This window comes from Canis lupus, chromosome 2, assembly GCF_003254725.2.
Source record: "Canis lupus dingo isolate Sandy chromosome 2, ASM325472v2, whole genome shotgun sequence".
Lineage (NCBI taxonomy): Eukaryota > Metazoa > Chordata > Mammalia > Carnivora > Canidae > Canis > Canis lupus.
In genome coordinates this window covers 63,560,652-63,667,014 of record NC_064244.1, presented here as the reverse complement: position 1 = coordinate 63,667,014, position 106,363 = coordinate 63,560,652, and the positions used below count along the sequence as shown (strand labels likewise).

Below are 106,363 nucleotides of genomic sequence, written 5' to 3'. Positions count from 1 at the left end.
AAGTCTTTTTGGAGATTGTTTCTAGATGGTGGGATTTTGATAATGTCTACTTTTTTTCAGCTTTCCAATTGTCTTGTTTGATTTTTTTTTTTTTTTTTTTTTAAGTAGGCTCCATGCCCAGCATAGAACCCAACACACGGTTGAACTCAGGACCCTGAGATCAAGATCTGAGCTGAGATCAAGTGCTGGATGCTTAATCCGCTTAGCCACCAGGCGAACCTCTTGTTTGAATCTTAAAACAAGTTTGAAGTTTGTCAGAATAAACCTTTTCCTTTTTTTAAAAAAATTTTTAGGTATCTCTACACCCAACCAGGGGCTCAAACTCATAACCTCCAGATCAAGAGTCCGAGGCTCCACCAACCGAACCAGCCACGCGCCCCCAAAAGAAACCTGTTTCTATACAATGCTTTATTTTTGTATAATTTGTCCGTGTAAATAGCCTGAAGAATACCACTACTCGTTTTCCTGGCTTGGTAATTCTCAGTATGGATCAAATTGCATTCTGCGAGCACTTTTAATACTGACTTGTAGAAAATCACCAAAGAGGATGAACCAAAATTCTTTAGGGTTTTTTAGGGTGTGTTTTCCTATTTACGTCCATGTTCTTCTCTGAGCAAGAAAAACTGTAGAGCAATGCTTTGTAATTTGACCAATATTTTTTTCATCTTTGCCAAAAAACCCCCAAACTTTCCGGAATATCGAGCTCCTCAAACGGCCCCAACAGGGCATCAGGGACTCCTTCTGGACTTTGGACCAACCTCCGAGGGCACGCGGGAAACGAGCTCACTCTTTATTTTTTCTCTTTAGGATTTAAAATACTTAAAACTCCCCTTTCCTTGTCGTTGTTAATCAGGGACAAGGGAAGACAGGCCAGTAACCACTCTGGGAAATCTCGACTGATGCCAACGATACGGTCCTCGTTCCGAGGCTTAAAAGGTTTGGGGTTTTCTTGAATCCGGAGTGGAGGAGACCTGCCCGCGGCTGCCGGCGCACCTGGAGGCGAGACGGTTCCCTGCACGCCCCGCAGCCTGTGGGCCGCCGCGCCTGCACCTGCGCGCGCCTCGGGCGGGCTCCGGGCGGGGGCGGGGGCGGGGGGTTCCGAGCCGCGGGCTCACACGCTCCACAGGACGCGCGTCCGGCCGCGCGGGCGGCGCAGGGGCCCCGGGTCGGGGCCGGGGCCGGGGCCGGGGCCGGGGTCGGGGCCGGGGTCGGGGTCGGGGGGCGCCCGCGCAGCCCGCGTCCACGCAGCGTCGGGGCCGCGGGTCGCAGCTGGCCCGAGGCGGCTCGGCGCGGAGATCTCGGGAGGGGTCGCGAGAACCGAGGGGTCCCCGCGGCCGCCGGCCGGAGGGGGAGGAGGAGGAGGGCAGGGCGTGCGGCGGCGGCGCCTCCCACAATCCATTCGGTGCGGAGCCGGCGTCCGTCCGTCCGTCCGTCCTTCCGGCCCGGTTTCGGCGACCGGGAAGCCCAGCCCGGGGCCGGCGCGCGCGTCGGGGGCGCCTGGACGCCCAGGTACATGCAGCCTCTTCTTCGGGCGGCGCGGGACGGTTGGGCCGGGCGGTTGCGGCCCCCGCAGCTCCACACCGCGGCCTCTGTGACGCACGGCGCGGCTGCCGGGGCCGACCGGGCGGCGCGAAGGGGGCGGGGCGAGCGCGGGGCGGGGCGAGCGCGGCGGGGGCGGGGCGAGCGCGGGGCGGGGCGGGGCGAGCGGCGGAGGCCCCGCCCCGGGGCCGGAGGAGCGAGGACGCTACGGAGCAGGCGCGTCCCGCCGCCGCCGCCGCCGCCGCCGCTGCTGCCCCCGCCGCCGCCGCCGCCGCCGCCGCCGCCGCCGCCGCCGCCGCCCCCGCCGCCGCCCCCGCCGCCGCCCGCGCTGCCGCCGCCGCCGCCGCCGCCGCCGCCGCCGCTCGCCCTCTACTCCGGAGCCGCCGCCGCCGCCGCCGCCGCCATTTGCACGGGGACCCCAGTGACAGGGGCTCGGCGGAGGGGCGGAGGGAGGGGGGGAGGGCCCGCGGAGCCCCCGAGGGCGGGAGCGACGCCGCCGGCGCCGGCCGGGCTCCCTGCGCGACCGCGCCGCCCGCGGCGGGCCCCAGCAGCAGTAGCAGCGGCGGCGGCGGCGGCGGCGGCAGCAGCAGCAGCAGCAGCAGCCTCCGAGGCCGGGCGTGCGCCTGAGGCGCGGCGGCGGCGGCGGCCCTGCGGGCGGCCGGGAGGGGCGGGGGCAGCGGCCGCCGCCGTTTGATGGATCCGAGGATCGCCTGGTTCCAGCCAGAGCAGCTCGGACCGTCCAACAGTCTGTGGATGCAGATCTGGGAGACGACCCAGGGGCTGAGGAACCTCTACTTCAACCACCACTGTCACAGCAGCGGCGGCGCGAGCGGCGGCGGCGGCGGCAGCAGCACGGCCACCGGCGGGAGCGGCAGCAGCACCGGCAGCCCCAGCGGCGCGGCCCCGGCCCCGGCCCCGGCCCCGGCCCCGGCCGGCATGTACCGCTCCGGGGAGCGCCTGCTGGGCGGCCACGCGCCGTCGGCGGAGCAGCGGGACTTCCTGCCCCTGGAGACGACCAACAACAACAACAACCACCACCAGCCCGCGGCCTGGGCCCGCCGGGCTGCCGCGGGCCCCTCGGCGTCCCCGTCCCCGTCCGCGTCCCCGTCCCCGTCCCCACACTCCGCCGCCGCCGTCCCCGTCCCCGTCCCCGTCCCCGCCGTGGAGCCCGCGGACCCGGCCTCGGGCAGCAGCAATAAGCGGAAGCGCGACAATAAGGCCAGCACCTACGGACTCAACTACAGCCTGCTGCAGCCCGGCGGAGGGCGGGCCGCGGGGGGCGGCCGGGCCGACGGCAGCGGGGGCGTGTACAGCGGGACCCCGTGGAAGCGGAGGAACTACAACCAGGGAGTCGTGGGGTGAGTGCTGGCTGGCCCTGCGGCCTGGCGGCTCGGCGGCCCCGCGGCCCCGCGGCCCCGCGGCCCGGCCCTTGCACACGCGCAGCCGGGCACACGCCCACAGACGGTGGCTTGGGGGGAGCCTGGGCGAGGCCACCCCCCGCCGGCCTGCCTTCGTTGCCCCCCCGGGGCTGATGCCCGTTCCTCCATTCCTCCATCTCTCCACCATCCACACCTTCCCCCGCTCCTCCTTAGCGATCCACACCTGGCCCCCTCCCCCTCAGCCTTCCAGGCCTTTTCTGGACATTCCCTCAACCATCCACATCCTCCCCTCACCTCCCTTAGTCATCCACACTCTGGCCCCTTAACAGTCCACACCTTTCCCGGCCCCCACCCCCACCCCCACCCCCACCCCCACCACATCCATCTACTCTTTCCTCCCATCCCCCCTCCCCCAATCAAACACGCCTTCCCCAGGCTTCCCCCTCCAGCCCTCCGCATCAGCACACCCCAAGATGAAGTCTGTTAGCACAGGCAAATCATTGATTCCCTGAGAACATTCCTGTGTTAGTGCCTTTTGATGGTACAGGACCTGGAGGTGCGTTCCTTGCCAAGAATAGAAACATCCAGAAAGCTCCTCCTCCTCCCCCTCCCCCTCCCCCAATCCCAAACAGGAATCCTGTCAACCCTGTAAGGTTTTGCCTGCTGTTAACCCTTTGGCCCGTCTTTTAATTTTTTATTTAAAAAAAAATTTTTTTTTCCCTGTATTAGCGATGCCTTTTTTCTGTGGGTGAAAAATGGGGTGACAGCTGAGTTTAGGCTGGTGGAGATAGTGAGCTCTTCTGAGGCTGATAGAACTTTCTAGGAGTTCACGGTCCTCGGATCCAGCTTCTCACTGTAAAGTTGTCATTCTGGCAGATACAGCCAGTGCTTTTCGTTCTAGGGGGTAACTTCACGCTAATGAGTGAATGTTGCACCATTAATGAGTTTCTGGTTAAAGTTCAGCTGTTACAAAATGGAATCTTAGTTGACCCCTAGTGAACTATGTACATAAGCAGGGAATGTTTCCAGCTAGATTTCCCTTCTAGAAGAGCCCCCCTGTGCTGGAATAGGTTACTGAGTCTTTTTTTTTTTTTTTTTTGTAAAATAAAAAATCGGGCCGTATGTGTGTGTGTGTATGTATGTATGTATGTATGTATGTGTATGTCTGCGTGTGTTTAGCTTGAGTATGAAGAATGAGCTTTCAAATTGTTTTTCATTTTCCAGATCCTGTTTTACATTGGGGGCTACAGTAGGCAAATGTAATACCGTTAGTAAGCCTTTGTGAAACATTTTCTTAGATTCACCCATTCAGATCTGCCCTGCTTTGGCAAGCACAGATAGTTCTGTGTACCTTTTTGGAGGTCTGGGTAAAATGAGTTGGTGGGTTCCATCTGCTTCTAGTGGGCTGGTGTCTGCTATATGCTACTATTACAACTCCCACCTTTTATGGAAAATGCAGTCAGGCGTTTCAGGACTGGCACTGGGTTACATGTCAAACCTGTCCTCGCTTTCCAGAGGGGAACCTTTTAGGGTTGAGTCCTCTGTTGCTAAGCTTCAAGGGCGCTCTCCATGGTCATCACGTTTTAATAAAAGACCCATGGGTTCCATCCTGTTAGCATTTCCAAGATGAAGCATAAAGCGGTGGTTTAGCGACAAGCAAATTGATATTTAAAGGTTCTGGTAGTTTCATTTCACAGAAATAAGCTCCAGTTAAGTAATCACTGTCAACTAAAACCTTGAAGTTCTCTAGTTTCGTTTTACTGAAGCTTCTGCATGTGTGTCTGGCAAAGAGAGGTGATAAATCCAAAATAGTGGCTGCTTTTCTTTTTGACAGATAAGAAATTATTTTCTCCTCTACTTGCTCTTTCATGATAGGGATACTGTAAAAGGTTCATATTTGAACTTCGATAGAGTCAGGATGTTCTTATTCCCGATTCAAATATATTGCCCTCAGAAGGGATTAGGGAGAGGAATTTCCATTTCCCAGCAGGATTACTGTTTAAAAACTGATTGTAAACCTGTTTTTAAAACTGTTTATCACTTCATAAGACTTTTCATTCTTTTGCCTTTTCCTTTAGAGGCTGTCAGTAGCAAAAATTTCCTGTGTTATTAAGCAGTTCCTAACTTTTCGTAAGAGTGTCTGGGTGTTTAAAAATTCGTGTTTTGATTTATGGTTCCTTATGTCCTGACTTTTACAGAAGTTTTGCTATTTTTAGTACAGGTTTTTAAAAATCTGAATTCATGGTGCACCTCAAAGTTACACTATTTAGTAAAACTGTTACTAGCATTCTGAGTTCCAGGAACCGATGTTTAGCTAATAGGTCAACAAATTGTAGTGGTTCCTGGCCTCTGAACTGACAGTCCAGATAGGGGAGAGGAGTGGAAGGCACATGAACAGTGGACTGGAACTGGAGACTGCTGTATATATACTCTCTCTTGTATCTTTGGTTTCTGTGTTCTCTGCCTCCACCAAACTGGTTGACATACTTCCTGAACAGTCCAAGATACAGTTCAAAATCCTGACTTCTCTTTTGTCCGGGTCCTTCACTTTTGTCGTTCCTCCTTTGAACTTTTGAATTACTTGCTTCTCGCTCTTGCTATATAGCCTGCTTATGTTTATTTTTCCTTTTATGTATATGTTTCCTTTAGTCCACTAGGTCACTAGTTAAGATGGAAACTTTTTTTTTTTAATAAAGATTTTATTTATTTAGAGCGTCCATGAGCAGAGAGTTAGGGAGGCAGAGGGAGAAAGAGAGAGAGAGAGAGAGAGAGAGAGCTTCATGCAGGGCTCAATCCTAGGACCTTGAGATCATGACCTGAATTGCGATCAAGAGTCAGTTGCTTAACCAGCTGAGCTACCCGGGGGCCCCTAGGGTGGAAATTTTTCTTTTTTTTTTTTTTTTTTTTTTTTTTTTTTGAAATTTTCTTTTCTTTTCTTTTTTTCTTTTCTTTTCTTTTCTTTTCTTTTCTTTTCTTTTCTTTTCTTTCTTTTCTTTCACTTGAGAGAGAGAGAGAGAGAGTGTGTGTGTGCGCGTGCACGTAAGAGGTGTGAGGGGCAGAGCAGAGGGATTCTTAAGCAGACTCCACTGAGCATGGAGCCAGATCCAGGGCTCAATATTGCGACCCTGAGATCATGACCTGAGTTGAAATCAGGAATCAAATGTTTAACCAATTGAGCCACCCGGGCACCTGGAAATTTCTTAAATGTAGAGTAAGATATTTGGATTTCATCCTGAAAGCTTCATATTCTCTTTCAAAATTGAATACAACTGACAGGGCCTGGTTGGTTGAGTTGGTGGAGCATGTGACTCTTGATCTCAGGGTTGTGAGTTTGAGTCTCATGTTGGGCATAGAGATTACTTAAAAAAAAAAAATTTTTTTTAAATTAAAAATCCAGGATGCCTGGGTGGCTCAGTGATTGAGTGTCTGCTTTTGGCCCAGGTCGTGATCCTGGAGACCCAGGATCGAGTCCCACGTCAGACTCCCTGCATGGAGCCTGCTTCTCCCTCTGCATGTGTCTCTGCCTCTCTCTCTGTGTCTCTCATGAGTAAATAAATAAAATCTTTAAAAAAAATAAAAAAATCTGCTTACCACCTAGCCTTTGTGTACCCACAGACTCAGGGAATTTGCTCGTGTTCCTTCTTTTTTTTCTTTTTAAAGTTGCTTTCACTATTCTATTTCTTGCAATTCATTTCCCTCCAAGGCTGGCTGTGGTGTAGGAAGCAGTCCACCTGCTCCTTCTGGTTGTCCATGAAAATGAGCTATAAACCCTTTTCAAAGATTTAATTGTTGATTACCATGGAGAAAGAAGTGATGTCCAAAAAGTAGTGAACACGGTTACCTTATGGAGACTCAGAGTCCTTGGTCTTGAGCCCCCCTATGTCTAGAAACTTCTTGTGGAAGGTGCTTGGAGCTTGTCCAAGCTCATCAGGATAGGTTTGTGTTGGCTGCATTGCCAGATCTATAGATACTTTTTTTTCAAGCCTTGGATGACTTGTTCAAAGTAGTGTTTTGGAGCATGAATCTGAGTGTGGGAATCAGGAAGACCCTGCTGGGAAACTCAGGTTTAAGGAATAATTTCTTAACCTGGGCTGATGGGGATGGGAACAGTAAAGAATGAATGAGTGTGTGTGATGCTACAGGGTAAGGTTGGAGAGGATCCTGACTCCCTTCCTGGGTTAAATAATCATGCTATAGCTTTGAACCAGAGTGTGGAAATGTTGCTGTTATTATTGCAAATAAGGGGTGGGATTGTGGATTTGGAGTAAAAAAATATGGTGATGTTAAGGTGGAGCTGTCTGGCAGTGACTTGAAATTTGGGGGCCACGGCATAGTCATCTTTGCTGCAGTGGGGCAATGTCCTTCCTGATGTGCTCTGTGCTCTAGATCATGGTAAGTCCAAGATGCTGACGCTGTTCTTCAGCACCGGCATTATGATTTCTTTCTGCTAATTTCTACACGATGTGATCAATAGGCTTGCTGTTGGTGCTGGGCTCCAAAGTAAGTGATCCAGCAGATTAACATGGCGTTGAGTATGAAAGAATTTAGAGGCCGTATTCCAAGTGCTTGCTCTAAATATTAGTTTCTGTGCATTTACTAATGTAGCCCCAGCAATTCTTTGGTGAACTAGAACCCTTGGGTCCTTGAATTCTACTGCATTTGAGTACTGAAAGGTGATTTTGAGAAGATGTTAGGTTTCTTCCAGGGTACATTCTACACTAACAGTGTAATTCATTTTGAAGAATTTCCCCAAATCTCATATACTATGTTCACCTAAGATACTTTCTTCTTCTTCTTTTTTTTTTTTTTTTTAAGATTTTATTTTTTTATCCATGAGAGACACACAGAGAGAGACACAGGCAGAGACACAGGCAGAGGGAGAAGCAGGCTCCATGCAAGGAGCCTGATGTGGGACTCGATCCTGGGTCTCCAGCATCACACCCTGGGCTGCAGGTGGTGTAAACTGCTGCGCCACCGGGGCTGCCCCACCTAAGATATTTTCATATCATAACTCGTCTTTTGTCTAAAATCTGTGACCAGTGAAGACTGTCACTGAGGATCATTGGTATGTCAGGGTGTGTAGTCTTTTTTAAACCCCATTAAGTTTTTAGCTGTTGAAAGGCAAAAGGAACCAGCAAGTGGATAGAGCTTTTTGGAGTCTACCCTGGGTTCACACAGAAGGTTCAGTATATTGCAGTAAAGGAGGGATAGGAAAGGGATACTAGAAAAACCCAAGATGGGGAGGGTGTGTGTGTGTTAAAACAGTGCTGGTCCTGGTGTGATAGATGGCCTTATAGCACAGCTTCTTCCATGAAACCCCTACCAAAACATCCTAGTGTTAGGAACCCAGAAAAGTCCATGGGGAGAAAATTCAGGGGCTCCCTTGCTGATATGGGCACTGGTCAGATGGTTGTAGTTAGATATTCTTATACCTGCTGAAGCTGTGAAAAATTTCAGCTGCTTTTTCTATGGAAGATAGAAAAGCAAGCTGTTGTATAATTTCACTCAGCTTTCTATTCTCCCTTCTGTTGAATCCGTTAGAGTAATATTTAGTGGAGGAAACTATTTCAGGATCACACCCACGGCACTAGAGACTGTATGTATTAATCACTTACACACACATAACATAGGTGTGGAGTAATCCCGAAGAGGGGCTCTAGGCCCAAGAGGATGCTTATTTGAAGAGTTAGGGTCCACTTCCCAGCAGCTAGTCTGAGACTCCTGTCTTTGCTCTTTCCTACAGAGCTGACTGGACAGCTCAGAGCCTGCTTGAGGAATTCAGAAGACTGCCAGTAGAATGTTCTTTCCATCCTTCAGAATATTTGCTAGGGACTCAGCTGCTGCAGACACCATAAAGGCTTCAAATCCATTTTACCATTTTTAACATGACATGGAATTTTTTTCCTAAGGGAATATTGAAATGGAGGATGGCTTTGAACTAGACTGTACATTAATTTGCATCCAAACAGGCAATATATTTATTTTCATCTTATAAGTTATTTGATGATATAAGAGACTTTTGTATACTAAGGGCTTTGGACCGTATGGAGATTGAAGTTGGGAGATTTGGGGGAGAAACAATGTGAAGATGTTTATGTTGTGCACTGGCTCCTGTTCACTTGAATAGCTTCAAGTCTGAAAAAAATCTTGCCATGTCTGTAAGAGATTTCATGGAGTATCTAGTGACTAAACTCAGGAATTCTACCTCTGATCATGCTTCCTGCTCCAGTAGTTTGAATAGTCTGCAGAAACCTGTGTTTTCAAATTAGTTGATTTATTATTAAAAGTGCTCAATAAAATCATAAAGTGCTCGTGGTAGCCTTTGTATCATGTTCCAAATGCTATGTTAAATTTTTTCTATTTATTATATTAACCTGTTCATGCATTGCCCCATCTCATTTGTTTTTCTTTCGAAATACAGATTCACAGAGTTGCAAAAAAAAAAACAGTACAGAGAGATCCCATGTTTCCTTCACCTAGTTTCATGCAATGGTAACATCTTATATAACTATAGTTTAATATCAAAACCAGGAAATTGACATTGTTACACTTCATAGCCTGATTTAGATTTCACCAGTCTGACATGCACTCATTTGTTTTTTTTTTTTTCATTTGTGCATGTAGTATGTAGTCCAGTGCACTTTTATCATGTGTAGATTGTGTGACGTCACTACAATCAGAGATCGCTTATGCTACCCCTTTGTTTTCACACACACCATCATCTCTAACCCCGAGCAAACACTAAGTTGTTTTCCATTTCTATAATTTTGTTATTTTGAGAATGATAAATGGAATCACACAGTATGTTACTTTGGCTTTTTTCCTCTTACCATAATTCCTTTGAGATTTGTCCAGATTGTTTCGTGTATTAATAGTTCATTCCTTTTTAATGTTGAGTAGTATTCCAATGTGTGGATGTACCACAGTTTGTTTAATGATTCATGCATTGAAGGACATACCAGAAGAGTTTCCAGTTTTTGGCTATTACAAATAAAGTTGCTATAAACTTAGGCATACAAATTTTTATGTGAACATAAAGTTTCATCTTTAGGGGGTAAATGCCTTAAAAGTGCTAGGTCGAGACACCTGGGTGTCTCAGGTCATGATCTCGGGACAGCTGAGAACCTGCTTCACCCTCTCCCTCTGCCATTTTCCCTGCTTGTGCTCTTTCTGTCAAATAAAATCTTAAAAAAAAAAAAAAAATAGGGATGCCTGGGTGGCTCAGTGGTTGCGCATCTGCCTTCGGCTCAGGGCACGATCCCGGGGTTCAGGGATTGAGTCTCACATGGGGCTCCTTGCATGCTCCTACTTCTCCCTCTATGTCTGCCCCTCTGTGTCTCTCATGAATAAATAAAATCTTTAAAAATAAATAAATAAAGGTGCTGGATCATATGGTAAATACATATTTATTTTTATTTATTTATTTTAGAGAGACACAGAGAGTGTATGTTGGGGGGGCGGGGGGACAGAGAGAGAGAGAATCCCAAACAGGCTGCCTGCCAAGCATAGTGTCTGATGTAGGGCTTGATCCCACAACCCCAAGATCATGACCTGAGCTGAAACCAAGAACCAGAGGCTCAACTGACTGAGCCACTAAGACACCCCGACTATGTATTTAGTTTTGAAAGGAACTGCTAAACTCTTATTTATTTTTAAAATATTTTATTTATTTATTTATGAGAGACATAGAGACAGAGGCAGAAGGAAAAGCATGCTCCCTGTACAGAGCCTGATGTGGGACTCGATCCCAGATCCTGGGATCACACCTTGAGTTGAAGGCAGACGCTCAACCGCTGAGCCACCCAGGCGGCCCTGCTAAACTCTCTTTTAGAGTGATTGTATCATATTCTATTCATATCGTGATGTGTGTAAGCCTGTTTCTCTGCATGCTCGCCAGCATTTAGCATTATCACTTTTTTTTTTTAAATATTTTATTTATTTATTCATGAGAAGACACAGAGAGAGAGAAAGGCAGAGACACAGGCAGAGGGAGAAGCAGGCTCCATGCAGGGAGCCCGATGTGGGACTCGATCCTGGGTCTCCAGGATCACACCCTAGGCGGAAGGCAGGCGCTAAACCGCTGAGCCACCTAGGGATCCCAGCATTATCACTTTTTAAAATTTTAGTTTTAATAAAGGTACTGATGGTTCATTGTGCTCTTTCTTTCTTTCTTTCTTTCTTTCTTTCTTTCTTTTTTTTTTAAAGATTTTACTTATTCATGAGAGAGAGAGACAGAGAGACAGAGAGAGGTAGAGACACAGGCAGAGAGAGAAGCAGGCTCCATGCAGGGAGCCTGATGTAGGACTTGATCCTGGATCACGCCCTGGGCCGAAGGTAGGTGCTAAACTGCTGAGCCACCCAGGGATCCCCTCATTGTGCTTTTATCAAATTAACCTCCTAAATAGCCTCACCTAATTTTAACTTTAATTTTAGTTTTGAAATATTTTATTTATTTAGAAAGAGAATGTGCGTGGGAATGGGGAAGGGGCAGAGGAAGAGGGAGAAAGAATCTAAAGCAGACTTGATGCAGAACTCGCAGAGCCAGATGTGGGGTTCAGTCTCACAACCCTGAGATTACAACCTGAGCCAAAACCCAAGAGTCTGAGGCTAAAGCAAATTGAGCCACCCAGGTGCGCTCCGACTCTTTTTTTTTTTTTTTTTTTCCGAAACTTCTTGACAGTATTGAGAATGTCTTTAATTAAAAATTTCTAAGTAAAACACATTTTAACTCTTTATCTTTGAAGTACTTTGCAGTGTTTCCTTTACATATTGCTTTTTCTTATAAACTAGTATGAAGTAGAGCTTTATTTTCACTTTTTTAAAAACATGTAAAAAGACAACTGCAGAAAAGATTTCAGAATTTAGTGTCCTTTCCTTTCGTATGAGTATTATTTTCTCTCTGCTTGGCTCTCTTCTGGGAAGTAAACACTCCTTGGTGGTTTTTATTGGTGATGGTGAAGTGTTTTTTAGAGTGTTTTTTTTTTTTTTTTTTTTTTTAAGATTTTATTAGAGAGACAGTGCATGTAGATTTGTGCATGGGGGAGGAGAAAGACAGGAGAGGGAGAGAGAATCTCAAGCAGACTCCCTGTCAAACATGGAGCCTGGTGCAGGGCTGGATCTCACGACCCTGAGATAATGACCTGAGCCGAAACCAAGAGTCAAGATGCCTAACTGTGCCACCCAGGTGCCTCCTTTTTTATAGTATTTTTATATCTGAACAATGCCTTCAGACTGTGCTTCACCTTCACACTTGTCCTGGAGTAAACCGTGTTTCAGCAGAACTAGTTTCTGGACTGAGAACTGGGACCTCATGTGTTTCCCTTACTGTTTTGATTTAGTCAAAATAATGTAACTTTCGGTACCATCAAGTGTTTATAAATTTCTGCCACAGCAGGAGGAAGAATCCACTAGCATCATGGTTGAGGAGGTTCAAAAGTTAACTTCTGATAATTTGGATTTAATGAAGTATTAGGTGTCTGATGAGGTTTGGAATTTGGATGTCTTTTTCCTCAAAGTTAGTTATTCTACCTTTCTTTCCTTCTTGGTATGAGGTGTTAATACCACTGTCCTTTTTTTTTTTTTTTTTTTTAAAGATTTTACTTATTCATGAGAGACACACACAGAGAGGCAGAGACACAGGCAGAGGAAGAAGTAGGCTCATGCAGGGAGTCCGATATGGGACTTGATCCCAGACTCCAGGATCACACCCTGAGCCAAAGGCAGACGCTTAACCACTGAGCCACCCAGGCGTCCCTACCACACTGTCCTTCAGAATACTTGTTTTCAAAAACAATATACAGTTTAAATACTACTAATTAATACTGATTTTCAAAAAACTAGAACATACAGCTAAATCAAAGAAATTAAAAAAAAAATAGCCCCATTAAACTACTTCCAGGGTATAACTACTGACATCTTACTTTGTTTTTAGTTTTTTGTTATTTATAAAAAACATGTTTTTAGATGAACCTTTGGATTCTTTCTTACTTTTACTGAGATGTAATTCATATGCCATCACATTCTCCCTTTTATAGTATACAGTTTAGGGGTTTTAGAATGTTACAGGAGTGTGTAACTATCACCACTATCTAATTCTGGAACATTTTCATCACCCTAGAAAGAAACCGTGTACACATTATCACTCCCTGCTCTTTCACTCTCAGCACCTGGCAAACTCATACAGCCCTTCTCTGTCTATGGATTTACAATTCTAAACATTTCATAAGAATGTATGAAATCAGGGCAGCCCCGGTGGCTCAGCGGTTTAGTGCTGCCTTCGGCCCGGCGTGTGATCCTGGAGACCCAGGATCGAGTCCCACATCAGGTTCCCTGTGTGGAGCCTGCTTCTCCCTTTGCCTGTGTCTCTGCCTCTCTCTCTCTCTGCCTCTCTCTCTCTCTCTGCCTCTCATGAATAAATAAATCTTAAAAAATATGTATGAAATCATAATATGTGGCTTTTTGTTTACCATTTATCAGTTGATGGACAGTTGGGTTGTTTCTGCTTTTTGGCTGTTATAGATAATGCTGCTCTGAACTTCATGTGCAAGTTTGTATGTGGACATATGTTTCTATTTCTCTTGGATAAACACCTCTAAGTGGAATATACATTGTGGGAGTGGAATTGCTAAATCACATAAAGCAGCTGTAACATTTTCCATACCCACCAGTAATGTATGAGGTTTCCAGTTTCTCCATATTGTCAACTTTTTTCATTATCTTTTTTGATTATAGCCATCCTATTGGGTGCAAAGTAGTATCTCATCATAGTTTTTTTTTTTTTTGTTTTTTTTTTAAATTTTATTTATTTATGATAGTCACATAGAGAGAGAGAGAGAGAGGCAGAGACACAGGCAGAGGGAGAAGCAGGCTCCATGCACCGGGAGCCCGATGTGGGATTCGATCCCGGGTCTCCAGGATCGCGCCCTGGGCCAAAGGCAGGCGCCAAACCGCTGCGCCACCCAGGGATCCCTCATCATAGTTTTGATTTACATTTTCCCAAAACTAATGGTGAACATTTTTGCATGTGCATATAGGCCATTATTTTTCATTGGGTTGACTTTTTTTTTTTTTTTAAAGATTTTTGATTGATTTGACACAGAGAAGGGAGTACACAAGTAGGCAGAGTGGCAGGGAGAGGGAGAAGCAGGCTCCCCACTGAGCAGAGCGCCCAATGTGGGGCTCGGGCCCCAGGACCCTGGGATCATGACCTGAGCTGAAGGTAAGATGCTCAACCAACTGAGCTACCCAGGTGCCCCTTGGGTTGACTTTTTGTTGAGTTGTAAGAGTTCTTTGTATATTCTAGTACTAGACTCTTATTAGATAAATGATTTATAAATACTTCTTCTTTTCTATGGATTGTCTTTTTACTTTCTTGATAGTGTTCATTGAAGTACAAAGGTTTTTTTTTCCCCTATTTCATAAATTCTGATTTGTATATTATTTTCTGTTGCTTGTGCTTTAAGTGTTATGTCCAAGAAACCACTGCCTAATTCAATATCATGAAAATTAACCCATGTTCTTTCTAAGAGTCTTACAGTTTTAGCTTTTACATTTAGTTATTTTATTATTATCTTTTTAAGTAATCTCTGCCTAACATGGGCTCAAATTCATGACCCTGAGACAGAGAGTCATGTGCTCTACTGACTGAGCCAGCCTGGTGCTCCTTCATTTAGGTCTTAGATCCAATTTTTTTTTTTTTTTTTAAGCACAGAGCTTGAACTCAAGTCCCTGAGATAAGACCTGAGCCAGGATCAAGAGTTGGATGCTTAACAGACTGAGCCACCCAGGTGCCCCAGGTCCTGGATCCATTTTGAGTTCATTTTTGTATATGATACGAGGTAGAGATCAACTTCATTCCTTTGCCTGTGGATATCCAGCTGTCTTAGCACCATTTTTTTAAAAAACTTTTTTTTTATTAAAGATTTTATTTATTCATTCATGAGAGACACAGAGAGATAGAGAGAGAGGCAGAGACACAGGCAGAGGGAGAAGCAGGCATCATACAGAGAGCCTGACGTGGGACTCGATCCAGGGTCTCCAGGATCAAGCCCTGGGTTGCAGGCGGCGCCAAACCGCTGCGCCACTGGGGCTGCCCTTATTTTTTTAAAACTTTTTTTTTTTTTATTAAATATTTTATTTATTCATTCCCATTTTTTAAAGACTGTTCTCTCTCCAAGAATTTTATTGGTGGGATCCCTGGGTGGCACTTCGGTTTGGCGCCTGCCTTTGGCCCAGGGCGCGATCCTGGAGATCGAATCCCACGTCAGGCTCCCTATATGGAGCCTGCTTCTCCCTCTGCCTATGTCTCTGCCTCTCTCTCTCTCTCTGTGTGACTATCATGAAAAAATAAATAAAAATTAAAAAAAAATAAAAAAAAAAGAATTGTATTGGCACATAAAGTTTTAGACAGGAGGTTTTTGTATCTTGTAAGGCTTTTACCACTCTTACCTGTGGAAAGATTCGGCCGGATTACCCTTATGTCAGCAGTGTGCAAGAATCCCAGTTTCCCCTAAACCCTCACCAATGCTAAATATTATATCCAAAACCAATACAAAAGAAAACAGTTTTCCAATTTCATAGGTGAAAAATAGTATTTTCCTATTTTAATTTGCACATATTTTCATACTAATTGGCTATTTTCTTTTTTTTTTTATTTTTTTTTAATTGGCTATTTTCTTTTTTGAATTGCTTATTTCCCTTACCTAGCTTTTTTCTCTTTTTCTTTGCCTGCCTGTTTTTCTTTCTTTCTCTGGTTTATTGAAGCATTTTATTTATGTGTGTATTACATCCCTAGAAAAAGAATCCCGGGATTTTCCCTCCTGTATGTTTTCGTTTTGCTTCTTTATGGTCCATGATGCTAGCTGAGGTTGTCAATACAATGAAACCAAACCAAACTGGTGGGATGGGAGCAGATGCTTCTGCCATTTTTCTAGATCTTTGAGTTGTATGTCAAATTTTGGGACTGATCACTCTACACTTGATTAACCTGCCTGTGAGATTCATAACAATTTTCCCAGCTCTGTGATCATCAGTGATTTCAAATTTGTCAATGTAACCATGCTTCATCCCAGTGAGAAACCAGCCACTGACTTTGGATCATGGCCTAACCTGCTGTTCGCCTCTTTTCAGCATTGTTAATGCTTCTGAAAGCATCTGCCAGGACATTCAAAGCATACCATTATGGCAGCGTGGAAAGATGGTGGAAAGAACATTGCTAACTTTCTTCTGATGTTTGTAGGAGCTCTTTGTCTATTACAAATATTTACAACTTTTAATTCTAATTTTATGATTTTTAAATGGTTTTATTAGGGCATAATTTAACATTATAGTATTCATTTTAATTGTACAGTTTGGTGACTTTGGGCAAATATATATAGTTGTGTAACTGTAACAGTTGAGATACAGAAAGAGATACAGAACATTTCTGTCACTCAGAAAGTAACCTTGTGCTCTTGCAGTCAGTCCGCTTACCTTGTCTCTGGCCTTAGGCTACCACTTGCCTTTTCTAGGGTTTCATATAAATGAAATATATACTTTGTAGTCTTTTGTACCTGACTTCTTTTACCATTATGTTTTGGGACATCCATACTGTTGGGTACATTGTTGTTACTTTTTTTTTTTTTTTAAGATTTTTATTTATTCATGAATAAATACAGAGAGAGAGAGAGAGAGAGAGAGAGAGAGAGAGAGGCAGCGACACAGGCAGAGGGAGAAGCAGGCTTCATGCAGGGAGCCTGACATGGGACTCGATTCCGGGTCTCCAGGATCATGCCCTGGGCTGAAGGCGGCGCTAAACCGCTGAGCCCTTGGTGTTACTTTTTAATGTCAGTAGTATTCCATTGTATGGATCTGTCACAATGTGTTCATTCTTTGTGGTCTATAGAATTTGTAAATGTGTCCTCTGCTTTTGGTATTGTATTACTTGCTGGTTTTGCCGCTCATTCCTGTATAGGCCAGAACTGATGCACACATTTTTTGGTTGGATGATCAACTGCTTTATGCAAACTGTTGTGCAAGACTTTTGTGGGACATAATGACAGTAGAACATGTTCCTTGCCTCCTGGAAAGTGATGCTCTGGTTGGATAGACAGTGCATAAGGTGGACAAGCCTTGAGTGGAGATTTTTGCTATGGTTTTGAAAGATTGGTTAGGTTGTGGAGGGTTGGAAAAGAAAAACTGCTTGTATTGGTTTCAAATGATAAGCTCTAAAGGGACAAGTTGGATATGTAGTATTTAGCATAATTGAGGTGGGTAGTGAACAGGATCTAGTTTACCGTGATGGTTGACCTCAACTAAAGGAGTCTGAAATTATTCAAGTTAATTTTATAAAACCTATTTATTGAGGAAAACTACAAACAATGTGGTAGTGCAGAGTATAAAATAATGAACCTCCATGTACTCATCACGCATTTGACAGTGATAAACCTTGGCCAAACTTATTTCACCAGCCCACCTTATATTCATTCCCACCCCCATTACTTTGAAATAAATTATGGATGTCACATCATTTTTTGTGTCTCTAGATAAGGCCTTTAAAAAAAGTCATAATTGCAATGCCGTAAGTACACCTAAACAAATTAACATTAATTCCTGAATTGCATCAAAAATCTGGTGTTCGTATTTCCCCAGTTGTGCCATAATTATCTTTTTAATGGTTTGTTAAAATCAGAATCCATATGAGGTTTTGCCTTGCTATTGGTTGAAATGCCTTTTAAATCTTTTAATCTACAGCTTTGTCAGCCATCTGTTTTCCCCTCATTAATGTATTCATTGAAGAAATCGAGTTGTTTTTCCTGTTGACTTTTCTGCTGAGTTTTGCTGGTTACATTCCCTTGGTGTCAATTTAATATGTTCCTTTGTCCCCCTGTATTTTCTATAAAGTTGTAATTAGATCTAGAGGTTTGTTTATGTTTTGTTTTGTTTTCAAGAATACTTCATAGAGGGGCACCTGGATGGTTCAGGTGGTTAAGCATCTACCTTAGCCCAGGTCATGACCCCACGGCCCTGGGATTGAGCCTGGCATCCGGCTCCCTGCTCGGGGAGTCTCTTCCCTCCTCCCTCTCCCTCTGTGCTGTCTCTCTCTCTCTGTTTCTCAAATAAATATAATTCTTTTTTTTTAAATATTTTATTTATTTATTCATGAGAGGCACACAGAGAGAAAGGCAGAGACACAGGCAGTAGGAGAAGCAGGCTCCTTGAGGGGAGCCCAGTGTGGGACTCGATCTCCGGGATCATGCCCTGAGCCGAAGACAGACGCTTAACTGCTGAGCCACCCAGGTGTCCCAAATAAAATAAAATCTTAAAACGTAGAATACTTCATAGATGATGATCTGTAATTTTCCGAATAGACACACAATGTCTAAGTATCTTTCTTTTGTGATATTAGTAGCCATTAAGGATCATTGCCTGTATTTATTAGTTCATTATTAAGGTTGTAAACTTGTGATATTGTTATTCTCTTGAACCTCTATCAGTTGTCAGCTGCAATACTCCTGAAAGGAAAAACATTTTCTCCTCAGCTCTTCGGTTATCCTAAGGGCATAGTTTTTTTTTTTTTTCTTAAGATTATTTATTTATTCATGAGAGACACACAGAGAGAGGCAGAGGCATAGGCGGAGGGAGAAGCAGGCTCCTCTAGGGGAGCCTGATGTGGGACTCAATCCCAGGACCCCAGGGTCACGCTTTGAGCCGAAGGCAGATGCTCAACCACTGAGCCACCCAGACGTCCCTTAAGGGCACAGTTCTCATGGGAACATGGGCTAAGAGGAGAAGGCGGATATAAATTCTAACTGACTTTGTGAATGAGCAGAAAGAAGCAAGGTGGGTTGCATGCAAAAAGCTGAAGTGGTCTTTGGGCTGACTAGTGCAGGATGTCTGGAAAAGGCAGTTAATTCTCCAAGCATAGTGAGCTATGCTTGGCCTTCAGTGGGTGGCTGGGAACTGCCAAGGAAGCCGTTCATCCACAGCCATACCTGACCTTTGCTTTCTGCTTGTGTTAGCTGAACAAAACCATGGTGGATCTAGTGACCTGTGAGTCTCTGCTTAGGAGACCCGAGTTCTCACAGCCTTAATGCAACAACCAGGAGTAACACACTTATTTGTCCTTGGAATTAACTTTGATTATATTTCTTCCTCTTGTTCTAATATTCTTAAACCTTTGTGAGAAGCATTCCTGCCCTCAGGCTAATGTAAACTCTACATCATAATAGTAAAAGGATTCCTACCAGTAGTAAATCTAGTGATTTTTTTTTCTTTACCCCCAATCAAATGTTTATTTTAAAAGCCACTATTTACTGTAAGAACCATATAGCAAGCATGGTGGCAGCTGTGTAAAGAAAGGGCTGTTGGGCATTGGTAAAAGAGTGCTCCGACCTCTAGGCCATAGTTTGGCTTCAGCTTCCTTAGGAGTTTGTGGGAGCCTCTTCTGGGATAGTCAGTAGGTAAGGTCATCTGGGAAGCCGGGCAACACAGAGAGAGTCAAGGACTTTGCTCTTCTGAGGTATCTGTTCTGTTTTTCCTCCACCACAAGGGGTGTGTGTGTGTGTGTGTGTGTGTTAGAATTTTTTTGAGCGGTTTTGTATTTACAGAATAATTGAGCAAAAGTACAGAATCCTTGTATACTCCCTCACTCCCCTACTCCTATCCCATTTCTCCTATAATTAACATCTTACATTTGTTATGATTGATAAGCCATGTATCAATGCATTACAATTAAAGTCCAGGATTACATTAGGATTCAGTCTTTGAATATCTCATAGGTTTTGGCAAATGATGCTTATTCATCATTGTAGCATTAGTACAGAATAATTTCAGTGCCCTAAAAATATGTGCTTTCCCTATCCATCCTTCCCTCTCCCTGAGCCCCTGGCAATCTCTGATCTTTTTACTGTCTTCCTAGTTTTACATTTTCCAGAATGTCATGCAGTATGTACTACTTTCCCTGATCCTAATTTAGGCTTCCTCTGTATCTTTTCCCAGCTCTATAGCTCTTTTGTTTTTACTTTGGTATTTCTATTGCTGAATAATACTTCATTGTATGGATGTAACACTATTTACCCAATTACCTATTGAAAGACAGCTTGGTTGTTCCAAGTTTTGGCATTTATGAATAAAACATCTGCATGCAGGTTTTTGTGTAGACGTAAGTTTTCAGCTCGTTTGGGTAAACACCAAGAAAGAAGATTGCTGGGTCATATGGAAAGAGTATGTTTCGTTTTTTAAGAAACTGCCAAACTGTATTGCAAAGCGACTGTACTATTTTACATTCGCGCCAGCACTGAATGAGTTCCTGCCGTCCCACATACTTGCCAGCATTTGGTATTGTCAGTGTTCTGGTTTTGGCTGGTCTGATAGGTGTGTAGTAGTATCTTGTTTTAATTAGAGGTTCCCTAATGACAGATGATGTCGAGTATGTTTTCATATGCATATTTGCCTCTTTATATTCTTTGGTCAGGTGTTTTGCTTGGTTTTTAATTGGGTTATTTTCTTACTGTTGAGTTTTAAGAGTTCTTTTTACATTTGGATAGCAGTTCTTTAATTAGATATGTGTTTTGTAAAAATTTTCTTCCAGGCTGTGGCTTGGCTTTTCATTCTCTTGACAGTGTCCTTTGCAAAGTAGAAGTTTTTACTTTTCGTTAAATCCGCTTTAGCAGTTCTTTCTTTGATGGGTTGTGCTTTTGGTATTGTGTCTGAGGAGTTCTTGCCAAACAAGGACACCTAGACTTTCTCTTAAGTCATCTTCTAGAAATTTTATAGTTTTGTGTTTTGCATTTAGGTCTGTGATCCATTTTGAGTTCATTAAAAATGAACTGGTGGAATATGAAAGGTGGAATATCAGTGTCTAGATTCATTTTTTTTTGCATGTGAATATCCAGTTCTTCTGGCACCATGCTAAAAAGACTGTCTTTTCTCCGTTGAATTGCCTTTGCTCCTTTGTTAAAGATCAGTAGACTGTAGGAGCCAGGGCGGCTCACTTGTTGGGCAGCTGCCTATGGCTCAGGTCATCATCCCGGCGTCAGGCTCCCTGCTCAGCACGGAACCTACTTCTCTCTCTGCCCTTCCCCCTACTCATGTGTACGCATGTGCGTGCTTGCGCTGAGTGCATGCCCCCCCCTCCCCCCAAATAAAGATCAGTAGATTATATTTTGTGTAGGTCTCATTCTGGGCTCTCTCTTCTGTTCTATGATCTATTAGTCTATTCTTTTTTTTTTTTTTAATATTTATTTATTTATTTATGATAGAGAGAGAGAGAGAGGCAGAGACACGGGCAGAGGGAGAAGCAGGCTCCATGCCAGGAGCCTGATGCGGGACTCCATCCCGGGACTCCAGGATCGCGCCCTGGGCCAAAGGCAGGCGCCAAACCCCTGAGCCACCCAGGGATCCCCTATTAGTCTATTCTTTTGCCAGTACCACACTGTCTTGATTACTTTAGTGGGGTTTTTTGTTTGCTTGTATGTTTTTGATTACTTTAGTTGTATAATAAGTCTTGAAGTCAGGTAGTGTCAGTCCTTCAACTTTGTTCTTCTCCTTCTGTGTTGTGTTGGTTATTCTGGGTCTTTTTTACAGCTTCCCATATAAATTTTAGGATCAAACTGATCCTACACAACATCTTGGTGGAATTTTGATTGGGACTTCACTGAATCTGTAGATATAGTTGGCAAAAAATGACAGTGACATCGTGACAACATTGAATCTTCCAATCCATGAACCTGGGACCACCTTCCGTTTCTTTAGATCTTCTTTGATTTCTTTCATTAGAGTTTTGTGATTTTCTTCATAAAGGCCTTATACATACATTGTTAGACTTACACCTAAGTATTTCTCCCTTTTTTGATGCTAATATAAATGGTATTGCATTTTAAATTTCAAATTCCTGTTGTTTATTGTTGGCATGTAACAGAGCAGTTGACTTTTGTTTATTAACTTTGTATCCTGCAACTTTGTGTTTATTAATTCCAGGAATTTTTTTTTTGTTGTTTGGGATTTTCTATGTAGATAATCATGTCATCAATCAAAGGCATTTTTATTTATATATTATTATTATTATTATTATTTTTAAGGAAGTTTTATTTTATCCTTGCCAGTCTGTACACTTTTTTCTTTGTATTACTGCATCTGCTAAGACGGCTTTTTTTTTTTTTTTAAGATTTTATTTATTTATTTATTTATTTATTTATGAATGAGAGAGCGCAAGAGAGCAGGAGCAGAGGGGAGGAGCAGAGGAAAAGGGAGAAGCCAGCTCCCTGCTGAACAGGGAGCCTCATGTGGCAAGATCATGACCTGAGCCAAAGGCAGACACTTAACCAACTGAGCCACCGAGGCGCCCCTCTGCCAAGGCTTGTAATATGTTGAATAAGCGGGTGAGAGTGGACATCTTGCCTATTCCTAATCTTAGTGGGAAAGCATGTAATTTCTCCTTGTTAAGTATGATGTTAGCTGGAGGATTTTTGTATATGTTCTTTTGTTTGTTTGTATTTTGGGTTTTTTTTGTATATGTTCTTTATCAAGTTGAGAAACTTCCCCTCTGTTTCCAGTTTCCCGAGAATTTTTGATTAGGTGTTGGATTTTTTCAAATGTTTTCTCTGTATCTGTTGATATGATCATAGATTTTTTTTCTTTAGCCTGTTTATGTGATGGATTATATATATATTTATTTTTGAATCTTGAACCAGTCTTATGTACCTGAAATAATTCCTATTTGGTCATGATGTATCTTTTTTATTTTTTATTTTTTTGGTACCTTGTTGGATTTAGTTCTCCAGTATTTTGTTGAGGATTTTTACATCTGTGTTCATGAGAGATACGTCTAGTTTTTCTTTCTTCTAATGTCTTTGTCTGGTTTGGGGATTAGGGTAATGCTGGCCTCATAGAATGAGTTGACAATATTTCTTCTATTTTCTGGAAGAGATTGTAGAGAACTGAGATAACTTTATCCTCAAACTTTTGGTAGATTTCACCAGTGAACCCATCTGTTTTCAGTTTTAAAAGGTTATTAGGGGGATCCCTGGGTGGCTTAACGGTTTAGAGCCTGCCTTTGGCCCAAGGCATGATCCTGGAGTCCCAGGATCGAGTCCCACGTTGGGCTCTCCGCATGAAGCCTGCTTCTCCCTCTGCCTGTGTCTCTGCCTCTCTCTCTCTGTGTGTCTCTTGTGAATAAATAAATAAAAATCTTAAAAAATATATGAAAGGGATCCCTGGGTGGCGTAGCGGTTTAGCGCCTGCCTTTGGCCCAGGGCGCGATCCTGGAGACCCGGGATCGAATCCCACGTCGGGCTCCCAGTGCATGGAGCCTGCTTCTCCCTCTGCCTCTCTCTCTTTCTCTCTCTCTCTCTCTCTCTGTGACTATCATAAATAAATAAAAATTAAAAAATATATATATATGAAAGGTTATTAGTTATTGATTTAGTTTCCTTAGTAGATACAGGCCTATTCAGGTTCTTTTCACCTTATGTAAATTCCTTTTTTTCTATTAAATTTTTTTTTAAAGATTTTATTTATTTATTCATGAGAGACACTGAGAGAGAGAGGCAGAGACACAGGCAGAGAGAGAAGCAGGCTCCATACAGGGAGCCCAATGTGGGACTTAATCCCAGGACTCCAGGATCATGCCCTGGGCCAAAGGCAGGCACTAAACCGCTGAGCCACCCAGGGATTATCCCCTCTATTAAATTTTTTAAAGGTTTATTTTAGAGAGAGAGAGAGAGAGAGTTTGCTTGCAGGGGTGGGTGCAGAAAGAGGCAGAGACAAGCAGACTCCTCACTGAGCAGGGAGCTTCACACAGCACTTGATCCCCAGATCCTGAGATCATGACTTGAGCTAAAACCAAGAGTCAGACACTTAACCAACTGACCTACCCAGGCACCTCTCATCTTGTGCAAATTCTGATAGATTGTCTCTTTCAAGGAATTGGTATGTTTCCTCTAAATTATCAAAAAGAGTAGTTCATAATAATCCTTTATTATCCTCTTAGTGTCCTTAGGTATAGTAGTGATGGTCCTTCTTTCATTAAAAAAAAAAAACTTTTTATTTTCAAACATTTTATTTATTTAATTGAGAGAGAGACAGAAAGACAGAGATAGTTACAGTGAGAGGGAGAAGCAGATTCCCTGATGAGCAGGAAGCCTGATACAGGGCTCGATCCCAGATCCCTAGGATCATGACCTGAGCTGAAGGCAGATGCTTAACTGACTGAGCTACCCAAATGCCCCTCATTTTTTTTTTAAAGATTTATTTATTTTTTATTTTTTATTTTTTATTTTTTTTAAGATTTATTTATTTATTTGAGAGACATTGAGCACACAAGCAGGTTGGGGGTAGGCAGAGGGAGAGAATCTCAAGCAGACTCCCCACTGAGCATGGAGCCTGATATAGAACTTAATCTCATGACCCTGAGTTCATGACCTGAGCTGAAATCAAGAGTCAGACACTGGGGCTTCTGGGTGGCTCAGTTGGATAAGTGTCTGCCTTTGCCTCAGGTCATGATCCCAGGGTCCTGGAATGGAGCCCCATGTCGGGCTCCCTGTTCAGCAGAGTCTGCCTCTCCCTCTCTCTCTGTGTGTTCACTCACTCTCTCTCAAATAAGTAAGTAAATAAATACTTTCTTAAAAAAAAAAAAAAGTCAGATGCTCAACCTACTGAGCTACCAGGCACCCCCTCTTTTATTTCTGATACAGTAATTTGTGTCTTCTCTTTTTCTTCTTCAGTTAATCTGGCTAGAAATTTATCAGTTTTACTGATCTTTCCAAGGAATCACCTTTGGTTTCATTGATTTTTTTCTCTATTGATCTTATTTTTACTGATTTCTGCTCTAACTTTATCCTCCTGTTCTTACTTTGAATTTAATTTGTTCATTTTTTTCTAGTTCTATAAGGTATATAGAGACTTAGATAATTGATTTTTATATGTCTTTTCCAGTATTTGCTTTCACTGCTATAAATTTTTTAAAATTTAATTTTACTTATTTATTCATGAGAGACAGAGAGAGGTAGAGACACAGGCAGAGAGAGAAGCAGGCTCCCCACAAGGAGCCTGATGTGGGACTTGATCCCTGGACCTGGATCAGGTCCTGAGACGAAGGCAGACACTCAATCACTGAGCTACCCAGGTGTCCCTGTAAAGGTTTTAATAAGTCGTGCTTTCTGTAAATTTCACAACTTTTGTTAATTTGTATTTTCATTTAGTTAGAGATAACTCTTGAAACTTCTTTGACCTATGTTTTATTTAATCTCCAAGTATTGTGTTAATCTTCATATATTGTATTTTGGGATTTTTCATCTATCTTTATGTTACTGATGTCTAGTTTAATTTGAGAGCATACTTTGTATGATTTCTAGTCTTCTAGATTTCTTAAGATATGTTTTATGTTCCAGAATGTGGTCTGCTTGCATATTTATTTGTTCATAAGAAATGCTGGTGATACTAGGTTTAGTCTTCTTTATTGTATGTGACTTCAAAATACCACCTGGTTAGAAAAATCAGAATGAAACAACTCAAGTGTTTGTTGATAGAAGAATGGATAAATACAATGTGGCATATATATACAATGTAATATTATTTAGCCTTAAAAAGGAAGGAAATTCTGACATGTACTACAACGCAGATGAGCCTTGATGACATGCCAAGTGAGAAAAACCCAGTCACAAAGGACAGATTTTGGATGATTCACCTTCTGTGAGGTGCCTAGAGAGTAGTCATTCAGAGAGACAGAAAGTTGAATTGTGATTGCCACAAGAGAGTGGGGAATTTTAGTGTTAATGGTACAGACTTTCATTTGGGGAAGATTACAGATCTGATGTAAACTTAGAGTTGTGCAGTATGAATATAAGTTCTGGAAATCTGTACAGCATAGTGCCTATAAGTTATAATACTGTATACATATTATACTGTATATAACATATAAGTATACTTACATATACTTAAAACTGGCTAGGAGAGTAGATCTTACATTAAGTATTCTTATCACACACTTAGAAAGTTAAGTAGCAAGTAAATAAAGGGGGCAGAAAGAAATTGGGGAAAGTGGTGGATGGATGTTCCTCGCCTTGATCATGGTTACAGTTTCACAAGTATGTACTTTCCCGAGACTCATCCAGTTGTATAGTAAATATTTTATGTCAATTAAATATAATTAATAAGGTGGTTTTTAAAAAAGTTCTATAGATGGATAATGGTGATGGTTATACAACATTGTGAATGTACTTAATGCCATAGAACTATACACTTAAAAATGGTACAAATAGTAAATTTTATGTTACTGTATATTTTACTACAATTTAAAAAAATAGAAACTATTTATTTTAAAAGATTTTATTTATTTGTCAGAGAGTGAGCAAGAGCACAAGCAGCAGGAGCAGCAGGCAGAGGGAGAGGGAAAGGCAGGCTCCTCACTGAGCAAGGAACCCAATGTGGAACTCGATCTCAGGACCCAGGGATAATGAAAGACCCGAGCTGAAGGTAGACGCTTAACCAACTGAGCTGCTCAGGGATTCCAAATGGAAAAAAATTTTTTAAATTAGAATGTTCCCAAGGAAAAGGTGAATGTTATTTGAAGTTTTTCTTTTATGCCAAATGTTTTTATTTATCTTGGGACTTATTTGGCTAGTTTAATTTTCATTTATTATTTATTTATTTAAAATATTTTTATTTATTTATTCGAGAGAGAGAGAGAGAGAGAGAGAGGCAAAGACATAGGCAGAGGGAGAAGCAGGCTCCATGCAGGGAGCCCGACGTGGGACTTGATCCCGAGACTCCAGGATCACACCCTGGGCCGAAGGCAAGCGCTAAACCGCTGAGCTACCCTGGGATCCCCCTTAATTTTCATTTATGATTGATCTGATAGAATGTAATTGTGTTCAGTTAGGAGAGTTAGGATTTCTTTCTTTTCTTTTTTTTTTTTAAATAAATTTATTTTTTATTGGTGTTCAATTTACCAACATACAGAATAACACCCAGTCAGGATTTCTTATGGTGTGATGAAGAATAAGATTTTTACGTAGACAAGCACAGAAAAATGTGTATCTGATGAGTCTGATACTTGTAGAAGATATTCATGCATTTATTTAAGGATCACTCTGCTTATGGACTTGACTGATTTGTAGCCATGTGGTTACAATCATTGTGGGATTTGAGATCAAAGGATCTTCAGAGGTCATTGATTCCAGTCCTTTTTAGAAAATTTGATCATTTGAACCTCAGGTTAAATGACTTCACAAAGTTTCCCAGCTAATGGAATGTCTTTACCTTTACCTGAAATCAGAACTGCTTAGCCCTACATTGTAATGGGTCTCAGTGTATTGAGAGTCTGTACCCTATCAGTCCAGACTGTGTGATTTCAGATAAAACCAATGTTGGTATCTTACCTCCTGCTCTCGCATGCCTCTGTTTCCTACAGCCCATGCAGACAGAGCTGTTCTGCTTAATGAGCTCTGTAAGAGGAACTCCTAAACCAGTTACTTTAAAGCAGCATTCTCAATCTGAGGAAATTAAAAAAAAAAAATTTGATGACTAGAACCTGTTCTTCAGAGATTCTGATTTAATAGGTCTGAAGGGGGGAGGGGTGGCTTTCCTATCCTACTTTAAGAAATAATAATCTGGACATGGGTGGCTCAGTCAGTTAAGCATCTACCTTCGGCTCAGGTCTTGATCTCAGGGTCCTGGGATCAAGCCCCTGCATCGGAGTCCTTGCTGCTCAGCAGGGAGCCTGTCCAAATAAGTAAAAAAGTCTTTTTAAAAAAATAATAATCCTATGCAGCACAGGTTGAGAAGTACTGCTTAAAGCATCTTTAAAGCATGGGTTCTCAAACCTGGCTAATGCCCCAAGTCTCTTGGGGGCTCAGAACCCTAAGGCCCCAGTGCTGTGGAGGGACTCCTGGTCCTGGAGGGAGACAGGGTCCTGGAAGTGGTCTGCAGCTGCACTAAAGGTGAAATTAGTGGGGGGTGCCCCCTGATTTTTCTGTGGTGATTAAAACCAGACCAAGTGAAACAATTTCAAAATAGTTACATGGGCAAAAGACATCATTTTAGTGAAGTGAAGGTTGTTGGCTCAGGCCTTGTAATGCTGTTATTTTTTGGATTAAAAGTAAAAATGCTTGGGCACCTGGGTGGCTCGGTGGTTGAGCATCTATCTACCTTTGGCTATAGTCATGATCCCGGTATCCCAGGATCGAGTCCCACACTGGGCGCTCTGCAGGGAGCCTGCTTCTCCCTCTGCCTGTGTCTCTGCCTCTCTCTGTGTGTCTCATGAATAAATAAATAAAATCTTAATAAAAGTAAAAATGCTTATTAAAGAATTTGAGATGATGTGTAAGGTCTTTTAAGAAGTTGCTGGGACTCCTGGGTAGCTCAGTGGTTGAGCAGATATCTATCTGCCTTTGGCTCAGGGTGTGATCCTGGAGTCCCAGGATCTAGTTCCACATTGGGCTTCCTGCATGGAACCTGTTTCTCCTCCCTCTGCCCTTGTCTTTTTTTTTTTTAAAGATTTTATTTATTCATGAGAGACAGAGAGTCAGAGAAATAGGCAGAGAAGCAGGGAGAAGCAGGCTCCATGCAGGGAGCCCGATGTGGGACTCGATCCTGGGTCTCCAGGACCATGCCCTGGGCCCAAGGCAGGTGCTAGACCGCTGAGCCACTCAGGGATCCCCTCTCTGCCCTTGTCTGCCTGTCTCTCTGTCTCTCATGAATAAATAAATAAAATCTTAAAAAAAATATTTGGTTTTGTACTAAAAGCACTTTTCCCCCATATTTTTTGTGGAAGAGGAAGGGGTCTGCATTTGCTTTTAAGCGTGGAAGAGTATATTGTTGGAGAGGTACAGAGGGGGAATGTTTGCGTATTTAAATGTGAAGACGGTGTGCCTTTCCTTCGATTCAAACCACCTATGTTCATATAGATGTGTGCATTCCCTTAACGGAATGCGAGATGCATTTTACAACTTAGATTTTTCTTAAATTGTAATTATATAAGTAAGACATGCATTTATTCTCCTTATAAAAACTGAAAACATTACAGAAATGTCAGAGTCTCCTGTGACCGCCCTTCTTAATGCCAGCTCTTCCTCGGAGGTAGTGATTGTTTCCAGGGTCCTGTGGATCCTCCGCGAACTTTTCCTAATTGGGTAGACTGACCAAAGAAAATACCTATTGTGGGATCCCTGGGTGGCGCAGTGGTTTAGCGCCTGCCTTTGGCCCAGGGCGCGATCCTGGAGACCTGGGATCGAATCCCACGTCAGGCTCCCGGTGCATGGAGCTTGCTTCTCCCTCTGCCTGTGTCTCTGCCTCTCTCTCTCTCTCTCTCTCTCTCTCTCTCTCTGTGACTATCATAAATAAATGAAACAATAAAAAATAAAAAAAAAAGAAAAGAAAATACCTATTGTTTTGTAACTTTTGCTTTTTTCTTAGAAATGTGTTCACATCTGTGTAAGTGCTATGTAGAATTCAGCTGTAAAGCTGTACCATAATTTACTTTTGGTACCATAATTTTTGAAGCCATTTTCCTATTGATGAACACAGAGGGTGTTCTAGGGCGGTAGTAAGCATTCTGGTGCAAGGCTTCGTGTACACATGTGCTCTGTGATTGCTGGTGTGGGAGTGGGGGTGGTGGGGTGTACAGTTGAGCACTAAATTGTCCTCCAGCCAGGCAGAGCTGCAGGAGCTGATAGAATTGACTCAGGAGAATTTACTGGGTGTCACTGAACTTGCAGGTATTTGAGTGAAGACATGAAATAGAGCAAATGTCCACTATTTGTTTGTAATTGTCATAAATATGAGGAGTCTCTTGGGTTTGCTATCAGACCTCCCACCTCCTGATAATGTCTGCTAATAACTGTGTGCCCAGTGCCAGCGTGCTGGGTGCTGACTTCGAAACATTCTGTAAAAAATGCTGAATTAGGTTAGTGATGTGAAGATGATTAACAGATAATGGTAGCCAGAATAATTGTGTCAAAACAGCAAGAAATACCAAGAGAATTTGATGTGTTCTGCATTTTCTTTGGTGCTTGCCTGTTTTAACAGTGTTAGAAACTTTAGATTATGTCTATAATGATTTTTCTTGTATATTTGATCTGTTTGGCTATAAAATAACAAACATGGCCATCTCAAAGGAGTTTTTCATTATAAAGTATCAACTGTTTATTAGTCTCCATAAGCTCTTATTTGTGTCATTGTAAAGATTCATTTTAAAAAATAATTCTCATTGGGGCGCCTGGGTGGCTTAGTCAGTTAAGCTTCCGACTCTTTATTTTGGCTCAAGTCATGATTTCAGGGTGGTGGGATCAAACCTTGGGTTGGTCTCCGTGCTGGGAATGGAGCCTGCTTAGAATTCTCTCCCTCTTCCTCTACCCCTCCACCCCTTAAAACATTTTTTTTTCCATCAACATGAATGATCTTAGTGCTTCCCCTAGTTTACATTTTTCATGGTCTTTTCCATATATATCCATAGTCTACAAATGTAGCCTTTTTTTGGAGGGGGATAAATATATTTTTCTATGCAACTATACCAGGGTTTACTTAAGCTCTCCCATGTTGTTAGACATTAAAATCACTTTTTATTTTCTATTGTGAAGAAAGCACTGGAAGCATACTTCTGGAAAGTATTGTTTGCGTTTCAGGCACTGTCTCCATCTGTGTTCCTCAAAATCAGACACTGGGTTTGTTTCTTCTTCGTCTTTGTCATCTTCCTCCTCTTTGCGCATTGTGGGGTTTGAACTCATGACCCTGGTATCAAGAGTCGCATGCCTACTGACAGAGCCAGCCAGGCGCCTCACACCGGGTTTCTTCGTATATGTTGCCAGGAAGATTATGAGGCTAACAGTAAAGGAGGGCAACTTCACCACTTTTCTGAAGGCTGCCCAGACTCTTCTTTTTCCCCCCAAAGTGGATTAGGCTTTATCATTTTATTTATTTTTATCTTGGTATGGTGGTTATGAGATTTTTGCCCCATGGGCTTGTGATACGAGTGTTGGTGTTTTGTTATCTGTGTGTGTTGTTTTGCTGTTCTACTCTGAAGTCACACTAGTGTGTTAATGTTTTCATTTTTCTCACGCTTATCACCCTCTTATCTGAAAGTGAGGTGATGGTGGACTTGGCACCATTGACTTAGAACAGTGGCTGTTTGTCCTTGGCAGAAGATCATATGACCAGGAGCGAGGTAAGGTGATGGATTCAGCAGTTCCAGAAATGGGTGGTTGTATCGTGCAGTGGAGAAGAATGCCAAAGAATTATCTGGGTCTATGTACTTTTCCATGGAATGTGACAAGGCTCCCTAAGTAATGTAAACTTAAGGATGTGTGATATGTGCTCATTGGTAAGGAAGTTCGCGGTAAAAAGTTTTTTTTTTTTTTTTTTTTTTTTGTCCTATTTTGTTGTTTGTTTTGTTTTGTTTTGTTTTGTTGTTTTACCTTTGTGGATGCTTGAAGATTGTCTTATGAAACCAGCAGTGCCCAGGATGGAGCTGAGATGGGCAGAGGCAGATAAGTGGACTCTCCAGTGATGTGGAGAAGCTACTGGGACTCTAGCATTAGATTGTTTTTTTTTTTTTAATTTTATTTATTTATGATAGGCACACAGTGAGAGAGAGAGAGAGAGAGGCAGAGACATAGGCAGAGGGAGAAGCAGGCTCCATGCACCGGGAGCCTGACGTGGGATTCGAACCCAGGTCTCCAGGATCGCGCCCTGGGCCAAAGGCAGGCGCTAAACCGCTGTGCCACCCAGGGATCCCCATTAGATTGTTTTTACATTAAAACCTCTGAATGGGGGCACCTGTGTGGCTTAGTGGTTGAATGTCTGCCTTAGGCTCAGGTTGTGATCCCGGCATCCTGGGATCGATCCCTCATTGGGCTCCCCACAGCCTTCTCCTCCCTCTGCCTAGGTCTCTGCCTCTCTCTCTCTCTCTCTCTCTCTCTCTCTCTCTGTGTGTCTCTTGAATAAATAAATAAAATCTTTAAAAACAAAAACAAAAAACCTCTGACTGGCCTTAGATGTCGACCCTGGGATTCCTAGACACTTTGAGTCCTAATATAATGTGGTCTGCAAGGGTTTTCAGTATTTCAAAAAGGATGTAACAATTTGTTCTCTTGGTCCACATGCTAACTAAAATGTCAGGTTGTTTTGGTTTGGTTTGAATAAGTCATTCATTACCTGGATCTATATAAATCTTCTTTTTATTGACTTACAGACTCTTCTGTTCCTCTTATGTTGCCTTGTGGTAGCATACAGATTAAGGTAGAATCTTTTTAGGGCTGTGATGGCAGCTCATCCTGCCCTTTTTTTTTTTTTTTTTTAGATAACAGCCTTATTGAGCTAAAAATCACAATCATATAGTTCACCCATTTAAGATGTACAGTTCAACTAGCTTTTAGTGCATTCACAGAGAGAGTTGTGCAGCCATCACCAGAATAAGTTTTAGAACATTTTTATCACCCCAAAAAGAAAGCTCATACCATTAGCAGTTATTTTGATCTTTCCCCAGAACTCGCTAGGCAATCTGCAGTCTACATTCTGTCTCTATGGATTTGCCTTTTCTGGACACATCCTATAAATGGAATCCTACGGTGTATGTGGTGTCTGCCTTCTTTCACTTAGCATAATGTTTTTCAAGGTTTATCCATGTTGTAGCGTGTGTTTTTCAAGGTTTATCCATGTTGTAGCATGTATTAGAGCTTTGTTCCTGTATGTGGCTGAATAACATTCCATTGTATGGATGTACCACATTGTGTTTATCCATTCATCAGCCGGTGGACATGGGTTTCCACTTTTTTGTTACTGTGAATAATGCTGCTATGAACAGTTTTTGTGTGGGCTGCATTTTCAGTTCTCTTGGGTAGACATCTAGGAGTTTTCCCCTTTTGGTTCTTAGTATCATTTTGACCTGGTATGCTTTCACATCTCCCATACTTACATAGTATGAGAAATAGGGTTATTAGTGAACTAGAAATAGTGTTTCAGCTAAAAAGAAGAAACGACCTACTCTCAAGTGTGTGTGTAGGGGGATGACTTGGTTATTTCCACCCTGATCTTATTTGTACAGTCTTGATATAAACTGGCAAAGTTACAGTTGCTTTCAGGTTTTTATTAATGACTATTTTCAGTTACCTGCAGTAAGTGATGATGAAAGCTTTTTTTTTTTTTTTTTTTTTTTTTTTTTAAGTAGGCTCCATACCCAACACCGGGCTTGAACTCAGGACTCTGAGATCAAGACCTGAGCTGAGATGAAGAGTCAGATGCTTAACCAGCTCAGCCACCCAGGCGCCCTAAAACAGTCTTAACTGTATTGTTAGTCTGATACGAATTTCCTTGTTCATTGGTAAAGTGCTACAGTTTTGACATGAATTCTAATGGGAACTAGTCTTTATTTGACTTGCAACTTGGGGGTGCCTGGGTGGCTCAGTTGGTTAAGCATCTACCTTCAGCTCAGGCGATGATCCTGGGGTCCTGGGATCAAGTCACTGTTCAGCAGGGAATCTGCTTCTCCCTCTCTTCCCCCTGCTTGTGCATGCACTCCCTCCCTCTCTCTCGCTGTCAAATAAATAAATAAATAAATAAAATCTTAAAAAAATAACTTGCAACTTGAAGGCAAGCAAAAATTGTAGAACCCATTGTATTCTTAGTGAGAGGTCAGGCTGGCTAGTTGAGTGCTGACAGTCGGCAGCATCTTACATGTGTGGGGAGAGAGGAGGGAAGTAGAGATGCTCGTATGGTATGTTGGGGAGCAAGGCCTGTCAGTGGGCTAATCAGTGTGCAGGATGGCTAAAGAAAGTTTTAACTCTTCATTAGGTAAACTTTTGATTCTTAGTCATTTCAGGTTTTTACCAGTGACTACTTTAAAGGTCTGGAGAGGATACCAAGTGCCATAATGAACTCCAGAGTACTTGGATTAACAAATTTGACTTATTTTCTTTTTTCTCCCTCCCTCCTTCTCTCTTTCCTTTTTTTTTTTTTTTTTTTAAGATTTTATTTATTTATTCATGAGAGAGGCAGAGACATAGGCAGAGGGAGAAGTAGGTTCCTCGCAGGGAACCCAATGCGGAACTTGATACCTGGATTCTGGGATCACGCCCTAAGCCGAAAGCAGATGCTCAACTGCTGAGCCACCCAGGCATCCCTTTTAATTTAAGGAATACAGCTTTTCGGATACACTTGAACACCCTTTGGTACATCTGTCACTTACCTCCCTCCTTTCCCAGGGGTAACCACTCTTGCAGGGCAGATAAATATACGTCCTCTCCATCCACACTTTTATGCTTCTTTGTTTATGTCCATAGCAATATATATCATTTATGTCCGTATTTTTAAACATTATGTAAATAGTTTAGTTTTTAATTCTAACTCTGTAGCAATGTCTCTGAAATTACGAACTTCATAAAATATTTTTGGCAGATATGATATCCAGCATTACTAAGTTTTTCTTACTGTGATAAAATATGCATAACATAAAATTTACATTTTAACCATTTTCAGGCATACAATTCAGTAGCATTAAGTACATTCACATTGTTGTGCAGCCATCACCATTATCTGTTTCCAGAACTTTCTTAGCATCCAAGTGGAAACTCTGTACCCATGAAACAATTATTCCCCATTTCTGCCTCCCCCACCCCTGGTAACTAACATTTATTCTATGTTTGTTTGTTTTTTAAGATTTATGTATTTATTTATTCATTCATTCATGAAAGAATGAGAGGCATAGACACAGGCAGAGTATGAAGCAGGCTCCCTGCAGGGAGCCTGATGTAGGACTCTATCCCAGGACCCTGGGATCACAACCTGAGCCAAAGGCAGATGCTCAACCACTGAGCCACCCAGGCACCCCCCCCCCCTTTTTAAAGTAAGTTTGTTTATTTATTTATTTGTTTGTTTGTTTGTTTGATAGAGTGTGAGCACAAGCAGGTGGGGGAGGGCAGAGGGAGAAGAAGCAGACTCCCTGCTGAGGCTGAGTAGAGAGTCAGTTGTGGGGCTCCATCCTAGTATCCAGGGATCATGACTTGAGCTGAAGGCAGAAGCTTAACCAATTGAGCCACCCAGGTGCACCATCTATGCTACTTTTTCTATGAATTTGCCTATCCTTGGTACCTCATATAAGGAGAATCATACGATATTTGTCCTTTTGTAGGTGGCTTATTCCAGTAGCATAGTGTTTTTAAGGTTTATCTGTGCTGTAGTATGTATTAGAATTTCCTTTTTACAGCCGACTAATCTTCTGTGGTATAGTTACACCACATTTCGTTTATCCATTCATCTGTTGATGGGCATTTGTGTTGTTTTCACCTTTGGGCTATTGTGAACAATGCTTTGAACATTGGTGTATGAGTATCTTGAGTTTCTGCTTTCAGTTCTTTTGGATTTATACCTTGGAGTGGAATTGCTGGATCATATGATAATTCTGTGTTTAACTTTTTGGGGAACTGCCAGACAATTTTCCACCACAGCTAAATCCTTTTTTATTCTCACCAGCGGTGCAGGAAGTTCTGATTTTTCACATCCTCACCAACACTTGTTACTCTGTTTCTTTTTTCTTTTTCTTTTTGATATCAGCCATCCTAATGGGTTGAAATAGTATCTTGTGGTTTCTAATTTGCTTTTCTTCAATAACTAATGGTGCTGAGTATCTTTCCATATGCTTACTGGTCATCCATGTATCTTCTTTGAAGAAATAAATGTCCACTCCAATTTTTCCCCAGCGCTGTTTGTTGGAAAGACTGTCCTTCCCCCATAGGTGGCCCTTGGTACAGGATCTTCAGTTGTTTTTATTGCAGTGTAAGAATGCACACAAAGATACATTTCTTATGCTTAAAGGAAGATAAAAACAAGACAGATTAACAAATTACCGATAAAATGACAAACCCAGTAAAATTAAAATTTATTTTATGGGACAAATGATGTTTTACTCAACTTATACGCTAGTGTGAATATAGTAATACTGTCTGTTGTGGTGTTGGGAGCTCTTTGGGAATGCCTGTATTACCTGACCTAGTGGCTGCTCTGTTCTCTCACCTCGTTTATCCATTCTGAAAACAGTACAACTACACAGGGGTGACATTTGACCATTACATGGCATATGTATTTTACACACTTATATTTCTTAAGTGTTCTTGACTGTTAGTACAGACTGATTAGAATCCTATTATTTGGCCTTAGCCTGATGGTAAACACAACAGCACACACGTGGGCTGGGAAATCCCTGGGCAGCACTGTTTCCAGGGAAGCATCTGGATGATCCAGAACAGGCTTATGTTCATGTTTTTAGAGTAATATTGAAATGAAAACACAATTTAAAAATTGTCGTAGAGAATGTATGGACTGGAAGAAGCATCCACAGACCCGATTTAAAACACATTTCCCAGTGTTTGACAAACATTGCTTTATTTCCTCTGCTGCTTGTAAATTTAATTTTTCCCCCTCAAGTTCAAACAATTAAGGTAGGGATGCTGACATTCAAGTTTGGCAGGAGGAGCTTGTTTTGCCTCTTTGTTTTCCTTTTCCTGTAGGAACCTTTTAGAGGGCATCTCACTGCCATCTGCTTTCTGAAATGCCTCTGCTGTCCTACATGGTAGTGGTTAGGTTCCTTCCTTTTGGCTGGGGGTCTGCCTCTTTTTCTTAATCGCATTAACTTTATTTATTTTTTTTAAGATTTTATTTATCTATTTGAGACCACAAGCAGGCGGAGCAGCAGAGGGAGAGGGAGAGGGAAAAGCAGGCTCTCCAATGAGCAGGGAGCCCCATACAGAGTTCGATCCCAGGACCCCAGAATCACAACCTGAGCCTAAGAAAAACACTTAACCAACTGAGCCACCCAGCCACCCCAGCCTTAATTATTCTCATTGTAACCAGTTTCTCTTCTTGCATATTTTTAGTGTGTTTATCTTACTGCTTTTTCCCTTAAATGCAACCAAAATCAAAGCTTAAATTCTTTATCTTAGATCATGATATATGTGTTTACAAATAATTTTACTGCCAAGAATATGTTAAGTTGGCTTTTACTACATTAGTTTTGTTTGATGTGGTTAACACGACCCTTGAATACCGAGTCTTCTGACTGTGAAATTCTCCACTGAGTTGTCCCTATTTAAAGTGTGACACTGCCAGTTTGATTTTAAAATACTGGAAGTGAGTTATGGTGAGACAAAGCTGCAAAGAAACAACCTTCATGTTCCTTTGATTATAAGTGCCTTTGGCATTTCTTTCTACTTGGAGATCACATTTTCCTAATGCCTTTTTTGAGGAAAAGACCCTCTCCCTTCTTCAGACAGATCTGGGGGCAACTGGCTAAGATTTGAACTGAGGCCCTGGGCTGCCTCCTGTCAGGAGATCATCTTCATGCTCTCTCTCCAATGTTCCCGGGTGTAGTATGTTTCTTATTAGTGTGAACTCCTATATATAGCACTTAAAAATCAAACTGTTCTCTTCTATGCATGACATGAAGTAGTACCTTGATCTATTCCAAGACATGATGAAATATTTCTATTAAAAATGTAATCGTTTTCTAAATTCATGTCAAGAAATAACCAGGGAATTATATTTATTGGGGAAAAGCCCCCCCCCCCTTTTTTTTTGGTTTAGTCTTTTTTTTTTTTTTTTTTGGCCAGATTAATAGCATTTATATGAAATAACATTGCTGTGCTTGGTAGTAGGGTAAGGCCTAGTTCTCAGTGACATGTCTCTGCTGATTAACTACATGATGTCTAGGTGAGCTGTTGACTATTTTTTTTTCTGAACAGTGCAGTTTTTAATGTTTTTTTTAAAAAATAGTGGTAAAATACACAAAAATAAAATTCACTATCATTAACCTTTTTAAGGGTATAGTTCAGTGGTATATAATTCACAATGTTCAATGATTGCCAGATGTCAGAACATACATACATACATTTATTTATTTATTTATTTATTTATTTATTTATTTATGTCAGAACATTTTATCCCCCAAACAAACCCCATACTCATGAAGTCGTCACTCCCTTTGCCCTCCTCGCCCCCAGCCTCTGGCAACCAATAACCTGATTTCTGTCTCTATGAGTTTACCTGTTCTGGACATTTCATATAAATGGAATCATACAACACGTGGTCTTTTGTGACTGGCTTCTTTCACTGAGCACAGTGTTTTCAGAGTTCATCCATGTTGTAACATAAATCAGTACTTCATTACTTTTTATATCTGTTGTATTGAATATATCTTACTAATGACAAGCTTTCAGTTAGGTAAATTATATATATAAAGATTTTATGTATTTATTTGAGAGAGAGAATACAAGCAGGAAGAGTGGCAGGCAGAGGGAGAGGAAGACACAGGCTCCCTGCTGAGCAGGGAGTCTGATGCAGGACTTGATCCCAGAACCCTCGGATCATGATCTGAGCCAAAGGCATATGCTTAACCACTGAGCTACTCAGGAGCCCCCAGTTAGCTAAATTTTTAAAAATTATGTTAAAATACACATCATTAAATTTACCATTTTAACCATTTTTAAGCATGTATAGTTCAGGTGGCATTCAGTGTACTCACTGTTGTGCAGTCTTCACCACTACTGTCTGTCTCTAGAATTTTATCATCTTTTCTAACTGAAACTTTGTACCTATTAAATACTAACTTCCTATTCTGTTCTCCCTGCCCCCAGTCCCTGGTAAGCACCATTTTACTGTCTCTATGATAGAGGCTACTCTAGATCCTTAAGAAAAGTAGAATCCTATAGTATTTGCCCTTTTGTGCCTGTCTTATTTCACTTAGCATTAAGTCCTCAAGGATCATCCATGTTACAGCATGTGTTAGATTTTTCTTCCTTTTTAGCTGTTGAGGAATATTCCATCGCATGTATACACTATGTGTTGTTTTTCCATTCATCCATTAATGGACACTTGGGTTGCTTCTACCTTTTGGAATATGGCTAATAACGCTGTTAGGGACATGAATGTACAGGTATCTGTTTGAGTCCCTGCTTCCAGTTCTTTTGTCTGTATACCCAGAGGTGAAATTGCTGGCCATATGGTAAATCTATATCTACCTTCTTTTTAAAAAAAAGATTTTATTTATTTAGTCATGAGAGATACAGAGAGAGGGGCAGAGAAATAGGCAGAGGGAGAAGCAGGCTCCCTATGGGGAGCCCACTGTGGGACTTGATCCCAGGACCCCTGGTATCATGACCTGAGCTGAAGGCAGACACTCAACCACTGAGCTACCAGGTGCCCCATCTATATCTAACTTTTTGAGAAACTGCCATACTGTTTTTTTTTTTTTTTAAGATTTTATTTATTTATTCACAAAAGACACACACAGAGAAAGGCAGGCAGAGACACAGGCAGAGGGAGAAGCAGACTCCATGCAGGGAGCCTGATGTGGGACTTGATCCTGGGTCTCCAGGATCATGCCCCGGCTGAAGGCAGGCACTAAACCGCTGAGCCACCTGGGCTACCCGGGCTACCCGCCATTCTGTTTTCTATAGCAGCTGCACCATTTTACATTCCCACCAGCAATACCCAAGCAATATGAGTTCTAGTTTTTCCACATCCTTGCCAACACTTATTTTCTGGGTTTTTTTTTTTTTTTTTTTGGATAAGTGCCATCCTAATGACAACTTAAAAAATGTATTTTAAATTATAATATGTCTAAATTTCAGTGTACACATAGGCACATAGTTATCATTAAGTCTTTTTTGTGTTGTAACAAGTACGACCTTAATTGACCCTTTGATATGAATTGGGATGGGAGCATGGAAGATGTTGAGGAGACAGTTGTTACTATAGTACTTCTAAAAATTATAGGTCTAACTGTACAGATTTATTTACCCCCAAGTCATGGACAAGGTAATGCACAGCAACACACATTATATTAGTTGGTAGACTTGATCAAGTTACTCTTGGAGATTATATGGAGCTTACATATAGAGCAGGGGTCAGCAAAGTTTTCCTGTAAAGAGAGTAACTATTTTAAGCTTTGTTGGTTCTTAGGTCTTTGTCTCAACCACAGAGCTCTGCTGTTGTAATGACTGAAGGCAGCCATTGCAATATGTAAATGAATGACCATGGCTAGTTCTAATAAAATTTTGTGTATGTATATTGTAATTTGAATTACATGTAACTTAAAGCTGTTCCAAAATGTTGTTCATCTTTTGACTTGAAACCATTTAAAGAATATAAAAATATTCTTACCTTGTGGGCTGTACAAAAGTAGGAAGTGAGTAGGCTGTGTTTGGCCTGTTTGTATGGTTTGTGGATCTGTGGTATGGAGGAGTTAGTGGATAATAGCGGTGGTGTGGAACCTGTGTGATACTTGGGTTGTTTGTTGTGAAATACTTTGGAGTCAGCTCTTGGTCCAGGCAAAGGGCCAAGGGCTGAGGGAGTCAGGCTTCTGGAAAAGAGGAGTAGTAAGCTCAGAGTAGCAGATCCTGGAATTCCAGATGGGATATGTGTCTTATGTAACAAAGATTAAGTGGTTTGACTAACTTCTGGCACAGTTCTTGGCACATCATCACCTTCCATAAGCGTCTGTGGGAATGGAAGCTGAGGAGGGTGAAGGGAGATCTGAAGATGGGGGTAGGGTGGCTGGTGGCTGCCATATCAAGTGGCTATGGTGTTTGGGTAGATCTGTCTTAGGGAAGTGACTAGTCACATCCTCTCATCACCTTTGTGTGTGTGTGTGTGTGTGTGTGTGTGTTCATGAAGACCTGAGGTGTGGGACGCCTGGGTGGCTCAGTGGTTGAGCATCTGCCTTTGGCTCAGGTCGATCGAGTCCCACACTGGGTTCCCCTCGGAGAGCCTGCTTCTCCCTCTGCCTGTTTGTCTGCCTCTCTCTCTGTCTCATGAATAAATAGATAAAAATCTTAAAAACAAAACAAAACAAAAAAAAACGGGTGGCTCAGTGGTTTAGCGCCGCCCGCAGCCTGGGGCGTGATCCTGGAGACCCTGAATCGATCATGGCTCTCTGCATGGAGCCTGCTTCTCCCTCTGCCTGTGTCTCTGCCTCTCTCTCTCTCTGTGTCTCTATGAATAAACAAATAAAATCTTAAAAAAAAAAAAAAAAAGACCCGAGGCAGCTCGAATCTGGGGTCAGTAGAATCCTAAAGTGTACCAGATGCTGGGGAGCAGGCTGGGGGCCTCACAGAGCTGCCAGGTGGGCATTACTGTCCGTGTTTTACAGATATAGGCACTAAGGCTGGGGGAAGTTGGTAACTCTTGAAAGGTCACTCAGCTGGAAAACTCATAGCTGGTATTTGAAAGTAATTTTACCTCTGTGATCCCAATGGTTGGCATGGTCCAGTGAGGAGATCTGTTTTTCAGATATGGTTCTACTGTTGACTTTCTGTGTGAGCTTAGGGAAATTATTCTCCATTAAGAAAAAAAAAATTTCTTGTAGTTCGAGAGTAACTTCTACCAAGCCTGTCTCACAGAATTATTGTAGATGATTGAATTAGGGAATAGATAAGAGATCTTTGAAAAATATGAAGTACCATACAGAAGTAAGATGCTTTTTTGAGGCCAGCCCCCTCCAGATGGCCCTCTTGTCCTGACAGTGTAGCTCTCAGACCTGGGAACTTGATTCTTTGGAGAAGCCCTTAAGCTCTTGGTGAGTTCACTTTTTTTTTTTTCGTGCCCGTAGTAAGTGGAATAGGAGCTAAAAGAGAAGATAAGAATGGGCTGATAGCAGAGCAGCAGAGCCCACGTTCAGACTCCATGCTGCTCCAGAGGTTGCTGGACAGCTATGGGTGTGCATGTGATGGCCCAGAGCTTTTCTTTTAAAAAAGAAAGCTCTAATTTATGTCTGGTATGGTACCATAGCATATTTTTATCATTATTAAACTTTTAACATGTAGAGAGGAGAGTCTGCTAATACTTACATATTTCATCTTCTATTAGTGACAACTAAATAAAGCATTATTTTATTATTATACTCAGGCCCTCTTCAAAATGATCAAAGTGCTCACAGTGTCTTTCAAAATATGTGTATATGTGAAAAGTGTATGTAATATAGATATTCTAGTTTCATAGGCTAATAGATTGCTTATTTGGTCTGTAGGTCTTAAAAATGCTAAACTATTTTTCAGGGATTAGAGATAAATTTAGTGAGAGTCTTTAGAAGGTTGGTGAGTAAGCATTATTATTATAAAGTCTGTGTGGCCCAGTATAGACATATTAGAAATACTCCTAAAATAGTAATCGTCTCAGGCCTCACTTTGGAGTGGAGAAGTAGTGTGGAAGAATTTCACAGTACATTGCAGAGAGATGTGACTGCTAATGACTTATGCAGGTTTTTAAGAAGTTAGGTGGTAAATGAGACTCATGTATTTAAAATCAATTTGGTCTGAGAGATTTAACATCATGAAACAGTATACGGTCCAGATCATTTTTATAATCAATGTTTTATTTTTTGTTTATTTTTATTTTTTTTTTAAAGATTTTATTTATTTATTCATGAGAGATACAGAGAGAGAGAGAGGCACAGACACAGGCAGAGGGAGAAGCAGGCTCTATGCAGGGAGCCTGACATGGGACTCGATCCCAGGTCTCCAGGATCACACCCTGGGCAGAAGGCGGCGCTAAACCGCTGAGCCACCCAGGCTGCCCATAATCAGTGTTTTAAATTTTGTGCACATCCAGAAAAATCTATCTTCCTGTGATATGCTAATTGGCTACTCAATGAAAGTATCAGATGTATTGTTTCTATTTTGTTTTGTTTGCTATTCTGTTAAGAATACCTAGTTGGGAAAGGGGGGGAATGGTGGTAAACCAACTTTTTATTTATTTTTATTTTTTTAAAATTAGATTTGTGGGTGTCAATTTGATTTTAAACATTTTTGTTTGTTACTATATTTTACTGGCTTGTTCACGAAATTTGTTTAGAGGGAGGCCACATACTTAGAGTTGTGGTTTTTACTTTAGTCATCATCTTTATCATCATGAAAAAAAGAAGCTATCGTGTTGCTTTATTCTGGCAAAATGTATAACACATGGTCGTTGAAAATAACTTTATCGAGAGAAGCCTTAAAATGAAATCTGTTAGTGATTTGTATTATTTGGCCTTACCTTGGTACTTCTAGACAATGAAGTAGGGCTAGAAAATTATCTGATTGGCTATGAAATAAACATACAAAAGTCAATAGCTTTTCTGTGTAACAAAATACAATTTAAAAAAGGAGAAAGAGGGCAGCCCCGGTGGGGCTGCAGCAGTTTAGCGCTGCCGCCTGCAGCCCGGGGTGTGATCCTGGGGACCCGGGATCAAGTCCCGCATCAGGCTTCCTGCATGGAGCCTGCTTCTCCCTCTGCCTGTGTCTCTGCCTCTCTCTTCTCTCTCTCTCTCTCTCTCTGAATAAATAAATAAATCTTTAAAAAAAAAAAAAAAAAAAAAGGAGAGGGGATCCCTGGGTGGCTCAGTGGTTTAGTGCCTTTGGCCCAGGGCGCGATCCTGGAGTCCCGGGATGGAGTCCCACGTCAGACTCCCAGCATGGAGCCTGCTTCTCCTTCCTCCTGTTTCTCTGCCCCCCCCCCTCTCTCTATGTCTATCATGAATAAATAATAAATAAATAAATAATAAATAAATCTTTAAAAAAAAAAGATTTTACTAACACATCAAAACTCCCAAAATAATTGAAAACAAAGCCAGAAATGTGAAGAAAACAAAATATGTTATAGTGTGTGGCATAAAAGACTTGAAGAGGTTAAATCAACCCATTAACTTTTTAATTAATGCGGTTCAAATAAAAATTCCAGTGAATTTTTTCAGAGAGGGTAAGTGTCTTGTTACAGTGATTTTAAAGAGCATCTAGAAGAATAAATAGGCAGAATAAATGGCCAAGAACATTTTGAAAACTAAAGATGAGTTTGGGGGAGTTTGGTTTTGTACTATCTACTATTTATAGATTTATACAAGAGTTTTAAAGAGTAATCTGAGTCCTAGAATAGATAGAAATAGCAGTAGATCTGAAAAGAAAGCCGAACACCTGACTCAGCTGTGCATAAGAGTTAAATATATAGGCAAAGGCGTTGTATATAAATCAGGATTTCTTCAAGTGCAAGTAAAAGGAAATCAGGGCAGCCCCGGTGGCTCAGTGGTTTAGTGCCACCTTCATCTCAGGATGTGATCCTGGGAGCTCCAGGATTGAGTCCCTCATCCCTGCATGGAGCCTGCTTCTCCCTCTACCTGTGTCTCTGTCTCTGTCTCTCTCTCTGTGTTTCATCTTAAAAAAAAAAAAAAAGAAAGAAAAAAGAAAAAGAAAAAAAAAAACCACAATCATCTTGGTTCAAGCAGAAAACAAAGGCAGTTATTTTGTCAAGTACCTGGAATAGTACCCTTGGTGATATTTGCTTCAATGACTCTAGGGGAAGCTCAAATGCCCCATCTCTCCTGACTTTGCTTCTTTCTCAAGATTGGCTCTTGTCTCTCCTATTGCTCATGGGCTTCCTTTCCGTAGCTAGAGGAAAAGGAGGTGTGGTTGTTGATACTTCCAGCCTTCTAGTTTTATAGCTTAGGGTCAAAGAAGAAAATGCCCTTCCCTGGTGTGTTAGTATGTAAAGTCTTAAGGAAGGACACCATGTGGGGTGCTGGGGTCATGTGTCCATCCCTCGGCCATGACCATAAGATGCTGCGCTAACAGGGTCCCCCCATGGCTGCTCCTGTCAGGACTCCAGCTGGCTGTGCTATGCAGCCTCACTGGAATCACATGGAATAGTCCGAGAGGAGTTGTTCCCAAGAATGAGGGGTGGGAGGATGCAGGGAAGTGATAGAATTACTAGGGTATTCAATAAAGGGTACTGGACACTTGGTTAACTATTTGAAAAAAAAGTTACATCCCTGACTTTTACCATATTCAGTTAAATTCCAAATGAATAAATGCTTGATAAATAGAAAAAGAAATTAACTAGAAGAAATATCAACAGATTTTTTTTTTTAACTTTTATTATTTTTTTTTAATTTTTATTTATTTATGATAGTCACACAGAGAGAGAGAGAGAGGCAGAGACACAGGCAGAGGGAGAAGCAGGCTCCATGCACCGGGAGCCCGACGTGGGATTCGATCCCGGGTCTCCAGGATCACGCCCTGGGCCAAAGGCAGGCGCCAAACCGCTGCGCCACCCAGGGATCCCCAACAGATTTTTTTATAGACTTTATATTTTGAGCAGTTTTAGGTTTACAGCAAAATGGAGCAGGAAGTACAGCAATTTCTTCCCATATCCCCCCAGCATGTAATACATTTGTTAAAATCAGTGAATCTGGTACATCATTATCACCCACCCAAAGTGCATGGTTTACATTAGCATTCACTGTTGGTATTGTACATCTTCTGGGTTGGATAAATGTAGAATGATATGTATCCACCATTTTAATACCATACGGAATAGTTTCACTGCCCTAAAAATCTTTTGCTCTGCCTCTTCATCCCTTCCTCATCCCCAGCCTTCGGCAACCACTAATCCTTTTACTGTCTCCATAGTTTTGCCTTTTCCAAAATGTCATGAAGTTGGAATCATACAGCAGGTAGCCTTTTCAGAATGTCTTTTTTCACGTAGTAATATGCACTGAAGGTCTTTACACAGCTTTGATAGCTCATTTCTTTTTTGCACTGGATTAATATTAACGGGATATAGCACCATTTGTTTATCTGGTTATCTAACTGAAAGACATCTTGGTTGCTTCTAAGTTTTGACAGTTGTCATATTGTCAAATAAAGCTTCTGTAAGCATCTGTGTGTAGGTTTTTGTGTGAATGGAAGTTTTCAGCTCCTTTGGGTAAATACCAAGGAGCATGGTTGCTGGATCTTAACGGTTAGAGTGTTTAGTTTTGTAAGAAACTGCCGAACTGCTTTCCAGAGTAGCCACACCATTTTGCATTCCACCAGCAGTGAACGAGAGTTCCTGTTGCTCCACATGCCCACCAGCATTTGGTGGTATCAGAGTTCTGGATTTTGGCCATTCTGTTGGGTGTCTAGTGGTATCTTGTTTGAATTTGCATTTCCCTGATGATGTACTTCGAGTATCTTTTCATATGCTCCTTTGGCATCTGGTATCGTTTTTTGTTTTTATTGGATTGTTTGTTTTCTTATACTTGAGTTTTAAGAGTTTTGTATTGTGTATTTTAGATACCTTACCTTTATCACGTTGTATGTTTTGCAAATATTTTCTCCCAGTCTGTAGCTTGTCCTCTCATTCTCCTGACAGCTGTTTTTCTAACCTCAAGGTAAAAAAGTCTTTTGGGACCTATGAAAAGGGAGGACTTAAAAGCAGAGACTGCAGGCAGATGGCCTATTGGCTGGAGCAGACCTGCACAAGCGCTCTATTTCACCTACACGGTTTTGTCTTGTTTAATTTATCTTTTGAAAATTGTGCTAGAATTTTAAAATAGAAAGTTTACCTATAAGTCTAGGTTTTTTATTTATCTTGCAAAAATGGGAAATGTTGGCAACATTGGACTTGGATTCCTACATGGCAGCAACTAGCTGGTGTTAAGGGGCAGCCACTTATTTAGATGGGGTCTGGGGCTATCAGGTACTGCCTCCTCTGCTGCTCCCTTATGCATCCCAGCAGCGAAGCTGCATGTTGAGTTGCTCTGTCTTGTTAGAGTTACATTCTTTTACCTTAGCTGTCTGTTCCTTTTAGGCAATGATTCCTAAATATAAGTCCATCTAAATACAGAAAGAATCTATGCACGTCGAAACAACTTCACAAAATGGAAAAACTAACAGGAAAGTATATTTACTGTCTATGGCAAAAGGTTAATAGCCATAATATAGAAAGAATGCTAATGAACCAGGAAGAAAATAAACACAAGAAATAAGAATAAATACTGAAAAAAAGAGAGAGAGAGAGAGAGAGATTAATTCCGAGTAGGTCATCAGCTTTCTGATGACAGGGACCATGTCTGCCCTGTTCAGTGTGGTGTCTTAGGGCCTAGCTTAGTGCCTCACACTTTGTAGTATTCAGTAAATATTTGCTCATAATAATTAACGATAGATGATATGTATTGAGGGTTTACTGTGTGCTAAGTAAGCAGTAAACCCTGCTAAATCCCTCCCATACTCTCATTTAATCTGTCCAGAAACCCTCCAGGATAAGTACTATGATCCTCATTGCCCAGGTGGGAAATGGGCCTGGAGAGATAAAGCACCCAGTCAGGTATATCCAGTAAGTAAGTGGTGGTGATGCAGAGCATTGATTCCAGCTCATGCTCTTTATACTGTATTTCATACGTGTGTGTGTGTGTGTGTGTGTGTGTATAAAATACATATTTATATTATATATTCCATCAAATAGCTTATTGAAATGAGTTGAAAAAGAAAGACTTACAAATGTCCAGTAAACATGGAGAAAATTTCTAACCATATCAGGAACAAAAGAATGGAAAGAATAAAAAAATGCCTCTCATTGGTGTGGAGGTTGGGGAAGGATCTTCATACATTACTGTGGGAGGCCATGTCAGCATCCATTCTGGTGGAGACCATTTTGGGAATTTATTTTCAGAAGTATTAACTGTTCATAACTTTTCACTAAAGGATTCCACTAATAAGAATTTATTCTAAGAGAAAAATTATAGTTGATTACAGACTTATGAGCAAAGATAGCGTTGTCATGTTAATTATAGTACTGAAAAATGGGAAGCAACCTGAATGCCCAACAATAAAGGATTGGTAGAATAAATTATGGTATATTCATATGCTGGAATAATATGTAATCATTGAAAATTCATTTTTATGGTATCAGATGACCAGTATATAGCCACTGTGTTTGTCCACTGACTCTAAAATACTATGTTGAAGAAAGCAGTTGGCAGCAGGTGTTGGACAGTGTGTGTGTCTGGCACATATGCACCCCTGGCTGTGCTTCCTGCTGTTAGAGGAGGTGGAGCTATGGGTGATTTTTACAGAGTTCCCCCCCCCCCATGCACTTTTCCAAACAGCTGTAAATTTCCATATTTCTTTCAGAGTTTATGATGTTCATTCTGAAAGAATATAGGACCTCATAAAGTCATCCTAGGTTAACGAACTATGTATTTTGTGAATGTGTAAAATTTTTTGTGAATCTGTTTTCCATTCTTTCACTTCAGCTTTAAAAATTCTGTAAACAGGTGCCTGGGTGACTCATTCTGTCAAGCGACTGCCTGCTGCCTCCGGCTCAGGTCATGATCCCAGGTTCCTGGGATCGAGCCCCACGTCAGGCTCTCTGCTCAGTGGGGAGTCTGCTTCTCCCTCTTCTTCTGCCCCTTCCTCTGCATTCATTTTCTCTCTGTCTCTCTCTATCTCTATCTCTTTCAAATAAATAAAATCTTTTTTAAAAAGTTCTGTAAACAATACCAGCACTTATCTGAAAGATCTCAATGGCCCAGGGAAAAAGCAGTAGGTTACAAAAGCCTCTCTCTCTCCAAGTTAGGCTCGTTCCCTTTCGTTATCCAAGGTAATCATTATCAGTAGTTATAAAGTATTTTAAATACACATTGAGAGTTTACCCTATTTAGTATAAATTATTTGTTAAGCAAATAGTCACTTCTACTATGTTTTGGATGTCTGGATTTTCGTGAGTAGTGGTCCTTGGTATCCCTGTGTTGGTTCTGTGCCTCTTTTACCAGAACCTCAACACAGGGAAAGAGGACATTCCAAATGCTTGTGTATTTATATAGAGCAGTGTTTGGTCTTAACAGCCCCTCCACCAAAGATAAATATGTAAACGAATAAATAAAAAATAAGATTTTGGTAGTAGAGTTATATAGATTAAACACATCCCCATTTTGTTGTCCTATTTAAGAATATAACAAACTTTATTTTTTTTTTAATTTTTGTTTATTTATGATAGTCACACACACACACACACACACAGAGGAGAGAGAGGGAGAGGCAGAGACACAGACAGAGGGAGAAGCAGGCTCCATGCACCGGGAGCCCGATGTGGGATTCAATCCCGGGTCTCCAGGATCGCGCTCTGGGCCAAAGGCAGGTGCCAAACCGCTGCGCCACCCAGGGATCCCTATAACAAACTTTAGAGTGAACTTTTTTTATTGGCATTTGGACCTTGTTGATAAGGAAAGATTCAGCCTCATTTATTTGTGTTTTCCACTCAGCAAATATTTGAGGACCTCCCCTTTGGGGAGTAAACTTAATAACTAAGCCTTTATTTCTAGATATTTGATCTCAGTTGGGGAATGCTGTCAACTGTTCTTTGAGCTTCCTGGGGTTATCCAGATTTTCTTAGATGTACTCAGAGTCACAAAGGAGTTCAGAATTTTTACCTGAAGGGAAAAGAATTAATGACTAGAATTAGATAAAGCAGTTTCTTTCCTCTTTTCTTTCTTCTGCTTTACCTTATAATTGCTTGAAAGTAGTGTCTGGGTTGGGTGTCAAAAGTAAGAGTCTTGGGGAAAGAAGTCAGATGGTTTGCATTATCTCTCTTCAGAGCAGTAAAGGGCAAAGGGACAGAGAGGAAATAAAATGAAAAAGTCATCCTTCTGAAACACTGGCTTAATAATAAGGCAGTGGTCCAGAAACTGAGAGCAACAGACGATGGCTTTGAAAAGGAATGTTCTCATTTCTAGGAAAGCGAGTATTAGCACCTCAGAAAAGAAGAAAATGAAGACTTTATAATCTAGGACCCAGAGACAGGATCTACTCTCTGCACTTGTACTCTTGTGTCCTAACCAAGGAAGGGTTGGCATAGCAAACAAAACATTCCTTAACTATGAATAACAGTTTTAAATGCTTACAGAATTTGCAGAAGTAAGGTTGTAGTCTGTTTTTCCTTTTAATTTTTATGTCATCATCCATATTTTCTCTTTACTTTTAAATCTTAGGTTACAGTTAGAATTATTTGGGGGTGTATGTTTCTTGTCTGTACATTGAAGAAAAGTAGGAAGCTTTCTCCTTTAGCTTTGATACTAGTGATCTCCCTAATTCAGTTAGGCATGGCTTTTTTTCAAATGAGCTTACTGTATCTTTATCAGTACTATAGAAAATTATACACATGGTACAGACCTTTAAATATAAAGATAATAAGGCATTCTATTTTTGAAATATTTCTAAATCTTGGCTTTTTAAAAAATTACATGCTGGGCACCTAGATGGCTCAGTTAAAGTGTCCATCTTCGGCTCAGATCATGATCCCCGGGTCCTGGGATTGAGTCCTGCATCAGGCTCCCTGCTCATCATTGAATCTGCTTCTCCCTCTCCCTCTGCTCACTGCTTGTGCTCTCTCTCTTTCAAATAAATAAAATCTTTAAAAAAATTACATGCTGGGCAGCCCCGGTGGCGCAGCGGTTTAGCGCCGCCTGCAGCCCAGGGCGTGATCCTGGAGACCCAGGATCGAGTCCCACGTCAGGCTCTCTGTGTGGTGCCTGCTTCTCCCTCTGCCTGTGTCTCTGCCTCTCTCTCTCTCTCTCTCTGTCTCTGTCTCTATGAATAAATAAAATCTTAAAAAAAATTACATGCTAACTGTGGATATTTTCTTAACAGCCATATCTCTATACACATGCAGTCTTATTTTCTTAGGCTAGAAAATAAGAAGTGGAAGAGCCATCTTTAACTCTGATGGGCAGCTCTAGCTCTTGGGCCAAATTGCCCTCCTTTCTGGTCCTGACACGTTTACCCACAATGTGTGAGTGTCCATTTCCTTGTATCCTGGTACTGAGCTCATTTTAAAGATGTAACCTCCCTTTTGTTGTTTTCTTTTTTTAAAAAAAAGATTTTATTTATCTATTCATGAGAGACAGAGAGAGAGGCAGAGACATAGGCAGAGGGAGAAGCAGGCTCCATGTAGGAAGCCCGATGTGGGACTAGATCTCAGGACCCCGGAATCATGCCCGGAGTCTAAGGCAGATGCTTAAACACTGAGCCACCCAGGCGTCCCCTGTAGATATGGGTGTGGCTAGATGGACACCTGTGATCTGAGGGTCTCTTCCTGAAGAAGCGCTTCTGGGCTGCATCCTTGATCTGGGCACACAGCTGAACCTGAGAGAACCAAGTCTGAGTGGGGAGGCCTGTAGGTGGGAAATGGCTCTGGGATTGACCACTAGGCGCGGGAGGCAGGACTTGGACCAGAGTGGTTCAGGAGCACCGAAGAGGGTCTAAAGGAGTTCTGCATCTGCAAAGTTTATTGAGGAGGTAATATTTGAGACCCCAAAGGCTGAGAGAGAAGGTATTCAAGGCACAGGCCTGCCCTTGCGGGACCTGGGTTCTTGAGAAGGCCTGGCAGTGCTGGCACAGGTCTGGTGGCTATCCTGGGGTGAAGAGCCTAAAGGTAGGGAGTGCCCTGATAAGGAGTTTGCAAGTGACACATGTTGGTTGAGGAGGTGAAAGATGACCTAGAAAAGGGAGAAGCCAGGGCCAGGCAGGCCAGTCTGGAGGCCACTGCAGTGTCATACTGAGAGAGAGGAGAGAAGGATGAAAGACTGGAGCTCTCAGGCAGGACATGGTCTGATTTGGCAGTTTTTTGTTTTTTATTTTCGTTTGTAGGAGGGACACAATATGGAGATCTGTTAGCTCCTGAGGATGAGTAAGGAGGCTGAACCAAGGGAGACTAAAATTACCATTTGGGGAAACAGTAATTCAGGGAGGAAACAGAAGAAGGAATAGGTTTTGGAGAAAGATAAGAAATTTAGTTCGGATTTATTGATTTTGAGGTAACATCTAGGTAGAGGTGTCTAGTTGGCAGCTGAACATACAAGAGCACGGGTGTGTGTGTTTATGTGTGCATGAATTTCTTTGTAAAAATTGAATTGTAGAGCCTCCTGAAGATGTTGTATAGACTGCACCAGGGCGGCCCCAGGGCTTGTTGTTACTCACTTCTCTTGGTGTATACGTGCATTTGAGAAAAAAATCAAACAGTACAGAAGGGTAGAAATCCCAGCACCTCAGACCTCAGTCCTACTCCCCAGAGGAAATTGTTGCCAGCAGTTTTTATATATGCTTCCAGAAATTTGTCTTGCATGTACATATGTGTCCAAGTCCATGAATCTCTGGAAAGGGTGAGTCAGACACCAACAGAAACTCAGTACATATAGCGTGTCAGGCACGCAGGAACTTTCCAAATGTTGTGTCGTGTGTCTGTTGCTGTGAGTGTGGGCTTGGAGTCCCTCTATGTCCTGAGGGGTCCGTGCTCTTCACAGGCTGACCCTGAGTTCCTTTTATAGTTGCTCGGGTTCTCTAGGGGCCAACTATGTAACTTTTCAGTCTGTGAGGCTAGGTGCTTGAGTCTTTTTCTTCTTTAAATGTTAGTTTTCTTCAGAGAGTATTCATTGTTGTTATAAAGATCTTGTTATAAAAATATACAAAGGTGGACTACCTGGCTGGCTCACAGTAGAGCATGATCTCAGGGGTGTGAGTTCAAGTCCCACATTGGGCATAGAGCTTACTTTTAAAAAAATGGTTAACTATGGTGATTAACATGTATGCATTTTTAAAAAAGATTTTCTTTATTTGACAGAGCGCTCAAGGACAAGCAGGGGGAACAGCAGAGGGACAGGGAGAAGCAGGCTCCCCGCTGAGCAGGGAGCCTCATATGGGGCTCGATCCCAGGACCCTGGGATTATGACCTGAGCTGAAGGCAGATGCTTAACCGACTAAGCCACCCACGCACCCCTGTATGCATTTTTAAAAAAGATTTATTTGAGAGAGAGGCCACAAGTGAGAGGGGCAGAGGGAGAGAGACTCTCAAGCCGACCTCATGCTGAGTGCAGAGCTTGACATGAGTCTTGATCTTATAACCCTGAGATCATGACTTGAACCACAATCAAGTCAGATGCTCAACCGACTGTGCCACCCAGGCAGCCCTGACATGCATGCATTTTTAAAAGGTAGAATGAATAAATACATACATTTTTTTTTAAAGATTTATTTATTTTAGAGAGAGAACAAGAGGGTGGGGGTGGAGAGGCGAAATGAGAGGAGAGAGAATCTCAAGCAGACTCCTGAGCATGGAGCATGACACAGGGCTTAATCTCATGACCCTGAGATCACGACCTAAGCCAAAACCAAGAGTTGGAAGTTTAGCCAACTGTGCTACTCCAGCACCCCTAAATATACACAGTTTTAAAAATTCAGTCCCCACCCACCCCCAATTCACTCACTACATTTAATCACTGTAAACAGTATGGTACATAGACCCTGTTCTGAGGGTTGGGAGAAATACACAAACACACTTTTATGTGGAAAAATATAAAGAAAATGACAAATGGCCTGTAATTTCTTTAAATAGATAATAACCTCTTTAGAAAAGCGAACAAAGAAAAAAAGCGAACAAACAAATACACGCTGATGGTTTTAAAAGAATTCTATACTAGCACAGCATGATGTAAAATAAAGTGTTGGTCTCCCTAACTCTCCTGTCGTTTCCTGTCCTGAAGGTAATCACTGTTAAGTTCTCCTTCCAGAAAATAGAAACTCTGTGTGTGTGTGTGTATGTGTGTGTTGTGTCTTTTTAATGCACCTGAAATGGATGTTGTTAAATACATTGTGTTTTTTCTTTTAAACTGAACAAATCTTAGATCTTTCTCATCAGCTCATATAGCTCTGCTTCCTTCTTTTTAATGGGTTATTGGCTATAATTTAAGGGAAGGTCAGTGCCGCTGTGATTATTTCATTGGATTCCATTGATGGACATTGAGGCTGTTTCTTTTTTTTTTTTTTGAGGCTGTTTCTTAATTTTTAGTATTCCAGATAATCCTGTGGTGAATATCTTTGTTCCCTCAATACTTTTGAAGGATGACAAGAAAGGGACTTTTTAAAAAAACAGTTTTATTGAAGAATAATTAGTATACAAAACACTGTACATAGTTAATGCAAATATTCAGCCTGATGAGCTTGGATATATGTATACACCCTTGAAACCATCACCACAATCAAGGTAATAGATGGGGGCTCCTGCCTGGGTGGTTCAATTGCTTAAGTGTCTACCTTGGCTCAGGTCATGATCCTGGGGTCCTGGGATTGAGCCCCGCATAAGGTTCCCTGCTTAGTTGGGAAGTCTGCTTCTAAAAAAAAAAAGGAAGTCTGCTTCTGCCTCTGCCCCTCTCCTCCACTTGTGCTCTCTCTCTCTCTTTCTCAAATAAATAAATAAATAAAATCTTTAGGGGAAAAAAAGGTAATAGACATATCCCACACCTCCAAAAGTTTCCATGTGTCTATCTCCCCCTTTTTGTGGTAAGAATAAAACATAAAACCGACCCTCTTAAGACATTTTTAAGTGAATAAACATAGTGTTGTTGCCTATAGGTGCTGTGTTGTACAGCAGATCTCTAGAGCTTATTCATCTTACTTTACTGAAACTTTATACCCATAGAATATCTCCCCAGCACCCCAGCCCCAGCCCCTGGCAACCACCATCCTACTCTTTCCTTCTATGAGTTTGACTGTTTTAGATAGTGTCTTGGACTGGTTTATTTCATTTAGCACAGTGCCCTCCAGGTTCAACTATATTGCAAATTTCAGAGATTTCCTTTTTAAGGCTGAATAATGTCATATCACATATACCACATTTTCTTTATCCATTCATCTGTTGGTGGATATTTGGGTTGTTTCCATATCTTGGCTATTGTGAATAATGCAGGGAACATGGGAGTGCAGGTGTCTCTTTAAGATCCTGATTTTAATGAAAGAAGGGGAATTTAAAGAGTTCCTGGTGGTTCAGTCAGTTCAGTGTCCCACTTTTGGTTTTGGCTTTTGTTGTGTTGCAAGATCAAGCCCTGCATTGGGCTCCATGCTCAGTGCAGATTCTTTTTTTTTTTTTTTTTTTTTATGATAGGCACACAGTGAGAGAGAGAGAGAGAGGCAGAGACACAGGCAGAGGGAGAAGCAGGCTCCATGCACCGGGAGCCTGATGTGGGATTCGATCCTGGGTCTCCAGGATCGCGCCCTGGGCCAAAGGCAGGCGCCAAACCGCTGTGCCACCCAGGGATCCCCTCAGTGCAGATTCTGCTTGGGATTCTCTCTCTCCTCTTCCCTCTGCCCCTCTTCCTGCTTGCATGTGCACTCACTTGTTCTAGCTCTCTCTCTAAATAAAATCTTTAAGGAAAAGAGAATTTTAAAAATTATTCATACAGATGTTTATTATTTATTCAGACAACCACCATCAGAGAGGTTGTAGTAATTATACTTTCACACATAGCATGCAAATGCCTTTTCCATATATCTTTGTCAAAATTGGTTATTATTAATCTTAACATTTTTGTGAGGAAATATCTTGTTTTGGACAGTCATCGAATAGAACATTGTAGGTGCCTTCATGTGAGTCTGAAGTCACTGGCAGTGAGGACTTCAGTTATGAAAACCAGAAAGCTTGACCTTGGCATAGAGGTGACCCAGACAATTTGCAGGCCTGGCAGATGTCCCTGAGGAAGAAGAGGGTGTTAGCCTCAGAACAGATGCTGGGTGAACCTCAGTGAGGCCAGCAGGGGCTTACCTGTCTGCCTTGACGTGGGAGGCATCAGGGAGGCTGCCTGTGGCTTTAAGGATGCCCACCTCTTTAGTTCCTCATATCTACCCCCTGGGCAGCCCAGCTGAAAAGTTGGGAAACACGTTTTTCCTTTTTTAAAAAAAAGATTTTATTTATTCATGAGAGATACATAGAGAGGGGCAGAGACATAAGGCAGAGGGAGAAGTGGGCTTCCTGCAGGGAGCCTGATGAGAGACTCCATCCCCAGACCCGGGATCACGCCCTGAGCTGAAGGCAGATGCTTAACCGCTGAGCTACCCAGGCATCCCAAGTTTTTCCTTCTTATATAGCCAGAGAAGTTGAGCCTTCTGGGGCCATTTCTTTACATTCTTTCCCCCCTTATGATGAGCATTATGAAATTTGTATAATTTTGAAAGGCTAGCGCACTTCACTGGTAGAGCTTATCTCAGACCAAAAGTTATTTTTTTCACTTCTCTGATTTGATTTGAATGATCTGTGCATTATACTTTTTAAAATGCAGAAGCTTTTGTTTATATCTCTTCCTTGTCACATTTAATTGTTGTAGTATCGTTAATTTTGAGGTTAATGTATATTTTATCCCAGCAGATTAATTCTGATTTGCATTCTTTTGGGGGGGCATACTTTCCAGTTACACAGTGGCACTTATTTTATCATATTGCTTTTATATACTTTTCCTTTATAAACAGAGAGTGATGTGCTTTCTTGCTCACTTTTTCTTTTTTTTTTTTTTTAATTTTTTTTTTTTAATTTTTATTTATTTATGATAGTCACACACAGAGAGAGAGAGAGGCAGAGACAAAGGCAGAGGGAGAAGCAGGCTCCATGCACCGGAGCCTGATGTGGGACTCGATCCCGGGTCTCCAGGATCGCGCCCTGGGCCAAAGGCAGGCGCCAAACCGCTGCGCCACCCAGGGATCCCCACTTTTTCTTTTAAAAAGAAAAACACTGGGACGCCTGGGTGGCTCGGCAATTGGGCTCAGGGCATGATCCTGGAGACCCCAGATCGAGTCCCACATCGGGCCTGCTTTTCCCTCTGCCTGGGTCTCTGCCTCTCTCTCTCTGTGTCTCTCATGAATAAATAAAATATTTATTTTTAAAAATTTTTACGATTTTATTTATTCATAGAGACACAGAGAGAAAAAGAGAGGCAGAGACCCAGACAGAGAGAGAAGCAGGCTCCATGCAGGGGGCCCAACATGGGACTCGATCCTGGGTCTCCAGGATCACACCCCAGCTAAACTGCTGCGCCACCGGGGCTGCCCAAATAAAATCTTAAAAAAAAAAAAAAAAAAAAGGAAAGAAAAACACTGATGCCCTAAGATAAGGCACTGTGTTTTGGTACACACTTGAGTTTTGATCAAGAGTTATGTTTTCAAATTCAAATGAGAATCTGTAAGCCTGAGTAGGAGACATTCAGCCCTATTTACTAATTAATCATAATGAGTTTTGATCTAGATGTTAGGAGAAACTGAAATTTTCCCTGTGTAGTTAGAGGATTTCAGGGGTATAAGTTACATTAATTTGTGAAAGCAAGCTTACAAAATTTCTCTAGTCTCCAAGCTTTATAGGTCATCATGCTGACCTAATAAAGTATGCCAGGCGTATAGTGGGCACTCCAAAAGCCTGTTCCTTCGGGATCCTTTAAGCACCTAGATATACATGGCACCGTGCCAGTAAAATTACACAGTGCACGGAGAGAGAGCTACCTCAAGATTATTTAAAAATCTATACTGGAAGTTCTTTCCCTCAATGTACGAAGATTTCTCACTCAATTCTTGATATATTTTGCATGTATATAGGCGAGAGTGGTGGTGATATTTATGTTCACCCGTGGGGGAAGGAGATGGCCCTGACCGATGTGAGATAAATTGTTGGGTTCTTTCTGTTCAGGTATGTTTTAGCTTCCAGTAGCCCTCCTCCCCTGCTCCTCTTCCCCTCTTCCACTATCACACATGCAAATCAGCAAAAGAATTAGGATAACCTCTGGAACCAGTTTTTCCTACATAGGGAGATGGTTCCATAGAGTATTAATGTGTAAGGTGGTCTTATTTTAAAAGCTTATCTGACTTAATGTGCTGCTAATTAGAAACCTAGATTCTGGGGCACCTGGATGGCTCAGTGGCTGAGTGTCTGCCTTCAGCTCAGGTCATGATCCCAGGGTCCTGGGATCGAGTTCCGCATTGGGCTCCTCATAGGGAGCCTGCTTCTCCCATGGCCTGTGTCTCTGCCTCTCTCTGTCTTTGATGAATAAATAATTTTTTTTTTTTTAAGAAAAAGAAGAAACCTAGAATCCTAGTGATAAATGGAATTTTAGAATCTTTTCCTTTTTTTTTTTTTTTTTTTTTTTACCAAGTTCAGAAGTGTCATCCATGTACCTGGCTGGCTCTGTTGGTGAAGAATACAACTCTGATCTTGGGGTTTTAGGTTTGAGCCCCATGTTGGGTGTAGAGATTACTTCTAAATAAAACCTTTATTTATTTTTAAGATTTTATTTGTGAGAGAGAGACAGAGAGAGGCAGAGGCACAGGCAGAAGGAGAAGCCGGCTCCTTGGAAGGAGCCCAATGTGGGACTCAATCCTGGGACCCTAGGATCATGACCTGAGCCAAAGACAGATGCTCAACCACTGAGTGTCTCTTTTTTAAAGAGAGAGAGAGAATACAGATGGTGAGGAGCAGAGGGAGAGTGCTGAACCCATGAAGCTCGACCCCTGACATCATGATCTGAGGTGAAATCAAGAGTTGGACACTTAACTGACTGAACCACCCAGGGACCCCTCAAATCTTTAAAAAAAGAGAAAGGTCTTATTAGGTCTTTGCCTCATGGTCATTTATTTTCTTTCTTTACACTTGTCATGATAGGGACCTCACTACACTCTAAGGCAGCCCATTCTAATCCCTGTAGCTATGATCATTGGAAAGCTCTCCTTCTGGCCTGCCTGTGGTGGAACAGTGTGGAACTTATATGTCACCCATGACTAAGCTATTTTTTTTTCATGACTCAACTATTTTAAATGAGTATTTCTTTTCATTAGATGGAAATTACCCAGGGCAGGGATCACGTTTGACTAACCTACTTTCCTTCTAGTGCATTGAACATAGGCACTCAATAATGTTTAGGAAATAAATTCTAACTCAGTTTCTTGTGATTTTATGATTAACTGGAAGTTGGGCTAAATATTATTTTGCCTGTATTTGAATTAGAAACAGTGTAAATGGGCCTTTGTGGAATAGATAGTCATGATTACGGGTTTTCCCCATTGGTTAAAATGGAAGTAATTCCCCAGTGCTTTCGGACCACAAATACACTTTGAGCATTCATAGCAAATGATCCTGTTAGATAAGAAGAAATCTGTTTTCCTTTTTATTTGTGGACCTCATCCTTCTGAAAGAGCAGCACAAGCTATGAACTTCCTATACTAATCATTTTACTTGTTGTCTTCAAGAAGCTGAAGGAGTAGTTGGGGGATGCCCTTAGGAAAAAACCCTGGGAAACTTTAAGACAAAGAAAACTCAGAAAGTGGTGATCCTATGTACCCAGAGGTATACCCAGGAAGACTTGCCCCCACTGAGAGTGTCTGGATTCATGTGCAGAACTCTCTGGGGTTTTAAAATCCCAGGGTTTTTTTTTGTTTTGTTTTGTTTTTTGTTGTTTTTTTTTTTGCAGTATTATGTGGTATACCAGCTGAACATTGCTACAAATCATTCCTTACCAAATGGCTCAGGGTTTGACACTAAGGGCCTGAAAAGGATCCTGGTTGGCAGCCCCTAGTTTGTGCTTAAGGACACTGAGGCTCTAAAGCACCAGTCACTTTCTGAAGGAACACAGATGCCCTCAGGCAGAACCTGAGTCTAGAACTCAAGTTTTTTTACTTAGTCTAAAAATAAAACATTAGAAGAGGCAGAGACTGTTGATTGTGTACTTGGCCACATTTTAAATGTTACAGCCAAGTGGGGGTTGGGAATTAGGCTTTTTTTTTTTTTTTCCTTCCTCAAAATCATTTTTCATTTCCTGGTGCTTCCCGCTTCCTGCCATTACTGTAGCTGCTCTAAGCCAGGGTCCCTCAGGACCATGTTCCTGCGAGGCCACCCTGCGTGCCCCTCGGCCGCCCACCCAGTGCGCCCCTCTGGCTTCCAGGCACTTGGCAGCCAGGGCTGATTGATTATGCTCTTCTCCTGGCCTCCTGCTCCACCACCGTTGTCCGAGGACACCCTGTCAGAGCCACCCTCACATGGCCACCCACAGCTGCCTGCAGCCGGCCCCCCGGGTTGCCAGCATTCAGTGCAAGTTTAGCAGATTTCCATCCATTTCCCCCTCATTTGCCCTCCCAAAGGTAGCTCCTCACAGCTGCACCTGCTACCTCCAGGTTCCTTCTGTCCTCCGGTAATAATCGACCACGCTCAACTCAGTAGCCAGCCTGGTGGGTTTTTCCTTTCATCTTGTTCATTGATTCCCCAGCCTCTCAGGCTTCAGCCCTTGCAAGCATCCTCCCTCCCTTCTTTCCACTGCCGGGTGAGTTTTGCGAGCACAGCCATTGTATGTGTATGTGTATGTGTGTGCGCAGTGTTTGTGGAGCCCGTTCCTTTCCTGCACCATCCCCAGGCCTTCACCCAGCCCTTCTGCAGTTGCAGTGATTTATGGACTTCTCTGCCTGTATCCATCTTGTCTCCCTGCCAGTCCATTGTTGGCACAGTTGCCAGACGAAGCTTCTTCAAATGCTGCATTTTTGAAGTCAGGCATCCCTGGTCCATCTCAAAAACATCGAATTAGCTCCTCGTTCTCCTAGGAAAGTCTAAACTTTTCAGCTCCTCATTCGGAGCCCACTGTGGGCAGGTGCCTGCTTTCCTTGGCTACTTCTCTCTCTCCTCTATGGGCCGCAGCCCGTGTCATCGGCTTAGTGCTTCCTGGGTCACCCTTGTTCCTCCTAGTCTCAAAGTCTTTAGCTCCTTCCTGGAGCCTTGTCTGCCAGCCATTCTTTTCAGGTCTTTGCTGATGGTCACTGGCTCTCCCACTCTTTCATCTGACGCTCAGTTCACTAAGCAAATATTAAAAAAGACATGCTGTTTTGTGCCTGAGGAGTGGAGTATACAGGGTGTAAGAGAGTCAGGTCTCTGTGGCCAGGAAGCTCACCTATGTCATCTGGACTCTATCTTTCTGTGTTTGTGTCTACTGGATTGGAAGTGTAAAGGCAGAGGCCCAGCCTAATGTATTAAAATTTAAGAATTAAAAAGTCAGCAGCACATGTCCACCCGGCAAGTGTTCTGTACAGGCTGACCTGCCATGAGAGCTGCTAGTCCACCTCCATTAAGACTGCTTGGAATTTCTTATTTACCTGTTTTGGCATTTTTTAAGTTATTAAATTCTGTATATTCCCATTTTAGCCTAGCATCAGTTGTAACATTAAAATTAAGGTAGAAATCCAGGAACATAAAGTCTTCAGTGAAGTTAAAAGACTTAATTAGATAAGGTTATTTAAGATAGTGATTTCTCATTAGACCGGCCTTGCCTGTATTAACTTTTCTGACTTTTTTTTTTCCTTCAGTCTGCATGAAGAAATCAGTGATTTTTATGAATATATGTCTCCAAGACCGGAGGAGGAGAAGATGCGGATGGAAGTGGTGAACAGGATCGAGAGTGTGATTAAGGAGCTCTGGCCCAGCGCTGACGTGAGTACCTGTGTGGATGGTAGGCTGCTGAGGGTAATGTGCCTGACCACAGGATGGAGAGCATCTCAAGAGTCCTCACACACAGGTCTCTCTGCATCTGAACACTCAGGGTCCAGTTGAATTTTAAACCGTTTTCTCTAGACTTTAGAATCTGGAGCATCCTAATTTTTTGTGATGAATGGGATGACTTAGTTAAAACTATTTCTTTGCAGTGCTGAATAGCAATACTAGAGGTAACTATATTTAGGAATCATTAGTTTACAGAGAAGACAGAAAGACCAGGCTTTCTTATAGTAGTATGTTCTGGATCTGATGTATGAAAATCCCATAACTGTTTTGTTTCACCCTGCCAGTGTAAATGTTATGTCATTCTTTATAGCTGAATGAAAATGTCAAGTAGGCGTTTCTTGTGTCATTAGAAGTTCAGTTTCTCTGCCTCTCTCTCTCTGTGTGCGACTATCATAAATTAAAAAAATAAATAAATAAATAAAAATAAAATTAAAAAAAAAAAAAAAAGGAGTTTAGTTTCTTAGGCTAATGCAGGCCTAAGTCTGTTTTCCTTTCTTAACGTTGCTGTTTCCTCCTTTCTGGCTCTTCCTCGTCTCCCTGTGCAGTCCTACCCAGTGAACAGAACCTTGGCCTGAGAATTCCTCTTTGCTTATTTGTGGTTCCTGTTGTTGAAACTAAGTGAATACTTTTTTGGGCTTTTTTTTTTTTTTTTTTTTTTTTTAATGAGAGTCTGTTCTGCAATTCAAAGAAGTTAGAATCCATTACTCTGTGTTAATGGCTTTTCTTGAGACTTTGTTGTAGGATGGTGATGAGGGAGCTGGGGAAGTTCCTTTTGTCCAGTTGGCAAAACAGAAAGGCTTCCAATAAGATACTGTAGGGGAAATGTTGGGGGCGAGGGTGGGGAACTGCTGTTTTATTGAGCAGTTGTGTGGTGACATTGATTCTCCTGTGTGATCCAAATCCATGGCTTTCAGTGGCAGGGGCGTTAGCCGCCCAGGGGTCCCTTGGCAATGTCGGAGACATTTTTGATTATCGTTAACTGGTAAGGTGCTCTTAGCTTATAGTGGGTAGAAGCCAAGGATGTTCCTAAACATCCTACAATGCACAGGACAGCCCCTGGCAGACAGCTGTCTGCTGTGAATGTCGGTCATGCTGGGGTTGAGAAACTCTGATTTAAATTAATCATCCTCCTTTGGAGGTGGGAGGTTTTATCCATATTTTTGTTCCCAGAAGAGAGACATGTAGCTGCGATTCTGTTCCTGGGTCCATCTCATTTCCGAGGCTGAGCATTTTGGTCATTCACTAGTTTTTACTGCATTTCCTCACCTACCTCAAGTCTTCCACTGTGCTCACTGGCTGAGATAGGATGGGTCTGGTTTTATGCCTCACCACGATGTTAGGATGCTGTTTTTGTGGAGCTGGTCTGCTGCTGGAGTAGTATGACCCTAACTCAGGGACCCATGAAAAAATTCCTGCTCAGGGAACCAAAATTAAGCCTTTGTTGAACACATCTCTAGCTTATAAGGAACAGGAGTGGCTTAAATATTACTTTTGAAAGTTTTCTATTTCAATCTGTGCATTTGATGTTTTAACCTGGTAAGTTTAAACTATATTCCTACTGTCTGCATATGAGAGCCAGCATCCCATCTCTGCTTCAGGAAAATGATATTATAAAAAAAAAAAAAATGCTCTTGTAGTACTAAAAACTACCAACAGAGGGTAGCAAAACCCTGATATTTATCTATAGCATGGTGGCTTTTCATCTGATAGATACTTTAATGTTGTAATGATTTTTTGTATTTCAGGTCCAGATATTTGGAAGTTTTAAAACTGGCCTGTATTTGCCTACTAGGTTAGTACATTTATGAAGCTTTCAGGGGGTTGTGCCTTTTTCTATATTTTGACTATTGAAGGTGGAAGAGTAGAAACAAAATAAATTTATGAAATGAAAATTCACTTTATATTTGAATTACCTTGAGGGTGGAACATCACTTCAGATGATCCTCTCAAACTGACACCTGTATCATCTGGGAGAGATGTAGCAATGGACTCAGATAACAATTTCAGCAATTGACTACTTGCCTGCAGAGAACTGTTCATCTCCATAACTTAACCCACTAATGCAGATGTTGATGTCATATTATGGCAGAACACCTGGCTATACGGTAGAGCTGTGTATACTCTGGAATGCCAGGGCTGTCGTTTCTTTTTAAGAATTCATACTATTAGCAGTTGTTTCAGCATCCTGACCCCAAGCTTCAGGGTATAGACTTCTCTGAGGAAGGCCTCTTACTAGTTTTAATCTTCTTAAATGAGGGCAGTCATGGCCCACTGCCTGGGGCAGGGCAGGCCTTTTGAGGGATGATGAGATTTGCCCAAGGGGTGAATACCTGTTTTCTATAAACTGAAATTTCAGCATGTGTTTGTTTTTGCTTTTATTGTGGTTAAGAAATTTACTGTGAGATTTACTCTTCTAACAAAGTTTTGACTGCACTGTACAGTATGATTTTAACTATAGGCATCCATCATGTTTTTGATTTGAGCTTGATTTGATCTACTTTACCCAAACTTAAAATGTATTGATGTGGAGAGAACCTAGCAATTTCTGTTCTGCCCATTGCTATCATAGGCCTATAAAAGCCATAAAGTATCCAACTGTGAGTTCATTAATGTTTTTCCTTATTTAGATTCTGAGTTTCAACAAAACCCTGAGTCACTCTAAAAAAATTTAATTGAATTTTCTGAATATGTAGTACTTTCACATAGTTCAAATGGAAAGGGTATGACAATAATTACAGTGAAAAGTGCAGACCCCACCTGTGTCCCCTGCTCCTTGGGGGAGGCACTGGTCCCAGTTTCTCGTACATCCTTGCAGGAACATTCTATACATATGAAAGGAAATGTGTGTGTGTCTTCTCCCCCTTTCACCCAAGTGGTGGCATCCTACCTGCATTGTTTGCAACTTACTTTTTACATTTAATTATTTAAATCAGAGTTAATCAGTGAATCTCATCCATATAGGCACATCTTAAGTGTTCGAGTTCCAGAAACTTTATGAACAAGAAACGTTCAGTGTTGTTTTTTTGAGGGTTTACTTCTTTCAAAATCACCTTGTTTCCTGAGGCCTGACTTCGTGAAATGACTAGGAGGAGATGGTTGTTAAAAGTCACCAGCCTCCACTTCCCCTCTAAAGACATGTTGGGTCTTCACTAGGCATTGTGACCAGTGGGTTTTAAGTGCACTACTTTGAAGTCTGGAAGCCTGAATGTAAGTGGATACAAGTACAGTTTCTTCTTCAAACAACTTGTGTGTTTGTGTTCTGTGTTCAGTGACATTGATCTTGTGGTATTTGGGAAGTGGGAGAACCTTCCCCTCTGGACCCTGGAAGAAGCCCTGCGGAAACACAAAGTTGCAGATGAGGATTCGGTGAAAGTTCTAGACAAAGCAACAGTAAGTTCTTCCAACATTTCATCACATCTCCAGTTACTTATGCATGAAACTTAAAAATTCAAATTTAATTTTGGTGAGCATAGTTGGCTTCTCACTAAAAGATTCTTTCCTTCCATTAGTGATCACAGTCCTCATATATAAATTTGATCTGTGAAACAAAGGAACTTGTGGTTACATAGTTCTTTAAAAAATAATACTCGGGGGATCCCTGGGTGGCGCAGTGGTTTAGCGCCTGCCTTTGGCCCAGGGCGCGATCCTGGAGACCCAGGATCGAATCCCACATCGGGCTCCCGGTGCATGGAGCCTGCTCCTCCCTCTGCCTGTGTCTCTGCCTCTCTCTCTCTCTCTCTGTGTGTGTGACTATCATAAATAAATAAAAATAAAAAAAAATAATACTCGGGGATTCCTGGGTGGCTCAGTGGTTTAGTGCCTGCCTTTGGCTCAGGGCGTGATCCTGGAGACTCGGGATTGAGTCCCACGTTGGGCTTCTTGCAGGGAGCCTGCTTTCTCCCTCTTCCTGTGTCTCTGCCTCTCTCTCTCTGTTGCTCACGAATAAATAAATAAATAAAAAAACACTCAATTTTATCATGCATAATACTCACTGTAGAGTTTTTAAATATAAAAAAGTTTAGAGGCGCCTGGATGGCTCGGTTGGCTTCCAGCTCAGGTCATGATCCCAGGGTCCTGGGATCAGCCCCACATGGAGGTCCCTGCTCAGCGGGGAGTCTGCTTCTCCCTCTTCCTCTGCCCTTCACCCTGCTCATGCTCTCTCTCTTTCTCTTTCTCTCTCTCTCTGTCTCTGTCAGATAAATAAAATCTTTAAAAAGATATTAAGAATAAATAGAAATATGGATATCTATTAAACAGTTAAAAAAAATAAACAGTTTACACAGAAGATGTTGCTCTTCTATCTTTATGTCCTTGAGAAGTTGTATGTACTGTTGAGTCCTGAACAACACGGGGGTCCTGCTACACAGTTGAAAATCCACCTGTAACTTGGGACACCCTAAAGATTACTAGGAGCCTTCTGTTGACTGGAAGGATTACTGATAACATAAACAATTAGCACATATTTTGTATTTATAAGTATTATATACTATATTCTTATAAAGTAAGCTAGAGGAAAGAAAATGTTAAGAAAATCATAAGGAAAATGCACTTACAGCATTGTGTAAAATTGTGTAAAAGTGGAACCACACAGTTTTAACTTGTGTTGTTCAAGGGTCAAATGTAAATTGAAATTTTGTAGATCAAATAACTTGATATTTTAATTCTATCTAGAATGGCCATTAAGGAACCTTCACGGACGCTCATTATAGAAATGAATTTATCTATTTTATAAGTTTGGAGTTTTGGGGGTGCCTGGGTGGCTCAGGTGAAGTGTCTGCCTTAGGCTCAGGTCATGATCCTGGGGTCCTGGGATTGAGCCCTGCATCCGGCTCTCTGCTCAGTGGAGAGTCTGCTTCTCCCTCTTCCTCTGCCTCTCCCCATGCTGACATTCTTTCTCTCTGTCTCTTGCTTGCTTCCTCTCAAATACATAAGTAAAATATTAAAAAAAAAAAAAAAAGGTTTGGAATTTTGATGTTAGGTTTTCTTAGAACAAAAGAACTCCTACTATTTCTTATAAAAAGCTATTAATTTGAAAAACCAGTTCTGCACATAGTGTTTGCTGGCCTTTTTCTAATACATGGTGCAAATAGAATAGAGCCTTTAAAAATTTTTTTTAATTTAAGTAATCTCTATAACCAGGCTCAAACTCACAATCCTGAGATCAAGAGTCACGTGCTCTTCTGACTGAGCCAGGTGCCTCAGAGCCTTTTTTCTTTTTTTTCCAATTTAAATTCAATTTAGTTAACGTATACTATAATATTAGTTTTATGTTATTCGTTTCAGGGGTAGAATTTAATGATTCATCAGTTGCACACAACACCCGGTGTTATATCACATGCCCTCCTTAATGCCCATCACCCAGTTATCCCATCCCCCTACCTCTCCTTCAGCAACCGTTATTTTGTTTCCGAGAGTTAAGAATATCTATTGGTTTGCCTTTTTTTTTTTTTAAAGAATTTCTAATATCTCATGTAAATCATTCAGTCATTTTTTTGAGAATAATTCTTATGTCTTCTCTAGGTTGTTTTATGGGCTGTTTGCAAAACTGACCAATAAATACCAGTGAATTATTGTGTTTGACCTAATCTAGCAACTTTCTAATTAGGAACAGTTTGCTGAAAGGCCTGACATTCGTAATTCTTGATGTTACACTGAATTGGAAACTGTTCTCCAAAGTACAAAATATTGAGAGAGGTTTTTGTTCCTGATTTAAAAACTCTCAACCAGGATCCCTGGGTGGCGCAGCGGTTTGGCGCCTGCCTTTGGCCCAGGGCGCGATCCTGGAGACTCAGGATCGAATCCCACATCAGGCTCCCTGCATGGAACCTGCTTCTCCCTCTGCCTGTGTCTCTGCCTCTCTCTCTCTCTCTCTCTCTGTGACTATCATGAGTAGGTAAATAAAATCTTTAAAAAAAAATAAAATATTTCAAAAAAAAAAAAACTCTCAACCAATAGAAATAAAAAAAGTACACTGTATGAAGTTCAATGCTAAATACATAAGTATCTAAAAGGCCAAGTGACTATGGTATGTAGTATTGAGGACACTCAAGAGTTTTTATGTCCTCAGGAGGAGGTCGAGGCCTCAAGTCAAGTAACCTTTCTATCCCGATTGTATTGTTTAATTTGGTTCAAGTATTTTAATTTTGTCTTTCTTCTCTTTCTAGGTACCTATTATTAAATTAACAGATTCTTTTACTGAAGTGAAAGTTGATATCAGCTTTAATGTACAGAATGGCGTGAGAGCAGCTGACCTCATCAAAGATTTTACCAAGGTCAGAGAATTCATAGTGTTTATTCAGTGAGACTGTTAGAAATGGAGTTTTGTTTTGAGATTCTGTTGTGATAGTGTTCTGATTCGCTTTGCTAAACTATTTTTACGGATGTTTTGCCGACAAGTGCTTCTTTTCTGTCCAGTGGCCTGCCTTTCCTTGAATCTGCTTGTAATAATCAGTAATTTATAATGTGATTATAGGGTTCGGAAAGCTCAAGGGTTAGGGTTCGGAAAGCTTTTGAAGAACTTCTTTGCTCTAGATCATTCCTTTTATGGGAGATAAGGGCTGAAATGCTGAGTAATCATTCTTGTCTGCTTTTAATCTCTTAAGAGTTTAGGTTAAAAACTTTTCCAAGGCCCCCCAGGCAGTTGTAAGGTAGTTCCTGCAGATTTCCCTACTTTGTCATGAGGTGATTTAGTATCTATTTTCCTTTGTTAGGTGTTCTTCCAAGACAGGGAAGAATTTTTCAGCATCTTCAGAACATTTACGTGCTTAGACATGTCAGCCTAAGCTGAACATTTTTCGCCTTAAGCTGAACACTGTTAACTGCTTTGGCTCATGTAGAATATCTTTTCTGTCCATTCAGAACAGTACTTTTCTTTATCAACTCTACAGATTCACCTTTTTCTTTTCTTTGTAAGAAAAAAATTGAGCTACTTTATCATGTTGTAAACATTAGATTCTCCTAGAAATGTGCAGAGTATAGGAAAACAGAGAAAGAAAGAGATTATCCATTATCCTACTCTTTTGGAGGTGTTGAGTATGTGTAAATTTTTTTCTCCCAGAAAAGAAATCTTTTTAAAATTGAGAACGATATGCATGATAGTTTATTAATATCAAAGGAAAACAAAAGATACCTTATGCTTAGATCAGTTTCATGGGACTTGCCATCACCAACCTTTCTTTTTGGCTTGTTTATCCCCTTGAAATTTTTTTTTTTTTTCCCCTTGAAATTTTTAACAAACAGAATAGCATGCTATGTACACATCGTCTCATACTTTTTGGAGGTTTTCTTTACTTACTTATTTATTTATTTATTTATTTATTTATTATTTATTATTATTATTTTTTTATGGAGGTTTTCATATCAGCACAGACAGGTTTCCTTCATTCTTTTCATTGATGACATAACAGTCCTTTCTCAGAAAATACCATGCTTTGTGTAGCTCTCCCCTGGTGATGTTTCTAGGGTTTTTTTACTATTACAGAAAGTGCTTAAAAGAGCATCCTTCTATATGTGCATCTTTCTTTACACTTGTAAAATTGTTGGAAGATTCTGGAAGTGGAGTTTCAGGGTCAAAGAGTATAATACAGATCAGATTCTTTTGGAAATTTACCTTATTGTTCTTTAAAGAGACCATCTGTTTATGGCTTCAGCCATAATGTTTAAAAATGATTATTTCTCCATAGATTTGTTATTCCTCAGGCTTGCTTGCTTTGACATGATTTGCAAAAGTATAGACTTTTTACTTTCTTATGGAAACAGAATGTGTTCATTCTAGATGTCAAGAACAAACTAGAAATTACTAGTAATTCTCCCACTCCTAGGTAATGACTATTAAGACTTCTCTCTAGATGTTGGGTCTGCTGTGTTTCCTCAGCATCCTTAGCCTAGGGCCTGGCTTGTGGAGAATACTTTTTTTTTTTTTTTTTTTTTTGTGGAGAATACTTAATGAGTACATGCATGAATGAAAGATGGACTCACACTGGCCCATGTTTGCCAGCTTGGGTGTTCTCACCGATCTCTGTAAATCGTGGAAGGTGAGTCTGTGTGTGGTCATCTGCCCACAGGGAAGACAGCAGGCAGGAAAGTTCCTGGGCTGTGCACAGTCATCTGAAGGACCCTGATCTACTTGGTGGAGTGCCACCTAAGAAAAAGGATTCCTTAAAATCCCACTGATTTAGTGCTTTACGGGTTGAGAATTTGTCCTGTACTCTGTTACCTGTTTACAGGTGAATAGCATATGGTAATGGCTGTAAAGAAGTGTCATCAAAAATATATCGCTGGTGTTTCTGTCCCATGGTGAGTGCTAGGATGCCATGGTTTATGTCTACATGTTGTAGATTTTTAGATGTGAGGAGAAAATCTTTAATTACTGATAACTTACACTTTTTTTTCTATCTTGCTCTTAAAATAGAAAATTAAATGTATTGGATATCTCCACTAAAGTTTGTAATGTTAGGACCAGCTTATGCTCCTGTTAATGCTTATTAGCACAATTACTGAAATAGGGATTCACTGAAAATATAATTTTCTTTTTTCAGAAATATCCTGTATTACCATACTTGGTTTTAGTATTGAAGCAATTCTTATTACAGAGGGACCTTAATGAAGTATTTACAGGTGGAATTGGTTCTTATAGTCTCTTTTTAATGGCAGTCAGTTTCCTTCAGGTAAGTTGTTTGATTATACCATGTTTAGTGTACACTAAAATAAAATTTTTAAAAATCAATTCAGAATCATTTTGGAAAAAATTTAAGTCAAGCTCTAATTGGAATACTTCCTTTAATTACTTATGACTTTTCTCTTTAAGCTGAGTACCTGTTTATAATTTAACAAATAAGTATTTTTAAATCTCAGGAAAGAATATTTTTAATCTCATACGTTCTAGTAGTTTTGAGAATTTTCACTCAAATTTTGACACGCATAGGTATGACATGATTTTCATAAGATAAATAGTAGTATAAATGCCAAAAATAAGAATATCTTTTAAGCAACTAATCCTGGAAGTTCAGCTGGAATTGAAGTCTGCTATCTGGGTAGAATGAGTTTGAAGTCTTAATATTGTCTTGAATGTGTTTATGAAGCACGGTGTTGCCAGCTGCCTGACTCTGCTCATCAGAATGACTTCCCTGGTGTGTTGGACCTCATCAGCCATGTCAGCATCCTGGGGCATCTTAATCAAAATCATAATAGTACTGTTTTTATAGAAGTTAGGATGTCACTTATTATCCCCACCTTGATAATTTAGAGAAAATCCAATATAATTTCTTTTTTTTTTTTTTTTCCTGGTTTTAGTTACATCCCAGGGAAGATGCTTGCATCCCCAATACAAACTATGGTGTTCTCTTAATAGAATTTTTTGAATTATATGGACGACACTTCAATTATTTAAAGACTGGCATCCGGATAAAGGATGGTGGTTCATATGTGGCCAAAGATGAAGTACAGAAAAATATGCTCGATGGCTACAGGCCATCGATGCTTTATATTGAAGATCCTTTACAACCAGGTATTGAAATTAGGTAAATTTGTGGGCATTCAAAGAAAGGGCACTGTCAGTATTGTCCTTTTACAAACTCTCTTTAGAGGAGGGACACTTGGCTGGCTCATTCGTTGGAGCGTGTGACTCTTGATCCTCGGGGTTGTGAGTTCGGGCCCGAGGTTGGAGGTGTAGAGATTACTTAAATAAATACATAAATCTTAAAAAAAAAAAAAAAAAAAAAAAAAAAAACCACCTCTTTCTTTAGATGATGAATGAAACTTCTAATTGTACTTACTCTTTTTCATCAAAATATTTTGTAAGAAAACATATGAAAGCACACACATGCCAGAAGTTCTGGGGAGTTGGGAGTAGAGTCCATTTGACCCCGAGAGGCAAAGGAGCAAAGGTGTTAGCTGTTGGATGGATTTGGGCCCGTCTCCAGTTTGAAGGTCATTGTGTTTTCTTGTGTCCTCGTTGCCCCTGAGTCCAGCCAGTTGTCAACCAGGGTTTCAGTGAGGTTTCTGAAGTCCTCCAAGGCAGTGAGCATGGTAATAAGCCAGCTCAGAAAGGATGAGTGAAAGGGTTCAGAGAGACCATTTATTTTCTTTTTGGGCCCCCTTCTTTCCTCTTTTATTTTTTTTAAATTTTTTTTCTTTCCTCTTTTAATTTTATGTCTCCCTATGCCTTTCCCCAGCTTCCCATTGGCGTTAAAGGGAACAGCAGAGCCCTTCCTTGCTTTTAGGGGGTTATGTTTGTTTGCTTGTACCCTAGTTTCCCTGAGCAATATTGTTTCTTGCTGTAATTGTAAAATATTTAAATTCTATGTTACCAGACTTGAAAGGAGATGCTTTGAGTCATTTGCTTAACTGTTAACTTTGAAAATGGATAAGGAAAGGGAGTTATGAAAGAGAGTAGTTGTCTAGGGCTCTTTGCAGGCTTATTGTACCATATTACAAACATTGATAGTTCGGCATGTTTATTCATTGTGGAAATTTTTATCGAGTGGCTTCTCTACATAAAGGGCACAACGATTTTCACCAAGATGGTCCTTGCTCTTCAGGAGCTCATAATTTCATGCCAGAAATTTTCTATTCAGGTAGCTAATAGAAACAAAAGATAGGGATGTCTCATTTTTTTGGTTTCACTCGTAGGAGACTGGGCAGGCAGGTAACTCCCTTTGTTTGCGTGACTGTGTGTGGGATAGTCCCTGTTGGGCCAAGATTCATTTAGACAATTTATATGCTATGACGTACTTACTGCATGGTACACATGTTCAGAGCCTGGGGAGTCGTGGGGATGACTGCCTGCCCAGACTCTCTGTGCAACTGTAGCAGGAAAGTAATTGCCCTTGTTCTTCCAGAAGAGGGCCCATGAGCATTTAGTTCTCATTAAGCAGTGGTCATGCCTACGCTCATCCATATGTGTTTCTTTTAAAGGTAATGATGTTGGAAGGAGTTCATATGGGGCCATGCAGGTGAAACAGGCCTTTGATTATGCCTATGTTGTGTTGAGTCATGCTGTATCACCAATAGCCAAGTATTATCCCAACAACGAAACGGAGAGGTAAAGGCTTCACTTACTTCAGCCTGTTGGGTCAGAATTGCGTGTGGCTTCTTGTCTCCAAATTAACATACCCCCTCTCTTTTCTTTAAATGCATGCAGCATATTAGGCAGAATAATTAGAGTAACGGACGAAGTTGCCACGTACAGGGATTGGATATCAAAGCAGTGGGGCTTGCAGAGCGGGCCCGAGCCCTCGTGCAATGGTAAGTCTCTCCTTGATCGATCGACCGAGCATCAGCGGCTTTTCTGTGTTGTGTGCGTTTAATGGGAAGAAACGTTTTCCAATCTTTTGCCACTCTTTCAGGAAATGGTGTTACCTTGATAGTAGATACTCAGCAGTTAGATAAATGTAATAATAATCTATCTGAAGAAAATGAAGCCCTTGGAAAATGTAGAAGTAAAACTTCGGAATCTCTTAGTAAACACTCTTCAAACTCTTCATCAGGTCCAGTGTCTTCCTCTTCTGCCACACAGTCCAGCTCTAGTGATGTCGTAAGTATGAGGACATGGCTTTTCTGAACCTACACCCTGAGGAGTTCTCTTGGGGGGGTAACTATGTATAGAGGGGCTAGGCCTAACTCTTTTCTCATTTGTTACTGGGAAATTTTAGTGACTGCACTGATTGTACATGTCTCTAACACTGGGTTAAAATTTTCAAGCATACAACAAAAATGAAAGAATTTTAGTGAGCATCCATATATATCACCATCAGATTTTACCATTAACCTGTTGCTTGCTTATCCTATAGCTAGCCATTCACCCATCCCTGTGTCTGCTAATTCATCTTATTCTTCGAAACATTTCAAAGTAAATTACAGGCATCAGTGCACTTCCTCCAAAGTATTGCAATGTGCTCCTCATTAAGCAGGGTTCATTAACCAGGGTTCAGTATTTAGTTTTTCCTTTTGATATAAAATTGAAATACAAGGAAATCTTAGTGATGCATCACTAAATTTTAACAACTGTATGCATGTGTGTAACCCCAACAAGATATAGACTGTTACCTTCATCCCAGAGAAGTCCTTCATGATGCTTTCCCGTCAGTCCCGAATTCTACCCCAGAGGTAACCACTGTTATGATTTTCTGATGCCTACAGGTTAGTTTTGCCTGTTCCAGAATTTCACATAAGTGGACTTAGTATGCATAACCTTTTGCATAAGGTTTCTTCCACTCAATAATGTTTTTGAGCTTCTTGATTGAAGTTTTAAAGATTGAGATATATAATTCACGTATCATAAAGTTCACTATTTTAGAATGTGCAGTCAAGTGGTTTTCAGTGTCTTCACGTTGTTACGCAGCCATCATCACTGTCTGAGTCCCAGGACTCCAGAAAGAAACCTATTAGCAGACCTTAACAAGTCCTCATTCCCCAAGGCCCCTGGCAGCCTCGCTTTTGCTGTCTGTCTGACCCTAGCCCTGATGAATTTTTAGTGTAAGGTATACCTGCAGTTATTTTTCCTTATCAGGGTTGATTTTGAGTTTACTTAATTGAGAAATAACATAGGCTTACCGTTATTTGAATTTTGACTTTATTAAGTGTATGACATAAAGAGTAATCTATGGAAGGAACATAATTTTATGTTGTTGATGATGACCATGTGTCATAATGGAGTCCTCATTTGGCACAATCTAGCTGTATGCCTTTTTGATTCCTAGAGCAGAGCTATGGTAGAGGACATAACTGAGCTAGATGTCACAGACACAGTGGGGCAGGAATAGTGATGGCCTCAAGAGGGAGCTGGAAGGGCCTAAGAGCTTGTACCTCTGAGACGCTGGGTAGAGTGTAACAGTGAAGGGTAGACCTGAAGGGAGATGTAGCCCAGTCATGGCCCTGGTAGCTCAGAAACAGGTGGGGCTCGGCCCATTGTCTCTAGGAACTCCTTAACCATGTGGGGTGTCTGGTTGGAGGGCTCACTGATTAGTTATCACAGACTTGGAGAAATCGAGCCCTTTGAGCCAATCCTTTCGGTTTTGATTGAGTCAGGGACCAAGGGTCTTTGCCATGCTCTTCCACTGTACCATGGTTCATTTCCTGTAAATAGATGTGCAGATAAACTTGGACCTCCATGAGCCCCGTCAAGGCCAATGAACAAGGTCCGGGCATGGGCAATAGATGTAACGAACAGAGACCTATGGCTTTGAAAGCCACTTTGAATGTTTGGAGGAAAATTTGTGAAGGAAAGCTTAAGCAGTTAATTTTATAAATTCCTTGGGGTGCTTCCTTTAACTCCCAGATGTTTAAATTTAGTCCAGAGAGTACTTAGGTGAAGTTGTTTTCCCTTTCTTGATACTGAATTTCTAAATTATTAATATGTCACATTATAACTCATGTGACTTGTGTTAGGATTCCGATGCGACACCATGCAAAACCCCGAAACAGCTGCTCTGCCGTCCATCCACTGGGAACCGAGTAGGGTCACAAGATGTGTCCTTGGAGTCCTCTCAGGCAGTTGGGAAAATGCAGAGCACCCAAACCAGTAACACCTCCAACAGCACCAACAAATCTCAGGTGTGTGGAATGTGTGTTTTGATAGTATTCAATACAAAATATTTACAATTTCTTACACATGAATATGTATACATACATACATGGGTTTGAAGAAAACTCTGGGTTTAAAGAACAAACCTGTTTTTTCTAAGAGGTTCCAAAGCACAGTGATTCTAGTAACAGGATGTCCTGGAGATTGTTATGAGACACCATTGTAACCTAAACCTTTGTGGGAATTTAATGATTGGTCCTTATCAGGTGTCCCAGCCAAACCCACCTGATTACAGATTCAGCATTTAAAAAAATCTCATTGAGTGGATCCCTGGGTGGCGCAGCGGTTTGGCGCCTGCCTTTGGCCCAGGGCGCGATCCTGGAGACCCGGGATCGAATCCCACGTCAGGCTCCCGGTGCATGGAGCCTGCTTCTCCCTCTACCTGTGTCTCTGCCTCTCTCTCTCTCTGTGTGACTATCATAAATAATAAAAAAATAAAAATAAAAATAAAAAAATCTCATTGAGTTCTAAAAAGATTCAGTTGTCTTTGAATTAAGCTCACATGAAGCTTGGTGCATGACCTCATGGCAACATTGTATGTATCTGCAAGTAACAGATCCTTGTTTATGTTTTAATGTTCAGTATTCAGTTGCTTTATTGAAATGATCAGGAAGTGAGTGGTCCACCATGGTTAGCCGATTCGTATCAGCTTTGACTTGAAAAGGCCACAGAGAATACTCTGTTTTCAGTTTTATGGTTGCCTAAAATTTTCTTAATCATGAATAATGAATCAAAACGAGGAAAGAAGCCATTTCGTACTAGGCTCTGACTCTCAGACCCCGCAGAAGGCCTCTTGGCAGTAGAGATGGTCTCTTAATGTTGTTGGTCACCTCGTGTCTGACTTGACTCGCAGAATCCACTTTACCTATACAGCTTTCGTCAGGTGCACCACACACAGATCCATTTAGAAATGACAATGAAAGGGACAGAGAAGGGGAAGGAGCAGCGAGTCATGATGACCCCTGACCTGGCAGCGCACCTGTGGGTTTAGGCACTTCTTCCAGTAATGCCATTTATTATGTGGTACACTGGTGCATAGGTTCCTTGAAAAAAGTTTTACATTCCATGTCCTCTGTTAAGTCAAGGCAGTATTCCAATATTTCCATTAAAAAAGAATGGAAAAGTTTTAGAGCTCAAGAGGGTGAACCCCTGGGGCATTGTTTTCTGCCTGCCAGATAAGTCAGCATATTCCTAGTTTTGTGGGGTCCCCAAGTGAGGTTTTATCAAGCGCTCTGTTGCATCCACAATACTAATGTCTCTTTGACCACTCTCTTTCTCTGCAGCATGGATCAGCAAGGCTCTTTCGTTCTTCCAGCAAAGGCTTCCAAGGTACAACTCAAACAAGCCATGGTTCCTTGATGACAAACAAACAGCATCAAGGCAAATCAAATAATCAGTATTACCATGGCAAAAAGAGGAAACACAAGAGGGATGCCCCCCTCTCAGACCTTTGTAGATAGTCGGCATCGTACGATGGACTGTCTTCTGTGTGCAATGATCTCATGCTCAGGACAGTTGGATAGGGACTCCTGGCATTCGGGAGCCTTACACTGTTCAGACTCTGATTTAGCAACTGCGTTTTTTCCCAGCTCGCCACGGAATGGATCATGAAGACTGACAACTGCAAAAACAAAAAGCAAGCAAAAAAGAGGGGAAAAAAAAAAAAGGCTGCTCATTTGATAAGTCCTATGCTACAACAGGGTCATTTTAAGATTTAAAGCTTGAATGTAAAATAAATCTATTTCTCATTGGCTTTATGCAGAGTTCTAGGGGATAGTATTCAGTGTGGGTAGGGTGATAGAAACAAAAATCGATTTCAGAGGATGGGGTGGGGAAAGAAAACAAAACTATCTCATAGGAAGTCCAGACTCCAAAGGGGAAAGTGATCTGTGCATGTTTTCTTTTTTTTTTTTTTTAATATTTTTGCATATATTTACCATTTTATTGTGTGTATATATAGATGACCATATAGGAAATTGATATTTGTAATAGTGGATTTGTTAATACTTTTTACATAACATTACTGTTTAAATTGTAAACAGATTTTTCTCAGGATTAGTTTGAAAAATAATCTGACTTGTCATCTTAACATCCATATATAGGGAAGTGATTAGTTCTATTACTCAATTTGTTTTCCTCAGCATTGAAATGACTTACTAGAACCCTTGTGACCTGCTGCAAAAATTTTTCCTCTCTAAAGAAAAGGTTTATGGTGGCAAATGATGTTTTATTTTGTAAAAAAAAAAAAAAAGAAAAGAAAAAAGGAAAAAAGGAAAAAAGGAAAAAAAAAGAAAAAAAAATGTACTATGTACTTTTGTGTAAACACTGAAAAATCTCTAGTCCTCTCTAAGAATTACCTTGCAACTGTTTTCTATAGTGCTGTCGTCTTGGGCAATGGGCAATTACATGACTTTGTGTTTGTTTCCTTTGCAGTCTTTTGTTTTGTTTTGTTTTTCTTCCTAATAGGAAAAAAAAAAAAAAAAGCCACCCGCGTCCAGTCCCATTCCTGTTGCAGTGAATCCCCGAGTTCCACAGACTTTGCATGCTGGCTCTTCTAACCCTGCGTGCTGTGTGTGCTTGTTTTCTCATCTCTTATTCTTTTTTAAATTCATGCTTAACTACTGTGGGAGAGAATAACTGTAAACAGCTTTAATTAAATCATACTTATAAAAAACTATTTTCTTATACTCCACTTTATGCTTTTGGTATTGTTGATCTTTAAAAATTAAATGGTCTTTGATAATGGATCTATTTTGTATTGCCTTATTAAGACCAAATACTTCTTGTCATCCCATTCTTTATCCTCTCCTTCCATGGAATTGTTATCTTTAATTAAAACTTTTTAAAACATTGGCTTGTTTCAATCATACTGTAAATTTTGGTTGTGGTCAGCTTTGAGCGCAAATGAGATGTATAATTCTGTTATCCATCACGTGTTGAGTTTGAAACTCGGGAATATTGAATATAATAGGATGTAAGTGACATTTCTGAAAATGCTTTCTTTCAATGTGAAAGCTCTTATGTTTTAGCATCAGTGTGTGTGGCTCTGTTAATTATAGCCATTTCTGAAATGAGATTCTTTTTATATACATATATATATATACACACACACACATATATATATATACACACATATAAAGTACTATTGGCTTTTAGGAATTTCTTTTGTATACATTTATGAAATACTGAAGACCAATCAGATCATTAATGGACACTTAGTGCAACTTTTTATAAAGAAAATAATGCTAAAGTAAGATCAAAACTGATGTCATCACTGAAATTAACAGTTTTCAATATGTTCGTATTTTAATTCACAACAGAAAAATATGTTCCACAACTGGAAACTCCTAATACTTGTGTAAACCGTGGAAAATTTTAAATGTGATGTTATTTTGACAATGTTTTAAATTTTCGAGTCACATTTTATTCTGATTAGAATTTTTATCAAGATGTTGAGCTTTTGTTCTTTGAAACTAGTTTGTCATAACATATTGTGCATAATCACAGTATTTATTTCTAGGACTATTGCGAACAGTGTAGACTGATGTTTACCGCTAAGGGAACAATTATTTATAAAATAATATTAAATCCAGTATTAGCTGCCTATTTCAGACACTTAATACTTGCAGAGATCCATTGTTACATTTACCACACTGAAGTTCTTTTTTGTTGTTTTGTTTTGTTTTGTTTCAAGAATCACCCTCATTGTTGAAAGTAAATGTACTCTTAGGGTGCAGATATTAGCGTTCCAATAAGCATGTGATTATATTAAGGTGGTGGTAGCGGGAAGATAATCTTGATTCCATTGGGAATCTTAGGTTTTCGTAAATTTATTGGGAAAATAGTTTTTCCTGTACTGCTGAAGTTTCTTTTTGGTAAACAGTATCTTTCTAAAAGAAAAAGCATGAAGGAGAAATTGAGGTGTGTACATATCCTCAAATGACCAGCATTGTATTCGTGAATACTGTGTATCTTGCAATGAACAGTGTGGAAGCTGTTCATTTTTCAATCTGAAGTAAAAATACTTTCAAGAACATCTAGTTTGCCTGCTCATTTGTTTTTGTACATTTCATCTCTGTATTTGACTCCTGTCTTTTTTCTTTTTTGAGTTCCAACACTTTCTATAAAGATTTTGTGAATATATCAGAAACGTGTCATTTAAATATTACAGTCCATCCATATTCATGAGTCATAACCTTCCTTTGCTCGTACTTATAGAACGGGACCTTACAAATGCTGCCTCGCTGTGGCGACATTTCCTCTGGCAGTCATATAATTGTGCCTGGTTGGTGTCGAAGCTCCTTGAAGAGTCATAAAAAACATTTCAGTACTGGTTTTAGAAGTGCTGTTGGGTCGTGGACGTGTCAGCACCAAACCTGAGTGGTTAGGTTTTGATGATGAAGGTAAAAATGCATTTCTGCCCTCGAGTTTTAAGGTGTCCACCGAAGGTGACTGGTTTTTAGTGTCTTTGTCTTGTTTGGAGATGTTGGATGTGGTTTTCAAATCTAGCTTTGATCTTGGGATCTCCCGGTTTTATGTGGCGTTGCCTTCCAAGCTTCAACAGCTGATCATACTATTTTTTTGTCCTAACTTCAGTGTGTTTTACCTTTACTTGCATTTTGAGCCCGTCATTCAAACTTGGGTTCTTTGCTTTATGGCTCCAGATAGCCCTGGGTTTAAAGTCTTCACAGGGTAAAAACATACGTGCTAGGGAGAGCATTACTAATAGTCCTTTTTTTTCCTCTAAAGTCTTGTACCTCCAAGTGTTTTCTCATTCCCTTCCCCGCATCCTGGTAAGTGTGAGCTGTGTTTGTCTTAAACTATGGACTGGTGTCTGGGGTTTCCAGAGCTATAGGTGGGCCAGGAGAGGCCACGGTGAGCTGCAGACCCTCTTGCTTCTGCACTGTCCTCAATGCAAAGACCTCTCCATTGGCTAGGATGTAGTTACCAAGGTTACTCTGTAGAAATCTCTAGAAGTCACCATTATCAGGTATTACTGATAAATTGTGTTGATATTCGTACTGTTCATGGCTATGTGTCTGTTTTATTTTAATGTTGACATACGGTTTGAAACTGTTCGGTTCCTTCAGTTAAAACATGCTGTTGATTTCGTAACGTCTCAGTCACAAACTGGGAATGTTGATTAGGGGATCAGTTGCTTCTCAGTTAACTTTTCAAAAATTAAGTGGTAACATATAATAAAGACATTCCCGATTTTGCTGTGATAAATACGGAAGCGTTAAATTAACGATCAGAAAAGTGTATTCCTATCCATCAGTTCTTGCTCTCCAAGCTCATTAAACTGCTTTGATTAGCAGTGAGCAACATCTTCATCAACTATTTCGTCAGCAAAGTATTCCATAAATGGCTCTATTGAGCTTAATTGAGTAGAAAGTTATACTTAATAGTCCCTCTTTATTCTAGTTTTCACCAGTGGCATAATTCATGTAGCGAAATACTTAGAGAATGATGTAGCATCACAGTGGAAACAAAGATATGTAAAAGCTGTTCCTTGGAAAAGTGTCTGTCTCGTGCCTCAGCTTCTGAACTTCAAGACTATTTTGCCAATACATTTATGGGCGGAGAAAATGTTACAAGAACAAATTTATAATATGCTACATGATATTTAACATAACTAAGAGACAAGTCCGATTTTACCATGGAAGTTACTTGTGTGACTCAAAAACGATGTAACCCAAGAGGCCAACTTTTCTCTACCATCTTCTTGGGAGCTGTTTTAACTTGACGCCTTGGGCAACTGTTTTTTTTTTTTTAATCAAAGATAATGACCTAAATATCTGTATAAATCAAATGTTGACAGAATTATTAACCTGGAGAATTCTCCAAGTATAAGCTCTGCTGATCTATTTGATGCCCAGAATTAAATATTTATCTAAGAGCAGTTTTTAGTTCATATGCTGCTAATGTTTGTTTTACTCTTACGCAGGTTTTGTGATTTTAAGTGTTTGGCCTTTACATTTTCTACTTAAGTATATGCCTTATTAAATGTAACCTAGTCCATAGTCTGCTAGGCAGGAAGAGGTAACGCTGTAGGAGAGATTGAGACAGAGAGAGAGGGAGAGAGGAGAGAACGCATCCCATTTGTAGTTAGGAACTTGAGGTATCTCCTGGGTTTACTGAAAGGGATGTTAGCCACATCACTAAGAACAGACGATAACAGGCAATCTCTTAATTTGTGTATTTCAGCACAAGTGTTTATTTTGCATTTCAGTGTAAGTCCTTGTGCTTCTATACGGCCTTGGCTACTTGTTGCAGAAGCTTCCATGTGGCTACAAGGCCAGGGCTCCGCTAAGGAGACAGTCTGGATGAATTTGTTAGGAGTGGTGTTCAACCTTAAAGATGCTGTAGTAATGACAGATTACGAAGTATCACAAGCTGGTCATTACCAGGATCGTGGGGTGGGGTGGGTGGGGGAGACAGGCCTAGGAGAAGCATGATCTAAATCAGTAACTTGGTGAAGCTAATTTAGCCCTCACCTCTCATGGATGAGTCAGCCGTACCTTCTGAAGGGAGTGAGATTACTGGTCATTAGCCAGATTTTTTAGAATTTAAATTTATCTCACCTCTCCATTTGGGTTCTGTGCAGTCCATGGCTGTTCCCTACATCGTTTCTTAATTACCTTTTATATGTGGTTACAGTTTCTCCTAGTCCTGTCTCTTGGTCCCTAAAAACCGCAATCTCTAAAATTTAAGATCCCTCTCTGATTTTTATATATTTAAATGTAAAGGAGTCACTTAAAAAAAAAAAAAAGTCTTTCCAAAGTCCTGTAATCTGAAAATAATCCGAAGATTTATGACAAGTATCAGAGTCTTCACTGCACTCACCACTAAAAAACACTGTCTTACCGCATGGTATGAATAGTGAAAGCGTAGTTTCTGGATATAAAATGTGAAGGGCAATTGAGGTAAACATTTTTTAGTGGAATATACATAGATGTATATATTTAGAAGTCTGGTGAGCTAGTGTTTGTTTGTAATAACTTTTTCATTTATTTCCTTCTTTGATTAGCATTGCCTTCTGTGTTAAGAAATGCGGACTCCTGTGAGGTGCTGGAGGTTTGAATCATCTTGAAAGCTTTCCAATCTTGTCTAGTTACCGCTGCAGAGGCACTAAGGAATTTACCAGAAAAAGAGATTTGATACAAATGATATATGAAATCTCGACATTTCCTGAGGTCATATCCTGGGCACCAGTTATCAATACTATGAATGAATTGCACACCTGGAAGCTTTTTTTTTTTTTTTTTAAGCTAATGACACTTTCTTCAAAGATGTCAATTGTTTGCCTCGAAAATTTTATAAATTGCATTTCTACGCACATCTGCCCCCAGGGCTTACCATTGGGCTTATTATTCATAATCTGCGATTCAATAAAGGCTTTGTGCTTTCATTTATCTTCAGAACCTCTGGTTTGAACCTTTATGTAAAACTTGAGTGGCTATTAAAAAAATTATCTTGTAATTCTAAAGGTGGCCCTCTTAAAACTGATGAGAGGTTTTTTTTTTTTCCTGTACGTAGCATTTCTGTGCGTTTTTAGCCTTTTTAAAGCCAGTAGTGGAGTGGGAGATGCTGTATTTCTCTTGCCCGGGTCCTAGCCAACGATAATAGCCTTTGCTTCCTCCGTAGCCACTGCGGGAATGAAACCAATCCCCTATAGTCTGTTATTCCCAAATACCAACCTAGTTCTATCCTTTGCTTTAATGCAAAGGGTTATGCTTGCCGTCCTAAGAAGTTGAAATACTTGACCATAGGTTTTGTGGATCGACAAGTTGTGCACACTCTTACAATAGAATAATGAAAATGGTTCTCCAAAGAACAGAGAAGCTGAGTTCATAACCAAGTGCAACCAGAGCATGTTTTCCTGAGGGAGGAGTGGCAGTCCTAGGACTTGGACGGATGGTGCTTGCCTGGAACCCAGCTGAGTGGTAGTGAAGAAAACCCTGGATAGTTTGCTTCAAGATCATCACAAGCCGAGTTGGAGGGAAGAGTAGCTCAGCAGTTTATAGACAACTGGCTGGTAAAGCCAGCCTGCCCCTCTGGCCTGGTCTCTTCTTGCATATTGACTGGAAATGTTATTAAAAAAAAAAAAAAAAGGTACAATCAAAATATCCTGTTAGCATTCCAGAAGTTTCTTAAACAGTAAAATAGAGAACGAACTGAATATACAGGATAATTTTGTCCATCTGCCCAGACACAGTGAATTTACTTAAATTTCTCAACTAATTGTGAAGAAGTGTAAATAATACCTAAATATCTAAATGAAGGGATCTGGTTGCCCTTTACCCTCTCATCTCACCTAGCTCCCCAGAGCCAACCACTTTTATATTTTGGGATGTAGCTGCCTAGATTTTTTTTTTAATGCATTTACATCCATAAACACCTGCACATACATAATGTCAGGGGGTCTTTTGCCCTTTTACCTGAGTGGTATCATACCGCGGTACTCTGTACCCCCACCCCCACCCCCACCCTCTAGAGAGCTCTCACCCTGTCAGTACAGAGCAGATCTATTTCATTCCTTTTTAGGATGCTGACTTCCGCTTGCAAGTAGCTTCAGTTAACTAACATGTAAAGTATTGCTATTTAGGGATGCCTGGGTGGCTCAGCGGTTGAGCTTCAGCCTTCAGCTCAGGGTGTGATCCCGGTCCTGGGATCGAGTCCTGCATTGGGCTCCCTGCATGGGGCCTTCTTCTCCCTCTGCCTATGTCTCTACCTTTCTGTGTGTGTGTCTCATGAATAAATAAATAAAATAAAATATTTAAAAAATAATAAAGTATTGCTATTTGATGGCACTTCTCCTTCTCAACTGAGTTTTCAGAGAAAGTTTTTTCCCCCAGTTTTATCTTCTTTTAGGTGAGTTTTCATGAATTGCTTTAATAAATATATCTATGAGACTTTTGCTAAGATTGAAATGTAAACACAACATGGTCATCTGAAACTTTTTTAGAAAATGTTGCTCTTGACAAAAATAATTTTTAAAACGCCCAGTTACTGATCACTCTCCACCACCTTTCCCCTGAAACTTGGTATTTTAGTTTTATGATCCTCCAATAACTGCAAGCAGTAACAACCAAAACTCTCTCTAAAAGTAAGTTATCTGTCTTGAAGTAGGATGACGCGGATGTTGAGCATAGAGAGGGAACTGGTGAGGAGGAGCCAGTTATTTGGGTCAGAGCAGAGAGCTGCCTTGAATTTCATTGGGAAATCTGGAAAATTTTTTTGGAAAAAGAGAGGATAAAAAGTGGCTGTGAGAAATTCCAGAAAGCGATCTCCCTAATCCTAAGAAACATTGTGATGGTTTTTTTAGATGTTTCCCTTGAAATAACTTTCCTAGGCTTTCATTATATGATTGTAGAATTTCTGCTGTAATTTCTATTCGTTAGTGCCCAGAAAAGTCTGTTACAAGATGTTTTATATTTACCAGGTTAGGTTTGACTTTTAAATTGGGAACTTTTTTCACCTTTTAAGTAAAACATTTTATACTTTTTGTCTAAGAAACCGTTTAGAAGACCCAAACAAACTCATCCGTGAAATAATCCATTTAGGAAATAGTATAAATTTGTGTGTGTGTGTGTCTGTGTGTATGTATGTGTGTGTTTCTAAAGCAAGTAACCGACTCCTGTCTGAAAACATGAGATTAAAATGTTGAAGAGAAACCCATTAGAAAAATGTCAAGGTTTAATGCCAACATAACATGAAACAGGAGAGGGTTAAAAGTATCAGGTGGCCTGTTTAAATGGTGTATCAATTTTCAAAAGAGCTATTGCCTCACCCCTGCACAAATGCAAACCATTTTTGTACTTAAATCACCCAGCAGGTATCTTCAGGAATGTGGCTTTGCACAAGGACTCAAAATAGTTGTAAGGGGCATTATCATGCATCTTTGTTTTTTAAACTCCAGGAAAATGGTGCTTTCACATAAGTAGGCAAGACATCTCTACAGGAACATAGAAGGTAAGGGGAAAGGGTGCACAGGAGTGGCCTGTGGAGACAGGTGTGAACAAGGCTGCCAGGCGGGCTGGGCTGGAGGGGCCCCGGGGGCTTGGGCTGGGTCCTGCCAAGGGCGTGAAGAGCCGGTGGACGGGGGCAGAGCCGCAGTTTTGTCATAAAGTCAAATAGTTCTAAGAGTCTGTCTCCCATCCTTTCCCTCTGCCTTCTCCCTGTCCTGAGGCAGCCACTTCCAACTTTAGGTGGTTTTGGGTGGGTGGAGTGTTTACCTCGATGTCTCTAAATCATATACCTATACTGCCATTTATTAAGATTTTTTTTTAAGATTTTTAATTTTTAAAAGTTATTCCTATTCCCCACGTAGGGCTTGAACTCACACCCTGAGATCAAGAGTCCCAGGCTCCCCCAACTGAGCCAGCCAGGTGCCCCAAAACATAATTTCAAGAACTGAAAATCAAGAAGTGGCATTAGAGGGGCACCTGGCTGGTTCAGTTGGTGGCTCAGTCGGTTAGTCTGATTCTTAGCTCAGGTCTTGATCTCAGGGTTGTAGGTTCAGGCCCTGCTTTGAGCTCCACGCTGGGTGTGGAGCGTATTTGAAAAAAAAAAAAAATGTTTTGACTTCTTACCACCCCTGAACTCCTTCTATGCCTCCAATAGAATTACATTGGATTTTGTTTTTGTGCAGTATTCAGCATTTACATCATTATGACTGGGTAGATGCTGCTCTTATCAGATGAGCTGTATAATAAAGATTTCTTGGGGCACCCGGGTGGCTCAGTCGGTTAAGCATCTGCTTTCTGCTCAGGTCATGATCTCAGGGTCCTGGGATCAAGCTCTGCATTGGGCTCCCTGCTCAGCAGAAAGTCTGCTTCTCCCTCTCCCTCTGCCCCTCCCTCTGCTTGTGTTTCCTCTCTCAAATATAATTTTAAAAAAAAAAGATTCCTTTATTTCTCTGCACAAGTTTTTTTCATTTGCTTTTGTTAGTTTTTCAAGTACTTTTTTTTTAGTTTTATATAATTCAATTAACATAGTCTATTAGTTTCAGAGGTAAAGTTCAGTGACTCATTAGCATATAGCATTAGCATGGGCACTGGGTGCTGGGTGCTATATGCACATCACGTGCCCTCCTTCATGGAGGTACCTCATCCCCGCCATGTTTTAGTAACTCACCCTTAATTGTTGCCATCTCTAAGACTATGCAAATGCTCAGGTGCTCGGGTATCTCATCACTTCCATCTTGTCAGAGGCGCCTCTCCTGGAGCTCCTGCCCAGCCACACCTGGTGCACATGCACCACTCTGCTCTCTCTGCACCTCCCCACCCCCGGGGAGGCTCCTGCTCTCTGCATCCCCACACTTCCCTCTTTCATCAAGAAGCTCTCTCATCAGTGCCCAGTCCCAGGAGCTCCCTGGGAAAGGAGGTGTAAGCTGTAAACCTCTGAAATGGTCTGTTCTTCATTGATGCTCAAATGATAGTTTTGCTGGACACAAAATTCTGGGTTGGAGAACATTTTTCCTTCAGAATTTGAAAGCATTGCTTCATTGGTCTCATGTTGCAAGAAAAGTTAATTGTAACCTATTTCTTTTTTATTCCTCTTGAAACTTTTTGGATCTGCTTTTTGGTTCCCAGGATTCTGAAATGTCACTGTTGAGAAAAAGGGTGTGTGTGTCTGTTTTTGCCTATTGTATGGGGCCCTTGGTGGTATGGATCCTTTCTATCTGGCGCCACATGTCCCATGTTACTGGGAAATCTGGAATCCTTACTTTTTTCTTCCTTTCTGTGTTCTCTGGACTCCACAATTATTCTGATACTGAGTCTCCTGGATGGATCGTCTAGTTTTTCTTATCTTCTCTACCCTATTCTCCATCTCCGACTTTTTATTCAGCTTGATTTTCCAACACTTCTGTTGGTTTTTCATTTCTGCTATCACATTTTTCATGTCAAGTTCTTTTCTGTCCTCAAATGTTTTTTGTTAAAAAACAGTATCCTATTGGGTTTCATAGTCATGATATAGTTTTTTTTTTTTAAGATTTTATTTATTTACTCATGAGAGACAGAGAGAGAGAGAGAGAGAGGGAGAGAGAGGCAGAGACACAGGCAAGAGGGAGAAGCAGGCTCCATGGAGGGAGCCCGACGTGGGACTTGATCCCGGGACTCCAGGATCACACCCTGGGCTGAAGGCAGGCACTAAACCGCTGAGCCACCCCAGCCACCCATGATATAGTTTTTGAATCTCTGAAGATGTTAATGCCATAGTTAAGTTTTTGTCTGGCTGCCTAGTCTCTCTGGACCTCTTTTTTTCTGCTGTCTTGGGCTCTCTTTTGGAGGTTAGTGGCTTTCCTGGGATCCTGTTTTCTGGTTGCCTGCACCTATGTAACGGGGGCCCACCAAACTCTTGGGATGCTGGGTGACTTGCTCAGTGTGATCAGGCTTAGGGTGGGGGAAGAGAATCTCTGGGATTTGGCTGCTGGGGGTTCTCAGAGAATTCCCCTGGTCTGGGGGTAAGGACTTGGCTGCCCATATCCTGGGAGCTGAGGAAGAGCAGTGCTGGCTTGGGCAGACAGGACATGTCTCTGCTTCCTCTAGAAATTTTTACATTTCTTTCTTTTCCTGCAGCCAGGCTTGGTGTGGCCCATTCCAGACTATATATTTTAACTTTTCTAGAGAAAACCCCTGCAGACTTCTGCTTGGGTTGGGAGGAGTACAGCCATGGGCCATGGCGGTCAGGCCTTGGGAGAGATGGGCCTTGGGAGAGATGGGCCTTGGGAGAGATGGGCACTCTGAACAACTTCTTAGATGTTCACCCTCCCTCCTTTGATTTAGCCCTACCATGCTGCTACTGATAGCTGACTGGAGTAAATGGGATTGATTCTCAGCTGCCATTTCTTGTGTCTCCCAAATCAGTGACACTGGATCTACTCACTTTCCACCTTCCACATTCGTGTTGCTACTTCTTCCTCTCATTGTCTCCATTCTTACTTAGAGGCCCGAAAATCCTCTTGTCATAGTTCTAGTGGACTTACAGAGGCAGCAAATGTAGATGATGAATTCAATCCACCATCTTTTCTGGCCAATTTTTCCCCCTAGTTTTATTGAGATATAATTGACATACAGCACTGGTGTAAGTTCAAAGTGTACAACATAATGATTTGATCTGCCTAGTTGTTGTTTTTTTTTTTAAGATTATTTATTTTAGAGACAGTGTTGGGAGGAGGAGAAGAGGGAGAGAGAGAATCTCAAGCAGATTCCACATTGAGCGCAAAGCCCCATGTGGGGCTCAAACTTACAGCCCCGATCATGACCAAGATCATGACCTGAGCCAAAATCAGGAGTCAGACACCCAATGGAATGAACCACCCTGGCACCTCAATCTTGCTAGCTTTCTAATGGCAAATTGGATTGCCAGGGAGAAGGGTGTAGAGAGAGCACATCTCAAGTCTTGAGAATCAATCATCTCAGGGAGTGGGATGAGAGGATTTTAAGTTCTTCTCTTTGGATTGTGTCACTATCTACCCTTCTAAAAAATCGTGAGCTGCATAGGTCCACAGGTCCTCACTGAGCATTGGTCCATGATTAGCACGAGTAAAGGAAACGCCTCCTTTCCTAAGGGTAAGCAACAAGGAGCATCTGGTTGGGAAGGCCCGTACTGCTCCACGTAGTGATGAGTGAGAAATTGAACCAGGACTGAACTGCAAAGCACCAACCTTGGGAAACTTGCTCACTGTCCTGCTTGGCTGTAGTTCCCATTGCCTGCTAAAGAGAAGGGCTGGGTTTGCTGAAATAGGTGACTCACAGCTTCTGTTCTAGTGATTTATTTTAGGTTTGTAAATCTTCTCTCCGCACAAGTGCAACGAGGTGCCTGAACTGTGTCCTGCTGCAGACATGCAGTCAAGCTCCACAGGCTAGAGGCTCCCTAGCACAAGGAGCTGGCCCTCACGAGGTGGAGGACACTGCCCCAGGGTGGGGGGCAGTTAATGAGGGGCTCTTCAGGCAAAAGTGCTCTGGGCCCTTCCAACACAGTGGAAAATGAAAATCACCAATATACTAGATGTGGACATTTGGAGACCCCCTTCACCTGATAGAGACATGCAACTTTTAACTACAACCCTTCGGTCTAGATTTGATTTCTGATGCAGACTTTTCTACTCCAAAATTACTAAAATAATGTTTTTTTTTTTTTTTTAAAGATTTTATTTATTTGAAGGAGAGAGAGCCAGAGAGCAGGAGTGAGGGTAGGGGCAGAGGGAGAGGGAGAAGCAGACTCCCCGCTGCACAGGCAGCCAAACTTGGGGCTGGATCCCAGAACCCTGGATCATGACCTGAGCCAAAGGCAAACACTTACCCAACGAAGCCATCCAGGCGCCCCCTAAAATAATGTCATTTACAAGTTTCATTTTAAAACTCAAAGATCTTTAATCTTAACTTTTTTTTAAAGATTTTATTTATTTATGAGAGATACAGAGAGAGAGAGAGAGAGAGGCAGAGACACATGCAGAGGGAGAAGCAGGCTCCATGAAGGGAGCGCGACAAGGGACTTGATCCTGGGTCTCCAGCATCACACCCCAGGCTGAAGGTGGCGCTAAACCACTAAGCCACCAGGGTTGCCCTTAACTGTTGTTTTAATATAATGTGAGATGGTATCAGTTTTTCCTCACATGGTAGCCCATTCCTCCAGCACTTGGACACTGAAGAAATCATTCCTTTTCCTTTCTGATTTGAATGAGCATCCATGTCACTAAATACACCTGGGTTTTTTTTAACAATGCGTATTTGCAGGCCTCCCCCCTGCCTCCAGGATCAGAATTTCTGCTTGAGGGACTCTAACCGCATTTGGAAATTAATATTAATGTCTTAGTGCCTTGCCGCCCAGGCTGTCCTGAGGGCCAGGAGCCCTGGCCAGAGCTGGGTGGAAGTTAAAATTCTCAGTAACCAGTAGCCGCTCCAGACCTGCTGAGTCAGACTCTACGTGGGGCCCAGCAGTGTGTGTTTCCTCTAGGCCTCTGGGCGCTCCTGACTTTGGCTCCAGCCTGCCAGGCACTCACGGAGGCCAGCATGCAAGGGGTCATTGTGAGCTGGCCACAGCGCAGATGGTGAAGCTGGCTTGGCAATTAGTGGTAAGTTAATGGCACGCACTGATGCAAGCATTGTGTGGAGCTCACTTTCCCCAGCTCCGTTTTCCTGTCTAGCTGTCGGGAGACTAGGTCATAGAATTGCACAAAGATGACACACACCACAGGGTGGGAAGTCAGAGCATGGCAACCCCTCGGCCCACCGTGCACCGCAAAGGGGCTGAGGGCTCCCAGCACTGTGCTCGGAGACGCAGAGGGAGAGGCCTGAGCGGGAGCCCCCAGCGGGTCCAGCCCATACCCAGCGCGCACCCCTCACTCTCTTGGCTTGACCTTGGCCGTCAGGACACACCGCAGGGAGCTGAGCCGCTGGAGGGTCTTGAGGCCTGGAGCAAACTCACTTCCTGGGTTCCGCTCGTGGGCGGGGCTCCGAGGGGGCGGGGCTCCGAGGGGCGGGGCGAGGTGTAGAAGCCCGGGCGAGGACAGGTGTGCCCACTCTCGTGCCCACTGCTGGGCTTCCCGATTCCCGCGTAGGAAAGTCCGGCTGCTCCGATCTTCCCCTGGGAGGACCTCGGGATGCAGCAGTGCCCTCGCCAGGCTTAGCGGGGCCAGGCGCCGCCATCTGGATGCCCAGAGGCCGTGGGAGCTGGACGCGGGGGACCGGGGCGGGCTCGCTGCCCACGAGGGTTAGGAGTCTCAGCTGGGACCACTCGCCCGCCCGCCCGCCATCTGGGGTGGAGATCAGATGTTCGCCTTCAAACATTCCAGCATCCGATTCCTCAGCCTAGTTCCAAAGTAGGTGCCCACGGGGCTGGGTTCTAGGTCTACTGCGGGGCCAAGGCCGAAGGCCCAGACCCGGGTGCCTGGCTCCGGCGAGGCCAGAGCTTCTCCAGCCTGCTTGTCCTGCGGCCCCCGCGTGCTTGTTACACTGCACGTTCTCAGGAATCTTTCCTGGGGAACCCTGGCTAGGGACTCGGAGGTCGGGGCTTCCGAAGCGGCCCCACTGCTGCCCGCGTGACCCTTCCCCGCAAAGCCGTCCTTCCACGATGGGCCTCAGGTCCACGCTGCGCTGCGCTGCTCTGGGTTTCCCCTCTGTCGTCTCCTTTGTCCCTCCCAGCTGTGACTCAGGAGCGCTTTCTTGCTCACCCAGCCCGGGTGCCTCGGAGACAGGGCAGATGTTTGGCTGCCAATTCTGGGGCCCCACCCTGGGCCGTAGGCAGCAGTGAGTGGGGTCACGACGGGGTTAGGCACCTACTTTCTGAGGATACCTGCTTTCTTAGGCGGGCTTTGTCTAACCGGTGTCTGCGAATGCCGTGCTGGGGGCGGCGTGGGGTGCGAGGAGGGCTCCCATCTCCACGCACCCGGGAGTTGAAGGCCGGGGAGGGATGGAAAGTTTCCACCTAAGCTCCCTTCGTCTTGGCAGGAGTGCCTTAGCCCCAAGTCTATGGTTCCTTCTAGAAAGGGGCGTTCCTGGAAGGGGGGTAGTGTGATCTGGAGCAGCAACAGCTGAAAGAGTTTGCTAGAAAGTGTTTCCCTCCGGGGGTGGAGCAGCACCTGGTGCATCCAAACACGTGCGTGACTTTGAGCAAAAACTGTTTTGGGGGAAGGTTTGGTTTCCTGCCCCGGTGCAGGCGGGCCCGGGAGCGGGCGGCGGTGGTCGCGGGCGCACTCCCGGGGAACGAGCGGCGCGGCGGGGCGGGGCGGGGCGGGGGCGCCCGCGTGGGGCCGGAGGGTCGGGCCCTGCGGGGCGCGGCTCGGGGCTCGGGGCTCGGCGGCCAGCGGGGGGCGCCTGCGGCCGCTCCGCCGCCCCCACCCCCGCCCGCACCGCCGGATCCCGCCCGCGGCCGGCGCGGCCACTCGGGCGGCGGAGGCGGCGGCGGCGGCGGCGGCGGCGGCGGCGGGACCCGGGAGCTGCGGCTGCAGGTGAGCGCGCGGCGGCGGCGGCCCGGGCGGGCGGGGGGCGGGGGGCGGGGGCGCGGCGACCCCGAGGGGCGGGCGCGCGGCCGTTCGCGTCCCGGGGCCCGCGTCGTGGGGGCGCCGCGCGGGGGTCTGCGCGCTCCTGGCCGCGCGCCCGCCCGGCCCCACCCAGGCGGAGACCCGGTGCCTGCGGGGCGGGGGCGGGGGCGGGGGCCCCGGGAGGGGCGCGGAGGCGGGGTGGCGGGCGAGCGCCCCCGAGGTTTGGGGCGGGTCTCCCGGGGTGCCCCCTCCCCGGGCCCTCGGGCCCCCCCTTCCCGGCGGGGGCCGCGGGAGTCCCCTCGCCGACACAGCGCCTGCGGACGGGGGTCAGGCCCGGGCCCACTTTCCGGATGGCAAGATTGAGGCCTGCCGGAGGGACGCGGCCCCGTGGTTCCCGCGCCTGCCCCGCGCCGGCCGGGTCCGAGCGAGGCCGGCAGGCTCACCGGAGGGGCCGGGCGGTTGGGTTTCCCAGACTTGGACAAGGCCCGGGCCCGGGGGCCAGTAGAGTGTGTTTAAAGTAACAATAACTCATGGGGAGAAGGCTGAGTGAGGGCAGACCGGGGGCTGGGGGGGCCAATACAGCCCCTGCGGGGTGAGCGGGCCCCTCCGCCTGTTAAGGGTGCGGGGGATGGGGGGAGGGCAAGGCGCTGGCCCCTGGCTTGGATCCCACTGGGGGAAACCTGAAACCTAAGGCCCACCGTGAGTGGAGGAAATGGGTAGAGGTGTGACTGACCCTGGCTGGGGGAGGGGTGCTGGAGCCTTCCTCAGTGCCCTTTGAAGGTGTTTTCGCTTCTGGTTTCTATCTTGGGTCCCCTCCGAGTCCCAGAGTCAAGCTGGAAGCAGAGTTTAGCGCAGCCTTTCAGAAGAGGAGCACAGTGGGCCTGGGTGGGGGCGCCGTGCCCAGAACGGCCACATCTGGACCTGCCTCAGGTGTCCTGGCACCCCGCAGACCTGGTCCAGAGTGATGCTCACTCACAACGGGGGTGTGATGAATGACCAGCAGGACTGTGGTGGTCCCCGGCCACCAGGCAGAGGGGACTCTGTTATTCAGTCACTGCGTTGCCACATGGGCAGCTGCCCTCCTGGTAGAGGGGAGCTTGTCTGGTGTGGACCTGGAAGTGCAGGGGGCAGACCTCGAGGGTAGCCAGCGGGTCCCAGCGGAGTGGCTAGCTGTGCGGGGGGAGCAGAGGTGGGCAGCTGCCTCCCCCAAGGCTGAGTGTTCTCGATCTTCACATGTGGGGTCTCTTCCCTCAGCCCTTGAATGCTCTTAAAAAAGGGTGGTTGCATTTGGGCCTTTTATGGAGGAGGGCAGGGAGAGGTGGGATCCTTGGTTTTCCAGGCCCGACGGCTTATAGAGCCGCAGCATGTCCCTTGTATTGTCTGATCCTGTGAGTTAGGGCTGGAATGGCCGGCCCCATCCACAGGTGGGAAAGCTGAGGGCATCAAAGGTCTTGAACAAGTTAAGCCTGGAGCTGGAACGAGGGCCTGGCCTCCTGGTCTTCTCGTCTTATTGTGTCGTGGTTCTGGGCAGGTCTGATCAAGTGCACATCAGGAACCAGACCTCACCCCAACAGGCTCAAGTGTCTCAAGTGGGCTCCTTAAATCCACACGCCCCCGCACCCCCAGGGCACAACACATCACCTGCTCACCTCTCTCCCTTCCTCCTGCTTCTGCCTTTTAACCCGAGGATGCTCTGGGACTTTGCTGCTGACCTCCACCTCTTGGCCCCCTTTCCTCTGTACCTGGGCACACAGGCACTGCTGATAGGGGGTTAGAGCTTATGTTGACTCCACGGCCGACTGCAGCCTTGAGTGTCCTCCTGGGCCCACTCGTCCTCGGGGGAGACAAGGTGGGTGCATGTTGACCCCGAACACCTCTGTAGGGAGAGCCTCACACGGTGGGCAGGCCAGTTTGTGTCCTGTTGGACACTGGAGAAGGACAGACAAGGAGAGGTCTTCACTGGGACATCTTTGGGGAGGCGGGGTCTGATGATGGATCATTTTCTTATTTATTCATGCTTCCTGTATTTTCAAAATTGTCTAAAAAGAAGAAAAGCAAAACTTTATTCCTTTTTCATCTGCCCTGGAACGCTTTTCAAGAAGAGTTCTGCAGCCTCTGAAGCTTGGACCAGGGTTTGTGGATCTGGTCTGGGGACAGATGTAAATTTCCGAATTTAATAGGGTGTCCAATGGGAAGGTCCCAGGATTTTGAGATGTTTCAGCATGGATTAGCCTGAAAACCAACAGAACAGCCTGGAACTCAGGCAGAAAACAAAATCCTAATCGCTCTAGGATTGCAGACCTTCCTAGGAGTTGGCAGCGTGTGTCTCTTACTGCCCATCTGAGGAGAGCTGTGGCTCATGACCAGCTGCTGGAGGGTCATCTGGTGGGGGCCGGCTGGCTGGCAGACGGATGGGAATGGAGGGTGGGGGATGATGGCAGCCTCCAGGCCCTGGGCCACACCTAGTCGGGAACCAAAGCGAGTGGTGTCCTGTGCTGATGCCTGGCCTGCGCTGGCATTGGGGATGGGGGCTCCGGACCCAGAGAGCAGTGGATGACTCTGCATCCCTGAGGGTCCTCACTGAGGAAGCGGAGTGTGGGAGCTGCCCCCAGGCTCCTTCCCCTCTCTGAGTACCGCAGGCTGTGCGACCCCTCGCGTCCTGTGTCCTCTGCTCCCTGCACTGAGAACTCCATTCCTACCTCCCAGCCCTTGGGCTTGCTGTTCCTTCTTCCTGTAAACCCTTCCCTCCCATGCAGCCCCATCATGTGTCTTAGAAAGCGCTCAGTCCCCTCTTGGACAGTGGAGCTCAGGGGTCTCATTTAGTGCTGGTGGGCTGGGGGTCAGGGACCCGGCCTGGGGGCCCTTTTGACCTCAGGCTTTGTTTTTGGGAGGCATTTGCCTTCCTCTGCCTTTGGGACATGGAACATTTGAGCCTGAATGGTCCCTTTAAGAGGGGGAAACAGGGAGGCAGGAGCCAGGGTCCCCTCCCATCAGCAGCCTTCCACTGCCCTGTCTTCCACCTTATTATAGAGGGGGCTAAATGGAGCCCTGCAGGGTGGGGTGGTGGGCATCAGGCCAGGGCCATTGCCAGGTGTATGGAGCTGGCAGGAGGAGGCCACTCCTTCCGTTAATGACCACCTGCTGAGTGAGGTGGCTGGGAGCAGTCGGGCTGTTTGCAGAGGGAGCCACTGTTTCCAGCCATTAACAACAAAGGCTATTATTTGCAAGCTCTTACGCCTGGTAGACAAGAAGGCAGCCTCTGGAGGGGACCTCTTGAGCTTGTCTCTGCTCCACATTTCCTGGCTGTGTGACTTCGAGCAACTGCTTCACCCTCTCTGAGCTTGTTTCTCATCTGTGAAATGGAGACAGTAAGAATACTTATCTTCAAAGGCCAAGGAGAGGTTCCAGGTTAAAGTTGACCAAGGGGACGGGACAACCAAACTCAGAATGTGAACCCAGGCTGGAAAAAAAAAATTGTGTGAAGGATGCTATTGGGACAGTTGACCAAACTGAATATGAACTGTAGATAAAAGCATTGTATCCGTGTTAACTGACCTGATAGCTAGTTATATGGGTCCTTCTTTTTTTTTTTTTTAAGATTTTTTTTATTTATTCGTGAGAGACACACAGAGAGAGGCAGAGACACAGGCAGAGAGAGAAGCAGGCTCTTTGCAGGGAGCCTGATGTGGGACTTGATCCCAGAACCCTGGGATCACACCCTGAGCCGAAGGCAGATGCTCAACTGCTGAGCCACCCAGGTGTCCTGGGTCCTTGTTCTTAAGAAACACGCGCTGAAGTATTTAGGGGTAGAGGGGCACAGGGTAAGCAATCCACTTTCACATGTTGAAGAGAGACGTATATTGACAGATCATAAAGTGAGGCAAAACAGCACAAATAGGCAAAATATGAAGTTAAAAAAATGCCTAACGGTCAGAATGAAATGACGCTAATTGGGCAGCCCCGGTGGCGCAGCGGTTTAGCGCCGCCTGCAGCCCGGGGTGTGATCCTGGAGACCCGGGATCGAGTCCCACATCAGGCTCCCTGCATGGAGCCTGCTTCTCCCTCTGCCTGTGTCTCTGCCTCTCTCTTCGCTCTCTCTGAATGAATAAATAAATAAGTCTTTAAAAAAAAAAAAAAGAAATGACACTAATTCACATTACTCAGAATGGTACCTGCGCTCAGCGCACATTCGCTGCTCACCATGGCTGCTTATTCTCATTAGTATGGGCAAAGTGTAGCTTATCGTCACAGTAACCTGTGTTATTTTTCCACTTTATAGATGATACACTTGAAGTCCAGAGAGGTTAAGTGGTTTGCTCTGGGTCACACAGCAGTAAGTCCAGAGCACCGATAGGAGAGCTGCTTACAATTTATTTTGGATTCATTGCCAGAATATGAAGCTGTGACATTCTGCACACAAACCCAGATTTCTGGTTTCCTTTGCTGACTCAGGAGGCCTGTAACCCTGCCTACGTTCCTGCTAGGCCCACCGGCCTCACTGGTTAGTGTCCCAAACCCCTGGCCTCTGGGGCTCTGAGTGTGCTGTCCTGGGGAAGTGCTGTTACACACATGATCCCGGGGTGCCAGGCCCCAAGGCTGGGTTCCTCCCCGCCCGCATGATGTCCCCTTCAGTCTCCTCCCAGCCCACTTCTCCATCCAGAGGGTGCTACAATGAGCCTATATTCAACTACTGGGTGCGGGGGGTGGGGGTGGGGGGACAGCCTGGGCCGTAGGGGAGGAGGAATGGGAGCCTGAGGCTCTGTGGCTCCAGCCTGCTATGTGCCCCATCAGCTCCCAGGCCTCCCTCGATGCTGCCTGCAGCCCTCGGCAGGGCGCCTGGCTCTTCCAAAAGGATGCAGGATGCTTGACTGGTACCTCTGCCCCCAGAGCCCCGTGACTGGAGGGTCTCCAGGCTGCGGTCTTCAACTTGCTTTGTGTGTGCAGATAGGAAGACTTGTCCCCTCGGAGCATCTGGTTCTTCCTCTGCAGAAGAACCAGGGGTTATATCATCTTCCTGGGGAGCAGTCAGAAGGATTCAAGGGACTGGCAGGTCAGCCTGGAGCCAGGTGGACTCCTGCATGTGTGGCCGTGAGGACTGTTCCTCCCAGCGCCTGGCCTCTGACACGCAGGCTCAGGAGTGCCCGAGAGGCAGAGCGATGGGCGAAGGCCGGAGATGGGCCTGGCTGTCCACGGGGTGGGTGGGAGAGGCCCAGGCTGGGCAGGCATTGTCTACCTGACTCTGCAGGTGTGTCTTACAGTCCTCAGCTCACAGGGGAGGGAGCCGGCTCCACGGGGATGGCGGGCCTCCCCAGCAGATGGGGAAACCGAGGCTCAGAGTGGCGTTGTGACCGCCAGAGGCCCCACAGCCGTGCTGCTTCTGCCTCCGCCAAGGCTCTCACTGACGTTCCCAGGAGGAGGACACAGTCAGCCCACATCTTCCTTTTAAGCGGCTTGAATTTTTTATGTTAATTACAGAGAGAATTCACATTTATTATTGAAAAATCAGAAAACTCAAGCAATAAAGTGAGGACAAAAGCCAGAATCTGTATTCTTCAAGCAATCATTAACATACGGGTGTGTATCCTTCGGGAGGACTCTTTTTTTCTTCCCCAAACAAAGGACAAGAAAACAAATTGCACAGGACACATTTCTTTACTGTCCTCTAAGGACAGTTCCATCTGTCCGGGGTGCCCACCTCGCTTGGTGAGCGCAGTCGTTGGGGTTCTCAGACACAGCAGGCTGGCCCAGCCTTCCGTCCCGTCCGAGCAGCTCTGGCTCATTTTCTCAGTCCCCTATTGCTGGACTTGTAGGTTGGTGCGATATTTTTGTGGTTAGAGCATTACTCCGAAGAGCGGGCAGTGAAGGGTTTGTACTTGTTGGGGACTCCTTGTGTGGGGTGAATGAGTAGGGGTGCACACCCCCGCGTTGCAGACACAGGTTTGCGCAGGCAGTGTCTGGGGCGTGGAGGGCGCTCCGCTCCTGGGAAGCTGCTTTGTGGTCAGAGGATGAGACAGGGAGGGGCTCTCATGAGAAATTTGCAGGGAGAGGGGTTCATCCTGGCACCCTGGGTGATACTGGCAGCCTTTCTGCTCCTGTGGGGGCGGTGGGTGGAGGCCGAGGCCAAGGAGGAGGTGTGCCTCTGCCCCGGGGCTGCGGGGTGACTGCGGAGCCTGGGACCCTGCGGCCTCCTGCACCAGGGCCTGGGGTTCAGTTTGGGAGCTCATCCTGTGTGGTCTGGGGGGTTGGGTCAGGAGTGGGATTGAGTCTGGCTTTGTCCTTAGGTTCTGGTCCTGAGGCCCCAGGTGAGTAGCCTTCCCTCCCAGCACGGCCCATTTCCCATCTGTGGGAAGAGGCTTACCAGCCCTGCTTCATTGCCGACACTCTGAACAGGACAAGGTGCCAGACTTCCTCCAGGGCCCATGTCTCAGCTTCCCTAGGGAAGGATTACCCGATACCAGGGAAGACAGAAGAGCGTGACCGCCCCCACATACCCATCCCTTAGCTGCCACCTTCCCACTCTTGGCCAGTCCTCCCTCCTTCCTCCCCTCCAGACCTATTGCTTCATCTGGACAAGTTGTAGCATTTATTACTGCAAGATAAGGACTCCCCCCCCCACCCCTGGATTATTACCACACCTGAAACCTAGTAGTATTCTCTATGATTGTAGCTGGCCATTCAGGGTTCAAATGTCCAATCCTTCCATACACGTCAAATATAGATCTATTTTGGTTTTTGAAAATGTGGGTCTCAGTAAGGTCTCTATAATGAGATCGCATGACATCATTCTCAAGTCTTCCGTCTTTCCTCTGTAGGACTGATGGTCATTACTTCCCTCCTTCCCTGGAGCCATGAGTTGTTTTTGTTTTGTTTTGCTCTACGGGAGGGGTTTGAAGCCAGATCCCTTTTCCTAATACTGGAGCCTCCTATCATGTGTAACACATCCCTTACCCCTGTGAACCTCCTGTAAATCAGGAGAGCTATGTATGTGGAGGCTTGATCTGATCTCGTTGTGCACAAGAGCGTGCTCCAGATGGAGGCAGGCTTGCAAGCTCCTGCTGGGGGGCTGGCAGCGCTGACGTTTGGTGGCTTTAGCATAATAGCATTTTTAGTTACAATTTACCCTTCCATTTCCACCTGGTTACAAGTGGTGCCAGAGTCTGGTGCTGGGGGAGAACTTCCACTCTCAGGACATTGTTTTCCCTTCTTGTTTTTTCTTCATGATCCTTTTGCCTGGTATCTCTTAATAAAACGGGTAGTTAATTTTTTTAAAGAAAATTGGAAAATAGTCATAAAAAAGATAGCTATGAAAATAAGACTTAAATTCTACCAACTTAGTGGTAACTCCTAAGATTTGGGAATAGCCTTCTAGATTATTTTTTTAAAAGATTATTTATTTATTTAAAAGATTTTATTTATTCATTCATAGAGACAGAGAGAGAGGCGGGGGGCGGGGGGGAGGCAGAGACACAGGCAGAGGGAGAAGCAGGCTCCATGCAGGGGCCTGACGTGGGACTAGATCCCAGGTCTCCAGGATCACACCCCGGGCTACAGGCGGTGCTAAATGTCTGTGCCACCGGGGCTGCCCTATTTATTTATTTGAGAGAATGAGAACACACACAGGCACTCATGAGCAGGGGGGACAGGCAGAGGGAGAAGGAGAGGAAGAAGCAGACTCCCCACTGAGGTCGGAGCCCAATGCAGGCTTGATCCCATGAACTTGAGATGATGACCTGAGCCGAAGGCAGACGCTTAACTGACTGAGCTGCCCAGGCGCCCCTAGATTTTCCTGTGTACAAAAAATACATGCACATCTGTGATATTGTTAAGTGAAAGAGAGGTGGCACTCTGCACACAGGTCCGTGGCTGCCGCTTTCATGGTGTAGCATCACGGTGGTGATCCCCTGCCTAGGATCTGGGCGGGGAGCGTGGCCTTCCTCCCCACGCTCAGTAGTTCACACTGCAGCTGGGTGTGGGGAAGGACAGACGACTGCTGGCGGGGCCCAGCTGCCAAGTTTTTCAAAGGAAATGAGGACTTTTGGTTGGCAGGGCAGTAGCTTTCACATCTGTTCTTTTAAGATTCTCTGCTGTTACTCAACACACTGTGACCCTGGCTGCCCCCTTCCTTCTCCAAAGCCCCGTCTCCCAGGCCTGGCAGAGGCTGAGGCCGTCGGGGTCAAGGGAGTCAGTCCTCTGCCCTCCGGTGGGCTGTACCACCAGCATCATAGGATGTAGGGCTGTTCCTCTCTCCTTGTTCTGGCACTGGACCCGCGACAAGCGGCGGGTTCCTGCAGAGGAGGGGCAGTGGTTGAGAGGAGCCGAGTGTAATAGCTAAGATGCTGTTTACTTAGCACATGTGTTTATTTGGAGTGGCTTTGAGGCTCACCCCAAGCTGCCCTTGAGGACCACCACTGATTAGGAGTTAGGAGGCCCTAGTTCCATCCTGTCACTTGTGACCAGTCGCATGACCTCAGCCAGCCCCTTCTCCGAAAACCTGGTTTTCTGCCTGTAGGGTGAAGGAGTGAGCCCGAGCGCGTCCATATGTTCCCAGTCTGGGGGAAAAAAAAGGGATCCCATCGCATCCCTGAGCCCACAGCCAGGAAGAGATGAAGGCAGAGGGGCCGGAGGTGAGTTGATGCTTTGGAATGCACTCCCCCCCCCCCCCCCGCCCCTGCCCCCACTGTGAAAAATCAGTCTGGAAGGAAGGTGAGTGACGGGGCCACAAGGCTGTGCCTGCCTCAGCAAGGACCCCTCCGTGGGGACCTCAGTGCAGTCGTCCTGGCCATGAGCCCGGATGAGCTGGGGCCAGCAGACCCGTTGCCAGGGCTGGGCTGGCCTGCTCTGTCCTCCCAGGCAGCTGGGCGGGAGGGGCACCCTCACTGCTGGTGGCGCAGTGGGTGCTGTGTCTCTGCTCTGGGCTCTTGGGAGAATCCGAGTGCAGGTTAGTTAGGCAGAGATGTCCCGGGGAGAGATGGGTCTCCCGGGTCACTCCTCAGCAGGCCGGGGCCGCTGTGGCCGGAGGGGGTCCCTCTGCTTGTGACTGGGGCTGCAGGCTCTGCTTCCAAGGTGGCTCCATCAGAGGGCTGGCAGCATGGTGCTGGCTGAGGAAGGGCCCTCGGGTCCCTGCCATGGGAGTGCTCGAGGGTCCTCACCGGCTTCCCCCGGAACCAGTCATCCAAGAGGGGATGAGGCGGAAGCCACAGTGTCTTTTGTGGCCTCAGAAGTCACACATCTGAGGCTTGCAATATTTGGGGGGTCAAGAAGGTCGTGCGGGGGGCATGAATGCTGAGGGTTGTTGGAAGTCATTTGGAGGCTGGCTACTGCAGAGGCAAAGGTAGGGCCAGTAGCTTCTAGCTCACATCCTACCAGGCTGTTGGAAGGAGCACCTTTTTCCTATATAGTTCCAACCAAAGTCCCAGAATTGGATCTCACTGGATCCCTTTGAGTGCCGTGCCCATTCCTCAGTGGACAGTGGTGACAAGCCCACCGCCGAAGGGCCGGTTCCCCATAGGAACAGGGAGCCGTTACCAGAGCAGACATGGTTACTGCAGCAGGAGGGTATAGCACTATTAACCCTCCGTGGAGAGGCCTGGACGCTCTGCGGCCCAGAGGCGGTAGTGATGGGACACTGGGGAAGGCTTCCTGGAAGAGGTGGCATTTATACTTGTCTCGGCAGGATGGGTGTTTTGACCATTCCTGGTGGCAGAAGGGTCTGAGTCAAGGCACGAAAGAGTGAGGCGTGGAACGTGGGCTCAGGGATGTGCTGGGATCCCTTTCTTTCCTGTGCTGGGAACATATGGACATGCCCGGGCTCAGTGCTTCACTTAACGGGCAGGAAACTGGGTTTCCAGCAGGGAGGAGGCTGCTTGAAGTCATGCAGCTGGTTTTAAGTTCCAGGCTGGAAGGAGGGCCTTCTGACTCCTGGTCGGAGAAGGTGGAAACATGAGTTGTAGGGAGGCTAAGGCCTCCACGAAGGCCTGTGACTGGGGCAGGCATGCAGTAGAGCCAGGATCTGGGGTTTGGGGCTGAGAGAACCCACTTGGCCTGGCCTCCCTTGCTTTCTGGCTTTAACTGAGCACTTACTATGTGCCTCACACACGTTTCTCACCTAAGCCGCCCAGCTTCCCAAGGAGCTGGATGACCTTACAGACGGGCTCCTGGACTGCCCAGATCACACGACTTGGCCAGGGTTGCTCAGGGGGGCTCTGACTCTGGTGCCTGGAAGCCTATTCCTTCCTCATCCATGGGACAGGGGCTGGGCTGGGAAATCACTAGCCCGATTGCTCTGACCCCTCTGGGCCTCCTCTGGGATATGGGGAGCCCCCCTGACTTTAGGGGAAGGAAAAGATGAGGCGACTGTAGTACATATGGTGTTTCTCTGCTCCCACTCCCCTTCCAGAAACCTGCCTGGAGCCCCACATGCCCTGGATGCTGTGGGTTTCCTCCAGAGGGGGAGGGCTTGACATCTGGGTGTCAGATGAGGCCAAGATGTTGGCTTGGGGCTCGGCGTTCTTTGTCCTGTGGCTGCCTGACAGCCCTCTCCACCTTGTTTCTGCTGTGCTTTTATTCCTTCTTGCCCACTGTTCCGTGGTCTTGCCACTTTCTCAGAGTGTGGCTCCCGGGGGAGCCAGGGGGTTGCTGTCTCTCTTCCCTGAGCTCTGGGGCCGTGTGTCTCATCTTCCTGGGTGATTCTCCCAGACATTTGTGTTGGCCTCAGTGGGCATGGCTTGGCTTGGGAGCTTGGCATCAGGGGCTGCATCCAAGTCACGTTTGTGTCCTGGCCACAGAGAGGAGAGCAGGTGTCGCCGAGCGGGACAGCAAAGGGTTGGGGCCATGCTTGTGCCCTGGCACCTGGTGTGAGCAGAAATGTGTTCCCGATATGACACTGAGAAAGCCCAAGGCTGCCCCTCCTGTGGGGCAGTTTGCTCAGCAAGTTAGAGAGCACCGAGTGCTGGGGCTTGGAGATCCCCGGTGAGGGAGGGGATCAGAAGGGGCGTGAGAGCAGGACCTTCCCCATGGGGCTGCTGGGCAGGCTGTGCACGATGCCAGCACACAGTCAGTGTCTGAGTGCTGATCATTAGCCTGCGTGTGCAGGCCCTGCCTGCCGGAAGTCTGGGTGAGGCCTGGGGTGTCAGGCGCCCAGTGGCCAGGGCTGGGGGTGCAGCAGGTCAGAAGGGAGGAGCGTGGCCCCTGCCTCCTGTGAGGAGGGAGCTGAAAGAGAGACCTGGGGGAAGGCAGGAGTGTCAGCTGGGGAGGTCGGGCTGTGTTCTCCTCTCTGCTACCAAACAATAGGCTTTGCTGTCAGGATAAAAGGTAGAAGGAGCTCCTGGGACCCCAGGTCACAAGTTCAGTTTGGTCCCTGAGGACCAGGAGGGCCTTTCCCTTCTATTTTAGGAGCCTTCTGCTCCCTGCTTCCTAGCCCTTCCTAGCCTGCTGCCTCACCACTGAGCACTGCATGATCCCAATGGGGAAACTGAGGGCTGGCAAAGTAGAAGGGGCTTGATTTCTGGCCTCCTGGGGCTGCTCGAGCTGCTCAGAATAGCAGCTCCGGGCATGGGCCTTGGCTTGGGGGCAGTTGCGGAATGGACAGGCAGCAGGTGAGACTGGAGGCCTTTGACCTCTCCGGGATGGATGAAGCTCATCAGTACATGGGTGGGGAAACTGAGGCTCGGGCCATGCCTGTGAGCAGCGGAGCCAGGATGGGGCTCCCTGCTGGGCTGCTCTCTCCTTAATGCTCCTCAAGGATGCATTTGCTCCCGGCGGCCTCCACCATCTTCTCGGGGCTTCTCACGGAGGCTGTGGTGCTTGTTTTATTTTCACTTTTTGAAAACCGTTCCAGCTTCAAGCTTCCAATTTCCATGAAGTCATTGGAGCCAGGAGCCTGGCCCGATGCCTCTCCCCACTTCTGTTGAGGCCCCCGCTGCAGCTGGGAGAGCCCCCCCTCCCGGAGGCGCCGAGCTCAGGGCTCAGCCTCCGCTTTTGTGCAGCGGCTGCCGGGGAGCAGGAAGTGGTGGGTCCCAGATGCGCCCGCGGCGGCGGCGGGTAGGTCCCCGGGGCCCGGCTTCGCATGTGTGCGCCCGGACGCGCCGCCGAGCAGGGGCGGGTGGGCAGGGCCGCCTCCACGCGGGCGCAGACCCTGGCCTGGCAGCCCGGGGGGCCCGGACGAGAGCCAGGTAAAGGGGGGCTGCGGGGCCGGGGTGCCAGGGTCTGGGCTGCGGGACACGGGGGCGGCCCCTGGACACAGGACCTTACTACCGTGGCCGTGCCCCAGACTCTCGGGTGGCCCCTTTTCTTTTCAAGTGTGTAACTGTACATTTGCAAGGACACTTTACTTCTCTCTGCGACAGTAACAGCGAGGGAGAGGCAACCGGGCTTAGTTTGTTAAGTTCAAAAGAAAAATACCCGCCCCCCCCCCAAAAAAAAAACCCCAAACTCTGAAAGTGAAACATGCCCAAGGGACAGAACCAAGATGCCTCAGGAAAATGGAATAGTCTTCCTCTCCCCCAGCCTCTCCCAACCCAAGCCCCCCCCCCCCCCCCCCCCCCCCGGGACAGACGTGGACCATTGCGAGTAAGTCCTTCTGGATCGTTCTTTGTGTTCATCCAAACCCATGCCTGGAGGGTGAAGCAGGTGCTTCGTTTCTGTGTCACCACCCGGGGTTCAGGACAGCTGGCACTGGGCGCTTCCTCTTTGGCCAGCCCTTGGGGGGGTAGGGGGAGGAAGGCAGGGGCAGGGCTGGGCGTCTGTGCAGCAGGGTCCCTGGCCCCCTGACGCCTGGCCGGGTGGCCGGAGTCCAGGGCCGTCTCTGTCTGGATGGCTGCATGGCCGTGGGCCGTCGGCCCCAGACGTGAGGGTGGACGTGAGGGTGGCCGAGGTGAGAGTGACGAGGCCAGCGTTTCCCAGATGGGGGCTCTGGGGGAGGGGTGTTTAGCCCATCTGTGGACGGACGTGTTTAAAATTTGCTAGGTATTTATTTTGATGCATTTGAGAAAGAAAAGAGCCACCTGTGCATGGGACCTTGGATCTGTGACTTCCTGGGGTCTCTGTGCCTGGGACAAGGCTGAAGAAGATACTGAAACGAGAAGTGAGCAGACCTAAGAGGAAGTGCAGAGGGACCCGCTCAGCCGGAAGTGCAGGCGTCTGCAGGCCCGGAGCCTGGGAGGGTCTCTTCTGGGAGGGTCTGTTTCTGACCAAGCTGTGGGTCTCCCCACCTCCAGATGGGGGCCTTCCGGGGTTTTCTTGTGGCTTCCGATGTGAGGTGTGGGTGCAGAGGGAGGGAGGCTCTCCAATTGTTCCGGATTCTGGGCCCTCAGAAGGGAAGGTGTGAACTTTGTGGGGGGAAGAGTGTCCTGTCCTGTAGAGTTTTAGTGCGAAGCGGTGGCTGTTTACTGGCAGCCGTTTTCTGGGGGCTGGAGACAGGGGGGTCTCGAGGGGCCCCTTGGCCAGGAGTGAGTCTTGAGAGGGGCTGTCTTCCTGTGGGTCCCGGAGGAGTGGGGGTGGGTGCAGGGAGGGCCCAGGCAGCGAGTGATGCCATGAGACAGGACGAGGGCCTCCACAAACAGGCCAAAGTTCTTTTTCAAGAGGAGAGAAAGGTCAGACTTTCTCTCAGATGTTGTTGTGGGGACGTGCATCCTCCCTTTACAGTTTATAACTCTTGGTCTGACCCATTTCCTGCTTTGCTCACCCCCACCCTGTGTGGTAGGTACCCTGCAGCCCCACTTTGCAGAGGAGAAGACAGAGGCCCAGCAGGGCACTTTGCTGTCCTGGGTCACACAGCGAGGCAGTCAGCAGGGCTCTCCAGGCACACACACTGTCACAGAGAGCCACCATGTCTGAGGCCTACGGTGGGGTCAGGACAAGGTGCCTCCTCTTTGGAGAGGCTGGGTGCGGCCCAGCAGAGCCAGGGCTTGGCTGGCTTTGAAGGGTTAGTGGGAGAGGGATCGTCACTGTGGGGAATGAGAAATTTGGTTCCCTGGAGTAGGTCCCCAACCCTGGGCCTGGCCTGTCCCCTGTCTGCACCTGCTGCGCTGGGGCTGGGGCTGGGGCTGGCTCAGGCTCGGGGCTCTTCCAAACCTGGGCCCTGCCTCCTGGGACGTGTCCTGGGGTCCTGCTTCCACTGGGTGCTGTGTGATCTGACCCTTTGGATATCCTATGACTTGCCATCCTATCCTAGGGGAGATCGTTGAGAGGTGGCTGTTGACGCACCCCTCAGTGCCCCACATCCTTTCTCCTGTCCTGGAGAAAGAGGGCGCGGGGCACATTCACTCTGAGCCAATGGCAACTTTCCATCTTCAGTTGCCCAGGCTGAGGGCAGGGTTCATCCAGCCGGGACCGTTCTGGGACTGCTCAGGGAGCAGAGTGGGTCACCCCGCACATCGCAATCAGAGTGGCTGGTTCTAGCCTTCCATGGGGCCCTGGTCTCAGGGAGGGGGTGAGGGGGAGCTGGGATGGTGGCCTCTTGGGCATTTAGCATGTTTGAAAAGAGCTGTGCAGCTGCGAGCGGGGAGTTAGTTGGGTTCAGTGAACGAGACCATCACATCTGAACAGCCAGAGAGGCAGGGGTCTTCTGGAGGTCGTTGGGTCCAGCCCCCTCCCCCGGAGCCTCACTCTGCCTGCTGCCAGTGAGGTGAGCCCAGGTATTTGAGCCAGGTTCTGGCATCCACAAAATGGGTTGCTCATGGTTCCCCATGTATCAGGTGGTTATAGGCTTAAACAGGGTGACACGTTGCATCTGGTGCCGCAGAGCCACGATTCGAGGGGAGGTGTTACCGCTGCCATGTAGCTGTGTTT

At 44.1% G+C, this 106,363-nt stretch overlaps 1 protein-coding gene and 1 long non-coding RNA gene across 5 annotated transcripts; both read left to right on the top strand.

The window, feature by feature from the left end:
* The first annotated feature begins 2,157 nt into the window (after positions 1 to 2,157).
* On the top strand, positions 2,158 to 82,010 carry TENT4B (terminal nucleotidyltransferase 4B). 4 transcript variants are annotated; one of them, XM_035714022.2, is made up of 13 exons: positions 2,162 to 2,897; positions 60,812 to 60,935; positions 62,750 to 62,796; positions 64,274 to 64,394; positions 67,169 to 67,276; positions 69,542 to 69,670; positions 70,296 to 70,509; positions 71,919 to 72,045; positions 72,145 to 72,248; positions 72,350 to 72,537; positions 74,391 to 74,555; positions 75,870 to 75,915; positions 76,176 to 78,622. In XM_035714022.2, exons 1-13 carry the CDS (start codon positions 2,233 to 2,235, stop codon positions 76,202 to 76,204), a joined length of 2,067 nt encoding a protein of 688 aa, XP_035569915.2. In that variant the 5' UTR covers positions 2,162 to 2,232; the 3' UTR covers positions 76,205 to 78,622. The 4 variants fall into 4 exon arrangements, with proteins under 4 accessions (XP_025302953.3, XP_035569915.2, XP_025302952.3 ...); XM_035714021.2 differs by lacking the exon at positions 76,176 to 78,622 and adding an exon at positions 81,617 to 82,010 and having other exon boundaries at positions 2,164 to 2,897; XM_025447168.3 differs by having other exon boundaries at positions 2,158 to 2,897; positions 72,491 to 72,537; positions 75,870 to 78,622.
* A 10,221-nt stretch (positions 82,011 to 92,231) lies between these two features.
* Positions 92,232 to 97,108, top strand: LOC118353939 (uncharacterized). The gene is made up of 3 exons (XR_004813664.2): positions 92,232 to 93,425; positions 95,968 to 96,077; positions 96,368 to 97,108. It is a non-coding gene; the product is annotated as an uncharacterized LOC118353939 (long non-coding RNA).
* The last annotated feature ends 9,255 nt before the right edge of the window (positions 97,109 to 106,363 follow it).

Bases quoted from the DNA above. Each gene is read 5' to 3' on its own strand.
- TENT4B (XM_025447167.3), top strand. From the start codon at position 2,233: ATGGATCCGAGGATCGCCTGGTTCCAGCCAGAGCAGCTCGGACCGTCC. The intron at 2,898-60,811 runs GTGAGTGCTGGC...TTTTTCCTTCAG, and splicing joins TACAACCAGGGAGTCGTGGG to TCTGCATGAAGAAATCAGTG. The intron at 67,277-69,541 runs GTCAGAGAATTC...TTCTTTTTTCAG, and splicing joins TCATCAAAGATTTTACCAAG to AAATATCCTGTATTACCATA.